The sequence below is a fragment of the Pollachius pollachius genome, assembly GCF_949987615.1.
Source record: "Pollachius pollachius genome assembly, chromosome: 14".
NCBI lineage: Eukaryota > Metazoa > Chordata > Actinopteri > Gadiformes > Gadidae > Pollachius > Pollachius pollachius.
The window spans coordinates 22,005,456-22,149,634 of NC_136947.1; the positions used below are offsets into that span (position 1 = coordinate 22,005,456).

The 144,179-nt window shown below is 41.9% G+C and overlaps 2 protein-coding genes across 2 annotated transcripts; both read left to right on the forward strand.

Annotated features, from left to right (window-relative positions):
- Window positions 1-30,193: 30,193 nt before the first annotated feature.
- dlgap1a (discs, large homolog-associated protein 1a) lies at window positions 30,194-96,605 on the forward strand (the record flags this gene model as incomplete). The annotated part of the gene is made up of 14 exons (XM_079750910.1): window positions 30,194-31,531; window positions 36,055-36,278; window positions 37,217-37,412; window positions 47,393-47,675; window positions 48,756-48,880; window positions 49,044-49,169; window positions 60,078-60,254; window positions 68,136-68,218; window positions 68,449-68,494; window positions 77,326-77,577; window positions 87,170-87,302; window positions 87,649-87,740; window positions 94,049-94,201; window positions 96,378-96,605. The coding sequence occupies 14 exons, from the start codon at window positions 30,194-30,196 to the stop codon at window positions 96,603-96,605; spliced, it is 3,456 nt and encodes a 1,151-aa protein (XP_079607036.1).
- Window positions 96,606-105,904: 9,299 nt separating this feature from the next.
- ptf1a (pancreas associated transcription factor 1a) lies at window positions 105,905-106,960 on the forward strand (the record flags this gene model as incomplete). The annotated part of the gene is made up of 2 exons (XM_079750339.1): window positions 105,905-106,505; window positions 106,749-106,960. The coding sequence occupies 2 exons, from the start codon at window positions 105,905-105,907 to the stop codon at window positions 106,958-106,960; spliced, it is 813 nt and encodes a 270-aa protein (XP_079606465.1).
- Window positions 106,961-144,179: the final 37,219 nt, after the last annotated feature.

The window sequence follows — 144,179 nt, forward strand, 5'->3', positions numbered from 1 at the left end:
TAGGTGGAGTGTGGCCCCCTAGATGGAGGCCACACTCTCCCTAGGTGACTTATATTGGGCTCCTCCAGACAAAAGGACACAGGGCAGTGGTGTTGAAACTGTGTGTGTGTGTGTGTGTGTGTGTGTGTGTGTGTGTGTGTGTGTGTGTGTGTGTGTGTGTGTGTAACCTGTGCACCTCATTACTTAATGTGCAACAGGTGCAGCCTTACCCAGCCCCAGAGTCTAACCAGACAGGGCCAGGTGAGGCTGCTGAAACCAGCCATCGCCACACACACTCCCACACGTACATCTGAATGCTTCAGTTGAAGAAAATAGCATTTTAAACTCCCCAATTAGAACGTTTCATCAGGCATTCACGACCCAGTTCATATAAACAAATAAATACAAATATGTAGCCATAGATATAAAAATATAGATCTGTGGTCTACGTTAGCTTAATTAGAAAAGGTTATAGTTCCATTTCTACAGATACCTGATTTTGATTGGACAACTTGTTCTCCATCTGTGGATACCGACCCCAGACAGACAGATGGGGGCAGACAGGGCTTTGGGATGAACAGGTTAAAGATATATCTTTAGATGAGAGATTGGCAACTGGCTGAGCAACTTTTTTTTAAATTTCATTTTCACAGAAATCTCGATCAAGAAAACCTTACCTTTCAGTCAAGATGAGAAGCAGAGTATCTGTTCATAGAATTCAGAGGCAAACCCATGGTTTTAGTTTGCTTGGGAACAATATCAGTCATGAAAGATTCAAACTTAAGTCGCCACTACAACTACTACAACTGCACTGCTAGATGTTGGATTTAATGTTGGGCCACTGTTTTTCAGTTTTGTGCCATCATTGAATGAGGTATCCAATTTAAACCGAAAAAATACTAATCAATCATGTGGCTCTTTTAAAACAAATTTGTTGTATTTGTCTTTTAACAAGAGTATATACATGTTAAAAATCCATTTCAGCATGGAAAATATGAAATTAATGTATGTTGGTTCAATTAACATACATATGAATCAAAATTCATTTTTAGGTAGTGGCCATACCCAAAAGGCACAAGAATACATGAAATCCTATCTACCAAATTCAAAATGTTCTGGGGGAGGACACCCAGATCCCCCGTCCATGACTACGCCCCACACACAAATGTAATCACTAGCCGCCACTGATACAGACATATATATCCACATATTTTGTTCTTATTTGAATCATTTGGTAGCTTCTCTCATATCCGATTAGTGGAAGTGTGCGGTCAAGTGGCCCTCTGATGGTGATGATGAAAAATTGTGGCCCTTTAAATCATGAAAGTTACCCATCCCTGCTCTTGATTAAGGAGTCCTGCCCATCCCTGCCCTTTCTTCGTATTAGAAGCTGGGCCTACAATCAGACGCTAAACCAAATACTGCTTTAATCTCCGGTTTTAGTGACTGCCCTTTGGTCTCTGTAATGCCCAATGGTACTAGCGCTCTTCCCTAGAGACAACAGCTGGGTATATCTGGACGATATCGTGGCGGAGGACTGACACAGGATCCATCCAGAGATGTACCTTCTGAACGGCGGAACTCCTTTCTGAGGTGAGGGAAGGAGCCGTGGCCACAGAGGATGGTCAGGTGTCTGCGGTTGTACACTAGCCGGAATCCTGCAGCTCACAGCAGCTTTTTGGTTGGCCTACTATAGGAAGTGTGTATTGGGATTTACTGTGGTATTGGCAATTATTGCCTTATAAGCATACACCTCATATTGATGGCCTTGATGCTTTTGAAAATCAACTGACACTTTGACATCCATTTTTCAACATTTTCATTTCAGAAAATGTTGTCATTTATTTATTTATTTTTATCGAATGACAGCCCATTACCTGTATTCAAGTATACATTCACATACATGTGTATCTATACACATATACGTGTATATACACACATACACACATATATATACACACACACACACACACACATATATATATATATATATATATATATATATATATATATACACACACACATATATACTAACACATACATAAATTCTGACTAAGGCTTTTGCCTCACATAGTAACATATTGAGGTAGAAGACTTTTACTTGGTGTTCATTTGTATTGATATAATAATACTAAATGTAAAGCTTTATGATCCAGAGACGGTACCCCGTCCTGGCCCTCCCACGTTGTATACCCGGTAAAGGACCATATATATCATCATGTGTATATATAGCATTCTGCTGCAGAGCAGGTGCCCGCCGCCCACACACACACATCTCCTCATCCTAACCAGCCCCTCACAGCGCACATCGCTTCGCTTCCAGACATGATCTTAGATGTACAGTTCGCGACAGGAATTACAGTCAGCGCTCTAAAATGATTTAGCGAGTTTGTTGAGGTAAGCTCTTTTCATTAATCGGCGCTCTGGGTTTATAAATATTTATATATATATATATATTTGGGCTGTTGATCGGAGGGTTAAACTGTGTCTCCGTCAGAGACCCACTGGTGGTTGAACACCCACTCTCTGTCAGGAAACGACTCACTGAAACGACTCGTTTCTTCACAGCATTATGTGGTTCTTTGTCGCAACTGAAATGATCTTAGACATCGAGATGGATCGAGGGAGAAAAGGAAAATCGTGATTGATAACTGAAATGTTCATATCGTATCCATTGATCAGCAGCCGAGGTTTACTTTCTAGTCGATGTATCGGACGTGGGCTGATCGATCTCTTTCTGAGGCAGCGATGTCATTCGCTTAGAGTCTAAAGTCATTTATTCTGTGAGTGAGAGCATTATAGCGATATAATCAGTTGTCCGCGGAGATTCGGGGAGTGATTAGTGCGAACTGCCATGCCAGGGACTGTGTCCACTGTAGGCGTCACGAACATCTCGGTCTTCCTCGCCGAGGCGCAACATCACACATGAGGCTCAGAGGCGCAACATCACACATGATGAGGCTCGGAGGCTGAGCATCATACAGGATGAGGCTCAGAGGCTGAACATCATACAGGATGAGGCTCAGAGGCTGAACATCATACATGATGAGGCTGAACATCACACATGATGAGGCTCAGAGGCTGAACATCACACAGGATGAGGCTCAGAGGCTGAGCATCATACAGGATGAGTCTCAGAGGCTGAACATCATACAGGATGAGGCTCAGAGGCTGAACATCACACATGATGAGGCTGAACACCACACATGATGAGGCTCAGAGGCTGAACATCACACATGAGGCTCAGAGGCTGAACATCATACAGGATGAGGCTCAGAGGCTGAACATCATACAGGATGAGGCTAAGAGGCTGAACATCACACATGATGAGGCTGAACATCATACAGGATGAGGCTCAGAGGCTGAACATCATACAGGATGAGGCTAAGAGGCTGAACATCACACATGATGAGGCTGAACATCATACAGGATGAAGCTCAGAGGCTGAACATCATACAGGATGAGGCTAAGAGGCTGAACATCACACATGATGAGGCTCAGAGGATGAACATCACACAGGATGAGGCTCAGAGGCTGAACATCACACAGGATGAGGCAGAACATCACACATGATGATGAGGCTCAACATCACTCGTGATGAGGCTCAGAGGCTGAACATTACACAGGATGATGAGGCTCAACAACACACATGATGATGAGGCTCAGAGGCTGAACATCACTCAGGATGAGGCTGAACATCACACATGATGATGAGGCTCAACAGCACACATTATGATGAGGCTCAGCTCTACCAGCAGATTGACCCAGCAATTGTTAGAGCTTGGCTCTTGGTTCTATGAACATCCTTACTGTACCAACAGCGATAAATTGTTGTTTCTCTTTCTTCTGACAAATTAACTTATTGTAAGTCGCTTTGAATAAAAGCGTTTGCTAAATGCCCTAAATGCAAATGTGATATTAACAGTGGTTGTTATGCATGTTCGGTGCCAACAGTTAAGATTGTTCAATCTCTGGTCTCATCTTTCTTGCTATTGTCTTGTATCTCTCTCCCCCTGAATGCATTTCAGTTATCTTCGTTATCCTGAAATTATAAAAGTATAAATGCATTGGTGACAAAAGTGCAGCAGTCTAGAAATAAGTTCATAACAAAGGGAAACTTTCATGCCAATATTTGGTTGAGATTTGGCATTTAGCGATCAATCTTAACACCCCGTAAAAGAAAATCGGACTACATTCTCTGGACTGCTAGTTAAGAATCTTAAAACCACAATTTCTTACATCATGGTTCATTCATGTCAAGTGTCCCCCCCTTTCAAAAATGACCTTTTATGAAGGGTAAAGGGTATTGGTTAGGGGTGTGCATCTCTCCTTTATAGGACGATCCAATATGTACCTAAATACAAGCACTACGATATGATTCAGGGACGATACATTTTAATATGGAACGATTCAATGCAATTTGATTCAATGTTCTAACGATCCTGTGCGATTTGATCAGATATGATTCAATCTGATAGATACAGTTTATATTTGTTTAATGTTAACACATACATTTTATATTAATTAAAATAAGCCTTCTTCATTGCCTAATTTCAAATAGATATATGCTATAGGGACGATGTAAACTTAGGTTTTTATATTTTGTCTGTATGGCATGGGGAAAAAATGGAAGACAAATGTATCAATTTAGAACTATATCTCTATTTATTTGTTTATTTATAGACTTAATCGCTGTCCCACTCAATTTGCAAATAGCAAGGCTTTCTTTCTTCTTATAAAACCCAAATCACTTCCACACGTTTGATTTCGGATTAGCTGGTTCACTGAGAATCGTTTCACCGTTTTCGGACATGTTGTATTGTTCTATTTTTAATAGAACAACTCCGGAATGTTGTTCCCTGCTCGCGAGACGTAGAGACACGCTGGCAAACATACACAAATACACACACTGATCCTCCAGCGTCCTTAAATTTCATTTTTCAGATCCATATGGAAACGGAATGAAATGAGTTGGCAATGCTGTCTTGATATCAGGCTAAAGCTTCGCTCAACCAATTCGCAACGTTTAAATCGGTGCATTGACAGATTTTTAGTAATTTTAAATCGATTCAGGGGCCCATGCATCAATGTAGTCGCTATATATATATATATATATATATATATATATATATATATATATATATATATATATATATATATCTTAAACGCTCCATGAAGAATTTAAGTATCGCACATTTGAGGCCCTTTAAGGGGAATTTAGTATCTGTCTCTGATTTGAACTGTAAGTTTGTGCTTGTTTGCTACGGCTATGTACCCTGGCGACACTTTATGTAAATCTGGCCTGGTCATTGTTCCTCCACTAGTGAGATTCGTTAGATATGATGCTAATTAGCTTCGCTACTAGCTAGGCTGGCTATGAGCCCCTTGATCTGTGTACCATTAGAGTAGTGAACTAAACTCTTTCATACAGAAACAGGGGCGTAGGAATGAGTTTAACATTGGGGGGGACACATATCGGAAACCTGACAAATAGCTAGGTTAATAATGTATTCAGCTCCTATTACAGGAACATTCATATACAAGTGATATGGCGTATGTGTGTGCATGTTGAAAAGTAAATTGTTTGCATGTTATTACTGTTCATCAATATATACATTCAGGTATCATTTTCCCCCTTAGAACCACATCCTTCCTCCAAGAAATGTTCCTAAACCGATGCTAGTCTCTGTGTTCTCTGAGTCACGCCCCAATAGCGTTTGCCAGCTCCATTCCACACATCTGCAGATGTTATCCATTTAAATTCTCTTTTCTACAAATGTGTCTTGGATATTAGTTAGCTTATATACCAACAGAATAGGCCGACACTCTAAACGAACTAAACTAACTACGTAGCCTACACAATACGCTACCCGTTCCACACTCATTGGCAAAACAGTGCTGTTTGTTTGTGTTACAAGCATACAGTTGCATCTCAATGAATTAGAATATTGTGGAAAGATGAATGAATTTCAATAATTCAATTTAAAAAGTCAAACTCATATCATATACATTCATTCCACCAGCAGTGAAATATGCCAAGCCTTTATTTGTATTTGTCTTAATGATTATGGCTTACAGGTCATGAAACCCAAAATTATGTGGCTCAGAAAATTAGAATATTACATAGGACCAGTAAAAGAAAGATTTTCAATCAGTGGTACAAACGTGATGGGCCAAAAAGGTGTCATTCTTCTGCCAGAAAAGGAAAAAACTGAGCACTGCATGGCACCCACGCCCCCTTCCTATGATTCATGCTACATTTCTCTAAACAAACTCTGTTTAAGTGACTCATATATCCTGTCTGTGTTGCTCAGACCTACTATATGAAGCAGTGCTAAAAATAAGAAAAACTCAGTCGTATCTATTAGAATTCTTTATGTGAAATGACTAATCAAAAATAAGTGAAGTACAATAATCACCCCCTGATCACCCCAAACTCCAGTCCACCTCACCAAAGCTCATTACTGGGTACTTTTTGCCTTTCCTTGGACCTGTGCCTGTTTTCCTCTTTTGAGCAGCTATGTACCTCACTTTGGCTTTCCTGTTCTCCTACACAGCAGGCGTCCTGCTTTACTATATAACAAATATATATCTATTAGTATATATTAATATATGCTTGTTCGTATAGACTTGTTGACAAAAGTGAGCGGTTACAATGACCAGCCCTATAGCATATATAGTATATGCTATAGTATATCGCTAGGTTGTGTGGCGAATTTCACGTACAACTTTGCTCATTATAACACTTGGAACAGTAACACAACAATTGTACTAAAAAGTATCAATGTTTTCGTGGGCCGTAACCATGGAGATATCAAGCCCCACCCTTTCCTAAAACTCAATCCAAACCCCTTTTTTTTTAATCTCAGTGTTCGAACTAAACCTAAAACTGTTGATCCACTGGCTCTTTAAGTTGACAAGCTAACCTTATCAGCCGCATAATTACTTCTATAAAACCGTGATGTGTTCTCCACGCTGCCTGGAAGTGGAGTGAGCAGGTTGCGTGCGCCATCGAGTGGCAGCATTCTATCAGCAGCAGCAGTTCAGCAGCCAGGGGGAGAAGTCATGACCCACCCTACTCTGCGTCTCATTGGCTAGTACTCGTCATTGATAACTTGGATGAGGCGTAGACCCCCTCTCAACAAAAAAATTTTAGCACTTATTTAAGTAAAATTTGCCCTTTAAACTTTAGTCCTGCTGACGTGTTATAGAAGCCCATCTACACTACCCCCATACATTTTCCATGGGGTTCAGATCAGGAGAGTTTTCTGGCCAATCAGCACACAGATAAAAGCACCTATGGTCATTAAACCAGGTATTAATACTTCTGGCAGTGTGGGAAGGTGCCAAGCCCGGCAGGAAGCATGAAGTGCTCTAAAACAGGGGTTCTCAAACTATATGGGGCCAGGGACCCCCCATAGGGCAGAATTTTTTTCAAGGACCCCCTCATAACCGCATCACAAATGTAATCATATAGGCTCATGTCTATTTGTTCTGTTAGATGCTTTTGAACTCTTTCATGCTTCAATCATTCAGTGCTAATACCACAATAGTGTTAAATAAGCATTTTATTGCATTTTGGCATAACTTTACAATATGTAAATAGATTTTACTTTTTTTTATAAATGTGTACATAAAAATTTCGCCCACATACACATAGTTGGGTAATTTGGTAATTCATCACAGCAAATAACAATGAAGGACAGTGACAACGATCAGTGCAAAAAGCATGGATGTAACAGACAATATACTGTTGAACGAATAAAATACTCAATGCATTGTAAGACAATTGTTTTAGTTGGTAAATCATGAATCAAAGCTACATCTGTGTGTGTGTGTCGGGGGGGAGGTGTTGAGCAAGTAAAAATGAACTGCAACAATAGTGCAACAGGCTTTTTGATAAGTATAGTGCTAAAAGATAATAAAAATGTACTGATGCAGTAACAGTTACAGAGAGAATCTAACTTTTTAACTTTTTGAGAGAGAGAGAGAGAGAGAGAGAGAGAGAGGGGGGGAGAGAGAGAGATAGAGAGAAATACAATTAACTGTAGAAACACAGTGGAACACGATTTAACAAGTGCAACATCAACTCTTTGATTAATCAAATCAAGTAGTGTTAACAGACAATACAAAAGCACTGATATAAGGTGACAATCATGCATACTCTTAAACAGAAAGAGAGATGAATAGGCACCCCATATTAAGAAGATTAATGTGTCACTAATGAGATGGGTGTGCCTGTCTCTCACTACATAGTTTGTTCAGTCTTGGCGTGATGGACGATAAACAGACTCTAAGATCACTCTCCACATGGAGACGAGCTCTGTACTTTGTCTTCATTGCAGTCAAAGTTGAGAACGATGACTTGCATAAGTAAGTAGTAGGAAATGGTAGCAATACCTGCATGGCCTGTGCTGTGAGCTCAGGATACTCATGTGAGAGGGAGGGCCAAAAGTCTACATGGCTCACCTGCTGGAATCGGGCCTTCAGAGTCCGATCACAAGATAAGTCCACCAACTCATCCTCTGCTTTGCTAGTGAGGCTGCTATATGTTACTCCTGGAGCAAAGGGATCTCGCACCTAGTCCCAAGCATCAGTATTCACGCCCGCAAAGTACGAATTGAAGTGCTTGCTGAGTGCAGTGTAGTGAGAGGTGGCTACCTCTTTCACTGCAGCAACTGAAAGGTTGTTTGCGTGAAGATAATTCGTGAGTTGCGGAAACATGTCGGTCACTCCATCTTGGAGTCTTCTTCTCCATAGCTCAGTTTTCCTCATAAAAGCAGTTATTTTGTCGCTAACGTCAAGGATGAATGCATAGCGTCCCTGGAAGGAGAGGTTGAGGCTATTGAGAATGTTGAATACATCCACAAGATATGCCAATTTGGCAACATACTCGGAAAAAAACTGCGAGGTCGGGCTTTTCAGTCCTCAGAAACTCTGACATCTCGCTGCGTAGCTCGAATACCCGCTGAAGCACCTTCCCACGAGAGAGCCAACTTACTTCAGAATGGTAAAGCAGTGTGTCATGGTCCGCATCCATCTCCCGACGAAGTTGCCCAAACAAACGTGACTGCAATGCCCTCGACTTAACAAAATGAACTGCAGTTACAGCTGTACTCAACACAAAGTGCAGATCTGCTTCCATACGTTTGGAGGCGACCGCTTGCCGGTGCAGCATTAAGTGCACAGATTTCACTTTTGGATTTACTCCACACATTTCCCCCAACTCAGCTTATGGAACTCAAAAAACTTGTTCAGGATCTTGAATACCTCCTCGCCGGTTGTCCTGCCAGGGAGCTCTTTGCAGAACAAGAAGTCCTCCAGAATGGCTCCATCAGGTAGCGGACAAGAGTGATTAGCTGTGCTGCGCTAGCCACATCAGTTGATTCGTCCAACTGTATGGAAAATTGCACCTCACTGCAAAGAAGTCTCCCCAGAAGCTGCGATACAATATCATCCGACAGGTCATCGATCCTCCGCTTCACAGTGTCATCGGAGAGGGGTATGCTTTTTAATTTATTTGCTGCCTCTGTCCCGAGCATTATCTCACACATACCCACTGCTGCTGGGAGGATCAGCTCTTGTGCGATGGTATGAGGCTTCTTGCATTTTGCTATCTGCTGAGCCACGAAAAATGAAGCCTTCTGTGCCCTCTCAGACGTTGTGGCCAAATTAGTGAGTTTTGATCGTTGATGGATATATTCTTAACCTTTCCTCACAAAGAATTCCTTTGATTTATCACTGTACTCCGGGTGCTTGGTTAGGAGATGACGCTTTAGCTTAGCCGGCTTCATTGATTCGTTCACTAACACTTGAAGACACACAACGCACATCGGCTTCCCACCACTGTTCTCAATAAGTCCAAAGACAATGTAGTTTTCATCATACCTCCTAACTTTTCCGCTTTGTTTAGGATTATCAGTATTAGGCCTTTTTAAATATTTATCCATTGTGGATTCTCCTCAGTAGGCTACTTAAAAGTTTTCAGACTCGAGAATGTGTTGACAGATTGACGTAATGTTAACAGAGTTACTATTGGCCCAAAATGAACGGCCATGAAGTAGGTCTGTATATGCAGTGTAAGCTTGTCCAGGCCCTGCAAGTCAGGATGGCTTTTCTTCATTTTTCTGCGGGATGGGGGGACCTAAAAAACCCAGAATCCCTGAACAGAATAAATCTGGAGTTAACAAATCAGTATTAGGGATGCCACAAATATTGTGAGAAAAGAGTTTTATACAGTCTATGATGGTAACACCCGCCCTGGAGCTACACTGGCCATGCGGTTCTTAACCTGCTTGTAACTATTATAGAGCTAGCGGGATAAACTTCTTAGCAGCGGTTTGAGTCTGTAAGACTCAATTTTTTTCGAAACGTGAGACGTCCCTGGTTCCGTGAACATTAACCTAACTAAAATGTATTTAGTTGATTATTGTTAAGGGAGGAGTAATGCTGCCCGACCGTCTCCTGGTCAGGTATACACCACTACACACAGAGGACTGATACCCGGATGGCAGTTATTCATAGAGGAGGATCTTAGTATGCAGCTCCCTCGGCTGCTTTTCCCACCCTGGTACGTTGACTCAAAGCTGCTTGGGGACAATCAATAACACTACATGCCACATAGACAAAGACAAGCAATGGAAACTGACGAAAGCCTTTGTTAAAACTACTCAGCTTCCCGGGTTGGAGACACTAACTCAGGGTCTGTGCGTTAGCGCTGATCCGGCTTCAGGCAGACTGGCGCGGGCCCGTCCAGTGCGTCCCGTCCAGGGAGGCAGAGCAGATGGAAACTTCTTAAAGACAGGCTTGTTGAGGCTTTGGTGATAAAGCAAAAACTGAAGTAGGTGCAAAATTTATGAAAACCGAGCTACGATGTGATCATTGGAATATACCCTCAGGCCTGGCTGGCAACCTGGTAAGTCCTGGTAACCTCTGTCTGGGCAGAATCATATCCAATCATGATATTCACCCATATGTCCGTCAAAATTGAAAACACCCGCCCATTATATTTTAGCTATATCATATATTTGAGGCTTATGTATTCAATATATTCTAGATCATTATCAGCTGTTTTAGCTTAAGTAGCTATAGCCAGCTAACCAATTTTATGTAGTAGCCTGTTCTAATTCAGTCGTTCTAATATTTGAAATTACAAGCTAGTCTAGTAGGCAAATAAACAGTAGTTTACTGTGCCTATGGTAAGCTATATACCATGAATGCATTATAAGAACGTGCATACCAAGGTGATAGAATGTAGCCTGTGGCCAGGTATTTCTATCACACTAATAAATCGGTTAAAAGTTGTAATAATTTAATACAACATAGATTTGTTGTTTATGATCATGGTAATGATTGCACTGAAATGAGGGAGTTCAGTTTGATACCCTAGTCTAAAAGGATACAAAGAAAGCCATTAACTGGCTTAACTTCACTTAACTTAAATAGGTATGAGTAGAATAATATAATTAGTTTCAGAGTACACATTTTTTAGGCTCTCGCAGAATAAAGTTTAATCAAATGAAATCACATGTGATCATCCTCCTATCATGTGCATCAACAAGGCTTTAGCATCTCTGAGCGGTAGGGGTACACCTGCGATGTGTTCTTCCAGTCCTCTGATGTTCCGTTTATCTGCGCCTTCTGTCCTTTAGCCTGTTAGCCAGCCCTCCCATGTCTATATTATGGGAGGGCTTATTAGCAGTGCGTCAGTAACGTTTCGTTCCATTCTTTTTTTTCTTTGCCTCCTTTCTTCGTAACTTCTAACCGTCTGTACATTGCTGCTTCGAAGGGCTACTTTTCACGAAAACGATTTACCTTACTTACTCCTATTGGCGGTCTGATGTGCCATATTTCCTGGTGTAGCTAGCCTCAACAAAACAAACGTAACTAGTTCTGAGTATTTGCAGAGGTTACCCCATACAGTGTTAAAATAGGGGTGTTTCCTACTTGAATTTCAAGTTGTTTGAATGTTTACCTTAAACACTTAAGCTGCCTTTTTTGCATTCCTCGGTCAAAGCATCTGGTAGCTCGACGTGTACTAGTAAAGTATAAGACAATAATGGCCTGAATAGTTTTGTCCAGAAACACACAATTCCTCAGTTTGGTCAGGGGGGATTTACCTGAACTCTTTAAAAGAATCACTAGCAATGGTGGACCCCTGGATTTCTGTTGACGAGCCTTAAGGGAGATATCGTACCGTGGCAGCATGTGCATCAAAGATGCCCTGAAGGTATTAATCTGCTTGTTTGCCTCAAGTCTTTAAGAGTAAGTTCAGTGTTGCGTACATTTCATACAAACGGCAGGAACTTTAAACATCGTATTTCTGCAATCTTGGCAAATTGATCAACAAACTTGTTCCCAAAACAGCGGAGACCACTAACTCTCCTCTATCGGTCGGAAGGACCAACAGACGGCGTCGTGGCCTTAACAAAGGCGGGGAAGCAAGGAGGCCTATGGGCAACTCCTCACCCGCTATCTCTACCGGTGAGGAGTTGTGGCTGCGGATTACCACCTGCAAATGGATTTTGGACTGCAGCATCATTGTTTACACAGAAACGTACAAGCTCAACAGCAATATCAATATCAATGTACCCGATAGCGCTATCGGGTACATCTCCAAAGCAGACCGAACAGCTGTGACCAGAGGGGGGGGGGGGCTTTGGCATTTATGTAACCACGGATGCAGCTTATATCCCCCAGATGCTGATGCTGGCCATGAAAGACCTGCATACTGCCCTTAACAAACAACAGACTCCTAATCCCAAGGCGGGTACCTTCAGTCACTCCAACATTATAGACTGTGCTCCCCAAATTCAACAGACATGAACTCAACTCAAACTCAACTCCCACACGGACATTGGCTAATGTGCCTCTTCCGTTCTGAACTGTATCACTTTCAACATCAACAGGGTCTCCAACCTCAAACAAATGACTACATTCCCTAATCAGAAGTGATGGATGAACAGAGTGGTCAGAGTCCCACTGAAGGCACGACATCGCCTTCAGATCGATGCTCAGGCCTATGGTTCATCCAGTGCTAACCTAAAAAGTGGCATCCAAAAAGGCAAAGCCTAGCTACAAGCTAAGGATTGAGGAGCACTTAAAGAAGAACTCTGACCCCAGGCGCATGTGGCAAGGCATCCAGACCACAAGCCCATGTGCCGTTGACTGAGGCCTGGACTGACATATCAACCCATCACTAGCCCACCAGCTGTCCCTGCATGCTTTAAAACTGCCAAAACACTCCCCAGCAGCAAGCCTTAATGACTTTGCCCGGTTACACTCGCCCCCATCATCGTGAAGTGCGTCGGTAAGCTTGGCCTAGCTCACTTCAACACCTGTTTACAACCCACACTAGATCCCCTCCAATTGGCATACCACCAGGACAGGAGTATGGGAGATGCCATCTCCATGGTACTGCACTCTGCCCACTCTAATTTTCATATCATTACCAAAAAGGTTGATTCCCCACCAGCACGCCCTGGCTTCCTTTTTCACTATTCCTTTGAAATGTACACAACTCTTCTCAGCGAGATAGCAAGAGACTTCAAGGTGGATTTTGTCACTGTTGGTCAAAGCACAAACCGATCCCAACAAATTAAATAAAATGCATACTGCACTGATAGCAACGTTATAATCTAATTATTTATAAAAATCAAAGTTGTTACAGAGAGTAACGAATCACGTTGTACTCTCTGAGTATGTTGTTACAGAGAGTACAGACTCACGACTCACATTGTATTCCCTGATTACGTTGTTATAAAGTACCGACTCACGTTGTACTCTCTGAGTACGTTGTCATAGAGAGTACCGACAGATGTTGTACTCTCTTCTTACTTTGTTAAAGAGAGTACAGACTCGCGTTGTACTCTCTGAGTGTGTTGTGGGAGAGAATACAGGCTCACGACTCATGTTGTACTGTTCAACATTCTCTGTAGTTTGACTTTTCTGAGCTTAGGTTGTTTGAGAATAATGTCTTTCAGTTCACATTCCTCGTCTATTAAATGTGCAGTGACTGTCACATATGCTTCCATGGCTTGTGATGTCCAGCCATCGGTTGTCATGGCTATCTTTCCTCCACTATTCATTTTTCTTATGTTCTCTCTAGTTTTATCATATAGTTTCACAACTCTGTGGGGGATGGTGGCGCAGCTAGGAACTGTGGGCCTTGGCTCAAGCTCGTGGACAAAATCTTTGAATCCAGACCCATGCGAGACATTAATAGGCATCATATCTTTGCAGATAAACTGTAATCGTATTATGGTGTGTGGCTGGTAAGTCCTTTGATTAGGAACCCTCCACACAATTTCCCTGCCAGTTTTTACTACTGCTGTCACATTTGTTTTCACATCAAGGACTGCTGCAAACACTTTCTCTGGTGTATTTCCTGTTTCAAGGGGATAAAGATCGATTTCAGATTCACACCCCCCTCTATTTAGTCATACAAAAACAATTATTGTTCAGCCAGTGGCCTATGCCAGACCTTCAAACACCTGTGAGGCGCTTCTAACTATTCTATGTATTTCCAGTCAGATAATCAACAGAGATTTCCATTGAAACTCTGGCATTTCCGCTCCAGAGGAACATGAACGAGTGGTCCTCTTTGTTGAGGATGGTAATACTGAGGTGGTGGGCGGCATGTGTTCTGCAGAAGAGCCCGCTGTTGGTGAGGTCCAAACTTGTCCATGTGACTGTTAGTTGTCAGCCTTAAGCTGACATAGCTGCCACATCCGAGCCTTCAGTTCCTCCATGCCTTCAGACATGTTTCCTACATTTGGTGCTGGTTTCAAGTGTCAAAGAAATACTCCCAAAACGAAAACAATACGCACATGGTGTAATAACTATGTTATAGCTGTGTCAGAACCATTTTGTAATACCCAGGTGCTAACTATATAATGACACTCCACAACTAGTTATAACAAGTGGTGAAATGTTTCACTGGGGGAACCATACTTGGGTAGGGAGGGTGGGGTCCGGGAGGTACAACATTAAGATAATCACCAAAGATGTTCTTAAGCTCACATATTTTTCATTAACAAATAAATGCTAGGCAAGTACATTTCATGCATTGCACAATATTGTAGGATATTCTCATCTGTTAAAGTCAAAAGCAGAGAGCTTTACTTTTTTTCTTTCTTCTCATTACCATGAGAGCTACAACCAAAGTTTCTTAAATTTAAATAAGATTGCAGAGATCTACCTAATATTTCCTCTTGATTTTCTTGATGACACAGCCTATTCAGATTCCAAGAACATGTTCTCCTACTACTCTTTGCTCTGCCTCGCTCATGCCGCCCTCAGTTGTCCTCTCCACTGCATTGTTTCAACACCTCTCTTCTCGGCTGCATTCTGTCTCCTCAGTTCTCCTCCCACTCTGTGGCAGACAAGGGGAAATAATAGTGAGTAAATAATCATGTAGGCTATTTATTGATTAGCCCATTCGCCTGTATTGGAATTCTGATTTTAACAGAAAATTAATTCATATTTGCATGGAGTTGTTGAAACGGCATCCTGTCGCCTGTCCTCGGAATAGAAGAATGTGGATGAAAAGCACACTGCACTGATTTGTTTGGTGTTGAACTGACCTCAAACTGTAGAAGAGAACACAGATACAGAATATCTATAGTTTGGTTTGCTTTGCAACCGGACTAATTATAAATAAATTAAATCACTTAACTATGACTGGCTTAAAGGTAGGGGAAACAGTTGATAGGATATATGACCTTTGTATCATATGAAACAGTGACAATGTGATTAGCATTGCATAATATTGTTGAAGTATGTTAAGGCCAATGCTCAGCTTTAATTAAATAATCGCACACTGTTTCATTTATCACAATGCTCTGCTCACTGTATGGCTCTCCAAACATCTGTTAAAGTGACTGGAAGCTATTCACAAACCCAATACTAAGGTTGGGAGGGTCATGTCAAGGAACTTGACATGACCCTCCCAACCTTCCCAACCTTAGACATTTGTCACTTGATTCAAGGGAAGCCATGATAGTATGATTATTGTAGAGGACATTGTGATTATTATAGGACCAATATTAGATAAACGATTGTGATTGGCCCGACCAAGGCCAGGTCTGCTCAAAATCGGACATGGTTGGGGAGGTAGCACAGAACATAGACATGGTTGGGTAGCAACACAGAACATCGACATATTTGGGCCAACAAATGGTTCATAACAAATGCATGAAGGGGGAGAAGGGAAACTATGGGACTAATTCATCAAAGTTCCTTCCCCCCAATTCTTCTCAACCATGGCCGAGATATCCCCCACTATGAGTCTTTACTTGTGGAAGTACCAGAGACGTCAGACACAGTCTTTATTATTCATAATTTCATCCGAGGCGCACATAGCTTTTGGCCGTGATATTAGATATATTATTTAAATACCCGTATATAATATTATTATTATGTTATATTATATTATAAAGATATAGAGCTCCAGGAGTCAGCAAACGGCAACAATCCCTTCTCCTCCATGCTGTGGTTCAGTCTGACAGCTCATTGGTCAATGGGCAGCAGCTCATTTGCATCAATGCTACAGACACCAGAAACAGCGCATTCTGAAGGGACTGAAACAGAGGGGAATGGCGGTAGACAATGTTTTTTTTCTAAAAGCTATTTCCAGCAAACAGCTTCAAAAACATGTTTTCTGGAACTCAAATAATATGTTTACTTGTTGGGAAAACACCATAATATGTTTAAGTACTGTCCTTTAAGTACTGTCGTACGGGGGACTGATTTAGAGGTTGCACCGCGCTCGTGGACCAGTTCAGATAACGTTACTAAGGCAGAGAGTTGAAAGATGATGACGGCACTCATGCAATAAAGTTCAAGTAAGCAAGACTGCTTTAATCGTCCATTATGCATAGTCCAGATAGAGACAGAACATAATGAAACGTGGTGGCAGCGGAATGCATGTCAAAAAATGTCAGAATTATCTAGGAAAAGTGAAAGTTTAGCTAGCTAGCAGCAGGCTAACGTTAGCCTTACAGAAGCCAGCAGGACAACTACCTGCAATCGCGTCAGAAAACACAGCTAACTGATGGCGATGGAAGGACTAAAACCCCCTGGAACTTTGGTTTTGGGCTCAACATGGCAAAGTCATTGAAAAGTTGGAAGGAGGAGTTCACACTGTACATGGACCTTACCGTGCCAGACACCGAAGAGACCACAAAAATCAAGCTATTCACCTATCACATCAGAGAAAAAGGCAAAGAACTTTGAACAACTTTGTCGAGTGCCAGCCCTTCAGTGAGGACCACAGTGAGTTCAATGACACAGCAGTTTGACGAACACTGCAACCCAAAGGTAAACAAGACTTTGGAAAGGTACCGATTCTTCACAAGGAACCAAGGATTGGATGAAAACGTGGACAGCGATTTAATAGACTTAAAATGCTTGCTAGTAGTTGCAATTTTGGGGACATTAGAGATTCATTGATTAGAGATCGACTTGTGTGTGGTACAAATAGCTCAGCACTGAGGGAGAGATTACTTAAGGAAGAGAAACTGACTCTTGATACATGCCTGCACATTTCTAGAGATACATAGCTGTCAAGGAAGTATAGCAGAACACTCAAGGACAGTGGAGGAGGTACATGCACTGAAACAGGCAGAAGAGAGACAAAAAGTCAATGAGATACTGTGCAAGTTTTGTGGTAGAACACACAAGAGGAATAAGAAAAAATGCCCAGCTTTTGGAAAAAAAAGCGCAGTTCGAGACAAGAGAGCAGTAGGAAAACTAAGAAAGTGCAAGCAGTTACGGAGCACACTTGTGACTCTTATGAGGATGTCAACTGTATAACTGAAGTAAATAGAGAGGATGAAACTATAAACTAGGTAAAAGACAGCCACAGTCAGGGCCAGCAGCTCTTTGCAGGAATGAAGATAGGGGAAAAGTTAGTTAACTTCCAGATAGAATGTGGGGCCACCTGGTATATCATCCCCATCGATCTACTAAACCCAGACACACAGTTAGAGCACACTGAGAAAGTAATGGTGATATAACAAGACCAAGTTGGCTCCTCTGAGTACATGTAAGGTTAAAGTGTAATTCCGGCGTAAATTTAACCCAGGGTCATTGCTTTGGCATGAAAACCCATCAAATAAGCCCTCCAGATACCTTTTTCATTGAAAATCGAGTAATAGAGTTTGCCCGGCGCAATGTTTGGCGCCCATGTTATTGGCTTGGGGCATTGAGTTTTGCTTCCAAATTGGTATTTTTGAACCACTAATATTGCTAAAAATAGCACCAACCCTCTGCAGTAGCATGGCTAGGGTCCCTACACATAAAACAAAGCACCAACAACTTAGTTTGCAAACCCAGAGTTTATTTAAAAAGACAGTTTTAAAAGCATTACCGGTAGGTCTGTGTTTACAGGAAGTCCACACCAGTCGATTGCCGAATGTGCCGGAGTTCAGTTCAAGGAGGAAGGTTTTGGAATTTATATTTAAAATAATTTATATTAATAAATAATATATAGCAAGTGTTGACACGTAAATTAAACGACTTGCATTTGTTCGCTACAATCAAGCATGGCACGTTGTTGACAGAAGACGCACTGCAGACATGATTAACGCATAGAGTGAAGGACAGCTCAAGCACCGGAGAAGACGACCCATCTACAGCTTAAAGTCAAGAGAGAGAGATGGTTCGTGTTTGTGTTTTCCCTGGCTGCGGAAAACAAATGAAAAGTTACACCCCAGAAACTTTCCATAGACTGCCATCGCTGTACAATGGCCGATCTCTGGTAGACCAGTGGCTTATTTTTTTGAATATGGACATTGAGATGCCAATCGAGATGCTGATGCAGAAGGTGTCTGCAGTGCTCATTTCGATAAGGACGACTTCATCATTCCTAAAAGAGCTGCTGACCCAAATAACTCAAAGAAAGTGTCATTGAAGAAGAATGCTATTCCATGAGTGCAGCAAGTGGCTATGGATAGACTTGAGATAAAGTGGTTTGCTCATTTGTCGTGTTATATATGATTGTTCACAATTGATCGATTTTCAATGAAAAGTGTATCTGGAGGGCTTATTTGATGGGTTTTCATGCCACAACAAAGACCCTGGGTTAAATTTTCGCCGGAATTACGTTTTAAGGTCAGAAACCCCAGAAACAACAAGCTGTACAGACTAGAGTTTCAAGTGGTTGACCAGAGTAGCAGAATCCCTTTACTGGGCAGAAAAGCCAGCGAGGCAATGAAGTTGATAAAAGTACAGTTCGAGAACATTCTGGCTGTAGACAGCATAGTGAAGAAAGAGCCGAGCCAAGTGACAAAGGGAGAAAGTGGCAAACACATGACCATGGACAAAATACATGAAGAGTTTGAGGATGTGTTAACTGGAGATGGCTGCATGGAGGGTGAATATAGAATAGAGATAGATGACAGAGTACCGCCAGTGAAACTGCAGCTATGATGACACCTCTACAAGAAGAACTCAAAGATATAGAGAGAAGAGGGATGATCAGACCAGTGGAACGCAGCACTGACTGGATCAGTAGCATCGTCGCAGTGAGGAAACCTAATGGGGAGCTGAGGATCTGTATAGACCCAAAACCTCTGAATCGGGCACTAAAAATAAGTCACTATCCACTCCAAACTATAGATAAAATCCTGCCGGAGATGTCAAAGGCAAAAGTATTCACAGTCTGCGACATGAAGCAAGGCTTCTGGCACGTCAAACTAGTAGAAGAGTCGAGCTACCTTACCACATTCGCCACCCCATTTGGTCGCTTCCGTTGGCCAAGGATGCCGATGGGAATAAGCCCAGCACTGGACGTGTTCCAAAGAAAGCTCTAAAGGCCCTGGAGGGCCTCCCAGGAGTTTACATAGCAGACAATGTGTTAAACCCGGGGGAAGGAGCAACACAAGAGGAGGCAGAAAAGTACCACGGCGAGAAAGTCAGACACATTCTCACCAGGTGCAGAGAGCGCAACATCAAGCTGATCGTGAACAATTCAAGCTCAGACAAAGAGCGGTACCCTACATAGGTCATCTGCTCCCGGCCGAGGGACTGAGGATTGACCTGGAGAAAGTACGGCCAATCAGAGAGATGCCAAGGCCAACAGACGTGAAACGGGTACAGAGACTAGTTGGGATGGTCAACTATCTTTCTAAGTTCTATGACCACCTTTCAGATGACTGAGATTCTGAGACAACTCACACGCAAGGAGAACATGTGGGAATGGACGAACATCCAAGGATGGGCGTTTCAAAGGCTGAAAGACAAAATCGCTAAAGCACCAGTCCTACAGTACTACAACAAGGATGAGGAATTGACAATTCAGTGTGATGCATCAGACATGGGACTGGGGGCCGCCCTGACACAGAAAGGCAAACCAGTAGCATTTGGTAGTAGTGCCCTCACACCAACTGAAAAGGGCTTTGCCAAAATAGAGAGAGTGTTTGGCCATTGTGTTTGGAATTGAAAGGTTCCATCAGTATACTTATGGTAGAGAGGTCACAGTACAAAGCGATCACAAGCCTCTAGAGAATATACACCGCAAGCCATTACTTAGTGCACCTTAAAGACTGCAGAGAATGCTATTCAGGCTGCAGCAGTATGATATTAGTGTGACCTATGTTCCAGGCAGGGATATGCTACTTGCTGACACGCTGAGTAGAGCGTACTTACCATAGAGCACTAAGGGAGAGCATAAGACAGATATAGAGACTGTGAACTTAGTCACCTACCTATCCATTTCAGCAGAGAGGCTGAGTGCCATCAGGGCTGCAACAAAAGATGACTCAAAGTTACAGAGTGGGGCAAGCAGAATACTGTCAGGGTGGCCCAAGAGAAAAAAGGACTTACCAAGTGACAGGCACTACCACACTTTCCAAGATGAACTGAGTTTCCAGGACGGCATAGTGTTCCGAGGAGACCGAGGCGTGATTCCTGACGCACTCAGAGTGGACATCACTCACCGGATCCACTCCTCTCACCTGGGAGTAGAAGGATGTCGGAGGCGAGCGAGGGAGTTTGTATACTGGCTTGTAATGAATGAGATCAAGACCTTCATCTCCAAATGTGACAAATGCAAGACACTACACCCACATGACACAAGAGACACTACACCCACATGACAGGGCCAGCAGACCCTGGGGCAAGGTAGGAACAGACCCTTTCTCCTTTCACAATAAAGACTATCTGATAACAGTAGATTATTATTATCTACTGTTAACACTAAGAGCAACACAGTGATCAAAGAACTCAAGGCCCACTTTGCCCGACAAGGGATTCCTGACATTGTTATCTCGGATAATGGACCCCAGTATGCATCACAAGAGTTTCAGCACTTCAGGCAGAAGTTGGGCTTTGAACACAGGACATCGTCGCTGGGATACCCACAGAGCAATGGGAAGTCAGCGGTGAGGATGAGGACTTCTTATGACAAATGTACCTATTGTAACAAATGCACTTATTGTATGTCGCTTTGGATAAAAGCGTCTGCTAAATGCCCTAAATGTAAATGTAAATGTGAGGAGAGCCAAGTGCCTGATGCTGAAGGCTGCAGCAGCGAGACAGGATCCGTACTTGGCCATGCTGGATCATCGCAACACACCCAGCCAGGGCTTCAACACAAGCCCGGCAAAAAGACTCCTAAGCAGGAGGACCAGGACCCTGCTTCCCAAAAAGGACACTCTGCTGAAGCCAGAGGTAACACACAACAAACAGGAACTGGAATACAACAGACAGAGACAGGAAAAGTAGTACAGCCGCACAGCAAATGACATGGACATTCTGAAAAGAGGGGACAGTGTGAGAGTACAGAACTGTGACACATGGAGACCAGCGAAAGTGGTCCAACAGGTGAGCCATAGATCATATGAGGTGGAGTTGGAGTCAGGAGGTGTTCTGAGATGAAATCGTTGCCACCTCAGACCCAATCTCACCACACCCACACCAACAGTGACTGAGGCGGCCGTACCGCCAGATTGTCCAGCAGAGAACCAAGATGCGGTCACCAGGTCAGATCCACAAATGGTCAGACCCCACTACCTGACACACTATATTCATTGATTAGAGTATGGACTATGAAAAAAAGGAAAAAAAGAAATGAAAATGTGTTCATGCACTTGTTGCAATTGTTTGAAAAAACTGATGATTTGAATGATTGAGTTATTGTTGCTTATGTTGTTAGACCTGTTGTAAATGAGCAGTGCATATGGTAAGAGACTAACTTCGAAAAAGAAAGATGTAACAATAGGATTGTTTTATTTAAGTACTGTTGTACGGGGGACCGATTTAGAGGTTACACTGCACTCGCGGACCAGTTAAGATGATGTTACTAAGGCAGAGAGAGATGATGACGGCACTCATGCAATAAATTTCAAGTAAGCAACACTGCTTTAAGCATCCATTATGTATAGTCCAGATAGAGACATAACATAATGAAACATGAGGTACCGTCTCTAGCATTAAAAATTCCTACAGTCACGAAAAACTGTGAATCCAATCCTCATCCCCTTTGTCTTAATCGGCCCAATTGCCACTAGCACTGTGGGCATACAGTTTGTCTCTGCTAAATGTTAGATCTCTCTGTTACAAGTCTTTCTTAATTAATGTTTTTATTTCTACATATAAGCTGGATTTCTTATTTTTAACTGAGACTTGGCTGGATTTAGGTAATAATATTGCCATCATGATTGAGCCAGCTCCCCCTAGTTTTGCTTTTTTAACACTCCACGTACTACAAAAATAAGGGGCGGAATAGCCACCCTTTTTAAAGCACCCCTACAATGCAAACAGACATGTTGGATACTTTGTGTCCTTTGAATATTTAAGCGCAACTATGTGTTACCCTCAGACTCTCCTACTCATCATCTACAGACCCCCAAAAAACTCTGCTAGACTATTCAGGGATGTATTCAGTGAACTGTTTTCTATTATCGGTCTTAAATATGACTGTCTTATTATAATTGGGGATTTTAACTTCCATGTGGACAATCCTGATAACAGCTTTGCCAAAGATCTAATGTCATTACTGGACACTTTTGGCCTCACACAACATGTACAAGCACCCACTCTTGTGGTCATACTCTAGATCTTGTCGTTTCAAGAGGCCTAAACATCTCTGTGAATGGACCTGGTCCTGTCGGATCACCATTGTGTCTTTTTCACTCTTTCCATGTGCCTACCAACTAGCAATAGACCCACGACAGTGCAAAAAATAATTATTGACAGCAATACAGGTGCTTTATTTGAACTGGCTTTGTCACTATCCACTAGTCAAATACAAGGCTCTGTAAATTACTTAATGGACGATTGTACCTCTAGAATGGCTACTATTATGGATCATATAGCTCCTGTTAAAACCAAAATACGTAAACATAAAGAGGTGTCCCCATGGATGAAAAGTCCAACTGTTAAAAACCTAAAGAGAGACTGCAGGAAAATAGAAAGGAAATAGCGAAAAACCAAACTCTTTGTAGATACAACTCTGAAATATATAAGGCAAAGTGGTCCTTCTTCTCAAATACTATCAATGCCCGGATGCTTTTCTCAGTAGTTGAGAAAATATAGGTCCCATGGCATGAAGATCTCACTTTATGAGGTTTTCTAACATAAATATAAGTTCCCTTAGCCTGCCTATGGTCCCCCAGTGGCTAAAACCTGCGTTCGGTGTAAAACGAGCACTAGGAGTTCTGCTCGCCTTTGAAAAAATGGAGGCTCAAGCGTGCTGATTTGGAATGTGGTCCCATATGTCGTCCTAAAGGATCTAAGCTCCTCCCCTTTCTCTGCCTTGCCCGCCCAGAGAATTTGGCCCGTCAATGAGACACGACCGTGCGAGCTCCACGTGTGTGTGTGTGTGTGTGATTACACACACTGTATCGCAAGTGTTTGCTGTTTGTGTTATGGCGCATAACACGTCGGTTCTTTGATGTCTCTTGTATTTCCACAACGAGACTGCAGTTGGGGTTATCCCAGCCATGGTTGAGAAGGAATTGGGGGAAAGGAACTTTGGCTTTGACTCCCTGAAGTACATGAACTGCGACATGCTGCCTGCCGCCGGTTTCCGCGAGGCACCACCGCAGCGAAGCAGCACCACCGCCCGGCAGCGGGCAGCCGGCAGCAGGCAGGGCGCGGTTCAGTCTGCTTCAGATTGATGTGGAAGTGGAAGAACCAGAGACGTCGGAGAACCCGACAAAGTTGTTTGTGATTCATAATATCGTCTGGAGGCGCACACAGCTTTTGGCCGTGATAATATGTATTATATGATATAGATATCTATGTATTATATGATATTATTTAGATAAAGAGCTCCAGGACTGTAACGCAAGTGTTGTACACTTCCTTGTTATTTGGATAACCGTTCTGCTGTTGGTGTTATGGCGCATAACACGTCGGACTCTCGTCTCTGGTATTTACACAACGAGATTCATACTGGGGGTTACCTCAGCCATGGTTGAAAATGAATTGGGGGAAAGGAACTTTGGCTTTGACTCCCTGAAATACATGAACCACGACATGGAGGAGAAAGGGATTGTTGCCCGCAGTTTCTCCCGCCGGAGCCTGGCTGCCGAGGGACCACCACCTCGGCGCTGCAGGAGGCAGTGGTGCCTTAGTGCTGACCGCTGCCGAGGCGGCGGTCCCTAGGCAGACAGGCTCCGGCGGGAGAAACTGCGGGCAACAATCGTGGGCAACAATCCCTTTCTCCTCCAGGTCGTGGTTCAGTCTACTTCAGATTGATGTGGACGTGGAAGAACCAGAGACGTCGGAGAACCCAACGTGGTCGTTTGAGATTCGTAATATCGTCTGGAGGCTCACACAGTTTTTGACCATTATAATATATATAATGTGACAGCTATCTTTGTATAATATGATATTATTTAGATATAGAGCTCCAGGACTCCCGTGTGTTCTAGAATATTTACAGAACACGGCCAAAAGCTGTGTGCGCCTCGCCATTGCGATACATCCACTGTAAACAGAGCGCATGGTACCGTGGCTGCAAGCTGCTCAGGGCCACACCCCCACCCTCCTCCTTGACCCGCCTCTCTCCTCCTCATTTGCATTAAAGCTACAGACACAGAAACGGCGCATTTGGGTAAAGCTCAATGTGCGACTGGCTCGTAGTGGCTGTAATTCTGCACCACAGCTGAATTTCGGGAACGTCTTCAACTACTGTTGAAGACGTTCGTGTTTGGTGCCTACTAATATCTATATGAAATCATCCATAAAGTAGCATGCCATGGGACCTTTAAGAAACCCCCCTTTACAACTAGCTGCTGAGCTTGCCAAAACCACCAAATGCAATGAGTTGCATCCTCTTTTAAGGGCAAGATTGACCAAATCAGACAGAATATTGCACTCTAGCCCCAAATAAGCTACCTCAAACCTTCTAAAATGAGTGGAGCAACAAATGCCATGTCGGAATGTACCATCGTTGACAGAGCTACACTTGAAAAAACGGTCTGAGGCCTCAGCTCTTCCACCTGTGCGAATCATAGCACTAAAACAGCATTTACAACTTATTAAAGTTGTAAATGACATACGCCTAAACACTGACTCAGGGAAAATATCGGTCCTTGTACTACTGGATTTGAGTGCTGCTTTCGAACACTGTGTTGGATTCTCAGGTGCTGTCATCCATTGGTTCAAATCATATCTCGAGGACAGGAGCTTTTTTGTTGCCATTGGTGACTGTACCTCAACGCTGACGTGTCTGACTCGTGGTGTTCCCCAGGGCTCCATCTTTGGGCCACTGTTATTCATCCTGTACATGCTTCCACTTGGTCAAATTATGAATAATAATAAAATGTTCTACTTATGCTGAAGACGGCAGATTTACCTTGCTCTTTCATCAAATGACTACAGCCCCCTTGATTCCCTTTGTTATTTTATAAAACTAATTAATAACTGGATGTCCCAGAATTTCCTTCAAATAAACAAAGAAAAATGAAGTGATCGTATTTGGAGAAACAAGACACAAAGTCACTGCTATTCTTGATTCAAAGGGACTCAAAAAATAAATTGTGAAGAACCTGGGTGTCCATCTTGACAGCGATCTAAATTTTAACTGCCAAATGATTTGGCAGTAAAACCACCAAATCAGCATTTTATCACCTTATAAATATAGCTAAATGTAGGAATTTTATGTTAGAAGATCTGGAAAAACTCACACATTCCTTTATCTCGAGCAGGCTTGACTATTGTAATGGCCTATTCAAAGGCCTCCCCAAAAAAGCCATTAAGTAGCTTCAATTCCCTGATTCAACTCCCTGAACATATGAAGAATGCCTGAAATGTTAAAAGTTTTAAAACCAAACTTAAGACCGAACTATTCTCAACAGCCTTTGGCTAATTTCTGTTTTATGCCCTTTTAACTATTGATCTATTTACATATGTATATTTGTGTATACATTTAGTTTTGCACTTCTTTTTATGCTTTTATATCTAATGTTTTTTATATAACTACAGTTTGCACTTCCTTTTATCTTTGTTAAGCACATCGAGTTGCCCTTCTGTGTATGAAATGGGCTATACAAAATAAACTTGACTTGACTTAATGATAGGCACACAAAGAGGGCCGGGAAAGAGACAGCTAGGGCCGTCAGAAACATTATGGTTATTTTGACAGCCCACTGGCCCAAGATGCATCGCCCAAGGGGATTTGTCCCTGTTGGCCTGATGGCCAGCACACCATGGTCTTGGGTCCAGGAGCTTTTGTCTGCCCTTCTGGACACCCATTTTCATACAAAGCCTGAATTATTCATGCAATTCCATCCACATTCTTGTCTGCATGTCTGCATCCTTCCACTCCTGCGGGATGGTTTCCGAGGACCAAATGGTATTTATCAGATGGTGTGGTCGACGGGTGAGAAGGTACCCAACAGCAGCGATTCCATTGCGGCCTGGGCTTTTGTGGTTTTAAGGTTTTTAATGACTTTGTGAACCTCAGTGAAGCTGGGTGGGGAATCCAGAAGGTGGACAAGGGAGATGTTTGGGAAATCTGCGAGTATGTCTTGGTTGGAAGGGTTTTTCGGGGTTGAGGAGAGTTTTACAATTCCATTCGTTGATCTTACTGGCGTGCTTTTCCTCTGCGAGCCATAGATGGATTTGATGGCATCATAGAATCAATCAGAGTTGTTTGTATCAGTGTAAAGTTGGAAGTCGCTGGCTTTCCTGGTCCACAGGTCATTTTCCATGACTCTGAGGGTGCGCTGGACTCCAGCTCGGATGGAGATGTAGTGACTATTTGCTGTAGAGGATTGTGGGTTATTTATGAGAGCTGCATGCACTTTGAGTTTTGACTGAAGGTTGTGGAAATCTGGTGCAGTATGGTCAAACCAGTCTTAGTGTTTACGTTTAGTGAACCCCATTGATGTCTCTGCTGCCTGATATATGGCAGTACGTAGGGAACTCCAGTATCAGGGATTGCAAATAGGTTTGTTGTGACTGATCTTCACAATGCAGTTTTCTTATGCTGGGGACAGATATCCATCTTAAGTTTGGCTCTGACCAGTCAGTGGTCAGTCCAGCAGTCTGCTCTACATATGTCCCTGGAGATTAACACCGCCATCCTGTCCACACTACTGACAATGATGTAATCAAGTAGGTGCCAGTGCATAGAGTGAGGGTGCTGCCAAGAGGTCATGAGTTGTCCTTAAGTTGGAACAGAGTGTTGGTGATGACCAACTGGTGATCAGAGCAGAGAGTAAGAAGGCAGAGACCTTTATTATTGATCTTGCCACCATGCTGACCAAGGACTCCCCTCCTTAGCCCGCTGTCAGAGCCTACAGAGCCTACTCTTGCGTTGAAATCCCCAAGGAGAATAAGTTTGTCAGTGGGAGGTGTTTTGCCTATGGCGGAATTGAGTGAAGGATATAATGTTTCTTTGCTCTCAAGGTCTGCATCAAATTTTGGGGCATAAACGTGTAATGGTGGCATGGCGGATTTTGGTAAGGGATACACGTCATCAGCCTTTCACTGATGCCGACTGGGGATTCTGGGATTTTATGCAGCAGGCTGATCCTGATAGCAAAACCCACTCCATGGAGGCGGCGGAAGCCTTCTGGTAGACCCTTCCAGAAGAAGATGTAGCCTTCTCCCACCTCCGTTAGTGAGTCTTCCCAATGAAACCAGGTTTCAGTCAGAGCCGCGATGGCAATGCTGTATCTTTTTAATTCATGTGCAACCAGTAGTTGCACATGGATTAACTGCAACTGCACACAGCAGTTGCGGTGATTTGCCCGGGCGAGAGGAACAGTCCTAGACCCCGCCAAAAGTCTGCTGGCTGTAGGGAGAAGGCGGAGCTGCCCGTTACGCTCGTGACACGGCCCTGCCCTGCAGTGGTATTCTCCGCTGGCAGACGAGAAATTCCATCAAACACGATGTGAAATTGCCCTCCCTTCAGCCAAGGGGTTGTGGGGCGGCGTAGTATAGCCCGGGTTCTTCCGCCTCCGTGCAGCGTTCCCGTGTGCATCATGAGCGGGCTGGCTACTCGTTGCATGATGATTGATGTAAAGTTAACAAGGGGTATACTCGCCATGTTGATATTGTGTTCCAGGTGGCTGCAAGGAGTTATGGGACGGTTCGGGCCATAGGACTGTTTGGACCTATAGCACCCTCCTGCTTCTTCTTCACCTCAGCCAATGTGTAGGTGCGATGGGGGGTCGGCTGGAGCGACACCTGCACCTTATGGCACTTATGTCCGCGGGGTACATAGTATGGTGTTAATGAGGTGTATTGGGCTGCAAGGTTTGATACACTGGTCATCTTGGGTTCCCGTCTGGTTATTCCCTTGCCACAATATTTTGTTGCTCAACAGTAGCCAAGAAGTTTGTTTCTCTCCACATGAAATTAAGTCGATGGAGTTTTTGATTGATCGACTGCGCCTCTGTATCGGCAGGTTCCAACTCTTGGCATAATGTGAGTGTAGGCACCCATTCTCTACCGCTGAAATAGCCACTTACGAATAACATAAGCTTCTCTTCTACCCAGTGCCATTTCTTCAGATTGAACGGACAAGTGAAACAGAGGCCATAGAGATCCCCTTTTAGACAGCAAGATTCAAAGTGACAAAGGAGAACTGTTTGCAAAAAGTTTTAGACATCTGCACACAATGCATTCACATAAAAAGCCACTCCACTTTCAGTTTGGCACAAATTGTAAAGACAACCAGATCCAGAACATATTTCTGGAGCTTGGTTTCAGAAAACACGATTACATCAGTTGAATCCCAGCAACTTTTTAAAAAAGTTCTGAGATTCAGTGTTGTGTCAGTTGCTTGAGTACCGGGCTTGGCCTGAATTCTTTACCGAGCCAAACAGGTACTTTTGAAATCAGTGAGACCATATTGCGCATCCTAAAACCAGTTTAAATTCTGCCTTATGGATATTTTCTACAAGTCTATGGATTGTTTTGAAGATGATTTGAAAATCTGAACATTGGAAATCGCCTCAAAAATCGAATACAGTGTAAAATTCAGGTTGGAGAAATGTTTTCAACCAGGATTGGTTGAATTGCATGTTGAAAAAACACTCTGATATCTCTGAAAAAGGCTTAGACAGAAGAAAGAAAAATTATGGAGTGAATGAAATGAATGAAAGGGTGAAGTTTTAGAAGAAATGCCGTAGCCAGCCTTTTGGCAGGCCAATACGTTTTTTGGTTTTGCATGGTTAAGCGTTTGGAGTGATACAATATGTTTATTTCATGGGTGTTAAGGATATTGGAGTGATATAAATGTTTTATGATTCTTGGTCGACAATTTGTGACCTGCTCTATTTTTTCAATTAGACCTCTCTACTTCATCATGTTCTTAAACAGAATCAGATTTCTGGTGCCTAACTGTCATAAAGCCATCCGATCTGAGAAGTGTTTACAGCTAATAATGCTAGATATAATATACTATTGGACAGATAACATAACATTAAAAATGACCATGAAGGTCAGTAAAAGAAGGTTGGCTTTTTTGTTTGTTTAAACCCAGTCAAAGGCCTTGATGCAGTATTATGTCCTTGGATTGAAGGTTGCAAGTTATAAAAGCTAGAGCTGTTTTCTCTTGAGTAGCTTCATGTACAGCATCATTTGTCTAATCACTAAATGACTGTTTATATGATATTGTCTTTTGTTTCTACCCTTCTTTAGAGCCCACTGCTCTACTCTCAGGGATTCTCTTCTTGGAAGCTTCTCTGTCTACAGGCCAGCTTGCATTCCTGAACCCTCCCTGTTCAATTCATACACCATCTTTTCTGCCATGAAAGGCCTCTCCAGTAGCCAGAGCCATCATCACCTGGTCTCCTATGACCAGTCAGAAGCGCCGCTGGGTCATCACCACCATGACCGCAAGTTGTATTTGTTCAGCCAGATGGACATGTCAACACCCCTTCCCGTTCAGTTTCCCCACCCAGCCGAGATTCCGTACCATAATTCCCACCATACTTTGCAACATTGTGACAGTGGCAGCCTAATTCCATATGGAACCTACCCAAGGAGGTGCCTCTCCACTTCATCTTCTCACAATCCTGAGGTAAAAGATGAAGTGATGGCTGTGGTGCCATATGTAGGCCGAGGTGGAGGAGGTAAATGGAGTAAAAACCCAGCCAGGGCATCAGCCAATTTGGAGCGGTCTGAGTGCCAGTCAGCATTTCCGAGGGATGGCTATCATACACTGCAGTACAAACATATGTCAGGACCCACTGTGGGAATCGGGTCTAACAGCAACAACAACGACAGCCCCGGAAGAATCCGTCATTTGGTCCATTCAGTCCAGAAACTTTTTACCAAGTCCCACTCATTGGAGGGCTCACACCAGTCAACATCCCCAAAAGGGGGAAATCATGGGAACATGAATGGGGGAGGGGGCGCTGGTTGCAGAGTTGTAAGGACAAGCCGAGAGAGGGAAAGTCCAACAGTGGGAGGACACCAACGGAAGCACAGTAAAAGTCATGAACGCTGCAGATCAGCAGAGCCCAAACATCGTAGCCACCATCAACACCACCACCAGCTCCATGGCTCAGCATCGGCACCTGGATCAGGGTACTGGAGCTCTGATGACAACCTAGAGCGGGACCTGTGCCTCTACAAACCCCTTCACCACCACCATCAACACCCTTCTCCACCGTCACCCTCCCCCTCGCCAATGGTCATGACAATGGCATGCCATCCTAACAGCAACTCTGTCCTAAATTCCTCCCTTTCTAACTCCCAAACTCAGCAGTACTTCATGATAGACCATTATGGAAAGCTCAATGAGCATATACACCATGGCCATTCACACCATCTCAATGGTATGTTTAAATCCTCCATGAGAAACCATGATGGCAACCCAGTCGCTAACAGCAGCAGCAACAGTGGCATCGCAGAAGGAACACGCAGTGCCTTGCTCTCTTTGGGTCCTGCAGAAGCACCAGGGGTGAAGAAAGGTGCATGGTCATCAAGCCTAATGGTGAGCAGGACCCAAGGGTTTGACAACCGCAACATTTCCAGTCAGCAATGTACAGCCAGCGCAGGATCTGTTAACCTTGACCTAGATAGAACGCTAGTCGATTCAAATGGCGGTCAGCAACAGGACCCGACTTGCCATTTCCTACAGGTAACTATTGCATACTCCCTACACGCCCCTTACTTGAAAACTACTTGGCTCACTCACTCACTTTTTTCTCACATTTCCATTGTTCCTGTTCCCTCTCTAACAACCAACATTTGGTTCTGGTCGTCTCCCCCCAACATGCATCACTGCAGACGTCTTTGGTCTGCCTTCAACTCTGTTACCAGGCTCTCCTGCACAATTTCATCCACTTGGGTCACAGAGGCTTCCCATTCCCCCTTCCGCATTTTAAGTTTAGAGTGGAAGGCCATTAGGCCAAGATTGAAATATTAAATTATATAAATTATGCATACTATTAAATTAATTGTAACTTTTTGGACACCTACTTACTTCCAGTCTACAAGGGGAATAATAATAATATTAATAATAATAATAATAATAATAATAATAACAGGACACATGATAATAGTGTGCCTTGCTTTGCAACCACACTAATAAACTTGAATTCTTCAATGTAATCATCTTTTATGCTGTTCTGTCATTGTGAAGTGGTTAGAATTTAGGTTGTGGTTCAATGTCGTATTTTGTTGTTATGCATTATTATGATTATTGTTCATTGTTGTAACAATTAGGGCTCGTCCCGTTGGTCTGGGGACAATAAAAAAAGCACCTTGGACACAATCGATGGTGTCTGGGACCATTCATCCCTCATTAAGTCCAACCCCTTGGTTAATGTTGCAGGCATGTCAAGCTCTTTACCTGACATGTCAATATGGGGTTTAACGGTATCAGTGAAAGATATTCCTAAGAAATAATAGCCCACTCCTGGAATGAATGTTCTGAGATATCAGTGATAAGGAGACAGAAAGTACTACAACATGCCTCTGAAAGCTACATTCACTATATAATTGGTCCGGCAGAGTATTGATAAGGAAGCATACATAACAGTCGAGCAATGGCGGCTGGTGATAAAATTTGTGGATTCAGGGGCCCTCCCCCTGAACATTTTGAGTTTGGTAGATGTGATTTCCTTTATTCTGGTGCATTTTGGGGATGGCCACTACCATTCAGGATTCAGATTCATGGCCTACATCCTGACTTGCAGGGCCTGAAAAAGCTTACACTGCATATACAGACCTACTTTATGGCCATTCCACCAGCCATTGCTATTTGACCCATGGTTATTCTGATGTTGAGGCAAATCATGATCACTGTCCTATAGCGTCCATTATTTGTGAGTTTCAAGGTGTATTTCAAATGCAGTTAGAGATCTGGGACAGTTGCTTCATTTTGTTTATATGCAATAGGCGTAAATGACAATTGTATATGTAACTTACTTGCTCCTTTTAAGTATAACATTGCTTCGGGGGTCAAATTCCTCCACTGAAAAGGGTGGAAAGTGCTTTTACCACTCTCTGATAGTTAGCTATCTATCTCTTCTCTGCAAGTTGTGTTGCGGGAATGCTGCTGATGGAGGTAGCCTATTTAATTGATTCACTGAATTGTCCAATCATGTGGTGATAAGAAAATATGAAAAACAATGCCATTGGTCTGGGCGCACACTGCTGCGACCTGAAGTCGAATATTCATGCACCAATGAAAAGCTGTCTTTGCTTGATAGACAGCAAAAAGTTTGGTTACCGGCGCCCCTGACTTGAAGGAGGGCTTTCTCTCGAATGAACAATAAAAAGCCTAGCCCAAAGAATTGACGTTCAGACACATTTAAATGGTTGCTGGCAGTGGCAAGTACGGTCTATCATACAATTAAACGGGGATAAACACTATGTATTTTTGTTGATTTATTTTCTAATGGTTGATTCAAAGTTGGCAGATATAGTCGCGTGAACATTTCACGGAGGGTCGGCGCCCTAGCGCCGACCCTCCGACCCTCGGCGCCTCTATTGACCCACCGCCACTGCAGTCGAGGGAAAATCCCACACTGCTCCCAATGCAAGCGTCACGCTAAATGATCCTGCTTTTTCCATTTGTTTCAAGCGCGTCAGGGAAGAGCTTGCACATCGTGGGCTTTATCCTTAAACCTTATCTATAACTTTAGTCAGCGTCTTACCTAAGAGCAAATGAGGAGGCTTTTTATGTTGATCTTTGATGGAATCAGTTGTAAGTAAAGTTTTCCACACTGTTTAACCTATATACAACTTTTTTGACTTTGGAAAAGCAAAGAAATACGACAAACCCCTCTAAACGTCGAGGATATCTGCTTTCAGACATGCAGGTTTCATGCGCAAACCGTTTCAGCATGAACCTGTGTTTCAAATGCTTGAAAGATTGCTATTGTAGGGTGTGAGGCCATTCTAAAGAGGGCCTTAGTTAAGGGTCAGTTCTGGGAAAGTAGTGACTACACATGTGCAAACTTCCTTTTACAGCATTCATGCAAGGAAAATGTGAGAAATAATTTGAATATAATCAAAGACAGACAATATTTGTGGAACCACATAACATTGACTTGAGACGGGGTGGAACACAGTGCGCGACCCACTCCACTGTTTCCCTACGGAGAAATGGATGGGAGGGGTCATGTGCCCAACCTCGCCGCATGTGGCCACGGAGCGGAGGAGTCAGCTGAGGACCCTCCCTCAGCCATTTACCCCCAAATAAAGAACACTAACCCAAGAGAAAATGACTGAACCCCATCCACTCTTTAATTAAACTGCCCGTTTATGAATGTCATTTGATTTTTTTTTTTTCCTGCATTACGGCTATAAGCAGACAACCTCATATGCCAACTAGGGCTGAACGATTAACCAAATCTACATTGCAATGTAATAAAACACATTTTTGGGCAAATAAGGCTGCGATAAAAAAGTTAGGTTTGTTTTAATGTTAAATAATCTAACCAATCAGCAGGTCTGACTCTGAATATATGGGATATTATATCAAAGGTCTACTCATGAAATTCTAGGTATGTACTCAAAACAACAACTATAATGTATTCTCGATTGATTTTTATTGGATTTATTAGTTGACCTTATACCTCAAGCCTTGCAAGATCGAAAACACCACAAATAACATGTTCCTCCTACAATAACAGGCATAGTATGCAACATCATACAGCTTTGGGTTGGATGCCATAATAATAATTCCACTGTATTCCCTCAAATATTTAACAATTTAAATTATTATAAATGAGAGCTGACTGTTGGCCTTCTCGAGGCCTACAGTGAGGTGCTCTAAGGGTTGTGATAATCACCTGCATGCCCGTACAATATAACCCTGTGCAAAGTCCGGTCCACCGGAAAAGTTGGACCGGACTTTTCCGGTGGACCGGAAGGTAAGAGATGTGCTCCGGCAACGTCTGACTGTAAACAATAATTTAATCTTAAATGACAACACAGTTAGTTAGTTAGACCATCTAACTAACTAGGGGAGAGGGATTTGCCAATAACCTTTCATGAGATCTGTATTTTCCCAGTGCTGCCCCAGAGGTATCCACATTGTGCTGTAGACAGTTGTGCTCTGGTTTATCAAAAAACAGTCTATGCTGTGAATGTGACAAATGCACAACATCTTTCTGTTGATTATACATACACATTATCAAGATTGGCCATGAAATTTTGCAATTATTTTTTATATCAGTGCATTAAATTAGGCTGAGATGTTCAATTAAATACAAACACTGTTATTGATAACTATACTCTGCAATTGGCTGATAAAGCTCAATATGCCACTTCAGTGGGGCAGTTTATCCTGACTAATTTAAATATACAGAAAAGGCTCCCAGCTTGTTTCCCACTTTGCCTGCCACTCCCAGGTGCGTGAAATGCAACATTTCTCAGTGTCTGAGAAACATGGGAGGGAGTGGACATTTTCTTGTTTTGTTTAAGAATTTGCTCTTTTTGCAAATTTAAATCGTATCTACAGCAGCTTTTACATAATCAGTGGGTTATCCGGTTTAGATTTAGATTAGAATACAATTTAATATGAATCTGAAGAGTTTATTTTTAAGATTGTTTTACGAACATTCAACCGTATCTTTAGCATTTGCCTGTTGAGTAAAAATAATATGCTGTATCCATTGCATAAATAAGGAAATCCAAAAATATCCTCTGGTGATTTGGCAACATAAAATTGCTATTTTGGGAGGGAACTCCTTGTATGAAATCATAATGTTTGTGCTTGTGCAACTCAGGAGAGAAGGCTTCATGGATCTGTAATTGTTGGCAGTCATGAGTATGTCCTGAAAGAGAATGAACAAAGTCAAAATAATCATTGAAATACCTATGTATTCTGACCTGGAAAGTCAGATTTAAAGTCTCCATGCATCTTACATTACAGTATCTTTTCACTAGACTGAGACTATAAAAGACATGCCTCACTTAATGAAGGTTAAACAAGTAACTAGGGTCACTGGAGAAAGCCCTATTCTTAGTGACAGCAAGGGAAGGCTTGCCGTTGTAAGCTTTGTCTGAGAATATCAAGTACTTCAAAGCTCTGCATTTGTTCTGTGTCGTGACAGAGACGGTCCCAGGTGGGGTTAGGGACATATCTATGGAGACCCGGGATAGTTCATCAGTTCATCTTACTTTCTGTTCTATTCCTTTGCCCCAAAGGTGCCACAGGATGAATGGAGCCCGTTCTCCCCGATGGGTGAAGAGGATGATATACCCTGCAGGAGGATGCGGAGTGGCAGCTATGTAAAGGCCATGGCTGACGACAGTTGTGATGACAGTGGAGACTCGGATGGAAGCCCGAAGTTGTCCCCCAAGATGCAGGCACGTCGGGCAAGCTATCTGAAAGCCACGCAACCCTCACTTACGGAGATGACCACACTACAGTAAGACGCCCCAACCCCCCTTATTCTGTTGAATCTGTTTTCTATTCTTTTTTCGCTCTTTTCTCTTTTCATCTAAATATTCTTCCTTTAGTGTTTTTTTTGTTGCTATCAACATTAACCATTCCTAAAGGTCAGTCAGAATATTCAATGAAAATTGGAGATAAACAACCCGCAAAAAACAAGCCTACCTCTCCCTCCCTCCCTTTGTCTCTCAGACATTGAGAAGATGACAATGTGTGTTTAAATGTCATCGACAGGCAAGACGGATTCCCTGAACTAATCAGGGAAGAGATGCCCTGATTGAGTGAAATGCCCGACTCCTTTCTGACTCCTCTCCAATGGACTGCTCTCAAATTAGAGCGCTCAAATCTTACCTACAGCCCCTTGAATGTGTCAATTTGAAGATTAACTTTAGTTGACCCTACCTCATTGTACTTTCATCATTTTACTTACTTAGTGACAATTGGATGAACCCTAACCCTAGACCTAACCCTTTGATATGTATTAGTGAAAAATACAAATAAAAAGGAGAAAATCGCACACCCTACCCCATGGCACCAGTTGTGCCCTTACCCTTACAACCAGGTGTGATGTTGATTAGCCATTTCAAATCTACCCATTAGTGACATTACAAGGGGGAATGTCAACCTTAGCAGTGGGGAGCACAGAAAATACACTCCTCTGTGTATACACTCCTCTGTGTATAGCCTCTGAACTATAGTTTACTGATTATCAATACTGACTATCAGACACATCACATTTCTACATAATTGACTCCCTTAAATCTCAGTCGTTTCACTCACTCTTGCTGCTCCTGTCTGATGGACCAGAGGTACTGAAATCACACTCTCGAAATGTGATTTTAAACTTTAAGTATAGTGAGTATGAAAATAAAAGGTTAACCACCTTCTTAAATTAGACATCTACATTTCTTTCAGAATTTCAACTGAGCACTCACCAAAGCTGCAGATTCGGAGCCACAGCTACTTGCGGGCAGTGAGTGAGGTTTCAATCAACAGAAGTGTAGACACTCTGGATCCCAAAACCCTCCTCAACCCCAAAATGCTGCTGTCGTCGCCACAATATCGCTCACGCAATGAAAGCTACATGAGAGCCATGAGCACCATCAGTCAGGTTGGTGTCAAATATTTCCACTGCCATGCCTTACAGTAATGGAATGTAATCTTTGAAATGTGGTATTATGTGAGGCATAAGATGTGAGGGCTGTTCTGTTCATTGTACGTTATTATTATTTTATGACAGTGAAGAGAAAGACCGGGAAATGGGTTGAAGAAGAGAGGAAATGACATGTAGCATAAGACCAAAGTTTGGGGATACAAGGTGTATTGCCCACATTGCTAGCCGTCCAATTTCAAGAGTTCCAAAGTGAGAGCAGAAGAGAGAGGGAGAGAGCTAGATGATAACAACCCAATTCCCCTCCCTGCGTTTGTCCACCAAAGTGTTGCATTCACAAACCTAAGATTGACAGGCCATGTGGAGTCCCCTGTAATCATAGTAGATATGCCCTGAACTGGTCAGGACTAAAAATACATCTTGCGGCGTGCAGATAAAAAAACCACCAGTTTCGATGTTATCTACTCAGTGATTTAACATCAGAGCCTATCATTACCTCAGCAATGGGGCAGGAGGGGCCTACTGTACCTACTGTTTGTATTCACTGGTTTACACCACTTTGAACTAGCCCAACTTAAGGAAGACTGCTAGAACATTTTGTTCTCTTCAAACTAATGACAAGATATCACAAGAGCCTGCAGTGTGGCAGGCAGCATTGTTTTTTTTTAAAGGATGACAAACAGTATGCCGGCATAAACTCTAAAAACGTTAGGCATAAGTAGTATTTTTTCATGTGTGCGATGCCCCATCAAGTTTTGTGTTAAATGCTCAATGGATTTGAATGTGATTTTATCAGACTTGCCCCCTTGGCACAAATCTCAGCGGCGTCCTTTGGTCCTTATATTAAACACGGAATGTGAAGAGCAGCATGGGCATGACAGGAGCCCAGGTTAAAGCAGTTTGCAACTCTCTGCGCCCCAAACACTCCACGACTCCGAGAGTCAACATTTTTTAAACACACAAAACAAACAGATACCACACCACCTAACCCACCACCATGAGCACCTCAGTGACGTGTCGATTTCACTTGTCACCGAGGTGTAGTTTATCAAATCAATCATAATGTCAAACAAAAGATCTCTGATGCTCTGAACCCTCCCAGGATCCTTTGCAGCACTCGGAACACGGCGACCAAACCCACGGCTGCCACAATACATAAAAAGATCAGGTGCAGTTTAGAAAACCTGAAAATCCCCCCAAAACGTATTTTATATATTTATTCTATAAGCAATTGGGTCATTAGATTCAAGGTCTTGGAGGTTGTAAATGTGATTTAAGGCCCTGACACAGACAATTGTCTGTGGTATTTAAGCCAATTCAGCATGTTGAATGTGTTTTTTTTATAAAGCCTAGATTTAATATTTTTTGTAGTCATTTTATTTCTGCTTTAGAAATTGGTTACATATATTTACGGAAGAGGATTAGGGCCAAACATAAAAAAAAGAATTAAGTTATGACTTTATTCTCAGAATTCTGAGAAAAAAGTCAGAATTCTGACTTTAAAGTCAGAGCTACGGGTACCTGTAAGGACCAACCTCCGTGGGAGAGACACTCGTGAAACTGGCACCAAAACAACACATGTTCCAGTTTCACTCACCGTTTGGTCTTCCATTAACGAAATAGCTTCTAATCTCAGAATTCTGAGATTAATGTCAGAATTCTGTGTTTAAAGTCAGAATTCTGACTGCAATCTCAGAATTCTGAGAATAAAGTCAGAACTTAATTTATTTTTTATGAGTGGCCCTAATCCTCTTCCGTATATATATTGCTCCATTTTTTTCTCACATACATTGTTTTTCAAAAATGTAAACTTGTCTGTGAGACCTTGTTATTAAAGCGTCTGACAACGCAAATTAGTATTTTAATTGTAAGTATGTAATTTAGGGCGTTTTTTATCAGTTACCAATTAGGATATTAATTTAGTAACTTATTCCAAATGCAAATAGTCTTTGGCAATGTAATTTACTAGTAGCATTCTTATTTTATATATATGCAGCACGTTTAACAAGTAGTTTAATAAAAAACAAACCAAAAACAAAAAATATATATAAATATCAGCGATCTTATAGTATAAAATTGTTGTAGTGAAGATGACTGGACATACCGAAACCAAAGAAATATTAATGCAAGATATTATTATTCATTAAATGCAGTCGCCCAAGTGATGATGACAATATGGCGTATGATGCAATTCTGTTAAATATATTATAGTTATCGATCGCCGGTATCAACCGACATGGTATCAACCGACAAATGTCGGTTGATACTTTTGTTCAAAAGACATCAGTGTCAAAGGTAGTTAAATAGTGCAGAAATTTCCATTTTTAAATGAGGGGTTAATCCGTTTCCCTCAGATTTCCACCGGTCTTCAGCCAGTTAGCATGATTATGAAAATAAACAGAGACCAAAGCGCATTGATTTTAGGTGCTTAGGCCAATTGAATTAGCCTTAATCAGCCCTTCAATATAGCAGCTCCACCATTCAAGTCAAGAATCCCTACCAAGTCAGTATCCTCGATGGATCATCCTTTGAATAGAGTACTAAAGTGTGACGTCACGTTTCCATAGCAACCTGCGCCCATCTCTCACCCCCAACAATGCTGAAATTATGGTTCACACCCTGGTCGCATCGCGTCTGGACTACTGCAACTCTCTCCTCTTTGGTTTACCTGCTAAGTCCATACATAAATTACAACTGGTACAAAACTCTGCAGCCCGTATCATTACTAAAACCCCCTCCATCAGTCACATAGCACCTGTCCTGCAGCAACTTCATTGGCTCCCCATCAAATATCGCATCATTTACAAGATCCTGCTTCTCACTTTCAAGGCCATCAACAATCTTGCCCCTCAGTATCTTACCAAGCTCCTCCATATCAAGACACCCACCCGTTCTCTCAGATCGTCTTCCTCCATCCAGCTCACCCTCCCATCAGATCGCCTGGTTACCATGGGGTCAAGAGCATTCAGTCGCTCAGCCCCCCACCTCTGGAACTCTCTGCCTCATGACATCCAACACTCCAGTTCCATTATCACTTTCAAATCTCACCTGAAAACTTATCTATTCAGACAAGCCTGCTCCCTTTAATCAGTTGCATTCTTGGGACTAGAATGAACACACTGTTTTTCTCTTGTTCACTGTTTTATTATGTTGTTTTTTTTGTTTGCTATTATGGATGTTTGATTTTGTAAGGTGACCTTGAGTGTCAAGAAAAGGCGCCCATGAATAAAATGTATTATTATTATTATTATTATTATTATTATCCGATTTTCGGTTCTACACAAACCAAATTAACAAGGGGAAATCCTATGCTACACAAACGTTTTATAGAAAAGGAAAGATGTTTATGCGAGTTGATTTGCGAGTTTGCTTTACCAATGGTGTAAGTAATATTGAGAAACATTTCCCGTACTCGAAAATGTCTTTAAAAATGTTTTTTTAGGGTCACAAGCCGACCGACTCAGTTGTGGCAAAGAGGGGAGACGCACACAATTGACTGAGTTTGTTAACAAAAAGGTTTATTATAACCAAGTGAATATAACATAACATATGGCGTGTGTATTCAATCTAGTCAGTGATGTAAGTGTGTGTACGTAAAAGTGTATGGGTGTAGTGTTGTAAGGTGTAAACATACCTAGGATACGACTAAACCAAAAGACCAAAGGAACCAACAATAAGCGGTGCCTCCCAAACAAGAACCACGCCCCCACTGGGCTCACAGGTCTACTTAAATAAGCCCAGCTCAGGTGTTGTCAATGAGCTCGTTAGGCTCCCCTCGTTAGGGTCGTGACAACACAAACTTTTCATTTTAATACCCCATGGGAATACATGAACGCCTCGACATGTTTTGATTGGTAGTGATTTTCACCTCTCGAAATGCATTTATTTTCATTTTGAAAGAAACAACACATGGAAGAAATGGAAAAACGCCATCTCTCGTTCGGTTGTTTAGAATCCGGTTGCCATGACAACGGGACGTTTTCACTTTAGTACTCTATTGGTTCACAGTGCCTGTTGAACTCTGCATCTTTGGAAACCAGAGTTATTTCTGTGCTTTTTTTTTGTGGGATCAGAGAAGGGGTTGAGTAGAAGACAGCGTTGAACACTGCTGCTGCCACTATAAATACCTTGTCATGCCATTTCGTCTCACCCAATGCCCCATGGTTCTCTATGCCCTCTTCAACAACATCCTCCCTAGATGCTGAACCAGTTTTATTTTTTAGGATGATGACATCCTTATTTAATCCAGTTCCTCCCATGCCAATCACGTCCCTACATTTCTCCAGCGCCTCCTGGAGACTCCACTCTGTTAAGGCAGAGAAATGTGTTTCACCAGTCCACGGCGTCGTCCAGTTGGCCACATTCTCTCCGTACACAACATTTAGTTGGATCCTGCTTGGAACATCTGGTGGAACCACAGGGAAAATGACTCAAATGTATGAGTCAGAGGCAAAAGGTCTGGATAATAAGAATAGCCAAGAAATCGAGCGAGAATCTCAAAGGAAATGCTGGGATGCTTGATACAAGGAACAAAGATGAACTGGCACAGAGGGAGGAAAACGGGCTGAATAATACACTAGGGAACAATAAAGAGGGAGAGCTGAAATACTTGAGGTGAGGGAGGACAATCACAGAGGCGGCAAGCACTGGGGCAGGGAGTGACGTATTCTGGAACAAATGGAGATGTGAGTAAGACAGGGTAAAAAAGGAAACGATCGTGAACATGAGTGAAACAATGAACCCATAATTCGATGAACAGGGCGAGACGTGACATTGCTAAGGTGAAGGCGTGGTGGAGTTGCCCTCAACCAACAATAAGGAGTTGTAGCATTTACTCAGCTTTGCCAATTTGTACCGCCCTGTCCTCCGTAATTACTGTGCTGGTGACCTGTGGCTGAGAGGGTGCTCCGGAGATCAGGCAGAAGTTCACTACACATCAAATTAGTAACAAAATCTGCCGCTGCCCGAGTTTTAACAAAGACCAAAAAACATATTACACCAATTCTTAAATCGCTACATTGGCTCCCTGTATGTCAGAGAATTGATTTTGAACTCATGCTGCCCACCTATACAATAACTACATGGTTTAGGGCCAAAGTAAATAACTGATATGCTTCCACTACATAAACCTTCTAGACCACTAAGATCCTCTGAGACAAATCCGTTAATTATCCCCAGAGTAAACACGAAACATGGGAAAGCAGGATTTAGTTACTATGCAACAAATAGCTGGAATAAACTCCCTGAAGATTTAAGACTAGCCCCAACTCTGAGCACTTTTAAAGGAAGACTACAGACTTTTGTCTTTGCTTTAGCTTTCTGCTAAATCTTAAATACATTGCTGTCACAGCCAGAGCAAATGATGAACAAAAACCACAAATGCCCAAAACGCCTGCGCCAAATCAAAACAGACAGAATACGAGCACAACCAAACAAAATGCGCTACGGTAGCCATCCGCCTTCCAACAAAGGCACAGGACAAACTAGCCGTCAGGTGGGTGTGGCCCTCCTGCCCCCCCCTTTGCGTCTTACTCGTGTATGAAAAGTGCTATTTAAATAAAGTTGCCTTGCTTTCCGCTCCAGTCCTGACTACACTGACCCAGCCACTCAGTTTGTGATGGAGGTCAAGGCTTCATGCGTCACATTTTTACCGTTACTATCTCAACACTGCTCAAAGGACCAGAAGCCTTCATATTAATCAGGGGGTGTACACTTATAATGTTGTGACTGCAACAATAACACAGAACCTATGATTTTATTCCACTCGCCTTGGAGGGAAGAGAACATAGCAGCCTTTTCAGTTACCTGGCAAGTTAAGTTTTGCTGTAATTCGGCAAAATAAACCTGTCTGCTTGGACACATCAATTGTTTTGCATTTTGGCTTTTGTTAGGGTTCGATAGCTGCTGGACCCAAGATCACAACACAGAGACAGGACTGGAGTCTGGGTAATGAACAGGTTTTACCAGGAGTGAGGCCCCGTCCACACGGGCGAATACTTTTCCCCTCCGTTTTCCTGTGATGCGTTTCAGGAATATCTCCGTAAAGACGGGCTCATTGCGAAAACGCATCGAACTGTAGAAACGCTGTAGTACATACTCAAGGAGCTGGTTCTACACCAAAGAAAGTGCAGGGCATCCAGCCTGCGCGCTGTATAAAAACATTCAGTCGAGGAGGAGATTCAACCATTTAAATTGAGCAGAAATAATTTTTTATTTCAGTTACTAATACAATTTACCAAGGGGCTGTATTTAAAGCTACAAAAATAACACAAATTAAAGCTGCAAGCAGCATTTTACGGGTGCCAAGCCTAAAGCCGACCTATAAGACCCTAACAGACCATTAAGACCCTGACGCAGTCAATTAAGACCGTTTTAGTTTGCATACGGTTGACAATATGTTGGAATAGCCTCAGCTTGGATCTGTTGATGAGTGAACAAAATGTCATGACCGTACGTCAAAAGGCTGAGGAGTTATGATTCATTAAAGTTTTCAATTGATTGCTTTAGCGCCCCATATTTTCCTATTTTGATTAACTTTAGCCTGCTTAACCTTGACCTATGCTTCTTTAAATACACCAAGTTTGGCGATGATTGACTCAAGTTAACCCCGCCTTTAGTCACCTATCATTGATTGGGCTAATTTGGACGTCCAGCCGCTATTTTGTTACTGGTTCTGGATTTCATTGGAACATTTGCTGAACATGAGGAAATACAAATTTTTACAGGATTTCATGACTGTAGAAGAAAAAGTTTAGAAAATATGTTCCAAAGTCTGCATTTTCAGTTTATTGATATAGCTCCCTATAGCCTGATATGGATACAATTTGGAGGGGTTCATCTTGACCCATGTGACTACACCAAGTTTGATGAGGATTGGTTTCAGTTAACCTTGTCTTTTGGTTCATTTTGGACGATTTTGAGCCTCTGGCGGCCATGTTGTTTTGTCAATCAACTTCATTTTACTGGACCAGTTGGAACTTTGGTCCCAAACAGCCAGTAAGTTGGTCCCGCTCAAATCAAACATTCCGTCTATGAACTGTGGTGATTTTAGTCACAGGCAACGCCCATTTCGATGCCACGCCCTAATTGAAAATATGTTGATTCTATCTTTTGTACTGGACTCAAGATCATAGAAGTCCATTTTAATGTTGATGTAAGCATTTAAGTCTTTACATTAAGGGTGTGGTTTTAAACCACACCCTTTTTAGAAGTCAATGGATCCTGGGTGCTTTAATCTTCATTGTACAGACTTCCCTTTATGTCAGATTGAAGACATTGGTCCTAAGATGTTATTTGCTAAAGGATTTTGGTGAAAACAAATATACGTAGGATCCTTAGGGAATTGAGTGTTTTTAAAGATAGTCGTAAATCTATCCAAATAAAGTCAAAGGTTCTCGAGGCAAATTTGTTGAACATAAGGATATGCATGTGTGAACAAAGTTTCATGAGTACGTCAAAGCAGTTATGAGATATGTTTGTTCAAAGTTTGCATTTTTGGACTGTTGCTAAAGCGCCACCTTTGGGCCAAACAGTGCAATATTTGCTCTCTGTTAATCTTGAGTCAGCCTCTACAGCTGTAGTAAGTTTCATATAAAGCATGCGAGCAGTTTAGGCTGTGTAAGTCAAACGTGGCAAAATAATAATAAAACTAACAATTATAATAGGTTGCCTTCGCACTTTGTGCTTGGCACCCTAATAAAAAATGTAATACAAGATTCCACGCAACTCTAACGTCACCCAGCTGGTGGGGGGGCAATGACATCATCGTTTGCGTTCCAGGCGTCCGCACTAATCCTTTTTATTTGAATCCACCCTGGGACCTGGTTTCAGAAAAGTGTGTTTTTCGGTCACCAGATCCGCCGGATCTGTCTGGACGGTGGGCCCAAATGCACAACACTTATGCGGTTTCAACCAAAAATCGGCTCCATGTGTAGGGGCCTGAGGCAGGCGAGAGCTTGGTGGAAGGAGTCTATGTCCGCTCGGTCCATTTTGGCCAGATCGTTCTGTTAGGGTTTGATAGCTACTCGACCCAAGAGCGGAACACAGAGACAGGACTGGAGTTTGAACAACGAACAGGTTTATTAGGAGCAGACCAGGAGTGAGGCAGGGGGCAGGTTGGAGAGAGTGAAGCAGGCAAGCTTGAGGTGTTGATCCACTAAACACTGAGGCAAGGAGGAGTTTATGAGCTGATGCAGGCCAGGTGTGAACAGTTGAGTTGCAGGCACAGCACAGAGACACACCGGGGCTTTGCCAGACACACAGAGAACACACAGCACAACAGCTGTGCTATGACAGCTTTACTTTATTAAAAACGCAACAGAGACGTTCCTGGAAACTTCTGTACCAGGGGACAGGCACCAATAACTATGAATGTACATGGAAAACGGGGTACACCCTAAACTAATGATTAACCACTTGTTTTCATTTTTGAAGCATTTTATGCTAGACGAGCTTGCAGGTTGTTCAGCCTATATTACTGCCGAAGTTAGGCTGGCTGTATTGAGTGTATTTATCGTGGTATAATTTCCCAACAGTGGCAATAAAGGCTGATCCACTTCTCTGTTCATATTGCGCAGTGGTCTAATATTTACTCCATTACCATTAATCATGCGGCCAACATTTAGGCTATAAAGTGTTATTCAGTGGTAGAGCCCCTTACAATTTCAACAGGCTACTAGACTAGTTGGCTTACAACTGATTGTTTCATCTCCTATTTTTGGGTCAAGATTTTCCTTTTGCAGTCTGAAGTAATTCTGGCAAATTCCAATTATTTTTCATGAAGCAACAACTGTATTCCCTAATGGTCAGACTCTGAGTGTGCTGTATTTTGTATGGGAACCTGGCGTTGGCACTGGAGTCAGCACATTAACCCCTTAATCCAAAGATGCCCATATGTGGGCAGAAAAACAGCCACTACGAGCCAGTCGCACATTGAGCTTTCCCCAAACACGCCGTTTCTGTGTCTGTAGCTTTAATGCAAATGAGGAGGAGAGAGGCGGGTCAAGGAGGAGGGTGGGGGTGTGGCCCTGAGCAGCTTGCGGCCACGGTACCATGCGCTCTGTTTACAGTGGATGTATCGCAATGGCGCACACAGCCTTTGGCCGTGTTCTGTAAATATTCGAGAATACTCCGGGTGCTCCGGTGGGAGTCCTGGAGCTCTGTATCTAAATAAAATCATATTATACATAGATATCTATATCATATAATACATATTATCACAGCCAATAGCTGTGTGCCCCTCCAGACGATATTATGAATCTCAAACGACTGCGTCAGGTTCTACGACGTCTCTGGCTCTTCCACTTCCACGTCAATCTAGAGTAGACTGAAACGCGACATGGAGGAGAAAGGGATGGTTGACCGCGATTGACTCCCGCCGGAGCCTTGCTGCCAGCTACCGAGGGACCACCGCCTCGGCAGGGGGCAGCGGGCAGCGCCGAGGCACCTCCGCCTGTGTATTCACACACACACACAAGTGGCATTCGCACGTTTGTAGCTGATTGGGCAAGGGGAGGTGACATTTCCCCGTATGACGACATAAGGGGAAGAATTCCAAATCGGCGCGTCTGAGCTTTGTTTTTTCAAAGGCAGAGCAGGATAGCCAGTGCTCATTTTACACCTAACACAATTTCTAGCTACTGGGGGACCATAGGCAGGCTAGTGGAACTCATATTAAGGTCAGAAAAACTCAAAGTGAAATTTTCATTCCATGGGACCTTTAAGCATGTGACACCAAGAGTCTACTTGCACATGCACCTCAATAGGGCTTTGATATTGTGACATCACATTTCAATGACCGCAATCATCTAGGAGGTACATGAGCATAGCAATGTTATTGGTAGTAATGGTGGTTCGGTCAATGTGTTGCCATTTCACATTTGAGTTTAAATGTATCATGTATGAATGCATAATTTTTTTTCATATTTTTATTTTATTATTTGTATTATTTCCCAACCCTTTGCAACCCTCATGACGCCCAGGTCAGCGAGCTGGAGGTGAACGGGCAGATCGAGCAGGTATGTGAACAGGTCTTCAGGGAGATGCAGTCCCAGGCTGTCGAGGCCATGCCCGTGGAGTCGCTGGAGTCCTTGCCCATTCCGGGCAGTTTCCGGATGCGTAGCCACAGCTACGTGCGGGCAATGGATCAGGGCTGCTCCCGGGATGAGGAAGAGGAGGACGAGGGCGGCCGTTCTCTTCTACTACTTCCCGCCTCACCACCGCGTACCACTGCCACAACGGTCAGGACCATCCAGAGCAGCACAGGTTGGTTGTTGGAAAACGTGTCGTTACGTCTAACGCAGCGTTCACACGGCATCCGTCCGTTGACAGATCTCATTGACTTTGTGTGGGCCGCTCTCGAAATGTATTCTGGGTCCGTCCGTTCTGTCGGCTCTGTTGCCTGCGTCAAAAAGTTGAGAATTGTTCAACTTTTCAGGCAGCAACGGATCCGTTGGCCAATCAGATCGCATCCCCCATGCGTCAGACACGCCCTCTGTCATCCGTCGACGGACGTGTGCAGTGTGAATGTGGCGCTACCAGCCAGCATCAACCCTTTCTCAAATGAAACGGAGTAACGTGATAATACAGTTATAACAAGTGCAGATTTGATTCCAATGAATATGAGTTTGCAGTAATTTACACATTTTGTATGTGATCAATTTCCCTTGATGATTTCATATTAGTATGTGCTAGCTATCTTTCTTGTGTACGGGGATTGGGTTAACCTAGCAATTGTAAGTGCTTGGCACTTGTTTCTGTGAATATCTTTCTGCTTCTCCGACCAATGTACTTATTGTAAGTCGCTTTTGATAAAAGCGCCTGTTAAATGTAAACAAATATGTTTTTTATGGTTTAAAGCTCTGTCATCTTGTTGGAGAAACGATTATCAATCAACTATATTTAAATATTTGGAATTATAGCTCAACTCATCAGAATGATAGCTCTGGCTAAAACTCGCCACTACGGGCACACTGACATGTTGGTATGGAAACAAGACGTTCAGTAGGTTGAAGTTGTTAATGGAAAATAACAGCTAAAACAAGTGATTAAAAAATACTGCAAAATCAAACAAAAACTACAAACAGGATATTGGAGCTTCCTGTCTATTTGCCAGGTCGGACAGAACAAGGCTTTCATTGTGACTAATAGTATAACATTCACAGTAAATAAGGATAACATATGAATCACATTGTCCCTACAGATTAAATGTATTCATAAATCCGTGATTCATAAGCCATATGCCAGCTTTGAGCATGCTATTTCGGTTTTCGTAGCAACCAGAGGAAGTCCTTTTGGTCTTCTCTGATTATTAAATATCTGCTCTCTTCCTCAAATTCTTTTAAGTTTCATCATGTATTACCACCTACAAGAAAACGCCTCCTCCAGTGCCACCCAGAACTTCAACATGTTCAGTGACCTCCAAACCCTACATCTCCATTACAGCTCAGAGCAGCACTGAGTCAGCACAGGTAAAGCATCCAATTTATGTATGTAAAAAGTTTCTGACACAATCATTAATGTAGCGATTGACACCACACATCAAACATAAAAAACATTGTACAGGTGTTACCATCATTTATGAATCCTAGTATGTCCTAGAAATGATTGACTGTTATTTTTTAAACCAAAAAGGACGCCTATATGGAGGAGGAAGGGCAACCAGGCGACATGATGATACAATCCAGACTAAGTAATTCCACAGAGAGCATTGACAGCATGAAGGCCTTGACAGCAGCAATTGATGCTGCAAATGCTCAGGTAAGTGCATGAGGCTTGGTTTAATGCAATTACATAGCATTCGCTAAAGCATGCTCACAAAATGTAGGTATGACACTATGACGCTAAGTATGCATGTATGTTAGTTGGCCATTTGTTGAGCTAGAAGCTCAATGTTTTGAATCAGAAGGGCGTTCTTATTGACCTTATTAAGCCCACCAAGCCTTTAATCACCTATTTTCTCATGTTCTACCAGCATGCACACACACCAAGCCACCGCCTTTAAGATTCGAGTTCAGGACAACTGACGGCTGGGGTCCGCCAAAAGGTGGCAGAAGTATTCGAATAATTAGTAGATAAACCTACGTAAACGACTGCTGTCATGTTTTTGGCTAATGTTTTATTTCTTTGAATGCTTAATTAGGGCCGCCGTTATATACAGTGTCAACAGGGAAATGTTTTGACGTGCAAAAAAAGTGACGAGTAGCCATGACTAGGATCACAAGATAGTTATATTTGTTTTATAGATGTATAGTTTGGTACAGATAAAAATTGGCCATTAATCCTATTTTAAACAGATCCAATGTGTGTTAACAGAGTAAAACATTTTTAATCAAAATTATGTCTGGGAATAAATTCAGAATTTCCAGGAAAAACTTGAACTTTATACATCAGTAGTAGCCTACACATATCTGATCGCACTTGATTTCATAATCATCTTAATGATATTGATATATTTCGGAGGGATACCATAGTGAGCCATGAGCTTTCACAGCAACACGTGGTGTATGCTGTCAAATTCCTTTTCAAAGTCAACGAAATTGACGGAGACAGGGGTGTTCCATTCTATGCACTGCTCGACGATGATCCTGAGGGTGGCAATTTGGTCACTGCATGATCTTCCATTCCGGAAACCAGCCCGGTTCTCTCTGTCTTTCTTCAGCCCCCTTCCGCAACCTCTCCAAGATGATAGCACTTTTTTTCCCCCTCCTTTTTTGTTTCATAAACTCTATGGGCTGCCACCGTTTGTGATTGTATTTTGCAGCTTTCTTTGTGTGTTTTTTTACCCTCCTTCTTCTATTATTTTCAGTGTTTCTGTTGACAACCATGGCTTGTGGTTTGTTTTCAACCTCCCCAACACTTCTGAACAGGTCTCCTTCCATATGTTTTTCAGGCAGTTCCAACGCTCATCTATTGGTGTTTTGTCCTCTTCTTGCAGGACTTGGAACCTGTTCTGTAGGGTGGTTTGTTAAAGTTCAGTTGTTCCTTTGTCCTGGAAGAGCTGGATTTTGAATTTGACTCTGTTGTCACAGGGGTTGTTGCAGCGTTTCAGCTTCAGTTGTGTTTTAGCTGTCAGTAGGTTGTGGTCTTACCCGAAGTCTGCTCCCCTCTTCACTCAAACATCCAGGAGAGAGCGTCTGAATTTCCTGTTTATGCATATGTAGTCAATCTGGTTTTCAGTGGTGTGGTGAGGAGATACCCAAGTGACTAGGGTGACTGAGGGTGGGTTTATGGGTGTCGTGACTTATTTTGCGGTTAATCAAAATATTCACAGGATTGTAGCTTTTTAGACACGCTTGCTCCTTTTGATTCCAAAAATAAAAGTCTGGGATCGTCCGTTAGCTTTACGGTATTTATTTCACAGAAAAAAGAAAACATGAACGATCAACATAAACCTTTTCTAACATATATATCAAAGGGGCTGTCACTGAGCAGTTAAAAAACTGTACTGCTTCCCGTCTACCTATTCATCTGTGGCTCCTCTCCTAAATACACAAAGGTGTGCTTCATTAGCCCAAATACGGCATCCCCAGCATGTCAAATGCAAAATATGTTTTTACTAAATGAAACCAGATAAAACAAACAATTAACTCAAATAACCAAGCCCCCCTAATTGCTTATTACATAGCAATTACTCCAATTATTATACATCATGGGGCCATTATAACTAAACACATCTATCCCAGGCAAATTGTATACTTTAGTCCATTATTTGTAAATCCAGCAAGATCAGTAGTTGGTGTGTGCATGTGTTTCATGTCCTTGTTCTTCTAGAGATCTTAATCCGGGGGTTCGGAACATAAAGTCTTATAGCCCCTCATCCAGCAGTCAGAGGCAGAGATGTGGACTTGAGTCACATGACTTGGACTCGAGTCAGACTCTATTCATGATTTTGATGACTTCAGACTCGACTTGACAAAATTACGCATGACTTGCGACTCGACTTAGACTTGACTTCTATTGACTTGAGACTTGACTCGGACTTTGCCTCTTTGACTTGTAATGACTCGACATGTCTTGAGTCAAAAACATTTATTGTTTTAGATAGCTAACATATTTCCCGCCTGGAGGGCTAGACACCCAAGACGCATTCACTTCCGTGAATATAAAAGAAAAACAGCGAGCAAAGACAAATCTACACTTCAATAATATCAAAACAAAATTTCGATATCAATCATACTTTATTCAGAATAACAGTTTTGGTTTCATATCGGCTGCGTTTTGAGTTGGTCCCATTGAAACCATCTGGCCAACCTCTGACACTTAAGACATCATAACGAAATCATTTTTCAACCGTTTACCTTCGTTCAAAAAATTTCACAAATCTACACACTCGTATCTTTAATAATATCGAGAGGATCTTCGATATCGGAATTTCGATATCATTTATGCTTTCTTCAGAATCACAGTTTAAGTTGCATATCAGCTTCTTTTCAGTTGGTCTCATTGATTTACGTTGACGGCCGCTGGAGCGTGAGGACGTTCAGCAGTGTTGCCAGATTGGGCTGTTTTTATCGCCCTATTGGGCTACTTTTAATCACTCACTGGCTACGCTTTACCAACTTTAGGATCACAGTGGTGCCTTCCGTAGCCTACTTAAACAATTCAAACCCATCATTCACTCTCACTTCTCCTCTGAGACAACATAAGATTTCACCGCATGTGCATATCATAACACATTTGAAGACAGAAACAATTAACATATTATAACTGTATTGATAAGGAATGACACTGTACATTAGACTGTTGAAATAATGATCAATAGCCTAATAATGACATTAAGTAGAAATACATGGTGACTTGTTCAGGACTTGAAAAAGTTTGTGACTTGGACTTGGACTCGGCTTTGGTGTGACTTTGACTTGGACTCGAATTGGCTTTGGTGTGACTTTGACTTGGACTCGACTTGGCTTTGGTGTGACTTTGACTTGGACTCGACTTGGCTTTGGTGTGACTTTGACTTGGACTCGACTTGGCTTTGGTGTGACTTTGACTTGGACTCGACTTGGCTTTGGTGTGACTTTGACTTGGACTCGACTTGGCTTTGGTGTGACTTTGACTTGGACTCGACTTGGCTTTGGTGTGACTGACTTGGACTCGACTTGGCTTTGGTGTGACTTTGACCTGGACTCGACTTGGCTTTGGTGTGACTTTGACTTGGACTCGACTTGGCTTTGGTGTGACTTTGACTTGGACTCGACTTGGCTTTGGTGTGACTTTGACTTGGACTCGACTTGGCTTTGGTGTAACTTTGACTTGGACTCGACTTGACTTTGGTGTGACTTTGACTTGGACTCGACTTGGCTTTGGTGTGACTTTGACTTGGACTCGACTTGGCTTTGGTGTGACTTTGACTTGGACTCGACTTGGCTTTGGTGTGACTTTGACTTGGACTCGACTTGGCTTTGGTGTGACTTTGACTTGGACTCGACTTGGCTTTGGAGTGACTTTGACTTGGACTCGACTTGCCTTTCCCTGTCTTGACTTGGGACTCGACTCGGACTTGACTGCTAAGACTTGGGACTTACTTGGGACTTGCCAAATTGGGCGGTTGGGACTTTGTCCCATCTCTGGTCAGAGGTGCACTTGACTGAAAGAAAGGGGCTTAAAAGACTCAGTCAGCTGCCTCCAGTAGCAAACAAAGCTTTGTTATTGGTCTTTGGATGATGTTGGTCTTGGTTTTAACCAAGACACTGCATACAAGTCCCTTTGCCCCTGGAAGGGCCTTGACTACACGTTCGAGTAGCCAAGAGTTCCTCTGTGCATTGTCGTCAATTATCATGACAATATCTCCAGCAGTGAAATTCCTTTTGATTTTATTCCATTTGTGCCTTTCCTGCATAAGTGGAACGTATTCCCTGGTCCATCGTTTCCAGAACAGGTCTGCCAGGTATTGAACCTGTCTCCACCTCCTGCGTGAATACAGGTCCTCTCTCTGGAACAGTCCGGGGGGCATTTTTGGAAATGTTTTCAATTTAAGTAAATGATTCAAAGTCAGGAATGGTTCAATGCTCAGTCCTCGTGATGCATCATCAGCAGGGTTTTGTTTAGAGTTTATAAACCTCCACTGGTTTAATTTTGACTTTTTTTTGAACAACTGCTGTTCTGTTTGCACAAAAGTGTGAAACCTTCTGGTCCTGTTTCGGATATATTTCAGAACGTTCTGGCTGTCAGTCCAAAAGGTAGACTCTTGGAGGTCAATTTGCAGCTCTGATTGAATCATTCTGTTCATTCGTGCAGCCAGTGTAGCAGCCAATCCAATCTGGGGATAGTCATTAATTTAAGTGGTGTGACTCTAGATTTTCCCATTACAAAAGCAACATGAACTTCATCAGTGTCATTTGTGATCCTCAGGTAAGTTGCAGTACGGTAGCCTTGTTCACTAGCATCATACAAGTTATGCAATTGTGCAGTTGGCCAAAGTTCTTGGGCTTTAGGCATCTGTTAATGTGAAATCTGGACAGCTGTTCTAGCTCTTTAAGCCAGGCCTGCCATTGCTTTGCGATTTCCACCGGAATAACTTCATCCCATCCATTCTTAGCTTTGCACAGTTGTTGAAGGATTTGCTTAGCTTTGAGTATGAATGGGGAGAGAAGACCGAGAGGATCATACACAGAGCTGAAGATAGTATATTCCTTCTGGTAAGGGATGTGCTTCTGTCCTGTTTCACAGTCACACGAAAGCTGAAGATATCACTCTCAATGTCCCAATACATCCCTATTGCTCGCTCGTTAGGCAGCTTCTCCCTGTCAAGATCCAAGTTCTTTACTTGTTCAGCCTCGTCTTCCTCAGGAATGGATGCCAGGACAGCTTGACTGTTACTAATCCATTTTGTCAGCTTGAATCCACCAAGAGAACAGATTTATCTTAGGCTTTTAACAAGTTCTATTGCATGTTTCTGTGTTGTGCCTTTATAGGATGATGCACAGTCGAAAACCACACGGATCGATTTTTTTACGTTTATGGTAGACACCATGATGTGGTATATACCATGTCTTTCCATTTTCCAGCTATAGATCCTCTGGAGGAACTTTTTCAGCATATCCTTTTGATGATGTCATGAAGCCTTTATACTCAATAGCATAGACTTGATCTCTTTGAAATTTCCTTTTTAGGTGAAATGTTCGCTGCTCAGCCATTTGGCGGTTGTTTGGCATTATGATTTTTCGATCATGAAGAGGTAAAGGTAAGTAGTAGTGACCGTCTTTGAGTGTAAGAGAACTTGATAAAACCTGCATGTACATTTGGTCATCTGCTGACACTTCCCTTTTTTCCTTATATCCTTTCTCTGGGAAGTCGTGTGCATACTGTTTCTCTAGAAGTTGCTCAAGGTAAACAATTGAGATCCGGTTCACTAATGCCACAGGATGTTCATCGTCCGTGATAGGGGACCTAAGTGGACCATTAACCACCCATCCCAGCAGTGTTTTTACTGCATATGGACCATCCTTTTGTGAATTGATGATTTTCCATGGTTCCATAGCTTTTGGGGCATTTACTCCTATAAGAAGTTCCACATCAGCATCAATCTCTTTGACCTTGATCTCCTTTAGATGAGGCCACTTGTCAAGGTCCAGCTGGGTGAGTATGTTTCTCTTTGTAACAGGAATCTTGTTCTGTGTATATACCTTTGGAAGTTTCAGGTATACGTCCTCTTCAATAGTGCTTACTTCTAGGCCCGTTATTTCATAGCTCTTGACCGTTTTTTCTGTACCCATGTTCTGCAGAAGGACTTCAGTTCTACGGCCGCTAGCATTGAGCTTCCTAATTAGGTTCTCTGTACAAAATGTGTCTGTACTGCCCGGGTCCAGGAGGGCATAGGTAAGTATGCTTTTACTTCCATTGCACAGTTTTACTTGCACCGGCACAATAACCAGGATACAGTCTTTGCCAGCCCCAGTTCCTTCACCTTCTCCCAGTGAGACGTGAGCACTGCTGATCGATGTCTCTTCAGGCTTTGGTCTCTGCGGTGAAGTAACATCTGTAGTTGGCTGAAATCTTTTAATGTGCAGAATGGTAGGGTGTTTAAAATTGCAAGTTTGACAGGTCATTCTTTTCACACAGTTTTTGTGAGAAAACGCCAGCGCTTGGTTTACTCACGGCTCCGCTGTATTCGAAAGCAGTTGTGGTTCTCGCCGTCGAACTTGTCCCGCAGTCTTGATGCTCCACAATGCGTAGTTTGTTAACTAAAGCTTCACAATGCGCAGTTTTTTGACTAAATGTCGTGACTTATTTTGCAGTGAATCAAAATATTCACGGTCTTTCGGGATTGTGGCATTTTAGACATGCTCGATCCTTTTGATTCCAAAAATAAAAGTCTGGGATCGTCTGTTAGCTTTACGGTATTTATTTCACCGAAAAAAGAAAACATGAATGATCAACATAAACCTTTTCTAACATATATATCAAAGGGGCTGTCACTGAGCGGTTAAAAAACTGTACTGCTTCCCGTCTACCTATTCACCTGTGGCTCCTCTCCTAAATACACAAAGGTGTGCTTCATTAGCCCAAATACGGCATCCCCAGCATGTCAAATGCAAAATATGTTTTTACTAAATGAAAACAGATAAAGCAAACAATTAACTCAAATAACCAAGCCAAAACCATCTTGCATATTAATAAATAAATCAATCATTATGTCAAACCAAAAAATGGCTCTAACAATGGGGAAAGAGTGTTCCTTCAATGACCAGGTTGTTGTCTTCACAGGCGTCAGCAAAGACGTCTCTCAGTTTTCATTCATGGTGCCAATTACTTGCTTTCCCATGACCAGATGGTATCCACTGTTGTCTCTTCCCACCTTCGCATTCATGTCTCCCATGAGCACAATGATGTCTCTTGCAGGTCTGGTCTGCAGAATCTGTTGCAGTTGGTTGTACAAGTTATCCTTCGATTCCTCATCTGCATTGTTGGTGGGTGCATAGCATTGTATGACTTGAAGCTTGATTGTTTTATGTGTGGTTTGGAATCGTGCAGTGATGACTCTGGAGTTGATTGGTTCCCAACTGGTGAGGGACCTCTGTGCTTCTTTGGTGAACATAAATGCTACTCCCTCTGTGTGTGGTGCGGCACCGCTTGCCAGTCTGACTTCTCCTGTCTGTATCCATCTGGTTTCACACAGACCGAGGAGAGAGATCTTATACCTCCTCATCTCTTCAGCAATGGCAGACGTTTTCCCCTGCTTGGTACATGGTCCTAATGTTCTTTGGTGCGATGTGAGTATGTTGCCTAGGAGATTTCGTCTCACCCTCTCCCTAAGGTTTTCATCATGTGCCTTCATAGTCTCTTCGGCAACTCTGCCTGAAGAGTCTTCTTCTCCTAGGCTTCTGGTTCTTTTTGTTCTTATCTTTCTGTAATCATTTTTATCCACGACACAGGGGATTGGCCCATGCATTCACCAGCGCACTGTTGGTCAGCATTACCTGCTTTCACCTCTCACTACGAGGACGTAGGGGTGGGGTTTGAGCCACATGCAATGCATCGGTACAATATGTCTAATAAGAAACCGTGTGCCTGAGGGTTTGGCGTCTTTAGCGCTGATATGTGGACGTTGAATCTGCCTTAGCATTCTGCTTGGCTTTTATCATATTAACCTAGTATCACAATGCACACAAAAATAGGTTTCTGTATATGTTTTGAACAAGATTAATTACTATGACTTAATGTGTATTAGATGCATAAAGGATTGGATTTATTTGCATTATTCTCAACATTCCTTCCAATTATTGTTCTAATGTCTAAAATACAAAATGGCTACGTGCATAGAAGCAGGACTAAACATCACCGTTGAACGCGTTTGTCCCACCTTCTTGCTGCATGTTTTTAAACGGCAAACAATATATGAATGAATGAAACCTATTGCATTAGTTAACTGAATGTTATGGTTCAGTAACAGTAATATTGAATACATAAACATTATCCTAAGGCTATTCATCAAACGTGCTGCGTTTCTTTAAGCAGTGAATGTTCTGATCTTCTCCAGTTCCTTCTTGAGCACATCTTTGTCAACAGGAAGATAATGTCATGTTAATCACCTTTCAACTATGTATGCCTACAATTCTTAAAACATTGAGTGTATTCTTTATTTAGGAAACTAAAAATAACCAAAAACATCTATTTGGCCCAATCAAATCAAATCCTGAATAATATTGTGTTCTCCATCACAAATATTTTGGTTGAGGCGGGTACATTTGTCACTGGTGGGTTAATGGATCAAACCCAGCTACAATTGTGGTGGATAGAATTGGTGGCCTGGCAACTGTTAAAAGGATATGAATACTGAATCTGGTGAGATAGAAAAGGAAGTGCTTTTTGGAATATCCGAGGTTAGCCCGAGGTTAGCATGGAAAATGATTAATGAGCTCCAGCGTAAAAGTGTGTTCAATTCATAGCTTTTGCTGATATGAAATCTAGGAATACTACAACTCTGCTAGCCATCTACCATCTATTCTAAAGCTAAAGCTAAATTAGATACAAACATTTCACAATATTACTTCGAATCAATAATGAATGAAGAGCATGTGCTACCGTTGGAATGTTGCCTGGGCTGGAGTTGTCAAACTGAAAGACATTTGTGAAATAAAAGAATGGAGCGCCACGTGTGTGTGTGTGTGTGTGTGTGTGTGTGTGTGTGTGTGTGTGTGTGTGCGTGTGTGCGTGTGCGTGTGTGTGTGTGTGTGTGTGTTTGTGTGCGAGTGCGTATGTGTGATTACACACACTATAACGCAAGTGTTTGCTGTTGGTGTTATGGTGCATAACACGTCGGTTCTTTGACGTCTCTTGTATTTCCACAATGAGACTGTAGTTGGGGGACCAGTTATCTCAGCCATGGTTGAGAAGGAATTGGGGGGAAGGAACTTTGGCTTTGACTCCCTGAAGTACATGAACTGCGACATGCTGCCTGCTGCCGGTTGCCGCGAGGCACCACCGCCCGGCAGCGGGCAGCCGGCAGCGGGCAGCTCGCGGTTCAGTCTACTTCAGATTGATGTGGAAGTGGAAGAACCAGAGACGTCGGAGAACCCGACGAAGTCGTTTGTGATTCATAATATCATCTGGAGGCGCACACAGCTTTTGGCCTTGATAATATGTATTATATGATATAGATATCTATGTATTATATGATATTATTTAGATATAGAGCTCCAGGACTGTAACACAAGTGTTGTACACTTCTTTGTTATTTGGATAACCGTTCTGCTCTTGGTGTTATGGCGCATAACACGTCAGACTCTCGTGTCTGGTATTTCCACAATGAGACTCGTAGTGGGGGTCACCTCAGCCATGGTTGAGAATGAATTGGGGGAAAGGAACTTTGGCTTTGACTCCCTGAAGTACATGAACCGCAACATGGAGGAGAAAGGGATTGTTGCCCGCGAATGTCTCCCGCTTGAGGCCCGCTTCCCTCTGCTGAGGGACCACCGCCTCGGCGCTGCAGGAGGCGGTGGTGCCTAAGTGCTGACCGCTGCCGAGGCGGTGGTCCCTCGGCAGCGAGGCCCCGGCAGGAGACATACGCGGTCAACAATTCCTTTCTCCTCCATGTCGTGGTTCAGTCTACTTCAGATTGATGTGGACGTGGAAGAACCAGAGACGTCGGAGAACCCGACGCGGTCGTTTGAGATTCATAATATCGTCTGGAGGCTCACACAGCTTTTGGCCGTGATAATATATATTTTATGATATAGATATATATGTATAATACGATATTATTTAGATATAGAGCTCCAGGACTCCTGTGTGTTCTAGAATATTTACAGAACACTGCCAAAGGCTGTGTGCGCCTCGCCATTGGGATATATCCACTGTAAACAGAGCGCATGGTACCGTGGCTGCAAGCTGCTCAGGGCCACACCCCCACCCTCCTCCTTGACCCGCCTCTCTCCTCCTCATTTGCATTAAAGCTACAGACACCGAAACAGCACATTTGGGGAAAGCTCAATGTGCGACTGGCTCGTAGTGCCTGTAATTCTGCACCACGGCTGAATTTCGGAAACGTCTTCAAATACTGTGTTTGGGGCCTACTAATATCTATATTAAAGCATCCATAAAGTAGCATGCCATGGGACCTTTAATGCTGAAAAAGGTTGGACACACTACATTGTGTTTTTGTTTATCTACAATCATTGGCATAAAGCAAGCATATTATGTCCAATCCCATGTTGGTAAGAGTATTACAATTTTGAAAAATGCCTTTATATGGGGTATATATGCGTAGATGCATAGAATAGTTGTTTTTAATTTGCGATTAACCCATGGACAGTAATCCGATTAATCTTGGTTACATATTTAAATCAATTGACAACCTTAATATAAATACATTTATCTAGCTTATCTTTATTGCATAGCCTTTGCGAGGAAAAAAAACTTCAGAAAAAAGGATCAAGGAGAAACATTACCGATTTGTAAACGATTGACAATTGACAATGTTTCCAAAGCTTAATGTTTTGAATGATCATCAAACGATCAATAATAATAATAATGAATTGCATTTATTTAGCACTTTTCAAAGTACCAAAGTAAGTGCTTTACATAGTGACTGTGTGTTTGTGGTGTGTGTCAGGGGTTATGACACCTCATCCACTACAAATATTTCATTTATATTCTTACTTTGTTCTGCCCCCTCCACGCAATTAAAGATCCACCCTAACCTACATATCTGGCCCTTTGTAACAGGTCCATGGTCCTTCCAGCCAGCATGTTATCCAAAGCACTATCACTGCAAGCCATCCTTCCACCACAGCATTGAACAGGGCCTGGATTGCTAATAACTACCAAGATGAATACAGTGAGAATGTACACACCAAGAAGGCAGCCATCGTGGGTGGGAAGTGTCTCTCCATTGGGATTCAGGTAATTATTAACACTTTGCTGGGATTTGTTGTATCAAAAAATCTATATAGGGAATGAGTATGGAGAATAATCATCAGCATCATATATCATAATAATATTCAAAATCTTTTTTAAAACACAATTAAGATAAGTCATTCTTTCTTGAAATTTGTTGAGTATAATTCTAATTGATTGAGGACTCAATAAAGGCGCTGGTGTATCAAATTGTTAGGCCCCAAGCTAATATATATATAAACATTAGGGGCAATATAACAAGAAAAGCTAATATATATAAATCTTAACATTAGGGGTAATATAACAAGAAAAGCTCATATATATACACCTAAACATCAGGGGCAATATACCAAGAAAAAAGATTCAGAAGATAATGTATTGTAATTTAGAAGTATTTTGGAGGAAAATCAAATATAAGTGTGGGTCACCTCATGCCTACTACACTACTAAACTAGTCTGGAACATACACAGTGACCATCCAACCCCCACTCTTTTAGTACACTTGAATTGATAGATTGAAATTGAAATATCCACGGACAATAAAATAAAGCTGAACAATTGACAGCCAAGTTATGAAAAACCAAGTAGCGGTCTCTAAGAGTTATAGTCGACTTCGTTCAGTTTGCCTCTCCGACCAGAGACCGGCTGAAGAGCAACAGGTATTACCGGACTCCAATGGACACAGCTTACTTTACTGTTGATGGAAGCACTTCCAGTGTCCAAAGAGATATACGTATAATACAGGCTCCCCAAGAGCCTATATTATATCCCGAGTTAAAAAATACCTATATTTCTCAGGTCATTGTTATTACAGGGATTAAAAAGATTAAATCCCGGGAAAATGGTTTTGTTACTCACCAAAGCTTAGGTTTGTCCAGTTTGTGTGGAATGCAATTTGTGTCAATAATAAATAAATTGATTAATATGGCTTTGAAATGATAAATGTGGCAAAAAAATATATGAATAAATAAATATATTTTTTAATATACAGAAAAATGTACTAGAAATTTCTATTTCATAACAGAACATGTATTTAGTTAATGCCACATTTATTTCATAATACCACATTTCCATCTGGTATATTAAAATGAGTTGGGCAAGGTCCTCTCAAACCAAAGCAACCTTGGTTTCTCTTGTCGATAGACTGGACAACTTAAAGGTAGCGAGCATATCGTCTGGACGATAGAATCGGATAGATTGCCTAGAATCGGGCGTCCCGCCCCTTGGATTAACCCCCAACTCATTTGAATATGCCCGATGGATATGGAATGCGGCATTATGAAATAAATACTGCATGAAATAAATGTGTCATTAAATAAATAAATATGGCATGATGAATTGAAAGTCATCCTGAAATATATCATAGTACTCCTTTTTGAAAAACGTTGTTTTTGCCATCATTACCAATCCAGTATATTCTAAATAAGATTTACCCATAACTTTAATACCTGTGCCTGTTTTATCCAACAAAGGTCAGCACATAAAACTGCCCTGGTTAGGTATCTTTCTCAAAATGGTGCCAAACAAATAAATCCAACATTTTGGATTTTCCTTTTAAGACCGATTCATACCTCCGGATCCGGACGAAACGGTCCGTATCCGTATTTACCGTAGGGTGTGAATAGGCCTTTACACGCCACTCCGCATTCTCACCAACCCGGTATCAGACCATTTCTTGCTTATAGTCCAGAAAGTTGATCTATTGATCGTGTCATAGAGCACCATTGTCAGATTATTTTGTGCTAAAAATGTGACATGCCTACGTCTTCTATCATTGCTATGGTGGTCGCTATGGACGCTGCTATCGCTGAAAAGCAAACATGGTGGGCATTCATTGGATTTTCAGTGGAAAATGCAATTTTAACAGTTTCGGCATTAAATGTGTTTCTAGTTAGAAATGTGCCTTTTAATGTCATGATCTACATTCAGCGATTGTATATGATAAGTTAGTCAACTGGTTGCGTGGCGGTTTGGAGGAACTATAATCGGGGTAGCCTAGGGCTGTCAAACTATGAATTTTATTCACGATTAATCGCATAGTATTGGTGAGTTAAATTGGGATTAATAACACTTTTGAAATTCTATTTTAAATCCACTCCAATTTAAGTTAAATGAGATTATCAAATGGAATGACACATTATCATTCATACAAAATGCACTTAATAGGCAATCACTAGACCAAGTGATCTTGAGGGAGTTTCATTAACTCACTCAGTGTGGGTTGAATATGAAATTTACGGAACACCACAGATTTGGGAATTGTAAACAGGCAGTTAATTAGTACAATTGTAAACCAACAGTTGTTGTCGAATTCAAGTGTAGTTAAATTCAAATAAGCACCACAGATTTGGGAATTGTAAACAGGCTGTCACTTCCTCCTCCCCCCTCCTCTCCTCTAATCTCCTCCTGCTACAAATTGTTCTTCTGGGGCTCTTGCTCAACATACCTTAGTTCATCTTTGCTTGCAAAGAAAATCAGAGGACCCCCACAGAGAGAGAGAGAGAGAGAGAGAGAGAGAGAGAGAGAGAGAGATTGAATTTAAAGTGAGTGGAACTAAAACGAAAATGATTTGATTTGATATATTTGATATAAATGTTTCTATGGGCAAAACCTTTCAAAATCACAGTAAAAAAGAATAAAATAGAAAACGTGCGTGAATGCGTTCATTTGCATTAAAGCATTATTAACATGCAAATTTTGGTAGCCCTACTATATTCTGTTCAAAAAATTACCTTAATGACATAATTTATTACAAACATGTGGAACAATGACCTACATTTTTGCTCTGAATCTACGGAAGTAAATCTTTGCCATCGGATTTTGAAAATAAAAAGCCATTTCTATTTATTTTTTTGCCTCTGAATTTAACTCTTAAAATTCAATCAATCATATTCAGCTTTATTTTTCAATGTTAAAAATTCAAAATCAAATATTCAACGTTAAAAAATTCAACGTAAATATTTTCAATGTCCCCAAATTCAACATGCCAAATTCAGCTGCAAAATTCAATGTCGGAAAATTCAGTGGTAACATCCGGGGACCCAAGGAAGAGCAATCGATCCTAGATGCTAGATCGTGGTCAAGCAAGGAGAGCGGGAATAAGAGCGTCACTCGATTCTTCTTTCTTGATACAAACGTTAATTCTAAACAGCATTTTACACAGTAGCCTATAATAGGAAATGCTCAAAGGTAAATCAACGTCATTAAACACTGACTGTAGCTTTTTATGGGGAGAGAAGCAACGGTGGTGGACCTTACTAAACGCCCTATCCATTGTATGGGTCTGTAAAATGCTAATCAAATCAAATCAAATGTATTTATTAAGCACATTTAATAACAAGGTGAGGGGGGGATCTTATGTTTTATTTATGTTTTTGTTATAATGTACACCGTTTTTTTTTTTTTTTACTGCAGTATGAAGTAATCGCTGAAATAATGCGGAATAGTATTGGCTCTGCGCGCTCGTTGATCTCTTGTTATGCCACCACAGAAGCAGATCAACCGTTTTGCTCCAGCCACTTAACAGGCATCTGGTGTCACAAAAAGAATACCCCCAATCCGAGTGATCAATGATGATGCAAACGTTAAGTTTTAAGCTTGGGCATGTTTATGCACGTGAGTGACTTCATGCCTGTCTACACTTCAAACTCGTGCATGTTGCGGAAAATGTGCAACAGCGCCCCCTATGTTCACAATTTTTGGTGGCTTTTCTCCCCATAAAAAGCTAGTCAGTGTTTAATGACGTTGATTTACCTTTGAGCATTTCCTATTATAGGCTACTGTGTAAAATGCAGTTTAGAATTAACGTTTGTGTCAAGGAAGAAGAATCGAGTGACGCTCTTATTCCCGCTCTCCTTGCTTGACCACGATCTAGCATCTAGGATCGATTGCTCTTCCTTGGGTCCCCAGATGTTAGCACTAAATTTTCAGACATTCAATTTTGCAGCTGAATTTGGCATGTTGAATTTGGGGACATTGAAAATATTTCCGTGGTTTAACGTTGAATATTTGATTTTGAATTTTATAACATAGATTTATTGAGTTAAATTCAGAGGCAAAAAATCCAGATACGTTATTTCAATGCATAAATATTCAATGCTTAGAATTCAATGGCTTTCTATTTTCAAAAACCGACGGCACAGATTTACTTCCATACGAATCCCCCCCGCCCCCAAGTTATTGTATATATGCATATGCACTTGTTTACGACCTATGTCCATGATTTAATTTTTGATACATTCACGTATCCTGTGAATGTATGAATGAACATAAACATGCTTTATGAACACAATGTTCCGAGCAACACCCGAACATATTGATTCTGGGTTCCTGTGATATATACAAGATACAAACCTCTATGAAGAGGTATCACTTTAATAGTGCACTTCACTTCACTATTTACTAATTTAAAGATAAATGACTTAGCAGGCCTTTACTCCAGGCAATAACTCTGCTCCAAACCACAGCGTACTGGTTGCCATAACGACGATTAGTGCAGCAGCTGTCGTAAACGAGATTCCGCTGGCTAGGAAATATATACATATACTAAGGTGTCTTTTGAAGGCTACCTTCAGTTAACACAGTTTAGTTGTAATTAATAAGTCACTTTTGTAATCAACGTGACTTTTTTTTAATTGTCTGGGGGCTAGTAACATCACTCTGAGAGATGCGCACGGACAGATTTGGTAGTGACACAGCCTATAATCTATTTGTGAACGAAAAACACCAAGCTCATTGATTTAACGAGGCAGGGTTATTTTAAAACAATTCATTAATTGATCACGTGTGAGAGGTCATTCCTCCTCCTGAGTGTGTATGGACCACTTCTGCATTCAAATATACTAGAATGATCAATTAGGAGGCCAAAGCCCTAAAGGAAGTGATGCAATGAGTTGGTGACTTAGGGGTCAAGGAAGGTCCTACCGCCCTCAGACCTTACTGGAACCCCCACACCGAACCTGGGTGACCGAGGGGTTCAGGGTTAGGGTCCGCCTTTCTTCAGAGTGGTCAAAATATGCATCCTGGTTGACGGTCTAATGGCCAAGTTTCTATTTCTTATCAACAAATTTAGATTTTCTTCTAGCAACGGCTTGTGTTTCCAATGCGTTTCGATGGAGCGTTTGATGATTTTGTGTGAGCCTTTCCTGTAGGGCTAGAGCCACTCCAATTTATAGCAATTTTATCAGAGCCTAATGCCCTGATTAATGTAAAAGAGACAAGACGTCTATCTTATTCCAAAGTTTTCTAGGCTCCCATTAATGGTGTTTGTTTCATCTTCGTATAACCCCCCAGGGAGCGATTACATCACTTCCGGCTCAGCTAGAACCACCAAACATATAATTTAGTAGAGTTGAATGCCCTCATTCATATCAAAGTGGTCAATATGAGTACAACTGGCTGTCACCCGTGGGTTGTGGTAGCTTGGCCTGGGACACACACACACACACACACACACACACACACACACACACACACACACACACACACACACACACACACACAATTAAGGACCCTACTAGACTCTTCGGTCTTGTCACAAACTCAATTATATGGTTGATGATTGAGATGACTTAAATAGATTCCGCTTTCCATCTTTAGAAATGAAACAACTATTAATCCCTATTCCTTATTTCTATAAAATTGTTGCTTGTCGTGATCATTGCGCTCAACAACAGAAATAGTCAAATCAATCCGAGAATGAAGAATATCCTCTCACACATGAGGGGGTCTGTTCTGTGTGGCGCACCTTAGTATGTGTGTCCATTTCCTAGCTAGCGGAGCCTAGTTTACGACAAAAACAAAACAGCTCATCTGCTGCACTTATCGTTGTTATGGCAACGAGTGTGCTGTGGATTGGAGCAGAGCTAGTGGTTGGAGGAAAAGCCTGCTAAATCATTTATTTAAATTTGTAAATGAGCAAAGTGCACTATTAAGGGGATATCTCTTCATCTAGGTTTGTGTAAATCCAATCATTATGAAGTGCTTTGAGAGAGTGGTGCTGACCCACATTCAGAGCAGCATACCGGACCCCCTGCGATAGGCCTACTGGCCCAACAGGTCCGCCTCTGATGCTGTCGCTGCTGTTCTCCACTATTCCCTCTCCCATCTGGAAAATGAAGACTGCTACATCAGGACGCTCTTTGTGGATTACAGCTCCGCCTTCAACACAGTTATCCCCCACAAACTCACCGGCACACTGTCTACACTAGGGATGCACCCCACCATCTGCGACGGGCTCCAGGACCTTCTGACTGGCAGGCCCCAGTCGGTCAGGACTGGCAATAGGGTTTCAGCCAGCATCTTCACAAACATTGGCACGCCACAGGGCTGCGTGCTCAGCCCCATCCTCTACACCCTGTTCACCCATGACTGTGTCGCCTCCCACGTAGACAACACCATCCTGAAGCGGCCTACAGGAGGGAGGTGGCCAGTCTGGGGTCATGGTGTGAGGACAATAACCTCACCCTCAACAAGGACAAGACCAAGGAGATGATAGTGGGAGAGGAAGAGGAAGAAAAGGAGTCTTCATCGGCCACTGTCCATCGGGGAGCTTGAAGTAGAGAGGGTGAGCAGCTTCCAGTTCCTCAGCGTCCACATCAGCGACGACCTCACTTGGACACTCAACACCACACAGCCGGTTAAGAAATCAGAACAGCGGCTGTACTTCCCGAGGAGGCTGAGGAAGTTTGGCATGTCGCCTGAGATCCTCAGAAACTTCTACAGCTGCATTGTTGAGAGCATCTTGACCGGCTGTATCACCGTCCGGCACGGCAGCACTTCTGCATTGGACCGCAGACGACTGCAGAGAGTGGTAAAGACTGCAGAGAAGGTCATCAGAACCCCACTGCCCTCTCTGCAGAGCATCTACCACCGCAGAGTCCACAGGAGAGCTGCCTCCATACTCAAGGACCCACCCCCAGCCTGGACTGTTTACACTTCTACCCTCTGGACGGAGGCACGGAAGTATGAAGTCCAAAACAACCAGACTAAAGAACTCTTTCTTACCACTGCCCTAAGACTCCTTAACAGATAGGAGTCTGTTGTTAGTGTTATTATTCTACCTCAGGACTTCCGCCACTGTTTCCATTTTGCTCATGCACTACGGCACACTTTCTTGGATTTGCACCATTCCGTTTTATTTTATTTATTTTAACTTAATTTTATTATTTCATCTAGTTGCTGGTCTTCTATTTATCTTGTCATTTGTATATTCTATATTGTTGCAGCTTTTTTCTATTTTATTTGTAAATTGTATATTGCATATTTTTTATATTTATTTCTTGGCATTCAGTCTGTGGAAAACAAAGGAATTTCATTGTATGACTGAGAACATGTTTCTTATTGTGCATATGACAATAAACACTTTGAATTGAATTGAATTGAATTAACCTTTACACCAAACTCATCAACTTGCAACGTGAACGGTGCTTACATTGTGTACATACATGTACACAAGCACCGTGTACATACATGTTCCTCTTCACAGCGTCCCGCTCCTAGCACAGGAACCTAGAATCAATATGTTCGGTTTTTTTCAGAATATTGTGTTCATACAACATGTTCATGTTCATGTGTGCATGTATGTATACAGGATATATGCATGCATGTTACAGAAAATGAAATAATGGCCATAGGTTGTAAACAAGCACATATGGATATGGGAATCTTCAGGGAATAATGTTGGAGACTCCATCTCATCAAAATATATGTTTTTTTCCCAACAGTGAAGGTGTTTTGGAAAGCCAACCAGATTTAAATAAACAAATTGTAGTCTATTTCTCTGCTTGGTTAAACGACGAGAACGACATAAAGGGGTTCGAGCTAGATAACAATAAAAACTTGAAGTTATTTAATTCTCTTCTATTTCAAAATGTTCTTAATATGCAGGTGGATGGCCCTGAAGAGAGTCAGGATTCAGAGAACCCGTCCACATTTACCTCCATAGGGGTCCAGGTGGAGAACGACAGGGGGTCAGTCAGCCTTTTGGTTGTTTTTCTGTTCAACTTATCACAATGCTCTTCAATGACTCAGTGGGACAAACATTGCAGAATATATTGCTTATGGGAGAGTAAACAAATATTTTGTCATTCATTATTCATCAACGCCAACTTCCTAGAATTTTTTCATTTGATTCCAATATTGTTTTGAATGTGAAAAAACAGTTGAAACCGTTCATTTTGTGGTTCTGTCTTGTGGTCAGGCATCGCCGTATTCATCGCTCTAACAGTGTAACAGCAGCAGTGCAGGTAAGCTATCTTAAATATATCACGCAATTATTGTGGTTAATAATAAAAAAAAATTGGGGTACTACTAGAATAGGTTTACATGCTTAATGTTAAAACTGTACCTTATTATTCTCACACTGTTCATTGCTGCTGTACCGCTTTCACCCTTTGTCAGAAACGCTCGCTTTTAGATCCTTTCTTTAAGCCCCCCCACCCCCAGCTGATTGGGCAGCTGGCCCACTCTGTTGTGATTGGTCAAACAGTTAGCGCATGTCGGCAAATGACACGCCCCAGAGACCAAAGCCACTTTCGACATTGGCAGTAGCAGTGGCTTCGGTTCAGCCTTTTCGAGCCCGAAACCAAATCATAAATTGAATCGTTTTTTACCCGAAACGCCGTCGCAACCAAGAGTGGAGCAGGAGGTTTCACAGTGGTAAGTAGTTATGTTGTAGCTATCTTATATTTCAGATGTCATTTTCCAACTGTAATTTCTGTAAAACATGGTAACATGGTGTGTATATTTTATATTTATTATATAGGTGCACTTCTTTAAGTTGCACCAGAATGCCCAGCGAAGTTTCAAACGTATGCTGCAAAGTTAGCTGACAGTTAGTTGAATCAGTTACTACACTACTAAAGGCTCTGCTTCGCTGCCCTGCATCACCCATTCTGCCCCACATTATCCTTTACATTATCCATCTGTTGGAACACAATTTATTTGGGAAAATAGTGATAAACCCGAAATATTATTAGCTTTTTTATTTAACACAGTTTGTTGTATATCATTCTTATTTTCCTTATCAGGTTGTCGGACAAATGAGCCAGTTTCCAGTCCCCCTATGCATGGAACACCATCCACATTCAGGCCTAGAGCCTAACTGTTTGAATCTCTACTCCCTGCAGAACATCAACAACGTTTATAGAGCTGAATACGGACCTTTGGGGTGTAGATAAGAAGCGTAATTGACTATTAAATGTAATGACACCACAACTTAAAATCAGAAAAGTGAGGTTTCATTATGCAACAAATAATAAGTGAAGAAATGAGAAGTAAACCTTTTTCTGCACCTACCTGGCATGAAAGGATTGTGTCGTTTCACATTTATTTTGACCTGCTCCACCAAACACGTCCCAGTGTAGCGTCGGGAGCAACTATAAATGCTAAACAACATATGGTATTAAATGGTTGTGTCGAACTAACACAATAGTACATATTACCGATAGGTCACTTAATGGGCCAATGCTTTCATTGCCGAACTTCAAACCAAACTCACCTGAAGCTCCAATGACGGCCCAACGGTACTCCAAATGGTGTTTGTCTTAAAAGTGTCCTAGTTTAACGATGTCTGGGGTCGTACAACTCGCTGTATTATTTTTCTCGACTATCAACCGCATCCCGTCATGATCGCAGATTGAAACTTGCGAGAAGACGCAAAGTAATCAAGAGTTGCATAGACTACGGAGGGTCACAGGATTGGTGTTGTCGACTGAGGATCATTGGATGGATCATTCTGCAAGGGGCCCTATGTAACTAGTTACTTCATTGTATATGATGGATGGTGCATCATGACCCCTACAGTGGAATCATGATGCACCCCTGCCTTAAGGCAGACTAGCCTACATCAAATACAATTGTATGCGGGAATGCAAAATATGACCAGAGGGATATTTTTTCCCCTGCAATATGCTTCAACCACTAATCTATAAATTATTTAATGTATAAACATACACACATCATCGACAATCCCCGTCATGGCGTCCACATAATCCGTAAATTACTGAATTAAAATATGTGCTGTTTTAAAGAAAGTACTTTTCTGAATTCTCCTTCTTTGAACATCCTTCAAATATTCCTTATTTAATTGTGTTTAATAAAAAAAAGAATGTCAAACTAAAAGTGGGACTGTTTTTATTCACACCACTTTTTTAGGTATATCGATTATGCAGAGTTTTTTTACAGGTAGCAGAAATTGAAAGCAATGGCATGAAAGGGGAAAAGTGTCTCAGAGCATGGTAAATAATTGTAAGGAACTATGTCAATAAATTAATGAAGTAAATTATATTGCAAATGGCAGTACGTGTATGAGGGGCATTGTGATAAGTGTGCATTATTGAATGCATCAATTCTTTGGAGACATTTGTTTTTGTCGTTAGTTTCCCTGCTCGATAACTAAGCAAAATGGTATCCAAAACGTTACTGTTGAGATACAACCTCACACTTTGATGTTATCAAGAACAACCGACAATCAGGTACCGCAGTGCAAGTAATCATCGAGATGATGATTGATCGATAACTATGACAGGTAGCGTTAATTATAGGTCTATGAATGTAGTTTACCACTATGGATGCAATTAGAGGACTGTGTGAGAAATGTAAAAGGCGGTTACCTCCACCCATGTTCTACAATGTTACACATTGGACCTTTAACATTTTAACACAATGTAAGATATTTGAACAATATACAACAACTCTGCACTTGAACAGTCGGTATATGCTACCTTGTTTTTTTTCAAACAGAACTTATCCACAAATAATAAAGGATACAGATTGTGAACCTAAATCTTCAGGTTGCAAAGAACCAGCAGTGAACTGTGGCTGGCTGAGGAAGCAGCCCTCGGTAAAATTAATTTTAACCACTAATTCATTTCATCTTCCTTTAGAAGTCCATACAAAAGAGGATTTGCAAAAAAACAAAGCTTTAATATGAAAGTTGACAAAGATACACTGCTTCCACAATATGAAAAGAGTACTTCAAATGATCAAAAAAGTATTCACAATGAGCAACTTTCGGTGAAATGCACAGCAGCACTATTGACGCAAGACGGCACACACAGGCACTTTTATGGATGGTACCAGAAAAGGAGAAAAACAATTATTTGTATGTCTATTAAATTACTAATCTGTATTAGTAAGTAGAGCTTTTTTAATATATATTGCCCTTATATCTATAAAACATATGCTAAATACGTTTATTATTAAAATCATTAACCCCAGCTTACCATAACCCCTTATTTCTATATAAGGGTTCAACTCTAATGGCGACATGAAAGGAATAAAACCACCATGGGCTGTTATGGTTTATTGGGAAACAATGTAATGCTGGGTAAACACTAGATGATCTTTAAAATTTAAAAAACGTTACGCACCTTACGGTAGATTGAGATACATTAAACTGTTCTGGAAAATTATTTTTGCCAACACAGCACACCACACACCAACCATTTCCATTCCACAACAACCCAGTCCCGATTTTTTAAATCTCAGCAATATCTCGCGATCATATCCAACTTCCAATTCGGACAACCCCCTCTTTTGCTTTTGCCGCGGTGGCTTCTGTTATGATTACTTGATGAATTGTTGGTATTTCGTCAGCATGGCTTCCAATTGGCTTCTTTCCAACTTGAAAATGATTACCTGCTTCATCAGCTGTCATTGACATTCTCCCCACAATACTCGATATCAGATCGTAAATATTGAACCTGTTTTAATATTTGCGATTTCTAATCCGTGAGGACCCGATCAATAAAAACGTTAACTCTTTACTTACCCGAACCCACAGGTTTCGCTTCCTGCTGTTTCCCCCCTCCCTGCCCAAGCCCTGTCTCTGACCCCCACTGTCAGTTGATGACACCTTTTCCCCACCCTCACGCCCGTCCCTGCCAGATCCCTTTCTCTGACCCCCAGTTTTAGTTGGTAAATATGTTTCACAGTCAACCTCTTATTATTGCCCTCCCTGCCAACCATCTGTGTCTATACCCCCACTGCTCTTGAGGAGTTGATCAAACAATGTGCTGTATGTGGATTCACCTCCATCCTGTTGTCATCCTCCTCTCTGCCAGACATCGACCTCTAATTCCATTCTATTCTTAAAGCAATTGATCAACAGAGCAACTGAGGGGTTGGTTTTTATCATTAAATGACCCTTTTTTTCTCTTACAGCCCAAACACACTTCCCTGTCTCTGACAACCACTTTTATTTGATGTATGTGTATTCACCGTCATCCTGTTCTCATCCTCCTCCCTCCCAGACGTCTGTCTCCAACCCCAAACGGCCCTCCCCTTGTCTCACAGCCCAAGACAGATCCCCCACAGACATCTTGCCCAGGTATCACACCCCACCAAAATCGTTAGCCTAGAGAGGGTGTAGGCGATTTTCTATTGGCTGGATTGAATAACGTAACCCAATAGGAATCAGTGGCATATACCTTTTTGTAAAATAACAGGTTTTCTATTTGAGCTTTGTTGATGTTTGATTTGTAATGAATTGATTTGCAACTGTAAGATTGTAAAAATGCTGTCCTCTGGAGTTGGACAGTATTCCGTGTTCTGAAACAAACCTGTTAACTAACAAAATACTAGCGGTTAACAAGACAGCTAAAATAAAGAACTCTCTGGGAAATATTAACCTTAAAAATCGGTTTTCCTCAAAAGTTCTGTTACACTCAAGCTTTGGCTTCCTCACATTGACCGATGTACTGACACTCAGATAGCCTAAAGCACCAAGCATATATAGAACTCCTTACATCGTCTATAAAGCCGTCTAACGGCACTCAGATGGGATTATGTTGAGAAAGTTATGTTGCTTGTTCGTTACTAAGATCTTTTCTATTTACTGAAGTAATATTGTAATGTAGAAAAAATCATAACCGATTGTGTTCTATGCATTAGTCAAATTCAAATATTTCTCCCGTCAGATCAGTTGTGGTTCCAGGAACACCGTAAATAGTCTGAGCGAAAAGATAACCTTATCAGAATTAAAGAAAAAATATATATGAATCAACCCCGTTGTATTTTAATGATTTGCAAGTGGCCATGGTATGAACAGGATTATCCTTTATGAAGTGTACCATCAAATATGTTTATGAACAAATTCATGCGTAGAGTTTGCGTATGATACAATCAACCAACCTTTAAAGCAAATGATATACCTTGATGATATACCTAAATAGATTGAATTAAAAAATCTATTTCCATGAACTTTTGCCAGCACTCCATCATTACTGTTGAAAGAAAACCTTGAGATTTTTGGGAATATTGCAGACACTCAAAATACCTTTTGAGATTGCGAAACAAGCAGCAATGTAATCCTTTGATTCAATCGTGCCCTTTAAAGGTATGTCCTCTAAAAGGGCTTGTTTTGTAACTGACAGGCTCTGATTGGTACTACGTTTCTGAAACATTATGCAAAGGAACCCTGCAGAAATGCAACATTTGGCTTTACCTTTCGTTTAATCCGGTGTGTTTGCATGTTTATAACCAAGTCTGTGTGACGCGGAATGCATGCACCTTTCATAGGCTACCTTCATGGGACAGGGACACCATTACGTTGTGGTTAGTTGTGCTAGAAATGGATACTATGAATACCGTGCACTGGGCCTTGCAGATCATCGGTCTGTAAAGACCATTTTTGGCACGATGACTACCATCAGGCAAAGAAGACATCATATACAAAAGCTTTTCTTCCTATAGTGAAAACCCGGTGCCCGTTGCCCCTCTCACTTCATCGGTAGACTCAGCCTCAAATAAACACGGCTTAAATAAATAGGACTGTTAAGCGACTATTGAATTCGAAGGCATCCTCCACATAGTCGTGAACATTCAGTCATGACTTTGAAAACTCCCTGGGATAACACCAAGCTTACGACAACAAACACTTGCCAGACTGGATAAAGCGAAAGGTAAAAGAAAAAGTTGTCTTTATCTTTAGGAAACTATAATCACAATCGTATGGAATACCAATTCCATACTGTCAGTATGGAAGCATTTTTAGCACAATAATATAATGAAAATGCAATGTTGAAAATGAAAATGCAGAGCACTAATGCTCCTTATTTTTCATAATTTGAACGCATTAATTTGAGTCATAAATAAAATAAATGCATTTCCATTTTCGAAACATGTCCGCTTAAACGTGGAAAATATTCAATTGAAAATGAAAATCCATTTGTGTTTGCATTTCAAACTGTGCCCCGCTTTGAAGTGGACAACATTTGAATGCGAAGAGTAGGCCGGACAAACTCCCCCCATTGGATGACAAGCTGAACATGAACATCAGTCTTACCCTGTCAATTTGTACGTTGGTTGTCACTTAATTGTAGGGAGCATTGGTGTCACATGCTGTTGCTCCAAGGCATCAGCTGGCTCGTGGCAGCCCGGTTGCCAGAGGGAAGTTAAGCAATTTTAACATTTCTGCACAGCATGGTTGTGTTTAATCTCAACGTTTCGGAACCAAAAATATGTTGAAAATGTTCTAATTGTGGTACTATATTACACGTAGTTGGTACTTTATAATACGTATAAAGGTATTTCAAACGTGTGGAAAAATAAGCCACATTTCTGTTCAGAATCCCAGCGCCCCCAAGTTCTCGCATATGCGCAATCTGCCATCTTGGTTAAAGTAGTGGGAAAGTGGAATTCCATACCCACAAATATTAGAGACTCAGGAAGCTTTGCAGTGTTACCACCCTTAAGCTTTTTATAAAGTCTGCACAGAAATATCAACAATAGATTCACCTTAGATTTATTGTAATTAGCACAGTACTTGCACATTATCAAGGTATCAACTTGACATTGTTTTGTAATTGTAAATCACTGTCTGAGGCCAGTCACCCTTCATGTGTAGTGAAGTCCTTCCTGCAGCACAGAACTACTGTTTCCACTCACTGTAACGAGAGGAGAGGGCAGCTTCTCCAAAGCTACCGGTCTGCTCGCACGGCGAAATGACGCACTCTGCTGCATGTCACTGAAAAAGTTTTAAAATAAATAAATAAATAAAAACTTGAGCAGGGGGCAAATGTTTTCAAATTAATCCCAGAAATCCTATGTATGGGAAACACTTATTTGTGGTTGCGGGTAAGGCCGCGGGTTCGACCATTCAGGTTGTGAACTATCTGGCTATGTGGTACTCTGGCACACACCGACTGCGTCATCATGACAACACCACTGGCAGCGACGTATGGAAACTGAAAGCAGTGGAGGTTCAGGCTTGTCCAAGCGGAAGACCTTACTCCCTTCCGAAAATGTTTTATGTTAAATAGCGTTTTTAGAACGGCCAATCAAACCAACTATCGATCCTCAGGGGGCGCATCGGACAATGGATGCTTGTAGACGATCGCCCAACCTATACCCCTACTATCCACGAGCAACAGCTCTCCCTCCCACCCTCCCCTATGGACATGGATAAGTGTTGCCACAGCCCAATGGCGTGGTTGATCAAAATGTGGTGTAAAATACATTTTTGGAGATAGGAATGTCGTTTCGGCCTTGGAAGGACATTCAAGGCCGACTTGATTGATCATTTGAGTATACCTTAATGCCTTGAATCATATAAAGGAGACCAGACATCTGTTTCAGAACAGACAGAGATCAATAGGACAACGGACCAGGCTGTTTCCGCTGGGCCACGGTTACTTGGCCTTGGGGAACCTTCACACACGAGGGGGACACACACACACACACACACACACACACACACACACACACACACACACACACACACACACACACACACACACACACACACTAACTAGACTAGCGTACTAGACTATTCAGCATATTCACACACTGAATAATGTGGTTGATAATTGAGATAATTTAAATTCTACTTTCCATCTCTTTAGATATTCAACCACTATTAATCTGGTTCTCTATTCGTTGTTCATATAAATATGCAGCGTATCATGATCATTGCACTCAAAATTACACACGAGCATGAATAATAACCTCTCCCCCATGAGGGGGTCATTGCCTGGGCGGTTCTGTCTGTCACACCTTAGAATCACTGTCTATTTGCCGAAATATAAATCATTTATCTTCAATAGAACATAGGACTCAAAGTCGAAAGCAACGTGAACTGTGCTTACATTGTTACTGTTATTACATTTACCTCATCACAGCGTCCCGCTTCTATCACAGGAACCAAGAATCAATCATTTCGGGGGTTGTTCAGAATATCGTGTTCACATATGTTCATGTTTAAAATACAGGATATATGCGAGCATGTTACAGAAAATAAAATGATTATAGTTAAGGTTATAAACAAGCGCATATTGACGATAAAATTGTCATTGTTTGACATGTTTGAACGTGTTTGTGTACAAAATGTTGGTTATTTCTAAAACAGTATAGTCTAGTATAGTCCAGTATATTCTATTCTATTCCCTCAAAACACAGAAGCATCAAAAGCCCAACGAGCAGTTCATTCAAACCCACACACTGATATACACGTTTCTAGAAATGTTAATGTGAAATGTAGATTTGGTTCAGAAACGGTGAGATTCAACGAATTTGTGGTTTGCACAAACAGTAAAGTTGCTTCATTTCCTTCTGGGTCCTGATTTGCCGTGAGACAGCTGATGTCTTGGAGCAGCAGCCTGTCACACCAATGCTCCCTACACGTTAGTACGACGCTTGCTAAGTGACAACGTTCAAATCCACAGGGGACGAGGACGTGAAGAGGGACACTGATCTCCGTGTTCCAGTGGGTGGAGTTTGTTCCGCCCACTCATTTGCATTTTAATATTTTCCACTTTAAAGAGGACACGCAATGTTTTCAACATTGCATTTTCCTTTGATTATTTTCCTAAAAATGCTTCCATATCTCAGTGGCAAAACAAGACCTTAGAAAGGGTGTACATTTATATGGCGCCTTTGCCCAACAGGATCCGGTTGAAGCCTGTTCTGCAGATCAGTGCCGCAACGTTCTCAATACTGGACCAATGTGAAAATGTGTCAGCAGTATTCACAAAGTCCAAAGTTTTCTATCAAGATAATAGCTCATTGACCTAAAAACTAAAAACAATGTTTTTTCCATTCATGAATCACAAAGATTAATCCATATTTATCAATACAGACAGATCTGGACTCACCAGACTTGGTGGAAACCCCTCATCCTCAGTCCTCCATCAACATGGTCTTCACATCCTCCGGCTCTCTCTCCGACCAGTACTCCCGGGATGCTGCTTCCTCAACGGTCAGCATTCAGGGTTCAGGGAACCACTACCATGCTTGTGCTTCTGATGACTATGACGATGTGGGCTTTGACCCATCTATCCTGCCCCCTCCTGACCCCTGGATAGACAGCGTGGCCGATGATCCAATGCAGGTGAATTTTGTCAGGTCTTCTTTCATGGTGGTCACATCTGTTGTTGGTTTATTTGTAACTTCTTATTTAACAACAGGGTGTTTAGTTTCACCTCAAGTAAAATAACCGTTAGGTTGAGGGTATGGGATTGCCGTTTCATCAAATGCCATTTGTTTCTTCTTATTTGCCATAGTTTACCTTAACCTGCACTAAATGGGAGAAATATTATATTCTTGATCTGGAACCGTATTCCTGAAACATTAGCTGCTAACCACAGAGGTAAAAAAGAGTCCATCTTTGATCTCATGCAACATAAAACATTAGTATTTTTAATAACACAACTTTTAATAATCATGACATAACATCTGAGGTAGCGGTTAGCATTTTGTTTTCTTAACATTAAATATGAACCTGAGAGGGAATGTGTCTTTAATGTACAAGGATATTTTTGCAGATGTAGTAGTTGAGAATTAAGAGAGAATAAGTGTACAACTTTTAACTCCTAGAACAAAATAGCATGTACCACATGGCCTCCTCCAAACCATGCCTGCACTTTATTGGGTTGGCTGTTAAATCTGCCTCATAAAGAGCCTCTAACACCCGGTAATATTCTCCCATTCACTATGGATCACAACATCAGCTAAACATTTGGCTGATGTCGTGATCCATAGTGAATTTATACCCTAGTGTGGTTTCAGCCCACTGTCTACCATCCTTTGAAATGGTGCTGATGTGCCATGCAGTCCAAAATGTATTATTACAGTCCCGTCTTTACACTTTCGAAAGACTGCTTATGAAAGTCCCTCGACTTCACTTCGAGGGGTACCTTCAAACAGCGTGTGTGATTTGACGGGTGATGCGCTGGGCCTCTCCCGGACATTCAATCCATCATCCACCCTAGACCTGGGAAAGGCGTAATAAATACGGATAGCTTGTTTAATTTGCCATCTCATTTCCAAACCATGCCCATTCACAGTGAGACTCCTCAATGAACCCAAGCTCCAGTCTCTTCTGGACCTCTGGACCACCTCTTGATTCTGTAATGACAAATTCTCTAACATCTTTCTTCTTGGTTCTGTCCGATTATAGTGTTCAATGGGGTCGGTATGACCTGGCAGATTGGAAAACAGATCCATAGTCTGCTGTACTCGCTGTCTGGTTTTAGCTGGCCAGTAGTCATGCTACATGGGTCAATTGGGAAACTATGATATCAAATGGAAGAATATGAGAGAAAAAAGGCAGCACAACATACCAAGTCTTCATGTCCCCCATATCCTCAAATGTCCTCCCTGAATTACAGTTTAATGGTCAAATTGTATTGGCTTCTGCAGGCAGTGTTGGCACCCTTTATAGTTTACAGGGCTAACCTTTTAGCTTCCTTCATCTGGTCCTTGAAAAGGACACAAACCTGGTTGGAATCAGGACCAGCCATTTATCCCCTGACTGAAACCTATGATGTTAACTATGTTCGTACCCTGCATACTCTTCTTTGAAGCAATCGCTGAGATGCTTGCAAACTCTTGATACCGCCCAAGAGTGAGGTATATCGTTTGTGATCTCTTTTTTCCTATTATTTTAAAACACAGTTAAAGGAAAATCGATTAGATATTCATGCAAAGAGTAATAAATACATTATTTGTTAGTCTCGAAGTGACATATAATAGTATTATAACAAATATATATTTGGCGTACAGATCAACGAGACATGAGTATATCATAAAAGAGTTGTTCTTAGGAGCATTCTTAAAATGCCCCCTTTTTTGCTTATCAATTGGAATGGTGTCCCTCAAATCTAGAACCCCTCAATTTGAGCTCTGTTCCATCCCCTGTACTTTTCCTCGACTTAGTGGAGTATTTTTCAGAATCAGGGACTTGGCAACTAACCCTGCTCCTTCTGGGGTTGGTTCTATCTGCTCTGTGCGTGTTCTCATTAGTGGTAACACAAGCTGCACTCAAGCTCCACTCTCTTGGACATACATACAATATAACTTTATTCAATTTGTACTAAAACTAATCGGCCACATCTTTAACACAGAGAAACTGATTCATAACATGTTTCACCATCATTTTGCCACAATAATATATAAGGAAAGAGTTTATCAGCCCACACCAGACCACGCACCAAACATAACAAATGTAAAAGAGCACCTTTATAAAGCCAATGAGAGCTTTTGTTGCATCTTACAGGCTCCTTCACATACTCTCAGCGATGGGTAGCTCTGCTTTTTTGGGGGAATGATTGATTTCACTATTTTACGATGTTATCAGTGATAAAAAAGATGGAAGACATTTAAACGTGATAAATTTAATTTTGACGCACATTCAAATATTATCAATGATAAGATAATTGTACAAGGCAGACGAGAGGATTTTGTATTGTAAAGTCTATTGTCAGATAAACGTCAGAAATTTCCCATTTAATCCAAAATCATTGCCATTCTTGGATTTGATTGTGTTGAAGACCCTTGGATCTTGAGCAATTTACTCACAGTGATTGTGAGTAAAAAACTATGACAACTTGTTAGATGATGGTAAAACAAGATTTACAAAAAGGAAGATATTTGACATCACCTGTCATCATGAAATGGATTTTGTGGAAAACTACAGTGACCACCATTAATGGCACTTTTAACTTTAAGTGCATACCCGCAGTAGAGTAGTCGTAGAGTACTTTATAATGTCTTAAGGGGCAAAAGCAGAGACTCCGGAAAACCCTAACTGATAGGAGTCCTTTTCACTACTCAAAACTTTACTCTGAGTTATGAGAGACCTTAGGATATAGGATTGTTCATAGCTTGTTTTTACTCCTAAAAGTTGAAATAGCACCAACATGACCACATCCTAAGAATTCTTTGCTACTTCGGACAGATGTAGTACTTTGAAAGACTTCCAAACAATAGGCTCGGATGTCAGAACAACAGAAATACTTTATCCATGCTTATAAAAAAAAGCTAAATATTTTAAGCTTTTAAATTGAGAAAAACACAAAAACAAGAGGCATGGTCGCTTAAGTGTTAGAAGTCTTCATGTCACTAGAAAATGTATTTCTGCATAAATAGGAATTCTATAGTGCAAAGTGAGTTTGAAAACCGGTTTGACTAAAGTGATAAGATATAAAGAAATGTTGAATAGCTTAAATCAAGTGAAAAGATTTGAACATAGTTCAAAAGTTAAAAAGTCTAATTAGAGTTAACGATCTAAACATGCACAACATTTAAAATGGTTGGAAACAAATAAAGTGTAACAAATACTAACTAAACTAAAATGGTAAAGTCTGAATACATTTTAGATTAAATATAGAAGAGCTGTTGTGATAAATTTTGTGTGAGAGGTTATTATTCAGGCTTGTGTGTATTGTTGAGTGCAATGATCATGATAAGCTGCATATTTATATGAATAACGAATAGAGAACCAGATTAATAGTGGTTGAATATCTTCAGAGATGGAAAGTAGAATTTAAATTATCTCAATTATCAACCACATTATTTAGTGTGTGAATATGTAGAATAGTCTAGTACGCTAGTCTAGTTATTGTGTGTGTGTGTGTGTGTGTGTGTGTGCGTGTGTGTGTGTGTGTGTGTGTGTGTGTGCGCGTGGTATTCATCACGGTATTCTTTCAAATCTAGTTCACCAAGATAGGCTCATACTGTTGGAGTCTGTGGAGTCTCAGCTTTCATTTAACATATCGTTAGTGTAGATTGCATGTTTTTCTTATTTTTTTTACTACATTAGCATTCATCTTCTACCGAAAGCCCACGCGCCGTTATATAAGAACAACCTAGCCACTAGCCATAGAATCATTCTCAAAAATATGTTTTGCCACCCACAAACACCTGATTCTCAATATTCATATTTTCAATAGATTAATCATTTTAGCCCCAGCAACCAAGAGGTACAGTTTAAGCTTTACATTGTGTTTCTTGGTTAAATATTTACGTTGTAAGCAAGGGCGTAGGAACCGGGGGGGATGGAGGGGACGTGTCCCCTCCAATATCGGAGACATGCGCATTTGTCCCACCTAAAAATTATACCGGATCTGTCAGGTTTCCGATATGTGTCCCCCCCAATGTTAAACTCATTCCTACACCCCTGGTTGTAAGGCTCTGCAACGTCTGAAAGTGTTAGCTTTTGTGTTAGCCATCTTTGGCAAAAGGCGCAGTGACGACATCAAGCTCTAGCCTCAACTGAAGTCAATGAGACCAACTGAAAATATACGAAGCGGGTTTAAAACTGAAACTGTGGAACAAGTTTAAATTACATAAAAAATCGGTTTGCATACATTTAAAATGTGATGATTTGTTAAATGTTTGAAGGAAGTTTAAGGGTTACAATTTACGAATTGCAAAGTCTGAAGAAGTTAGGTCTCCATTGTCTTCCAATGTAAAAAATAATATTTAAAAAGTTGCATAATTTAAGCACGCGATTCCAAGTAAATATTAACACAATGGAGTCCCTAGGTGAAATAATTTGGAAGTAGTGTGGCGCAAAAATGTGTCAAGGATGAGTTAGAGCGTTGGGGGCTAGGCTTTGGCTGTTTGAACTTCACGCCATGGAGTGGCGGCAGTCTAGGGCGCCTCTGTGTCACGCCCTGTACGCTATTTCATGACTAATGTCTTTGCAGCCATGAACTTTTCTCATGGGAAACTACACACATTATCACTAGTGTAGCAATGAATTGCATATTGTGGTCTACTGCAGCAGAGTATGGCATAGCGGTAGTGTAGCCAATCTGGTTACTGTTGCCCTTCCATTACTCCCTTACTTTTGAGATTTACATCAGAGAATATACCCTGAAAGAGTCCACTGCTGATGAGGAATATATTACTGCCAATGTCCTGATAGACATCTTAGAACAGCCTATGGTTTCCTTTAAGACATGATTGAGCTATAGGAAAAAAATACCAAATGTTTCAACAACTATTCATTGAGACAACAAACAAGCAAATGGACAACATAATGGAAGAGGGAATGTAAACCGAGCTGAGGAGTGTCAACGTGAGAGCTTGGATGGAACTGAGAGCATGGTCATGGACCCTCTCCAAAGTAGAGCTACCCCCTGGAAAGGTGGTCCGACAACAGCAGGATACCGGCACAGACCCATTGTCTTCAAGGCTTTAGGATGGAAGGACAAGGTGGCCTTTATGGCAAGAAGAAACAAACTAAGAGGTATGAACATCTACCTCAACAAGATTACACTGAAGCCGTAAGGCTGAAAGAACTTGTCCCCATCATGAAGCTGAACGATCCAAGGAAAACACTGCCTACGTTCGCTATAATAGAGTTATTGTCCACCCCACTGGACTGAAAATTGATTTATTTTTACACCATGTTGATGTCAACACTTCCCACAAAAGGAATTCAATATCTCATGTGAATGTATGTAACCTAATAAATTAATTTCAGGACATAGATACCCATAGATAGATGGGACAATGACGATCTGTGGGGAGGAGATTCAATGTACATTCATGGCCACCTCCCTGTTAAGCTCAGAGGGGACCTAATATCATGAGTTGAAATGCTATTGTTAAAGGTTAACCTGCCCCATCTAGAACCAATAATGCTTGGATGATGTTATTTGACCCTAACAATTTGACCCTAACAAACAGTTTCTTGATAATCTGTGCGAAAATTACAGAACTGTGAGTCCTTGGAGATCTAAACATAAATTGATTGATAATGTTAGACATTTCTATTGGTCTGATGTCAGTACACAGAGAAACCCAGATACAGTTTTCCCTGTGCTATTGGTTCCAGTTTTGGATAAGCATGCACCTGTCAATAAGATGGCTCCCTAGATTGATGATGTATTAAAATAACGCATTGTTCGAAGAGCAAAAGGAGTGGCCTGGATACACATCTGTAGACCCTAACTATGTCACTTTAAAAAAAAATCTAATGATTATTGACATAAAACATTATGGGAATATGCTCTAGAGTACCTTAATTGCAATATGGGCAGCAAGAGATACTTCTCCATCTTTCCTTTAAGCTGAATGCTTTTATCACTGAACCTGTGAACCTATTGCCAATCAACTTAACTATCATTTTTATTGGCAAACTCACGCAGGAAACTCAGGCAGGAAATGCCAACACTATACTATGAGCAATTGTATTCATGTATACTAGACAAAATATGCAAGATAAGAACTGCTCTTTTTAATTCTGTAAAGTGACTATAGAAGAACAAAAATTATTATCTATCAATAACGAGAAACAACTTGGAAATGAATGGAAAGCTACTGAGGATGGCAGAGGACCAAATTGCCAAAACTTTGCTAAAGAAAACTTAACACACATATGATATGCGGTAACTGTAGTTCTATTAAATTATGTACGCAATACATTATAAACATCGTTTCTTATCAGTATTGAATGCATTATCGTTATCGACTTGTGTTTCTAATATACATGTGTCCCCCCGTTAATATACATTGCCATGGACTGTATTATGCGTTAGGTGTTTAGTTTGCGTGTGTTTAAACAGATGGATGCACATACGCGCGCCCGCATACATTCATTCTTTTAAACACTCACTCGTGGTAAAACAATGTTTTCTCACGATCAAATACTCATCAATCCTAAAAGTTATGGGCATGTACACGATGTCTGTGTCAAGAAAATATGTGTCTGCTGTACGGTGTTTGCAGATGCATTGATTTAAAAGTACAACTTATTACCGCTGTATCAGCTGTTCTTTCCCAAATAATTAACCAAGAATGTGTGGCTAGGTAGATGAGAGAAGCAAAGTGTATGCGCGAGGTGCACAAGCAACATTATGCATGCGCCCTTAAAATAGCATCTGAACAGCGCGCCACTGACTTTAAACCAGGTATTTCCTTGTTCTTGGCACAAGTGGTTTCTGAAACTGCAAAATAGCACCAGGGAACGTTTGCGCCAGAACACGCCTCCTTCTTTCGCCGAACCGCCCCTTGGGGCACAAGATCATTCCCTAATTTTACCGACGCGTGGCGCAGAAGGAAAAATAACGCTCTGTGCCAGTTGCAAACTAGCAACGACACATGCGCCAGCGAGAAAGTCAATTGTGCCGGATGCAAGATAGGGCCCAGGAGGTTTTCTGAAACGAAAGCCTTTCAAATTCAAGAAATTAACCGTTTGGGATCCTGCAGGGCTCCTTACTTGGACCACTGCTCTTCTCAATTACAGATGATCCCCCACTTGCCTGTATAAAAGCCTGCATGTCTTTGAATGCAGATGATTCAACACTACACGTCTGCACCAACAGTCAAGGAAACAACCTCAGCCCTCAACAAAGACTCGCAAATAGTATATTGGATCACTTTTCCTGAACATATCGAAGACTAAGACCCGTCCGCTAAGTGTCGTCAAGAGATGCTCTACTTTTTAACCACACAATCTGACCAAACAGGTCCTGAAGATGGCAGTAATCTTAGTCTGACCAGGTACTCCAAAGACAAATCTAGGGAAGATACAACATGCAACGACTCTTCTGCCTGGCGGGTGATGAGAAGTTAAAAGCATTACTTCTTTCTGTTGACAACAAATAACAAATATGATTGTATTGAAAGATTGAAGATTGAAGTTTGTACAGGCACTTGGCTTTAATGAACACACATAACCCCCAAGACATGTCAGCATTGGTAATTACATAATTCCAATCCAAAAACATATTTGAAAAAACGTGCAGTGCTGTATAGAGCTATGGCTGAAAGGAACGCTGTTCCAGGTCATGTCTCTAAAACACTAAATATAGCTAGCTTAAAAAAAATACAAGGGAAACAACCCCTCATGTCCGTTTGCATTCAATCTAAGTATGCATTGCTGACTTATTATTTTATTGTATTAACTTTGTGTTATCATTTTTCTATTTGTGTTTTGTGATGGTTTGTTCTGTGTCATGTGTTGTGTGTTGACCCAAGGAAGAGTAACGGATTTTGTTTGCATCAGCTAACGGGCCTCCTAATAAACCCCTAAATCCTATAGCCCATTCCTGTTTGTACCAATTGACTAGTTGCGGACAGGTCTGACTGCTGCCCTTCTGCTGTTTGCATCAGGCTGGACACCTCAAGGCCGGCCAGATTGCTGCATGCCACACCAGAGCCTTATTCCAAATGGCTCTATTCAGCGCTTGCTAACCTAAAGATTCTGTAAAATGATTCTGTAGGAGATGGATAGCTTTACTTAAAGAATCATCAAAGAAGTCCCGTGATCCAGACACGATCAATATGCTCTCCAGTTTTTTCAAAACTCTAACCCGTATGTACAAAACCAAGGTCACATTTTGCTAAGCTACCCCCATGCTCAGGTCTCCCAAAATGTCTTTCCTGTCCACTTCCTTAACTGTTTTTAAGCTGTTCAACCGCAGAGCAGATGCTGGCTTTTATCCAGACCAGAGATGGCAGAAGTGAATCATAAGGAGATCCACAAACCCAAGATGAGGGATTCTTTAGCCTATACCGCACATGTCCAACCAGATGGTGATTATTGGTACACCCCCCTTTACATTATCTCACAACATAGTCAAGTAATAGTAAAGAATAGCAAGAGGTACCAGATGTTCTGCTCTTTTCAGTTACAATATCTGCTTGCTTTCTGGTCCCACTCTTGGCTCATCATTACTTGGTGTCTTGTTACAGTTTTGAGAGCACACTTTGACCATCAGTGGTCTTACACAGGCACTCTTCAGCCATCAATATTTACTTACAGGCATTGTACAATCAGTTACGCCTGTTATTCTCAGAACCGCCCTCACATGTTTCATTCTGGCTAGACCTGATTTGTGAAACTGAACCCCAAGTCTATGAGTGGCAGGTGTCCCCTATTGGCCTATCTTGAAGTCGTTGTTGTCCCATCTAGGCCCTGAAAGAGGCATGCTCTGGAGCATCCTGAAAGTGACTGAAGAGTTTATTGATTAAGAAGACAATACTTCCTGAGTAGACAATTGTATCAAAAGTCTTCCAACCAGCCCACAGGCCAAAGCACCTCTGGACAAGACATGCACACTCTTTGCCAAAGGGAGCTTATAAGTGGGCAGTAGACTGGCAATGACCAAACCATGGTCCAGCATCTTCAGCCAAAGAAAAAAGCCAACAGCAGAGTTGTAATTTCCCAAGATGGCTTAGACCCGGCACTTTCACTCTAGTGGAACTGAGTTGTACTTGTCATTCATTATGACATTGTATGCCTGAAAACCTTGGCTACAGTACCTATTAGTTCAGAGATCCCCACATTACACACCATCTGTAGGTTCAAACCTGACCCAATCTATCCCATTGTGCTGCAGTCTCCAAAATGTACAAGTTACCACTACTTCAACTCAGACTGTAGAAACCAGCACTCTGGTTTTCCGGAGTTCATTTACTCAGTGATATCTGTTCATTTCGGTTCTTATTTTGGTGCTGTCATTCTATCTTAAAGACCATGGGGAGAATTCCAGAAGTGACAATGCTTCTTCTAGTATCTCTGTTGTTCTGACTTATCTGACCAGCGTCGCCCCACTTTTAGAATCATGGGATCTCATGAATATATCTCCCTCTATATATAGCTGATTTGTGCAAGGCTAGAAACTCAAAATCAATGTATGAACTGGAAAGTGAAGACCTTTGGCTGGTTTCATGGTGTACGATACTAGGTTGTCCAGCGATCAGTTTGTCAGAGGGATGGGCACTGGTTCCTGAAGCTTCTCCAGGCAGAAACCGACCGTATGGAGGGCTGGTGTCGACAGATGGAACTGGACCAACAGGCAAATTACCTGACAAATGACAGTATGTCTTTTTTAGTGGCGTATGTCATAATCCACCTGTCAACATGTCTACGTGTGTTTAGACTTCCATGGCAGAGTTCTTGTATTTCATTATTTTGACAAAAATACCCAAACCCCATTATGTTCCTTCATTCTAACGTTGCATGCAAATAATGGGCGTAATCAGGTTTGTCAAGATATGGCATTCGAATATATTAGTTATTCGTATTTAGAAAATGACTAAACATAATACAGTCTTACTTCGGATGCCGAATAGTATAATTTGCTGAAAAATATGTTTAAAATAAGAATGCTATGTTTAATGTCAGATATTGTGTTTTTGTGGTTCCACCCCACTTTTTTTGCAGTGCTGGGTAAAGTAAGAAGCGCAGTAGGAAGTGCCAAGCTGCTAATGTCACAGAAGTTTCAGCAGTTCAGGAAGCTATGCGAGGAGAATCTGGTGAGTTTCTCTTTATTTGATCTCTTCAGCTCTCTTACTTTTTTCAGACCTGTAGCAGCAATTTATTTATAAGTTATATTTATTTATAACACTAGTCACAGAACGTGGATGTGCTCTAAAAGAAGATCTTAAGAGGAGTACAAGGAGACCTGCCTAACCCTCTGTAGCCTCTGAGACATCCTCAACTTCACCCATGTGTGGGTTACCATGACAGCCAAGACAAGCATGAATGACAGTTTAGATCAAACACCATTCAGTAAACGGCACCAAAAAGTAAGAAAAACAGAGGAACAATGCTTAAAAGTTTTCAAGCAATTTAAGCAACATTTTCCATGAAAAGATGTTTGCAGATGAAAACAACCTCAACCTCAGTTAGTAAAGAAATGCATATCTTAATTTGACTCAAAATCTTCTAGGTATTTAGAAGGTTGAATGTGAGTTCCCTAATAACTCCAAGTGTAAAATAGTGTAACACTTAGTAATGCAGAAACAAATGTAGAGATGATAATAGGTCTGTGGATTTTTTTTACCAGTGTGGATGCAATAAAAGGACTGTGTGGATAAATGCAAATAATAAGTACCCTCGATATCGCCATTGTATTGTGACATGGACGAGGTGAGGCCATGAAGGACCCAATTGTGATTGCTTGAACAAATGTATTTGCAGGCCAGACCCATCAACAATCTACCTTGATATGATTTAAGTCAATGTAGCTTTGTAAACAGCCTTAAGATATTTAATGTCTATGGGAGGTATTAAATGGATAGCCTATCGGGAGTGATAGAGAAGTATCACGTTTAGATGGCATATTAGTTAGAAACTGACACAGCTGGATAGTGTGGTGCATATGCGTAATTTCTGTGTTATTTGGACCTATATTGCATTTGATAGCTATTTGATCTTAGCTCTGAAAAGTTTATTTTGGTTGTTGACATTTTAGGAGCCAAAGCATATTAGGCGCGTGCATTATTAATACATTAGTGTTGTTGTTTACATTTACATTATATGCAGAGTTTATACAGAACATACAGCCAATGGATTGTATTAGTTATTGCAATATGAATAATATTTTCATGGATGATACAGGTTTAAGCTTTTTTCTGTAACGTGGTTCACTATACGAGCATAGCATTTTTTCTTTTTATATGAATTTTTGTTCATAATTTTCTGGCTACGTTCACTTAAAAATAGATTGGTTTCGCACTTTGACATGCATTGCTACTTTAGTCTTTTGTTAAGCGCCAGTTTATCTGCATTGTTTAATGGTGGAGGAAAACACATTTTTCTTACCAGAATTTACTGTTGTGGAAGAAGCTGTGGACATATTTTGTTATCTAAAAAAAAGCGCTCGGCAACAGAAAGAAATACCATCAATTGAAATTGCAATTTTTGTGCATGATGTTTGTCATGATAGATAATTAAGAAAAAGGTAAAAAAATATATACATCCTTAGCTACGTTTCCACCGCAGAAACTTTACCCCAGAACTAGGGGCCTTTGCAGGAACAAATTACGTTTCCACTGCTGGAACCAGGGTATAAATTACGTTCCGGGGACATTATTTTTACCAAAGAAATGTCCCTTTGGCTTGCATAACTTAAGAATCAGTACGAGACCTGACAATATGAGGTTGAGGGTTGAATCCTTTTCACTGCCGCTGTTCTTATTGGAAAATGCTGCACAGTTGAACTATATTCATATAATTATCGCTTTCTTTTAAATGTGTTGATCATTCAATATCAGTCTGTGCTACAGGCCAATGTTTACTCGCAATGTGGGACGTGATTATAAGTTGCTTTTGATAACATGTTTCCAGTTGTATCACGAAAGTTTTCATTTTGTATACCAACTTCCTCCAAGATAGCCTATTTTGAGTTATCGAATGAACAGGGAAACAACTAACGTCTCCAAAACAAGTATTATAGAACTCACACCATTTTATCTTATTCCCCCCACCCACACACTGTCATTTTCTACACAATTTTACACTTTGATAAAAAATCTAATCCATAATAATTAAACTCTTTAAATACATAGGATATTTGGATGAGGTTTTGGAGCGTCCACTCGTCTATCTGCCACAGCCTCTCTAGGAGGCCATGTTGTGCAGGAGTGCGAGCAGTGATGGACAGAAGGTGCTGGGCACTGCTGCTGACCTCCTGTGCTGGGCCCCGTATGGCGGCGGGTCAGCCAGTAGGACCGGGACACACTACTGTAGTGACATCGGTGTGATTAGGTGTGGATCGTCAGATCTGGTGAGCAGGAGGTAGGCCCTCTGCAGAGCACTGGCAGGCTGGGTGTGTTCGGCTAGTCCCAACCTCCTCACAGTGAAGGCTCGCTGGGCCTGGTAGATGATGGGTGGCTGGTCTGGAGGAGACACTGTGAAGGATACTGCCACTCCGTGCAAGGCCTGTAGCTGCTGCGCTGTGGCGTGGCAGAGTCCCCAGAGGAATCTTCAAGGCCTCTCTCCTGCCCATGCTTCCTCTGCCTGGTAGCACGCTGTTCCCGTCTATGGGCAAACCCCACTGTTCACACATGTATTTTCACAGTTCCCTGAAAGCGCCGTGAAGGTCTTCCACCGTCTTAACAGGTTCGAGGGGTGGACCACCACTCAAGCGAGGGGTATACCTCGCCTGCAGTCAGAACTTAGAGCCGCTGCCTTCAAACACCCCCCAAAATCAACTTGCCGCTTTGTGGGACAGATGGTATGTCTGTGGCTAACAGAGCGCTGCTGATGTTAACAACATAATGTACTCTGGTCTGCCTGTCGGTGAGGGGAAAGCAGAGGAAGCTAGCACCCAACTGGGAGTGACATGCTTTGTTTTTCTTTCCTTCCCTAATATGAATATGTATATTTATATTGTAGCAGGCCTGTGGGTGTGGAAACCGTGGTTTCCACGCCACCAAATTGAATGATAAACCCACACAACACAGAGATGGTTGGTTTAGGATGGTTTATTCACCTAGTAAATCAAAACCATCAGGGTGGCGGAAACAGGTTAATCCTCAATCCGTAGTCCTCTCTGTAGCTTGCTAGCCCTAGCTCCGGCTTGTGGTAGCCTGCTCTTTCTTTTAACAGCCAGCACTCCAGCTTACTGGCCTTCAGGTCCATATATATATATATATATATATATATATATATATATATATATATATATATATATATATACAAACCTTTGCTGTTGTGCAGCACGGGTCGGTAGGCCATGTGTAGAATTCAGTCTTTTTCAGTCCCGTCCATCGCCCTCCCTTCAGCCTAGGGGCTGTGGTAGCCCGGGCTTTGTCCGCCTCCGTGCAGCATTCCCGTGTCCCTGTTGGCTTGGGACCCTCCTAGACCCCCACTCCCTCTGCTTCCTCCCTACAGTCTATTGTCTGTAAGGAGCAGGCAGAGCAGCTCGTTACGCTCGTGGCACGGTACTCCTAGACAGCGTTCCTCAGCTACCTGCCTGCCCTCTCTCAGAGCGCTGTGCGTGTTGGCGAGTGCCGCACGTTTCCCACCATAGTTGGATAAGAGGCTGAAGAAGTGGGGACCTCCCATTCCATTCAAGCACCGTCCCCCACCCTTTTTAGGGTTGGGAGAACCTAGGTTGCAGGACCCCGTTGCGAGCACAGCATCTCTTGGGGGCGTCTCTTGGAGACGAGCCATTTCTGGATCTTTGCGTGTTCAGCAAATCCATTTTTGAGCATTTTTAATGCTCCCTACCAGAAGCGGTGCGCCGAGAGAGTGAGAACTGTGTGAGAGGGGGGGCTTTGTCACAAGCGGTGGGGGGAAGTTCCTCTCCCACTCGGTCGGAAGTGGCTGACTCCCCATACTTCACACATTAATGTGTTGGAACGTTCCATGGTGATGAATCGTTTTTACATTTCTTCCACTTGGCGCCGCCGCGTTGTGATCAGAACACAGACAGCGTGTCAGCGGAGGCTTCCATAAACCAACAGGGCTGGGTGCTCCTCTGTCCCCCACCGAGCGGCGCTTCAGCTCTGGCTATGGGCCCATCGGAGCCCTGCGTTTCGCAGGCGCCCAGCGGACCTCACCTCTTGTATGTGTTCTCGCTTTGAGGGTAACAGCCAAGGGCGTAGGAACCGGGGGGGACGGAGGGGATGTGTCCCCTCCAATATTGGAGACAGGCGCATTTGTCCCACCTAAAAATTATACCGGATCTGTCAGGTTTCCGATATGTGTCCCCCCCAATGTTAAACTCATTCCTAGGCCCTGGTAACAGCAGTCACCCGCTGGTCAAGAGATGGTTCTCGCGTGGGGCTAGCTGTGTTAGCCTTTTTTCCTGTGTGTTCTAGGATCTTCCCACCCTGTTGGATGCTCTATCCGTTCGGACGGTACTTTATTGGGTTTGGTTTCTGACAAATGGAGGAGTGAGATGGCCGCTCTGTCAGCCCATGCTGTTTGTCACAGATCAAGGACAGCTTTTCACGCTGCTTGGACCCAATCCTGTGCTGAGACCCAAAAGACCCTGAAGGCTTTCCATCCCCCACCTTATTCTTGTGAGGCAGAGGCGGACGTGCATCTCCTGTGCTCGATGCGAGCACTGGCGATGTACGAGCAACGCTTGGCGACATTCTTCACAGAACAGTTGTTTGTGTATTGTAGCGACGCTGCCAAGGGCCTTGCTCTCTCCAAACAGTCCCACTGGATTTGTGAGGGTGTTTTAGCCCACACTCGGCAGGGCTCAGCTCCACCACTGGGTGTTAGAGCACACTACAAGGGGAGTGGCCGCTTCTACAGCTTCACTCAGTAGAAGACATCTGCACTGCCCCTTTGTCCACTTGTACCAGGGGCTGTTGTTTGTTATAGGCTTTGTGTTTATTGAGAGAGTTATGTGCGAATTTGTGTACTTTTAGTCTATCGTCGCATTAATTTGGTGTGTTCACCGGCAAGCTAGAGCTTTTCGTCGCTTTGTGAAGTCGATTTAGCTGGTCTTGTTATTGTTACGCCCGCTAGCCGGTCCCTCTTATGTCCGCGCGGGAGCGGACGTAGGAGGGGCCTTGTTGCTTGTTACAACCTTGTTGCTTGTTTCCAACCTACTGTTCCCTCAAATTGCTGAAAGAATAGTGTGTAGGCCGAACGCCGCTGTGCGGCGCGTTACATACACGGTGCCGTGGGGAATGTGGGCGGGGCCCATGGTGATTGGTACATAACTGCGGTAAACATTTCCTCCCTAATTTGGAGGGGTGGTGGCTCGAGGCAGCCCGCCAGCTAATCTCCACTCTGCTTGCCATCCTCTTCCAGTGCTGCAGGTTGCCAAAGTGCCCTGGTAATACCAATGGTTGATCTAACTTACACAACAGTGAATAACTAAACTATATTTACCTGTTTACTTTGCAGTGTTCCTATTACTGGTAATAAAAAATTCAAATTCTTATCTATTTCTATCGTCTTAACTATACCGGAGGAATACAGCTGTACATCTATTATATTGTGCAAATGTATACTGTATGTATTATATAACGCATGGACGGTCACACACGTTCACATGCAAATATATATATATATATATATATATGTGTATATATACATCCCCCTGTATAAGTGCGAACTTGGTATTTTCCCGTTAGTGGTAGGCAATACCGTCTTAGACGAGCCTGACGTTATCTACCTACCTACCAACCACTACTGCAGTAGTACATACATTATAACTGTCTGCGACAACACAGTGGGTTAATTACTCTTGTTACATGCATCGCATAACAAAACAACTACCACATCTCTGACTCACGATCTGCCAATATGCCGTCCCACGAGCCTCTTCTGTTTTTTCAGTGCGTACCACCAGGCCTGGAAAAAGCTCTAGGGGAAACCCGGTATTCCTTTATTGATCATGGTTTCCATCATTTTATAGAAAGGTGGCATATCGTTGAAAGCTTGTTCATCATGTAAAGGTGGTAAAAGTCATTCCCCCCCCCCCACCTGTTGGATAGCTCCAGGGTACGTGAGTCCTGGACTCAGAATAGTTCTCAGAGGCCCATGCTTGGATTCTCACTGTGTGGAGCAAACATGACAATGACCCTTGACCTAAATTTCATGTAGGTTTGAATAATCTGGGATTGTGTGTGACCCTGCAATGTCTTTTATCATTGAACAGTCTTTTGGCTGCCTTCCATTTAAATCTTTTTGATTGTCCTACCTGAATCCATCGCATCTTCACCTATCATGTCTCTTTCTTTTTGCATCTTTTCAATTTTGTTTTGTCTTCCTTTGTTAACAAACTGCATCCTCATAACTTGTATCATTCCAGCCAACCTTTTAACAGCCCCATTCGTCTCCTTTGTTTCCTCTCTCTTTTCCCCGTCAGAACCCCAATGCTCATCCAAAGCCAATGTCCTCGGACCTGGCTGGCTTCTGGGACATGCTTCAGCTCTCCATTGAGAACATCAGCCTTAAGTTTGATGAATTGCTCCAGATCAGGGCCAACAACTGGAGGCCTTTGGACCCGCCTGAGAGGAAGGTATGAACAATGTCTGGACGGATGGCCAGCTAACCCTATTTGATGCATTTATAAACTTCAACAGTATTTCGCCAATGGCAATAATGGCAATCTAACAATGGATGGGTCTGGAATAGGGGTATGCGTTGAATCGTTTTGAACCAATGGCATTTAGGGCACCCAATATCATTTTTGAATAATAAATAACAATAATTATTATTTTCAAGGCCAAATGAAATCTATATGTTTCTATTATAAAATCCGATCCATCGTTCACTCAAGCAGTGGTGGCTCGTTCATAGAGGGCACTGGGGCGCCGCCCTCCCGTTTATTATAATAATAATCTTTTTCATTTTGAAAAAATAATCAGTGTTTTTACATGCTAATTATGATTTTACTTTTAGAACTCTCCAGAATGATATTTGCATTCCGTTTCACGTTCAACGTTTATCGTTAGGTGTAGTAGCCAATAGGCTGTCTTCCCAGTGCTCCAGTTCGTTCAGCCCAACTAGAATTTAAGCCAATGGTTAATGGTTAAGCCCCGGTTGCTATGCAAAAAAGTACATATTTCGTACACATATTATGTCAGCTTCGCTGAATTTTATGGTTTGGGGCTCTGAAAATATCGCCCCTACTACGGCTTCTCTATGGGTTCCGGGAGGGCTGGCCCCAACGAGCCTGCGTCATACGTAACTGAGCAAAGAGAGGAAAGGAGCGTCTTCGATCAAGACACGTTCTACTTTCTAGGCCGCGACTGTACCTTGCAATTCCGTTGTGAAAGAAGTTCCTTTAAGTCGGCGATCAAATTCAGACAAATTGGCATTAAAACAATCAGGACCTCCAAGACCAAATGTAATAATTAAACAGGTTTCTACAAAGGGGAGGATTTCATACACCCGAGGAAACCCTAAGCCTAACAAATTGGTACGAGAGAAAAAGGCTGTCTAGCAGGCTGTGAAGAAGCTAACGCAGTGTTCTGCTCCCCCTGCCTCCTCTTCCACCCTGGCGGCCGCACGGCCGACAGCACCTCGTCAGTATTTCTATGTACCGCTGTGATAACTTATTTTACTTTTGTAAGCCAATGCTTTCAAGGTCAGTCAATAAATACTTGACTTAATACGCTGCCCCTGTCTTTATGTTGTTGCCGGACATATTTTCTGCTGCTAAGCTATTTCACATCATACATTAGATTCATGTAAATAGTTAATGCTGGATTGCACTATTTTCGGGTGCCCTTGTTAGTTTTCCCCCAAGGGCCAAATAAGGTCAAGGACCAAAATGTCCAGGGGGTTTCCCATTGCGCCAATAAAAGTTGTTTTATGTGCAGATGATGTTCTTACTAGTCTTAGTAGTATTATTATAAGCAGAAGCAGTAGCAGCAGTAGTAGTAGTAGTAGTCGTCGTGGTAGTATTAAAGTAATAATGGTCACACAAGAAAAAAAATACCCTCTTGAAATAAAATAGATCGAAACCAAATATTTACTTATTTACTTTTTCATAGTTCCTCAGTGTTGAACATAAATTAGTACACAATATCCCCGAAGGGGCTTATTTTCGATGATTTATATGTTTTATACATTATTACGCTTATTACACGGCTTCTTGCCAAAACGAAAAAATAACTTCACACAGTGTCTTTTTAAATTTTTTTTGTTACCATTCGTAGTGTTGATCAGCAGAGAAACAGTTTGCCAAAGACGTTGACGTCGCTTTGCAACCAAGTATGCAGGGGTTGATAACTTACCGGACTACTTGCGGACTGATAAGAAAGACGTGAATCAGAGGCATAAAAATGCAATTTCTTTGACAGTGGTCAATTATGATTAGCAACGGTCAATTATCCAAAAGTAATTGACCTCCGAACGTTGGGAAATAGCCGTGTAATAATGAAAAATATTACAGACTGAAATGTTGCAACAGAAATTTAGTTTATAGGAACAGTGGGTTGGGTAGGTAGAGTACTAGTCTCTGGCCATGCACACGTTCTCTATCTCACTCACCAAGTCTACTTCTGCGTTCGGCAATCTGTAACCCAATACACATGACATGAGCCCATGTAGGGGTCGATGCATTCCACCACAATAGCTGTTGCTACCAAAAGAAAACCTGCAAAAGACCAACTCACACAAAGGAACCCATGTACTTCATTATGTCCATGTTTTTACTCTACCTTTCTTCAATCCCCCCCCCCCCCCAGGAGATATGGCGCCCGCCACCAGTCCAGAAGAAGCCTCCGAAGGGACCCCAACACCACCACCCCCCCCTGGCCAGAGACCGATCCCTGGAGAGCTCGGAGAAGCAGAAGCAGGAAGCACGGAAGCGCCTTATGGCCGTCAAGCGAGCGGCCTCTGTGCGGCAGAACTCAGCAACTGAGAGCGCCGACAGCATCGAGATCTACATCCCAGAGGCCCAGACTAGACTATGAGGAGAGAATGGATTGGCACTCGATGCTGTCACACACTCACACACAGGCCTCAGTTACACCTACACTTACAATGGCATGTGATCGGCTAAGCTAGTTCAGAACACAGACCTCACATCCAGACGTTTGCACTAAAATCCTAATTGAATGTTTTTGAAACCTGGTTAGTATTTCTAACAGTTAATGCTAATTAACAATTATTCGCCAAAGCTGAGGTGAATAATTGTTTTAGTATATACTACACGTGAACACTTAACTCAACTACAAATAAACAAGATAACACTTTTTGCCGGGATTTATTTGTTTTTATTAGCGGTTTATTTGTTTCTTTTAGCATGACGAGACGACCGTTACGCGTGCAATTTTGCGATGAAAACAATATCCTGAGTTTGAGATCTCAATCATGAGATATTGCAACCTCTCTTGCCAGATGAATGTCGTTTAACCTAGCTCCACTCATCCATCGGGGATCAATCCATTGGAGAGGTGTTTAAGAAGGCTTGGCCTTATCAAAAATCTTTGCATGTGATTGGATAAACCACTTGTCCGTCTTCTTTATTGACGTGCTACTTCAACCACTCACATCGAAACCAACCCGTGATGCTGATGAGAGCGACGCAGTCGTTCTCTGATGTTCTTTTAAATAAAGAATATTCGCTAGATCGGACAACACGGATGAAATAGCAGCATCAATGTTGACGCCTGCTTCCTCGATGCGTGCCGCAATTGTTGTCTGAATCAAAACAATCGCTTTTCCGCTACGTCACATCGATAAAAATCCCACCCAGCGGTCCTGATTGGCTCTACCATTCGATCTGGTCCCCAAATCCCGCTCAACGGGAGCGATCCCAGATGGATGAGTGGAGCTAGTTGGAACGAAGTTTATCTGGCAAGAGTCAGGTTAGGGATATTGCCCAATACCCTGAGATAGCAAACCAATCAAATTGCGCCATCTTAGGAGGTTCACGTGTAGCATATACTAATATGTATTATCAGATCACAAAGGTCAAATATAAACAAGTGGAATTGAGGCCGCAATTTTCGGGAACATGCCTCTGCATATGCAAACTTTGCATACTGCATACACATGTTTCAGCCTTTACGCAAACAAATAAATGGATTACATTGCATAAATAACATACACACTATGACTAAATACTACACAGACCGAAAGGAAAACACATCTTCAAATATTGGACCAGCATCTTACCCTGGTCCACACACTTAAACACACCTGTACACTAAATAACTATTGGTTTAGAGCCATATGAACACTATTACTATAGTGAAGAAAAAATAGAGGTAGATGTTTTTACAATTGATTCTTCTCTATATTTAAGTCTTAATCTCTTCCCACATTCTTCTCCTCCCCATAATGTCCTTAAAAAAAGTTCCTAATATTTTCCTTACATTACGCTTTCTTAACATTACCCATTGTTACCCTCACCATATATTATTGAAAGTCATAGATCATTTTGAATGTTCAGTTACAATAAACAAAAGTTCAGTTTTGTAAATGTAATTTATTGGCGTTTCTTTATCTCAGTAATTTGGCTAAATACTAGGTTGCACACTAGCAATAGTAATTGACCATGAGATGGTACTGATTGTATGGGACTGATAGGATCTTATAACTATTAGCAAAAGGGATTGAATGATATGGATGTGGTTTTCCTACAGTTTGTTAATGGTTGGCTGGTCTGTCAGCGTTGTACCACTACACTGATATACTCATTAACTAGTATGCCATCAATTGTTTTTATATTAATTATGGTTTACTTTATATGGCCTGGTCTGCTTCCTCGAAATGACACTTGTTACATATAGTTTTGGTTTTAATCTTTTTTGTTTGTGTTTTGTTTTTGTATCTATAATGGTGTCTTTTTTACAGGATATTGTGAAAAAGTGGATGCCATTGGTTTAAATATGAAACAAATCAAAAGACATCAGCAATAGGGATTGGTGAGCTAAACAGATTAAATTATGTGTATACAAAAATATTGTTCAGTTGCTTTTAAAGACGAGTCATTTGTGCATGAATATGTTAATACGTGTAGATAGGGTGATAATGTTACTTAGAATTGTGTTACCCATGGTAAAAACAATGAAAATAAAGGGGACAATGAGCCATAAGTCTTAGTCTGAAATATCACTATCAATAAAACAGTAAAAACTGAAGTTGATTCAGCAGAGGCAGCCGCTGAATACACTACATGTGCCCACCGCATTCACATCTCTTGAGGCATGGGAGGTTGAACTAGAGAAATGTATACACACATACATGCAGATAGGCCTACTCAACAAAAATGGATAGAAATCATTCATTTAGACTCTTAGACCCAATGGAATACCATTCATCCATCAGACAATTTATTCAATTTTAAATTAATACGATTCAAATTTGACTCCATGCAGAGGAAATTAGTTAAATTCCTGTTCAATTCTTTCTGAACAATGCTTGCTTAAGTGCCAAATTGCTCTGGTAGATTATTAAACTTCAGAGCCCTCTTCTCATTACATTTATTTGAATTGAAGCTTCAGCCAGAATTTCCAAATCCACATTGAATTATGTGCTAAGAAGATGGGAAATGTGGAAAGGCTATGGGTCCCCTTTGTCCCTTGAACCCAACAACCTGTCTCCACCAACGGGAGGAAATACAGCATTGTAAAGATTCAAGATGGCTTTCAGTGGACTGTTAAAAACAACCAGACATCTATGTATGTAGTAGGGGAACCCAAACCATCAGACCCTGATGTTCAGCATCTCCTCATGATCATTCTTCTGACCACTTGGGATACTCCAGCAATGGGATACTCATAATGTGATGACAAGGGGAGGAATCCGGAGGATAGGGCTCAAGTCATCAAACCTGACTTGGCATCCTGGGCTCAACTTGTGAATTAGTCAAATTAAATATTGATTATATAAATTGATACCAAATATCCCACATTTGGCCACAAACAGGGCAATCAGACAAACAGGCTATAATCAAAAGAAGATGCAGTTAGTTTGGCATCCATGGGGGGGCAGCAGCGAACTCGTAGCAAGCCGCAACGAGGCTGTTCTCAAAAAGCTCTTGAGAGGCCAGAGTTGCATTTCTCTATTTATCTTTACTCAGTAATCACGTATGAAGTTACAAATAATTGTGATATTATAATTAATCTGTTCATATAATATAAGTGTAGAATCTGTTGATATAATTCTGTTTTTGTCCTTTGACAATATCTATTACGCGTAATGGTCCTATTACATTAAACGCAACTGTTCGCTGGTCCGTGCATGAAGGGTTAGGGTTAGGGCTTTGGAGAACATAACGGTTTGAATAAGGGTTAGGGTAACCTAACCCTTATTCACACCGTTATTCACACCAGAACATCCTGGCAAACGTAACGCTGTTTTAACGTATTTTACGTATTCAAAGTAAAATAATAATCCCCCTCAAAATAATCCCCCTCATCCGCCAAAAGCCATCGCTACACTATTTTACACGTGGATTAAAATTCCAAACTCCATAATAATTCAATCCACAAGAGGACATATGATGTGTCCTCATCCTCGATATCTAGTCTTCTTCCCGGGTGCAACCTATTCGCGTTTTAAGCGATTTTGTTTGTCACCAAATTGTTTCCTTTTCTTGATTGGTTATGTGGCTGATGTTAAAGACCTCGACCCTCCTGTATCCGCACTGGTCTCTGTAAACCAACATGCACTTTGGACCCTACAACATGGAGCCTCTACACGCACTGGGTCGTGCAGGCATCGACCCAGCAGAGAGGAGATCCGCAGCGACCTGCTGGGATGCTGAGGCCTTTACTACCACCGGGCTCAGCCCCTTTACCCCGGGGCTGAGCCCTTTACTACCCCGAGGCTGAGCCCTTTACTACCCCTGGGCTGAGCCCCTTTACCCCTGGCTTGAGCCCCTTTACCCCTGGGCTGAGCCCCTATACCCCTGGGCTGAGCCCCTTTACCCCTGGCTTGAGCCCCTTTACCCCTGGCTGAGCCCCTTTACCCCTGACTTGAGCCCCTTTACCCCTGGGCTGAGCCCCTATACCCCTGGGCTGAGCCCCTTTACCCCTGGCTTGAGCCCCTTTACCCCTGGGCTGAGCCCATATACCCCTGGCTGAGCCCCTTTACCCCTGGGCTGAGCCCCTTTACCCCTGGGCTGAGCCCCTTTACCCCTGGGCTGAGCCCCTTGCCCACGTAAACAGAGAAACATGATATTAACATCTTATTCACAAAGGATGCTATTCATATGCATGAGTATAATAATCCATTCATCAACCAGTTGTGCCAGCGGAGCTTGCATGAGATAAGAACTCAACCAGAATTCCCAGTTCAGCTGTTCCCCTCCCCTGGTCCTCTGGTCGTCATCAACCGTTTAAACATTAGGAAGGGTAAGCCTCCTCCAGAACTCACTGACATCAGACACTGAGAGGAAGGCTCCATTCAACCTGGTGTCCCATCACATCAGGCCACAGGAAGCATGTCAAATGCTACAGATCCTGCATCCCGTAGGCTTGTTGTCTGTTTCTACTGTGTACTGTCTGTTTATAAAGTGCAGGCCTGTTGTCTTTATATACTGTGTACTGTCTGTTTTATAAAGTGTAGGCCTGTTGTCTATTTGGACTGTACTGTCTGTTTTATAAAGTGTAGGCCTGTTGTCTGTTTGGACTGTACTGTCTGTTTTATAAAGTGTAGGCCTGTTGTCTATTTGGACTGTACTGTCTGTTTTATTAAGTGCAGGCCTGTTGTCTATTTGGACTGTACTGTCTGTTTTATAAAGTGTAGGCCTGTTGTCTGTTTGGACTGTACTGTCTGTTTATAAAGTGTAGGCCTGTTGTCTGTTTGCAATGGACAGTTTTCTTATCTCATCTTAATGTATTTATAGCTCCTTCACAACATTGTATGCCTCACACATTTATTGTTATTTTTTGTTACAATACTTCGGTCGAAGATATATATGTAATCAATATAATTGACTGTAATCTTATTTTTGTCCATGAGATGGCGTTGAATTTTTGAGGGCAAATGTGCCTATAATTCATCACGGTCTGTGGTTTTATTTCTGACCATTATATTTTATATATATTTAGCAAGTGAAGGTTGTTTGTCTGCTAAGCTTAAACATGGGCCTATTAGGCTAATAGTGGCCCATTGTAAACATGTTACATCACATGGCACAAACTTTGGATTTCTAAGTAGCCTCGGGCTAATCTCATATCACAATTCGGATTACTAAACGCAGAAGTTACAAATGTGTGTGTCTGCGTTTGAGTTGAACGTGCGGATTATAGGGTAGACTGCGTGGTTTCCCCGCAGGACGCACCATCCTAATCTCTCCAATCCCCTCTAAAGCCACACAGCCCCAGGCACATCAGCTCTTCATTTAACCTGAGAGTTTACATACAAGGACCTCCTCCTCCCCTCCTCCCCTCCTCCCGATGTCTTTTGAGGATTAGGGCGCTAATTTGGGTAATAAAAAAAAAAAAAAAAGGACATTATGTTTAAGGGGCACCGACCCTGTTATGCTTATGGTGGATTAAAACCCTCACCTTTTTACATATCTAATTAAAAGTTTGATCAAGTCTAACCCAGCGCGTGGGTTGAGTTGATGAACCGGACGTGTAGAGTGGTCCCTGCGTGGTGCTGTCCCACTCATATCTACTGCCCCAACAGAACACACTGGAGTCCATAACGCACTCCTTGCTCAACATCAGCTCGGTAACAATCCTTTTGGACAAACGCAATATCCAAAGACTCCCTCGCTGTGTCATGCTGTATGTTTCTATGTGGTGATGTCCATAACTTGCCGCAGAGCGCGTTGGTAGTTGTGTGGGAGCGGGCCCTGCAGTCCAGCGGACATGTGCTCTGATTCCCAGGCTCCCTGCTGGGTGCAGTGACGTCAAACTCACCCATACTGGGAGCTCAGCTCTCAGGAGAGAAAAGCAAACCCGTTTTATTTGTTCATTCATTGCATTGCATCCTGGCTTATAGCATCATTTAAACATGAATCAATCGATTATCAGACAGGCTGATTGTCATTTTAAGGTTGAAGGTTTTTGAAAGGTATTTGGTATTTGTATTCAGATCATTTTCCTACAACGTAAACTTGTTCACTTCAATGAAGGCGTAGGAAATCAAACGGTTGTTGGTCTCCATAATAACATAAACATAGCCTATATACATAGTACAGTATATCTCCTCCATGGAGAGGGTGGAGACTAATGTTGCCAAATGTTAAATCACCGCAGAATATCGTCGGATGTTGGGCGTTTTAAGTAGTTAACAAGGATATAAAGTAAATCCGTTTAATTTGTCATTCAGTTATCCTGTCCGATAATCCCCAGTAATCACAGATCATGGGGATTACTGTGTTGGAGGGGGGGATTATCTCCAATGCAATACACTCAGACTGCATTCACTTTCTTTCTGCATCAGTTTCCTAAGTGTAGAATATGATTGGATTTCCTCCGCGATCCTTCGACAACATCAGCCAATTTATTCATCAACAAGTTCGACTATATTGCCCGAGTCTATTGCAATTTTATTTCCTCCAACGCGCCGTGACCGATCCGTCCATTCAGAGGCCGCTGCGCTCCGCGCGTCACGGGGACCGAGTGTCTCCATTCCCAAGCACCCCCTCGCTCTGCAGCTTGTTGGCCTGGAGGGCAACAGGCAACAATGTCTCACGTCTGCATTTTGAATTTAACATAAAGTGGTCACGGGCCGCTCTTTATCGTGGAGTGAGTGAATGAGCAGCCATTCAGCCGCTCAGAGCGCCCAGGTAGCAGCAGCAGTTGGAAGCACACGACAAGGACGCGATTTTTTTTTCCCCCCCACAAAATATAGATAGAAAAAAATATACAGATGAATGGTGTAAAATAAATTGTTTATATCTAACATTTCCACTGATATTAAATGGATGCATTCTCTATTTTAAAAAAATTCTCCTGTTAACATATTTATATTCCCCCTAACGATGCAATGACATTGTTCAGGGCTCCTACAGTGGAACAACATTAACTCCACATATTACTGTTACTGAAGAGTGTTTCGCTACATCCCAGATCCTGTGGGAGGGCTGGCCCGCTGGGCTGGGTCAGCGGAACAGCGGTGGCAGTAGCAGAAGCCCTCATTTATAACACGACGTGTTGCACATAAAGGCGTGAGGGGCGCAAGTGGTGTCCTTCCCACGGCCTGCCCCGTGCTGCAGCTATCTATACAAAGTGAGCCCCTTCATTCACTCAATGAATAGTCATTCAGAGTCAATAGATGTTTACTTACAGACCCTCGACCAGTTGGTCGCCTCGTTTGCATTTCAGGTACCGGGAGCGTTAATTTGTCGCGTAATGGTGTCAGAGAGACGTAGGGCCCTGGGCCACCACTGTGCTTTTATCCGTCGACCAGTTCTCCCTGTAAGAGTACTGGCTGTCACAAGTGCGCTCGGACCTGGTGGTAGGGCGGGCACCACTTACGAACTGAATAAATGACCAGGGAAAAGCACCTCACATTTTGTATAGGCTAAAGCAGGGTAGGCCTAGCCCGAATGACACGTTTAAAGGAACTGCTTTCCCATGCTTTAACAAAACAATGCATGACAATTATTAGGTGAGTGCTGCCTGCATTGGTCAACTGTTGTTCTTCTTAAGTTTAATTCTTTCTTGCTCTACAAACTTCGGGACCCAACTCCTTCCACAATGTTTCACCTAGAGACTCCAATTTAAAAATGTTCAAATTAGCTTGGAATCCATTCAAATATATAACTTTTTACGATATTCTACTTTAAAAAAAAAAAAAAAAAAATTCATAACTAACAGTTTTTAACCGTTAACCGTGAACCATTATATGTAAATAATTTTGATACTCAGAATCACAGTTTAACAGTTACATTTCCTACCCACTTGTATGTTTCCAGTTGGTCTCTTTGACGTTGAGGCGCGAGGTGAGGACGTTCTAGAAGATGAGCTCTCGCCCAGGGTGGCTATCACTAAAGCTAACTATTAAGGAGTCACGGAGCACAGCAACTTCAATATTTAACCTAGAAACACAATGTCAAGGCATTACGTTATTTATTGTTACACTGGTGCTACAATTATTAATCGATTAGACGATATGTTTGATATTTATCGGGTGTTTGTCTGTGGGGACCCCGTTTATCTGGTTAGAGGCTAGGTGCTTGCTACATATGCGGTTTACTTCCCGTAGAAGCTAAATGCTAATAACAATCTTTTTAACGTCACTCTATCTTAACAAACAATATGCAATATGAAAGCTGAGACTCCAAGGAGGCCAACGGTATAAGCCTCATATTTTTTTGTGCTTATTTCGATGAACTAGATGTGAAGGAATAAGGTCAAAAACATACTTTTCCTAGTTTCTACCACACACACACGCACACGCACACACGCACACACACAGACACACACACACACACACACACACACACACTCACTCTCTCTCTCTCTCTCTCTCTCTATCAAAACAGCTCAGCTATTCTATTTTTGATCTCGAATGTATTCATTCTTCATCACATTAGCTTTTTGTTTAACCCTTCACTTGATTTAAGCCATTTAACATTTATTAACGCCTTAAACTAGGCCAGGCCTAATGTGGCTTTACTGAAACATATTTTCGACCTCACTTTGCACTCCAGCACTCGCCGCATTTCTGCAGGAAATGCATTTTCTAGTTATTAATAGTGTTGTTATTGTGGTTTTTCATCCTCTTCTCACTCATCTTCTTCCAATTCTTCTATTTTTAATTGATATGCTTATTCATAAACATAATTTCCCATTGAGGGTAACATTGCATCCTATTTTCTTCTAAACACCTGTTATGTGCTGCCGTGATGGCTGTTAGAGGCTGGGTTTGGTCCTCATCAAGCTGAATGTGTAACACTTGTTTGTGTCTTGTAATCGTCAGCCCCCGTGGTAATGAAGTCTGTCTGCGCCCCCCCCCCCCCTGACTAGGAGCGGGAGCGGGGGGATTACCTCGAGGTGAGCGCACTGACATGTGATTGGTCGGCGCTCCTGGTGAAAGGCACGCGACTTGAGTTGTTCCTATAAAGACGCCTCGCGTGCCGGTTGGTGAACACACAGGGGAACAAGGACATAGCGGGGACAGCAGACACAGGGAACAAGGACATAGCGGGGACAGCAGACACAGGGAGCAAGGACATAGCGGGGACAGCAGACACCGGGAAACGAGGACCGAGCGGGGACAGCAGACACCGGGAAACGAGGACCGAGCGGGGACAGCAGACACAGTGTGGACAGCAAACCGCAGGAGGAGCAGCTCTGAGATGGAAAGCGTCCTAGACCCCTTCTCCACGCTGGACACCTTCGCTTCCTCCCCTTATTTTGACGATGAAGATTTCTTCACCGATCATTCTTCTAAAGACGGACACCTGGAGGCGGACGATCTATTGGAGGACGATGTCGAATTCCTCAACAGTCATTTCCAAGACTATTACGAAGACAGCCGAGGAGCGCCTTACGACGGGGACTACGACATGGGAGACCTCTCCTTCTCCTCCTCGTCCTCCACGCTGTCTTACGGCTGCACCGACAGCATAGCAGACCTGTCCCCGTACCACGGGGGGCCGATGTCGAAGAGGAGGAGGCGGATGCGGTCCGACGTGGAGATGCAGCACCTGAGACAAGCGGCCAACGTCAGGGAGCGGCGGCGCATGCAGTCCATCAACGACGCGTTCGAGGGGCTCCGCTCACACATCCCCACGCTGCCCTACGAGAAGCGCCTGTCCAAGGTGGACACCCTGCGGCTGGCCATCGGCTACATCAACTTCCTGGCCGAGCTGGTCCAGTCGGACATGCCCATCAGAAACCCCAACAGCGATGCGCACGTCCAGCCAAAGAAAGTCATCATCTGTCACAGAGGCACAAGTAAGATCAACCGCCCCTCCCCCTCCGGAACAACCGCACTTACACTTACACGCACACACAAACATACACACACACGCACACACACACACACACACGCACACACACGCACACACACACACACACACAGACGCATACGGCCGCACGCACGCACACACAAACACACACACACACACACACACACACACACACAAATACACACACACGCAGCATCCAAACGGATGTTAACTGTTTCCTTCTCTTCAGGGTCTCCATCCCCGAGCGACCCGGACTACGGGCTGCCCCCCCTGGCCGGACACTCTCTCTCCTGGACGGACGAGAAGCACCTGCGGGACCAGAACATCATCAGGACGGCCAAGGTCTGGACCCCAGAGGACCCCCGCAAACTGCACATCAAATCCTCCTTCACCGACGTCGAGAACGAGCCTCCCTTTAGCATGGTAGCATTAAAATGTTAGTTACATTATTTTCACGTAAAAAGCATTTGTGTTCCGCAGTATGCCTGGTTTAAATGTGAAGATACATATTGTGTTGTATTTGCGTTAAACGCAAAGAAAAAGTGCGCCTGGTTTCATCGCCTGTGGGACTTCCTGGTGCCGTCTTATTGTACAGGCCTTCATTGATTCAATGAGTCTGTAAATACGCATCGGACTCGTATTGTATCCGTATTGCATGGTCTACATTTGAAATGAAGCATTTTCAAATGCAAAATTGTTAATAATAATGTATTTAATTTAATACAATTTTTGGGATAATTTATGTTTAATTTATTAGTTTATCAAGTTAATTTATACAGTAGGCCTATATATAGTAGGCCTATATATATTTTTTATCATTCAACCGTGAATTATATATTTATACATCTTCTGCAAATAAATATTTTATACTGTCGTTGATGACTCAGTGTCTCAGTTCTCATTCTTTCTTGAAAATGTAAAGCGGCCTCCTTCCTTACATTAATAATTATTGGGCGAAAAAAATGAATTTTCACCCGTGTAAATTCAATTATGATCCATTTATGTATAGCTTAGCTATTTCTTTTTGGAATTATTATGGATATGGCCTATATAAATAAAAAAATATAATACTATAATAAATCAATAATAATTGAATGGCTGGCTCGCACAATTGAATCTGTAGGCCTATCCGACTGTTTAAGCGGAATCAAAGTATTGATGGGCCACTTAATCAATGGTTAAATGTAGGCTTGTCATTGGCCTATGTAGGTTCAGCATTAGCTATAAACGTTTGGAAAACGATTGTATTCCATAACGAATCGGCCTTTAAAAGAAAAAGTAGAAGAATATATAAAGGATTAGGGCTCATATGCAGTGGAAAGCTCCAGAAAGGTTGGACATCGCTGCTCCTGCCAGGTGCCGTATTTCCCTTGCTTGGAGCCACACGTCCTCCCATTCCGTTCCTGTCCGCCCCTCATAGAGTACTGAAGGCTCCGACGTGCGCAGCGTCCTATCAGCGACGCATTCACACTGCGCGCTGCACTGCTCATGGGGACCGTATGGACTCGGCACTTAAGACTCAATCTGGACTTTTGAAAAGGTGAAGTATAAATGCCCTGGACGACGAGCATACATTTGAAGAGGACACTTTGCGGTTTTATCGGTGATATATATAATACCAGCGTCCCATTATTGATTGGGAATAGCAAAACGTGATACTGGCCAACTTATCGAGTGGAATATATTTCCATGTGGCAGCCTTGATGCAAGAAGAAAAATTTCCGCTGAGATAAATAAAGTAATCTTGAATCTTGGAAATGAAATCATGAAGATAGTGGTAAAGATAAAGATGCGAATGTCAAATAAAGACAACATAATGGGATATTTGCTATTTCATTCAGCAAAGATGGGAATAGCATCTGTGCAAAACAGTAGAAGGCCATTCAATTATGGCGTGCCTTTTTGTGAAGTCGTTTTTTGTGTAGGCGCATATACTACAAAGACTAAAATGCCTTCTTTAACGCCCTTTGGTACCGACGAAGCGGAATGGACAGGCGCATTGGAGCCTTGAAATACTCCGGGTATCTTGTCACTCCCGGCCGCGTTCTTGGCACGGCTCTTAAAGAGAAAGCACTTTACTGTCTGACAGGTTTTATTTCTAGGTTCTCTGCAGTCTGCAAACGAGAGCAACTGTGCCAAACGGTGGTTTGTTTGATAATGGTGTACTGAAAGACGACGTCAATAGAAGACCTTATACCATCTATCTATCTATCTATCTATCTATCTATCTATCTATCTATCTATCTATCTATCTATCTATCTATCTATCTGTCTATCTATCTATCTATCTATCTATCTATCTATCTATCTATCTATCTATCTATTTATCTATCTATCTATCTATCTATCTATTTATCTCTCTCTCTCTCTCTCTCTCTCTCTCTCTATATATATATATATATATATATATATATATATATATATATATATATATATATATATATATATATATATATCCAGCTACACCTATAATACATATAATATTTATTCTGCATGAACTGTTAAACATTACATAATTTCCGGTGGATCCGGCTGACTCGGATCCGTTTTTTTTTTATCATGAATCAACAATACCAGTTGCAGCAAAGGGAAAAACAACTAAGGAATAGAAAATACAACATAAGGCGAAAGATATCAAAAAGGCTGGGACCAGCCCACTCCCCCGTGGCCCACTTCATTTTCCATGGCCTTTGGAAGCGCCTTGCAAAGTAAATTACATCTTTATAACGGCGTCGTGGCCCGTTGTAAATGATCAGTCTTCCTGGCTGTTCACAGGGGATGCACCTGGTATTTCCAACTTTGCCTCTTTTCATTTCTCTGGGTCTGAGTCCCTGGGCAGCAGCTGCTTAAAGCAAGCAAAGAGAGGCCCTTGCTATGTCTTCGAGACGAGTTGGCACCGTTTTCCACATCTTTAATGTACCATCGGCTATTGTCCGGCAGACAATATGGGAAGTGTAAAGCATGAGGTTTTGCAATAATAAAACACATTCTCATTGATGTGCCACCCGGGCTTCAGCCCGGAGTGTGAGCCTGCCAGCTTTAACATTGTATTTGTTTTGTCCCTCTCCTTGCATCCCAAGCCAATTAACTAAAAGGTCGTATTGCTAAGCCTTGATATACCAATTAAATTTGTGTCGGCTTTTAAGAGAGAAAGGATAAGGACTCGGTGAGTTCTTCTTCTTCCGACACCGTTTCCCCCGGCATCACCTGGCCTCTAGACAGCAGAACAAACCTCTCACCGTCCCACCGCGCAACACTCTGCGCCATTGTCTCCAAAGTTAATTACTCATTACTAGGATTTTACAAAAAACGATTTTACTTATGTTTTGTGTCGTATGTTTTGGATCTTACGCAGATGTTGCGATTGAAATTTTGAATTCAATTTGAAAAAGAAGGACGGGTACTTGTTGCAAATGACAGCGTAAAAACGCTTTGGGCACATCTTCAGAGAATAAAAAAATCGACCGATAAACAGACTTCAACCTGCTCTGTTTCAGCCTTTGTTTTGTTTGTGAATAATTAATGTTAATAGGGACAGGTTTGTATACTTTGAATGCACGGACCACAGGTGCGGAGTGACAAGATGAATTACCGGCTCTGATTTTTGCCAAAGCTCGAGGGCTCTTGTCCAGGGTCTCCAAGCTGATAGAAAATATTGTCATCTCTTTGATTCGCAGCATTACTTTCACCGAGCACAATGCCGCGTGATGAAAAGCTTATGTTGTAATGAAACGGGAATGACGGTGGCCGCTGCAGACTCCTGAAAGAAAGAGAAAGGAGCGAGTCAATGGCGAGACGCGCGTCTGGTTTTGTGCGCAAGTGCTCCATCTAACTCAAATAAAGGAGCCTTTCCAACTTTAAAGGGCCACGTTTTACCTTTAATAATGGATGGACGGCGGCAGCCATTAAACATATGGTGCTAAGACGCTGGTCTTTTGTGGTAGAAAACCCCTGAGATGGTAACTTCTGTTTCTTTCCGGGATATTGAACTTTTCAATAGCTTCAACTTTATGCGCGACAACACATTTTATGGGACGCTTATTACTAAGGAGAACACCTGATTGGTTAAATTAATATACAATGCCAAACCCGGTAGTGAAAATCAACGATTAGTGCCACAAATCCGAATAGATTAAGGAAAGTTACAACCAGAGACTAAACAATAGGGTATCCAATGGTTTCGAGTGATCTTTTTGCGCACGGCTATCTATTGTGACGCGCAGATGAAGTTGCAGCCTTTAGGAGTGCATGCGTCGTTCTGCTGAGGACGGTGGCTCAACATAAACGAATTAACCAATAAAAAATGTAAGTGCTTCGCTAGTATACTTGCTTCACATTTCATAGCACATTAAGTGGGTTTACTCTTGCGGTGACATATAGTATAGAGTAGACCAGTAGGCCTATAGAACTAGTATACTGGTTTATTAAGATTTAAGTCTTATTTACGGATATATATTGCGGAAACTTCATTGAGAGAAAATATATAATCCAACATTACTCCCAAAATAAAAAAAAAAAGCAGCATCTTCGTGCGTAAAAGTTCGAAATTGATCTGTTGCGCAACTGCGCGACTTGGCGAAAAACATTTAATCACCAATAACAATATCGATATAAGTTGTATATTAGTATGCCTTTTCTTCATGTAGACCAATATCTGATCATAAACATTTCGAAGAACTCGATCATGCAATGCCCACAGCTGATTAGATACACTTTCTTTGTGCTGTGCTAAACATTCGGCATTCAACAATTTTTCGACCCCTATGTAATCATAGTAATAATAGTAGTAATAGTCAAAATACTACTAACAATATGTATATATTTGTTTTCATTATCTTGTATTTCCTTCGTAGGCCCTGAATGTGTGTTATATTTTTGTATACGATTAGGCCTACTCAGCAAATGAGGTAGGTTTATTTTAAACTGAAAACATAACTTAGAATCCAAGCACTGCTATTGGAGGGCCACAGATAAGCATGAGTTTATACATGAACAGAAAATCAACCCAACATTAGAGCCATGTGCCCTCCTCCTATATCTCCAGAGCAGCTGTCGACAGTGACGTGAGACCCTCGACGGACAATACGGCCTGACCCCCAGACAACTGGAGACATGCCTTGCAGGAAATTAGCCGTAAGCGTCAAGACAGTTTGTTGCTGTATCTGTTGCCACTGAAGTAATGCTGGAATATAGATACCTATATCTCGGTAACATTAATACTAATGTATAAGAAATTGTGATAAAAGCAACATATATGTAACAATTTTACAACGAAAATTAGGAAAAAAAAAAATAAATAATAGCGAATTATTTTATTAATTTATAATTATGTATAGCCTACTTTTTTTGTAGTATTTTTTGTAATCAATACATATTTTAATTGATACATTTTATAATAACACAAATAACGTACATTCACTCTACATATCCCTATGTTGCAATAGAAGCAAACATAAGATCGTACAGACCTACGGGTTTAACTTGGATGCTGAAATGTACTGAATGTTGTTTATTACTAAAGGCCTTTATGTAAATGAATTCAGAGTTTGTAAGTGTGTCTGGAAGGTTAAAAATGAAATGAGCCCTGGCAGTCAGTGTGTCACTCCGGGGGGTCTCTGGACCCCGGCGCGTCCGTCAAAGCCAGCCTTTCTCTCCCAGCCCTGCGCTTTCTCCTCTCGACTATCTCCATACAATATGGTTTCCCGATTCCCGTCATGCGGCAGAGGGTACAAAACTCGTTGTAACCGAGCTAAATGAGTCCATGGCTCCTTTGTTCCTCTCCATGACAGACTTCTGTTTCTGTAGAACTGTTTCATGACTCCGTCTCCATCCTTTCTCAGTTGCCAGGACTCAGAGGTGTAAAAGCATGCATCATTTTTCACCAGCGCCCCGTTTTGATATTCACAAAGGGCTGCTATGAAACAGTCTCTTCACTTGTTCCCTCGCTTGAACTTCACTGATGTCCGACTGCTCTCTTTTCCTGGCACAGCAGGGATGGATTTGCAAGACAAATGCGGCTGTATGTGTGAGCGAGTCAAATGGTACAAAACCCTATTGCAGCAGGCCTGACTATAGGCTGGAGAGACGTCAAATCAATCAAAACACTTGGATTATACCGATTTTTTTTTATATTATATAAATGATTGTACAAATTCGTTCAAACTACATAAACAGTACTAAACTCGACAAACCACTTTTATCAAAAGACACGTTATAGGCCTACACAATACATAAAAAATAAAACCCAACTCTTCCAGAGGGCCTAACATGTCAGGAAATGGTCAATAGACTACACAGAACATAAGGAGCTGATTGCGCATGAGCTTTGGCACTTAATAATTTAATATTTCAACTTACAAAACGAGTCAATAACCTACAGAGCCTAATAGGACGAGCCTACAGGCAGAAAAGCGCAAGCAGTGGTTAAGGTGGCCTGGCGCCAGTCTTCACTCCTGGGAAGTCTTCCAGCAACTTAGCGTCTGTGATTAACCCAAGTGCGCTCACACTCCACAGGAACCTTACAACCAGCGCACGCTTTTTATCCACTTACCAATTAACCAATTACTTGGCGTTGACATTATGTCTTGTCTCTCAGGCCAATGGCCCATGTCAGTTAGATACAAGACGGCCTACATGTAATTATCCACGACGACTGTTAACTTTTAAACCCCAGAACTAGAAGAATATCTTAGATTCTATTTTATTGATCCTTTAAGGAGCTGACCCTGGTAAGGAATTCAGATATTAATATTATGTATAATCATATGTCATTTGAATATATACTTTTTTTTTTCATCAATAATGGAAAAGGATATATATATATATATATATATATATATATATATATATATATATATATATATATATATATATATATATATTTATATATATATATATTTATATATATATAGCCAATATTTTAAATCTAAATTGTGTAGTGTAAACTCAAACTTAACATGATTTTATATAAAGTGTAAGAAGTGAACATCAAAAAGCCATTTCATCAATGATGAATAGGCCCTGATTTCCTTCATAGATATCACATCCTGCTGGCATTATCCAATAACACCAGATTATCACCCATACGTGTCAGTTAGACATATGCAATGGTTTAGATCAATGCAGAATGAACTGAAAAAGTGACACAGCATTTAATGCAATTATCTGAAGAATGGGAAAGTGGCCTCAGTTAATAAAGCAGATTTAGATCTAATTATTGAATGAGTTAATTGACAGCTTCATAAAGACTGCAGAGTAATTGATGATGGCTATCTATTTGAACGAGAGATTAATTTAGTTAAGTGGGACAGGAAAGTCATTTTTATCATATTTAACAAGTTAAGGGAGAAGCTTGTATCCAAAGCAAAATGCCAGTGAAGACAATACCTGGCAATGAAGGAAAAGGGAAAGGTCAAGCATTGCCTAGTACTGAAGACATTACTGATCAGAGCCAGAAGCTCTCAGCTGACAGTTCAGACTTAACCAATTAGTCTTTTAGCATTGGCTGGTAAAGTTATACAAGCAATCAGAGGTTCAATAAAAAATACAAAGGGTGTTAGTTTTACGTAACCTCCTGCATTCTGTCAGTTTTTCAGTTATTGTAGCAGCTAAGTACCTTTGTAGGAGGCAAAACTAATGGTTCTTATGATGAGATAAGATGAATAACTAAAGTTTGAACACGCATCGATATTGCAATACAAGACCATCTGCTAAATAAATACATGTAAATGTCTCAAATACCTTCTTTTCTTGATTCAAGTCGATTTGCAGCTCAGTTCAAACCATTAAGAATTGAAATTCCACCATGTCCGATACAGTACAATAGGCATAACAAATGAGAAACATTAGGCACATGGCAAAAGTCCAACGTTTGTCCCAGATACTGTTTGAGGGGTTGTGGGAGTTAATATAGAAAGAGTACAAAGCATAAAGAAAGAGCCACACTATCATCTGTCCACCACTTTTTTCCAGGGTTGTGTTGCTATGAGAGAGTTACTAAAAAAAAAGAAATAGTTTCCTTTACGTTTCTTTATGTGTTGTGTGCATCTAGGCATGCATAAATATACTGTTGGACTCAGAAGAGAAGAGCAGCAGGATTGCATCATCATTTTAGGTTGGATTCTGGGAGGAAGTTTATAAAAATAAAAGTTGACTTTAATAAAAGTAAAGACAATTTATGCACACATTGTATAGGAAAGGTATACCTTCTGTACACAATTAAAATTGCTGCCAGATTGAGTGAAGCTGGTAATAAGGTTCAACTTCAGTTTCAGACCTCTGACTTCCTAAGGAGTCAGAGGATTAAACATTCACACCAACACATTGGCACTTGGAATTTTAGAATACGTCAAATGAAACAGATGGAAGTTGTTTCATTATTGCATAGAAAAACTGAGTGTATCTTCCACTTAACAGTCTACCTCCACAATGTTACTCTCTAACACAAACAGGCGTTTCGGAAAAGAGGGCGGTGGTTCTAAGCTATTCTCTTTTTGTTGTTGTTATGTATCAAAGAAAATGTCCAGCCTGTCCCATGGGAGGGGCAACATGACATTTCCACGGTGGCTTCTAAACAGGTCAGCCAAGGGAACCAAAGGAACCCAAAGTGGTGGGAGGGGAAGACTTTCAACCGAAACCGTGTAACTGAATCTAAACCAGTGGTTAAACCCATTCAGACAGCATTGGAATGGGGAGGAGAGATGACAATACAATAGCCTTCGCAAGCCCAACACTGAGCTGTCGGCGTGACCAGAGTGGCGTTGAACAGACGAAAAGACCCTCAGCCAGCCAGCAAGTCAGTTAGTCAGTCAGTCAGTCAGTCAGTCAGTCAGTCAGTGCTCCATCTCACTCATTGGCTTCTATTAGACTGGCCTTGGCTCTACAACATAGGGTCTCTCTACATCTATCTTTCTCTATTTGTTTTTTAGTTGTTTGATACGCGATCGTTTTGTTTCATTTACCTTACAGAATAAGTAAAAAAAACACTGTCAAGGGGCTTTTTCTGCAAAGGAGTTGAGGAGAAATGATGAAGTGAAAGGGGCAGAGAGGACTGAGAATGGGGAACTAAAGACTCAGTCTGCCCTTGCCCTGACCTGCAGCTTTCAGGGGGCTTGAACGCATCAGAAATCCCATTGTGGGGGGTGATTAATTGAGAGAGATAACTCACCATGAACAGAGATTGTTATAGGCTTTAATGTGGTAGGCCTGGCTTTTTAAATGCTGCTTTCACATACTTTTGTAGTCAACCATATGGGCCCAGACGTATTCACTGACAAAAGGCAAACTGAAATTTATCACGCTTGTAGGTCCTGCTAACAACATGTTCTTTTTACAAATCTCCCTTTATAAATTGTTTTCTGTAGGCTGAGTATTACTTCTTTGGACTTGAATATTTGGCCAAAAATAAAGTTTATGAATAATGCAGCATGGAGTTTTGATGGAGAATCTTGATTCAGTTTTATTAAGTTTCAAAGTTGATGACGTGATGCAACCTGCCACCCGGAATGAGGCGTTGCATCGCTGTTAATGACTGCATTGTGCTGAGCGGATTACTACCCCTTCTAATACACAAAATGAGATGAAAAGTGTCAGCAATAAATAAAATAAAGCAAGGTCTGCATGTTGAAATTAATGACAAATAACGTCGTAGATTCCCACTCTAGGATCTCTCTTTTCTTAATCTTCAATGTCAATTGTATGGTTTCTATTTCAGTCTTGACTGCAGCTTATTTGGAGAATCTTTACACAAACAAATTGTCCTGCTCCTTGTTTGAATCCACTAAAGGCATTGAAATAACTTTCACAATGTTTTCTAATGTAATCTGTATAATCTGTAACAGTGATCAACTGTACTAAATTTACTTCAAGAAAGAAAGCAAAAATATAGAGGAAAGAGGTTTCTATTTTCCCATCCCCACCTTAACTCCTGGGTGTAGGGTAAATGTGGCAAAGCTGCCAAACAAATATCTAATAAAATACTGTGACCATCTTTGAAAGCTCTGAGTGTTAGGAGGACTGTGGTAAGAAGTCCCTAGTACTGGTGCTGGTGCTGGCCACTTCTTATCTGTTCGGGGTAAATTATCAATGTGTCAGAGGTGATCTATGGGGCAAAATGCAATGGGTTGTGCTGAGAAACTGGGGGAGGGTTGTCCTTCAGGGTCTAAGGCCAAGAAAGAAAGAAATAGTTGGCCTTGTTGAGGTTGGCCTACACTGCTTGATTGGGCCATACTTGCTGCAAATGTGTGTTTGTGTCTATGCGTGTGTGGGCGTGTGTGTTGATCTCTAAGTATTGGGGGTTGCATTATGGCCCCAGTGTGTGGTCGTGAGTTGTGGGTGACCAGCCCAAGGGGTCAGTGTGTGTTCTTCAGTGTCCTTTAGCATCCGAACCCAGTGGCCTTTCCACCGCCGCACGCTCCCTGTCAGCTCTGGGCACTCTGTTTGATCAGCCTATAGAGGGCTGGAGGGACCAGTGAACCACACCACACTACAAAGACCAAGGGCGACTTCTGATACAGGTCAAGGGAATCATGGATGGAGGGATGAATGATGGATGGATGATGGATGGATAAGACTGTTTCTGTGGTCTTGGATGAACAATCGAAGCAAAGAAGTTATTGACAAATCAATCAGTCACATACTGATGGGAATGTGTATAGAACCCAACATATCAACATCACAATCACACCTCAATCATAAATGATGTTGTGAATTGTAATAAAACAATGAGACACTAGACAATTAGCAATCAAATACAAAAAAATAGGATTGTATATCTGCTTCATGATCATCCCATCCAAACTCAAGTAATTAATTGTTCTATATTATACAGACTTCTTCTGTAAAATTGAAAAGCAGGCTAAATGACCAGAGGTTCAACCAAGATGTCAAATCATGTTGCATAGCTTATATGCTGCTAGTATCGAAACCTTTAGGCTTCTGTATTGACAAAGCTGTAAGCCTAAGTATACAACATTCCCCCTTTCCCCCGTCCAGACTTATCAGTGGCTGTCATGTCAGCTAAGCTTGTTAAGCATGCAGACCAATTATTACAAAGTCAATATCAGGGCCTCTCGCCAGGGCCACGGAGAGATTAGAGGGGCTTTAACAATGTTATAGATTGCAACCAAAATATAAGGCTGAAGCTAAAATAGATATAACACACACACACACACACACACACACACACACACACACACACACACACACACGTGCACACACAGACACACACACACACACACACACGTGCACACACATATGCACACACATGCAAACACACACAAACGTGCATGCACCAGTGCGCATTTATTAGCTAGGAAAAATGCAAATCACAGCTAATAAAAGTGTAATCATCAAAGTTAACTTTGTCAGCAACAATAGGTTTTGAGGTACTTGCTCACAACCGCCCTACCTTACTGACACCTGCGAAAGAAAATTCTTTACACCACTGGCCCTTGCTCTTTGATGCATATGTATAGTGATATATAGTTATAGAATAGGTGGTGATATACCACGAGTGATGCCATGAGTACCATTTGGACACTGTATATGACAATTTGCAAATTTGGTCAAGTATATGTAAATGTGTGTGTGTGTGTGTGTGTGTGTGTGTGTGTGTGTGTGTGTGTGTGTGTGTGTGTGTGTGTGTGTGTGTGTGTGTGTGTGTGTGGGGGGGGGGGGGGTGGTGTCTGTGGGGACATGCATTTGTGAATTTGTGAATGCTTGCATGGCTGTGGGGTACAAGGTTTTCTTCATAATCAGGTTGACGAATTAAGAGCACAACAAAAACTGTCTGTCCCAATAATATGAATATTCATTAGAATGGAGTGAGAGGTCCAAATTGAAAGGCTCAACAAGTATGACCAATGTAATCTGCACCTGTTGACCTTGATGTGTCTGTGTCAAATTGTCCCTGGATCAAAGAGAAGGAAACGCGTTCTTTCACAGGCAAAAGCAGAATAGAATGGGACCAAATGTGTTTTGCACACTCAAGTATTTGAATAAATAGGTCATTTTAGCATATAGATCATTTTAGGGTCTAGATCTTATGTTTGGGATTTCTATGTCTGTATATCTCTATACAAAACATATATAATGCCTTGCCGTGTATCCAAATTACACTACCTGTACGTAAAACCTGCATTATCTGTCTCAGGTGTATCTTATTTATGATGACATACAAACTGACTTATATAAATAACTACCGAACAATCATAATCACAGTGAAAAGGAAAGCTACGATTGGAAAGGAAGAAATAAAAGATATGTCTGTGGATTGTCATTCCGTCCGTCATTCATAATCAGTCCTGCTCTTACTTTGAAGAGCGGATAAAGAAAGGGTGGAATGATTCAAAGAGCTGGGCGAGCCAGTTGTGTCATGAGTCTGCTCCATCGCTAGACCGACCCATCCTCTGAATCACTTCCACTTTCTTGCATTGTAAAGGAATATTTATTTCCTGTTGTTAATAGTCTGTGATTGTAAACCTTCATATTGAAGATGCTTTGTACGGGCCAGAACCCCAGATTCCACTAAATAGTGGATATTATTGTTTACTCGTTCAGTGTTGTCCTTACGTTAGAAGAGGGAGACTTAAAATTAATACATTTACGAAGACGTCAACAGCAAATAATTACGTCAACTCATAGCCAAGTAAATAAGTCATTGATGAGCTTGGTGCTTGCTTGCTATACGACTATGTTATAATAGTTTGTTCTGTGACCTTTCTCCAACAAAGATCACAGTGGTACTCGTTTTATAAATTATAATATGTTAAATGATCAGAATTGTGCATTTAGCTAAAAAGAAAAGGAAGCACAACCAAATACAACAGCGTGGATTCCGTGGGTTTTTCTCAGGACCCATGTTGAATATGGTGAATGGGCATGCTGTTTGGCCTTCCTTGGAAACAATTGAGAAGTATTGTGAATGGGATGTGGTGGCTGATGTCAAGCTTATGGTATGAGTAGGGGCTTCAGGTAAGGGGGACAAAGGTCTTCCCTAGAGCACCCAATTTACTCCACTTCAATTTGATCCATTTTCTGGCGTCGAGCTGCGTCTAGATGTTGGTCAACATCACAGAGACTGGTTGGCCCTCTAGCTGCTGATTGTAGAAGGTTACAATGTCGCCCTTGGAAGTCCTTTAAAATCTGGATTTTAAATTCAACAAGCCACAAAACTGAAATCTTGTATAGGCCCACCCACGCCACAGACACAAACACCACCTCATTATCTTTCTATTTACATTTATCATTCCTGCTCTAAATGTGCTGTGTTCCTAACAAATAATAATTTCTTTAGTCAAAAGACCTTATTCTGAAAGCACTGTGTTGCTGTGCAGTTGGGCATCTGCGTTTCTGCTGCTGGTTTGAGGTGTTGACACCTGGATGTATGCGTTGCACTATTGATATAGCATTAAGACTAGTTGTTCATTAACTTGGGTAATCGGTAGTGGCTTGAGTTGTGTACGTGTGCATACTCTTGTCTCTTCCCGTAGTGCTAACTGCTTCTGTTGAATGATGTCGGCTTTGAGAGACAGCTAGACTAACTGATGACACTGGGACTGATCCATTCCCATTTATTTACTGATGCATAAGGGATGACCTCTGGGCTTCCATGTCTTAGATAAGGTTTGCAATCTACAGAACCACCTCTGAATCTCAGTAAATTACGCTGACCAATCTCCATATTCACTTAACTTATTGTATACTTTAACAATACCATTTAGCATATTTCAGGCTGCGTATGATACAAATCATTTTGTTGTGTAACTATTATGATAGTTGCTTATGAGTGACGACTTGTGTTTGTGTTTGTGTGTGTGTGTGTGTGTGTGTGTGTGTGTGTGTGTGTGTGTGTGTGTGTGTGTGTGTGTGTGTGTGTGTGTGTGTGTGTGTGTGTGTGTGTGTGTGTGTTTGTGCTAAATCAAATGCAATTGATTTAATAGAATGTAGGGCAGGTGCAGAAAATGTAACAAAATGAGCTGTTGTCATTGTCACTAAGATAATGCACACATTTAGAATTTCTTTCATTTATACATTTTATATTTAAACAGCCAAATAATAAAAGTAATGCAAATTGCAATAAGCCCAATTGAGTATGTGTCTGTGTGTGTGTGTGTATTTGTCTATGTGTGTCTTTTTGGGCCAAAATATGGATTTGGGATTTCATTAATTCCTGAAATGACCCTGTGGGTCAAGGTCTTTATTTGAAGCAATCTTCAGCGAGACAGAGACGTTCTTCTATTCAACACGCTAACACACATCTGCTACTATGGGCATTAACAGAGCTGCCTCCGTGTGACCTGCCCTCCATCCAGCCACCTCTCAATTGTATAACGCTATTAGGAAGGTGCTACACAAGAATGAGATTTGCCCTTTTGATCCAAAACCAATATGTGTCATTCTAAATGCTGGTAATTGCTATTGGTGGTGACTGCATCTTTTGATGGATTAATTGCTCGTTATTCTTAACAATATTGGTAGCAATCACACATATAGCGCCTGAATTCAGTTATATTCACTTAAGTATGAGGACAAGTGCTCTAATTCTCCCTTTCTCCCTTACAATCCCGTCCGTGTCCGACCAATTTGCCACCACTCTTGCTGTAGGTGGAGCGGTAGGAGGACTGTGGTCGACTAATAAGGTCCTCAGACTCGAGGAGGGGTCCCCAAGACGCTTTGCGCACTGAGTCTGTCGACAAAGAGACTGCCAACGCTGTCAGCCATAAATGTACTTGTATGTTTTGATACAAATCAATTGCTCTGGAGTATTAACGTTGTATGAACATTGACATCTCAATAATTGCACCTTTTAATTAGAGATAATATTTGTATTTTCTTTATCAGATGCTGCAGTGGCCCTGTTACGATGTGGTACTGATTATTTAAGATGTAAGCCTTGCCAGTAACCACCTATAATGGCAGATTGGGAATGTTTCTCACACACAATATTCTAGGTGTGTTATCAATATTTGCCGTGCGCTCCCAGTCAACCCATAGCTGCAACATCATAAACGCCTGTAGCAAAAAGCCAACAAACAGCACTTCAGGCTATCTCCTTTTCCGCCGACTTACCTTGTGCTTCAATACCGGCTGGTCTGTCATTCATTAAACTAAACTTTACCCTTTAAAGGATGGATAACCCTATAAAACCATTGAGAGTGTCACACGTCTGTTGGTTTAAACAGTTATATAATCACCTTGAACGCACAGTGTTGGCATCCTTGTACGAATGTGTGTGTGTGAGTGTGTGTGTGTGTGTGTGTGTGTGTGTGTGTGTGTGTGTGTGTGTGTGTGTGTGTGTGTGTGTGTGTGTGTGTGTGTGTGTGTGTGTGTGTGTGTGTGTGTGTGTGTTTGTGTGTATGGGCTGATGCTGTATTTGATGCTGATGCTGTATCTATTCCAAGGATCTGTTCTACGTTAGGACAATATAACTGCATTATTCTACTAGGGTCAGCTGTGACCAACTTTGAAATTTCAATTTGATTTCAAAATCGAATAAGACTCACATTAAATGAAATTAGAGAGAGTTGTCACCAAAGCCTCCAACATCACTGGTTGTGACCTCCCATCAGTCCACTCTCTGAACGCTGAACGCAGCTTGAACCGAGCATCCAAGATCATCAGGGTCACCTCACATCCGAGCCATGATCTCATCCAACTTCTGCCCTCTGGAAGACTCTATAGATCTCTGAAGACTGGAATGACGCGCTTCAACAACAGTTTCTACCCTTCAGCAATTAGACTCCTGAAGATTTGTAACTCTACTTTTTTATTTATTTTAAGTTTTTATATTTATATTAATCCCCCCCCCCCCCACCGGACTGAGCTACAAAAAATACCACCAACTTTACACTATTCTATTCTATTCTATTCTATAAGTTTTAGCAACTGGAAATAAACGTAACCTTTCCAATTGTAATTTATTAACCGTCTGTCCACACTTCATAGTTTGGAGCATAATAAATATCCAATGTTCTAACTACCATCATACCAAATCAAACTGCCTGCTTTCGTTCTGACTGACCTGATATTCCATACCTCCCAGACTGACCTCCAAACCCCTGGGTTTAAAGTTGGAGTACTCGGGTCAGAATTCTGTGAAAGGTTGCTTTAAGCCAGTGACTCCCCTCCGTTTGGTTCTGTGAGCTAATGCACCTCCTGAAACACGTCTTTCCACCAAATGCACTGCTAGACATTCAGTTACATTAGCATTCAAAGCAAATTATGTCCAACCTTAGGCAAACCTTGGTTACAAACCTTTTTTTTGACCCATGACCCAATTTTGAGGTTTTATTTTTTGCAACTAAGAAGCACTAGGGGGAAAATATCTTTTGGCAATATTATTGTCAGATATTCTTAGTGTTTGGAGCTATAGTCCTAAGTTACTGCCATTTAATATAACTCTGTTACAATATGTAAAGTCTGTAAATATTGAATGTATTTATTTGTTTGTCAATTGTGAATCTAATGTTACCCGAAAGATACAATAGCTATATTTTAATGGATTATTAAACCGTTATGTTTAATTTGTTTTGGATTGTTCTATTTTTCAGAATCAATCCTGTAAATGTTTGCAACATGACTTTTTTTTTCTGGTTTACTAAAGAAATAAAAATATATGTTCTTAATTTATTAACACATTATTTGAAAAAGCTCTCAGTTTTAGCTGTTCACAAAGTATGAGCAAAATGTCTTAGACTTTTTCCCTGCAAGGGTAGACTATTACCATTTTGCTTATGTTTATAAATGCTTCGGTTTCACATTTGTCAAAATCATTACGTTACTGTTAATATCTGTGTGGACCTTTATCTGATAACCAAGTTTAGTAACAAGGTATGAATTGCATTATATTCCAATGTTCTACCTTAACCTCACCATAATTGCCATTTTCATTATGTTGTGCAAAATTTGCTATTGTCTGTCTAGGGAATGGTATAGTCTGTAAGAAAAACAAACAATGATGCAGACACTGTTTATCACTCTAATCTTTGAAAATTAATAAAGTGCTAATGACTTTGAAATTGTAGCCCTTTGCATGTATTTCCCCCATTTCAAATCATGTGGTCATCAGATGCATAATTCTTGGATTTAAATGAATCTACAGCATGTCGAACAACCAAATAGAATACATATTACGATTACATTTTACAATACATTTTACATATGCCATATTGTACTATTAGTAGTATAGTATAGTCTGCATAATTGTAATATGTATTATATTTGGTGAATAAACGATACATGTTTATTGTAAGAGAAGGTGGTGGTAGAGGATGAAAACAGTCAAATCTGTAAGTTTTCTACAGTTAACCATTTTGAATAACAGCATAAAAAGAAACAATAAACAAATAAACAAAAGAAGACTATGTATATTTTAGCAAGTATTTATAAGAGATGCTCACAAGTCATTTTTGCTAGTCCAAGTGAAGTGTCAAGTCTCCATAAGTCAAAGTCAAGTCTCAACAACATGACTGAATTTTATGCAATAAAACAAATGTATTATTATATTACAAAGGAATATAATAATATATCAAATATCAATACAAATGAATGAAGCAAAATTTAAGTTTTAATAAAAATAGTGTATGTTTTTAGTATTCGTTTTGCAAAGTTTCTCATGTTGATTATATCAGAGTTCATAGTGTGAGCTGCTCGGTTTGAGCTATTGTACATTTGTTAAGAAGACAGTCACTGTGTTTGCGATTTAAGTCTGACTCGAGTCCTAGTCGCAAACGCTAGTCCCGATCTCTGATATGTAAACATAAGTGTGCTCTTTGGGAATGCAACTTTGACAAAATTATTTTCTGATTGGTTACTGCCTCTAACACACATGCAATGCAGGTAACAACAAGTAATGATCAGATAGCTGAGAGCAAGGATTAAATGAATAGATATATCACTATATGATGGTATATTATATAGAATGTATACACATAAAAGTATGGCTGCTGTTTTTCGTATTGCTATACCAATACATGGTAAACTCAACACATTTGCACACGTGCTGAGGGCCTGGACAAACACAGGCACTATAGTGTGAATAAGCCATCTATCACAGAGATACGGCATATATTTGTCTTGCTATTGCTCACCCTGAGTGCTAGGGATCTCCCTGGGGGGCGGGTCCAGTGACAGAAGCAAACGCCTGTTAAACATGTGCGGTAGATAAAGAAGCCCTTGAGCGGTGTGAATACACCTGCATGTTGTTTGCGTCCTCTCCAAGGCACTACAGGCTGGCCAAATACCATCTGAACACAAAGCTATTGTCAAACACTATTAGTACACACACTCATAAATAGGCAATCAGACATACAGTCCACAAGGGCGTATGGTAGGTGTCACCATAGAGCCCGAAGAAGAACGTGTTGAGGTGTCCTTAAAAGAGGGGATTTGGAAAAGTGGAACCGAATCTGTGGGTGGGGTTTCATGTGACTGAGCCCTCTTAATTTGCAAGATTTGCAAAAAGTTCAAAGTTCATATCATGCCCTTTTTGCGGTCAATAAACAAATTGTGAGTACTTGTAGAATACGTTTACATGCTTTCATGTTGGAAATACGGGTCTCTCACCCTATTCATTTCTGCAAAACCGCTTTGAGCTTGTCTTTAGCTCCTGTCTCTGCACCTTCCCATAAAGCCCAGTGTGCTCTGGTTGGCCCACTATGTTTTACTGGTCGGACGGTCAGCGCGTGAGTCCTGGGCAGCTGGAAAAATGGTCAGTGTCTTTGGTCCTGCTGTCCCTGTTTGAGCCCGAGTCGGATATAGAATCACAAATTAAGGCCAAACAATCAATTTGACCCGACACATCGTCGGGTCAAATGTAGTCGAGCCTGTAGTCGAGCCAGACGTTTCACCGTGGTAAGTAGTTATGTTGTAGCCATCCTATGTTTCAACATTCTATCTTAAATATAAGATAGCTATGTGGTAAGTAGTTATGTGGCAAGAAGTAATGTTGGAGCTATCCTATATTTCAGATATAACCTAACTGTAATGCTCTAAATCAAAGTAACAACTGTGTGTTTGTTGACTGACTGAAGTGTATATTTAGTCATTTCTTACCTTGGTGCAAACTGCGCATGAATGCCTAACTGGAAACACTATGCTGCCCAGAAATACAAAAGGTAGCCAACGGATTGTATAGTGAAGTAGTACATTACTACAGACCCCTTTTTGCTGTACGATCTGTACATCATCCTTTACCTGCAAGATATTGTTTAATATTTTCTATTCTAAAATTGTACTTGGAAAACATGCTGCTTCCTGGATGAACAATATGCCTTATCCATTGATGTTGCTTCAGGAGTTATCATTTGCTTCATTATAAAACAGTATTTGCTATTAATCACTTATATTCCTCATTAGGTTGTAAGACGAGTGGAGCAGCTTCCAGTCCCCCGATAGGGAGGGTACACCATCCATCCTGGAGGATACCCCACCCTGAATCCGCACACCTTGTAGAGCATCTACAACATCCTTGGAGCTGACTATGAACCTTTGAGGCGTAAAGGAAGATTACTTTTTTGTTACATATGTGAAACGTGAAATGCACACGATAAATGTAACAAAAATGCTTTGAGGGCTCCCGCTTTCTGTTTTTTTGTTTTCTTCCCTTACCTCGTCTGCCTTCTGAGGCTTCCCTCGAAAACACACCTACCTAAAACTCTCAGCCCAAAACTCTCTTTTATGCTCTAAATCAAAGTAACAACTGTGTGTTTGTTGACTGACTGAAGTGTATATTTAGTCATTTCTTACCTTGGTGCAAACTGCGCATGAATGCCTAACTGGAAACACTATGCTGCCCAGAAATACAAAAGGTAGCCAACGGATTGTATAGTGAAGTAGTACATTACTACAGACCCCTTTTTGCTGTACGATCTGTACATCATCCTTTACCTGCAAGATATTGTTTAATATTTTCTATTCTAAAATTGTACTTGGAAAACATGCTGCTTCCTGGATGAACAATATGCCTTATCCATTGATGTTGCTTCAGGAGTTATCATTTGCTTCATTATAAAACAGTATTTGCTATTAATCACTCATATTCCTCATTAGGTTGTAAGACGAGTGGAGCAGCTTCCAGTCCCCCGATAGGGAGGGTACACCATCCATCCTGGAGGATACCCCACCCTGAATCCGCACACCTTGTAGAGCATCTACAACATCCTTGGAGCTGACTATGAACCTTTGAGGCGTAAAGGAAGATTACTTTTTTGTTACATATGTGAAACGTGAAATGCACACGATAAATGTAACAAAACATTGTGCTTGAATTCCAGCTGGAACAGAGGCTTCACTTGCTCCTTAAAGTGTATCACACTTGATCTAAAGAAAAAAGCAGGTAAAGAACTGCGTGGCCAATGTGTGTATAAAATACAAACTGACCGTGAATTAGATTTGTTTTTTGGGTATTTCTGGCGTCAGAGTGGGCATGGAGAGGAGGGGCGTGTCACCAACGGTCAATGTGTTTTTGGAGAGCGAGCGAGAGTGTTGCGTGCAGCTCTACAATGAAATATTATTTTATGATTATTGAAATATAATTTTTCTTGGATGCCACTGTTCTCTCGGACAGATAAAATACTGAAAATAAAGAAGTACCTGCCAAACTAAATATTTCATATTCCAACAATTATTTTCTGTTTGGTGGCCTGCATGAGCCTCTTGTGAAAGTAAAACCTCATATTAAGCTCGATGCTTATTCACAAGGTTGAAATACCCTACCAATAGATAAAGTCTAAACTGGATTACTGTTTTTGCATGTTCTCACAGAAGTTAGGGGGTAAATGGTTGTCGTGGAAATATTAATCATAACTATAATACACAATTATAGACACAATTATAGACACAATTATAAATAAGAATACATTACATTATTCTTATTTATACAATTACTAGTTAATCTTAAAAAAACTGTTTACATTCTCCTTGGACCTTAAGATACCAACCTTCCTCTCTCTAACTGAGAGGTTAAGATAGTTCACATTTGCATTCCAACTGGAGCCACTGAGTCTGATACTGAGGCCAGGCCAATATACTGACTTCTTTGTTGTGTAGATCCGTTTAACTGTATTGCATCCTTACTTGAAGACTTGCAGACATGTCCACTTCCCATAGTGTATTGCATTTTAACTTGGCCTCTCCCGCCAATCCTAAAGTCTCCACAATGGTCCTTCCCACTTACCTTTGTTACCTGTATATTCCCAACCCACAATGCAAACGCAAATGCAAAAGAATCTTCGTCACCCATTGTCTCCCTGAAAGTCTCCTTGGTAAATGTGCTGCCTGTGCTTCCCAAGCATCATGCTCTAACATTAAATCAAATATTTCGCTGGCCGTCGTTTCCTAAAAATAAGTTTCCCTTCAGCAATGGTAGATGACTCTTTTTTTTCCTCTTTTCTTAGGGTACCCCTGGCTCATAACTTATCAACCCTCCTTTGACTGGGCTACTAGCACTCTTACACAATGGAGACCTGCCTGTACAGCTCATCAACCACCAGACCAGCCCACCGTCTCCAGTGTTGCCACTGTAGCTGCCCCACTGGCTGATACCCCAAAGGTGCCTGTCATGTATCGTGACCTCAGTACAGTGCTTAGTAAGGAAAGTGCAGCCTTGCTCCCTCCACATCGTAGTTATGATATGGCTATTGACCTCCTTCCTGGCACAACACTCCCACGAGGAAGACTTTACTCCCTGTCCATCCCTGAAACAAAAGCAATGGATACTTACATCCAGGAAGCTCTCCAAAATGGACTTATCCGGCTGTCCACTTCGCCTGCTGCTGCTGGATTCTTTTTCGTGGGAAAAAAGATGGTGGGCTCCACCCATGCAATGATTACAGGGGGCTGAATAAAATAACTGTGAAGAACAAGTATCCCCTGCCACTGTTGAACACGGCCTTTGAGCGCCTCCAAGGAGCCACAGTCTTCACAAAGTTGGACCTCGGGAATGCCTATCACCTCGTCAGAATTCGAGAGGGCGATGAGTGGAAGACGGCTTTCATAACCCCTCGGGCCATTATGAGTACCTGGTAATGCCTTTTGGCCTGTCTAAATGCCCTGCCGTGTTCCAAGCCTTTGTTATTGATGTGCTGAGGGATTTTTTAGATCACTTGGTGTTTGTTTATTTGGACGACATCTTAATTTTTTCCTCTGACCTAGACTCCCACATCCAACACGTCCGGCAAGTTCTCCAGAGACTACTCCAAAACAAACTCTTCGTCAAACTGGAGAAAAGTGAGTTCCACACTTCTAGTACCGCCTTTCTTGGCTTTGTTGTCTCCCCCCAGGGGTTAATAATGGATCAGTCTAAAGTAACAGCAGTCCTGGAGTAGTCTACACCCACTACTATAAAGCAGCTGCAAAGATTCCTGGGATTTTCAAACTTTTATCGTCGCTTTATCAGGAATTATAGTGCAGTGGCGGCTCCTCTCACCGGTCTCCTCCGTGGAAAACCCACTGCCCTGCGATGGACACCAGCTGCACGGCAAGCTTTTTCAGAGCTAAAACAAAGATTCACCACAGCTCCTGTGCTAGCTCACCCAGACCCTGAGCTGCCCCTCATAGTAGAGGTGGATGCCTCAGAGGTGGGGGTAGGAGCGGTCCTGTCCTAGAGATCCTCCCATGAACAGAAGATGCATCCTTGTGCTTTCCTTTCCAGACTGCTCACCCCAGCTGAGAGTTGCTATGATGTAGGGAATCGGGAATTGCTGGCGGTCAAGCTGGCTCTAGAAGAGTGGCGCCACTGGCTAGAAGGGGCCCAGCATCCGTTCATGGTTTGGACAGATCATAAAAACCTTGAGTATATCCGTGAAGCCCGCCGACTCAATCCTCGTCAAGCCCGGTGGGCCCTCTTCTTCACACGCTTCAATTTCACACTTTCCTTTCGACCAGGTTCCAAGAATATCAAGCCTGATGCCCTCTCTCGCCAGTTTGCCTTCTCGAGAGGCCAGAACCAATCATTCCTGACAACTGTGTTGTTGCCCCAGTCCGTTGGGTATTAAATGGAGCAAGTGCAAGATGGACACCGCCTAGAACAACCACCACCTGACACGCCACCCTCCAAGACTTTCGTGCCAACCGCACAACGGCCACTGGTGCGTGAGTGGGGTCATAATTCTCGTTTAGTGGGTCATCCAGGGCGGCACCGAACCATGGAACTAATTAGCCGTATATTCTGGTGGCCGTCTATGAGGGAAGATGTTGACGGCTATGTCGCGGCCTGTTCCACATGTGCCACCCACAAAGTCGACAACCTGCGCCCCCAAGGTCTCTTGCGGTTCCTGCCTGTACCCCGTCGCCCTTGGTCACATGTTTCTCTCAACTTGGTTACTGAGTTGCCCCTCTCCAATGGTTTTACATGTGTACTCCCAACGGGCCGACAGACAGCAGAAACTCTAGTGAAAGAGGTGGTTCGCTATCATGGGACACCTGAGGAAATCCAATCTGACAGGGGTCCACAGTTTATCTCAAGATTCTGGAGGGCCTTTTGGCAGCTAATGGGGATAACTGTCCGTCTCACCTCAAGGTATCACCCCCAAAACTAATGGCCAGACTGAACGAGTCAACCAAGAGATGGAGAAATATCTCCGGTCATATTGTTCATCTAATCCTACCACCTGGGCAAGTTACCTGATGTGGGCAGAGTTGGCCCACAACCAGTTAGAATCTTCATCCTTAGGAAAGTCTCCTTTTGGGTATCCTTACAGGATACCCTCCAGTGTTGTTTCCTGCCTCGCCAACAGAGGGCCCAGTGCCTTCAGCGAATGCCTCAGTCCAGCGCCTTCGACGTCTCTGGAAAAGGGTCCGTCAGAATCTCATCAGGGCCACAAACCAACACAAACGCCAAGCAGACCGAAGAAGAAGGGTGGCAGTGCTCTATAACCCTGGTGGCCGGGTCTGGGTGTCCACAAAGGGATTGCCAATGCCTACAGAATCCAAAAAACTCTCACCCAGGTATGTGGGACCATTCAGAGTGTCACGTAGAATCAATCCAGTGTCTTACATGTTGTCCATCCCTCGATCAATGAGGGTCAGCCCTGTTTTTCATGTCTCTCTGCTGCGCAAAGCCTTCTCTTCTCCGCTGTCTCCAGCATCCCAGATTCCTCCTCCACCTCGAATGATTGATGGCACTCTGACCTACACAGTCAAAAGGCTCCTCGATGTTCGGCGAGGAGGTCAGGGAATGGAGTTCCTCGTAGACTGGGAGGGCTACGGACCGGAGGAGCGGTCCTGGGTCTCTCGGAGGGACATCTATGACAACTCCTTGGTCCAAGAGTTCTTCGACACACACCCGAACCTCCCTGGACCGTCGGGTGCCGGTCCTCGAGGGGGGGGGGGGGGGGTCCTGTCACGACTCAACACACAACGTGCCCTCCAGGACTGCAGAGGGCACTGAGGAGTCGGCACAAGGCCAGCTCAGCTGAGCTGGTGAGGAAGTGAGCGGCCATGTTTAAATTCTACCCCGCATGGCTTGTCAGTGCTCATTCATGGTTTGCATGCTACAGGTGCTACTTCTCTTGTGAACTTCTCTTGGGAATTACTTTGAACTTTGGATACGCTAACTCTTCACTTGAACCTGCTCGCCTCATATTCGGATTTTGGATTGCGTTTTGGACTGTTCGTGTGGACTCTCTTTGGATTACCGTATTGAACCCTGCTTGTCCCTGACCTCCCCTTTGTCTTGCCCTGTCTGGCTGCGTTGCTACACTGATGGAACTCTGTGCTTTGAACCTGGACTGTGCCCTTGGCTATGCTTTGGATCTACCTTGGAATGTACTGTAACCAAACTAACTTTACCTTTGTCCTTAACCTTGAATGAACTCTAAGTTTAACTTTAATCACTTGTTGAAGTGTTTGTGGTCCTACCTTCTGAGTTGACTTTCATTATTTGTTGACCACTGTCGAAGTTATTTGTACTGAACAATTAAACTCTGAACTGCATCTGCGACTGTGCCCGTCCTTCTAACCTGACAGTCTTAGCTCGGCGAGTATGTTGCTGCCTTTGTCTTTACGTACGGTGTGTGCGCGTTAGAGATGAGAAATAATAATAATTAATAATTAGAGAAATAATAGCCCATCCGCAACCACTGACAAACGCATCATCCATCCGCACCAACGTTTTTTGACTAATTTTTTAAACCGCATCCGCCCGCCATCCGCCGGTTGCTTTTATACGGCGATGCAAGGCGCTGCTGACGCGAGGCTAGAAAGCTCTTGCGTGTTCTTGAAAGGAGACTGATCCAATGAAGCAAAGATATTGCAAGGCTAAAGTCCCTAGTAGGATAGCCTATTGCCTGCGCTGCCATCTCCGAAGCGCTGATCAATAGTCCGCCCCTAAAGACGTTGACGTCGCTTAGCAACCGAAGACGCTGGGGTTGACAAGTTACCACGAAAAAAAAATCCACATTCCTTGACAGCGATCTGCTTAGCAACAGTCAATTATGAAATATAATTCACCGTCGGAAGATGTTATAAGAATAAAAAGAAGAATAAATAATTTTATTTTGATTGGTTTAACCGCCACCCGCCCGAATTTAATAAAAATATTATTTTTTGTCGCGTCTCCGCCCGATCCGCGGCTTAGCCGCAGAGTCCGCGGCTGCAACCGCCAACTGCGCATCTCTAGTGCACGTGCTTGCGTGTGTGTGCTTCCGTGTATATGTCACTGCCTTTACGTGCAGTGTGTGTGCGTGTGTGGTGTGTGTGTGTGTGTGTGTGTGTGTGTGTGTGTGTGTGTGTGTGTGTGTGTGTGTGTGTGTGTGTGTGCGTTTCCATGTATGTTCGTGCGCATGTGTGTGTGTTTGCGGTGTGTATGTGAGTGTTTACGGTGTATGTATGCATTCGCGCGTGCTGTGTGTGTGTGTGAGCTGCAGGCTGCTTGGCACATGTGCACATGAGTAACTTGAGTAACTGGTGTGACAGGCCTGCTGTTATAGTAGTAAGATAAGTATGGTATTTGTCAACGCAAAAGATTATTTTGCAATTCAAGGAATTGCAAATTGTCGTAAACATTAAAGTAACAATTCGGTTTCTCAGTGGACTACATCTGCTGCTCACACAATAAACGTCCCCAACACCAACATGTATAATATATATATATATATATATATATATATATATATATATATATATATATATATATATATATATATATATATATATATATATATATATATATATATATATTACCTAGTGTGGTTTATCCAGCGACCCTGGCTCTTCTGTCATCCAGGAAGCGCAAGAACGAGCAAGACCTGTTGCTCCTGGGACTACTTCCAAAAAATGAAACAAAAATATATATTTAATTAACTTAAGTTAATGCTTAAGTTGCTTAATTAGCTTAAGCAGCTCTAGGTAGCTTGTTGAGAGAGAAAGGTATGACGTCTCTAACGTACCTTTTGTAGTCTTTGTAGTCTTTCTAGTTACGTATTTTCACAGTCCTTTCTTCAAAATTTGTAAGACAAACTGCATCTTTCTTAGGTTTCAAAATGTTCTTTTAAATTCACAAACATCAAATGTGTTATTCATTGCAGAATTTCTCTACAATTGTCCTAAATAAGGACCCATGTCGGACAGCTGAAGGTGTAGACATGGGCTCTCTATAGACCAGTAACCAACACGTTTCTCCAAGCTGGCCACGTTGGAGAAATGGGTTGGTTTCTTGATTTCTTATCGGAACGGGCATTCCGTCAATATAGCTTCTTAAATGTGTACTAAAACAGATCATCCAAGCTTAGTCTTTAATATAGTCACTGCAAAATGGAAGTGATTCATAAAATGTGAACAATTCTCTTGATCAAATTGTAACTTTAATTGTATATTTAAACAAAACATATCTGGAAATGCACAACAGCTCCAGATTGTTTCGTAACTGGGTGCAAAGCCACTTAATAAAAACCCATGGATATTATTATGGGCTGTTTGCCCCAAATTGTTACACGTGCCCTTTTGCTTCTTTATCAGGTAGCTTTTGGTGTTTCTGATGTTCGTCTTTAACCAATCTCTATTTACTGTTTTATGATAGATTCATGTTGGTATTCTTTGTAAGTTAGGGCACGCACCGTAGAACCCTATATATATATATATATATATATATATATATATATATATATATATATATATATATATATATATATATATATATATATATATAGTTTTAACTAAATATATATATAAACAGTGCTTTGAATATGATAATAATCAAACAATCAAATGTGTTTTTAATGCAAGTGTGCACGCTAACACATTTGAATAACTTGACCATTGGTTAAAATCCTACAATGGCTTAACACAAACATAAGGTCATACAAACACAGACAGAGAGACACACAAACCCACATACACACACGCACACACACATACAAACACACACAAGCGCACACACACACACACATACACACACACACAAACACACACATACACAAACACACATACCCACGCACACGCATACACACACACACACACAAACAAGCACACACACACACACGCACACACGCACACACACACACACACACACACACACACACACACACGCTTTTATATCTTTTCCTTTAAAGTGACCCACAAAAGGCAGTTAACTCAAGCTGTGTAGCAAATATGACTTCTACTCTGGAACAAAGCATTGTACAACTTTGTGCCTCCCGCCAGGTCCAATGAATATCCTCTTTTGAAATGAAGCATTACATTAGATACAAAGAATATGATTCAAGTTCTGTTTGGGTTCAGGTTGTTAATGTGTCTCATACTGTTAGTGCCTTTAGCTGTCAATAACATCAGTGCTTTGTGGCTGGCCAATATAGGCAGCTGGGTCCCTCCACCCACAGACAGCCAAGCAAGCGCACTGTTTGGGTCAACTGTGCATGTGAAGTGTGAGTGTGTGGCTTAATGTACCTTAGCTTGATTGTATGATTTGATTAACATTCAGACAACAACTGTGCCTTTGAATATGTTTTGAATGTTTTTCAAAATAAAAAAACATCCCTGAAACATCCCTGAAACTGATAGTTTTGAATACTACTACTTGAAAGTAATGACACATGTATATGTGTGTGTGCATGTGGGTGTTACTATTGTATTGTATACATATAAAGTCTACAGAAACCGTTTTGTTTTGTTTTGTTTTTTGGGAAACAATGAAGGCTTCATTAACCCAAACATTAATTTAGTTTTATACAACAACTTGTTGAAGGAAGAATGAAAGGGAATTTAAACTGCATTTATGCAATTATAATAAATTATTATCTGATACCCAAATTTAATAAAAGGAGTTGTGTTTTGTGTGAGCTCTAGTACCTCTGTTTGAGTGTGTGTGTGTGTGTGTGTGTGTGTGTGTGTGTGTGTGTGTGTGTGTGTGTGTGTGTGTGTGTGTGTATGTGTGTGTGTGTGTGTGTGTGTGTGTGTGTGTGTGTGTGTAAGTGTAAGTGTGAGTGTGTAGATGTGTGTGTGTCAGTGTGAGTGCTTGAATGCACACTGACTACAAAGAATAGATGTGTGTCACTGCACTTTTTAGTTTGTCCAGTATGTCATAACGTATGCGTGACATATTGGACCAAGAAAATTTCAACCGCAAGGCGTTTTTGTTTTGATGGCTTGACTGGCTCTGGCTAATTGTTGCCCTGCTAATCTGTGTAGCCATTGGTCCGTTCACCTTGGCATAGCTCACTACACACCCAGTCCGTCTGTCTCTTGTCTTAGTTGCCCCATTACATTTATCATCAAATGAGTATGTTTTTTTTTGCCTCGTGATTAGACTAGTTACCAAACAAAACAGACCCTCAAATAGGGGTTGTCTTTTTAATATTCTTTAAAAAGACATCGACTTTCTAATTTTACTTCCACATTGTCTTTATATCGTCACACATTTGTGATTCTTCTGAAGTATCCCTCAGACACCTGTTGCTTGGGATATTGCCAACAACAACGTTTTTCGCACACATTTACACTTGAAGCTCCGGAAAAAGGTTTTACACAGGAAAAACGTCCACATGATGTGCAGAGGTTTATAGTTTTTTAGACAAGGCTATCAGGAGTTGTGTGTTACCATATGACATGTATCACCATGCAGAACAGATTTGAGGAAACATTACGATCCATATTCACAACAAATCCATGCATGTCAATCAAGCTCTCAGTCTTAATGAAATGATGATTAGGTTTGCCAAGACGGATTGAATATATGTGTTGTTAAGATAGGGACACATCCAGCTTTGAAACATTTGACAAAAGTTGACCACGTCCATTGCCGCTTCAATAGTTGTATATCATTCCTCAAGATGTGTGTGGATGAATGGGCTGGCCCTCTCGCCGTTACCAGCCCAGCGCTAAGCCTGCCAATCAATTTGTTTAGCTCCCCAGGCCAGCTCAGTGATTGGTGGACCCTGCACACACACTCAGTTCCTTCCAACAAAGCAGTCCATATGCCCTCCCGGCAGGACCCTAGCCCTGAAATGGGGCCCATCCATTTAGACACACAGTTGAAGGAATTTTGAGCTAATGTGATGAAAAGGGTGGTTAACCATCCTCCAACTCAACCCCTGCACCATGCCACACTATCTGGAACCCACATATCTTTCATTTTCTATAAAATAGCATGTCTAGTATAGTGTGTAATATTATTATTGTATTCATTACAATAACTTTTGATTACAATCCTAACATTTATGATTATAATTGACCTTAAAGTTGATTTTATGCTTTCTTGTGGAAAACAAAACACTGTATTGTATCTACTTCATATAAATGATCAGCAGACTGGTCCACAACACAAAATGCACTCTGGTTACATTTGGACTTTTATAACAGTAACTGATAAATAAACAGATTGTTTATTGGCAGGCTAATTCATTGATCGTTGTTATTTGAAGTAAAGCAGCCCTTGGTTTTGAGTTTTAGGAGGTTTCGTCCGTCTGCCTCCGTGGACCATGTGTTGCCCTTAGCTTTCTTCTTGATGACTTGAAGTGTTTTGGGGTCACCCAACAAAACACTTTAAAAATAGTTTTTAATCTCCTACCCCAAATAGACTCTGTTATGGGTAGCCTAATCTGCCAGTCTGATTGATCTGCATAATCCAAATATGGAATTAAATCCCCCTCCCCAATTGGTCCCCTGCCAACCAGTTATAGCGCTGAGACTTCAGGCCCCGTGCCCCTGACCCCTCCCACCTCTCAGGCCCCGTAGCGCTCACTGGAGTCTGCCCTCGGGGCCACACAATATGGCCCTGTTTTTAATTAGACCAGTCTCTCTCTCGGTCTGCGCACGCAGACACAAACACACGCGCACACACACACACGCACACACACGCACACGCACGCAAACACGCACACACACACACACACACACACACACAAACACACACACACACACACACACACACACTGTGATGTTTGGGCAGAGGTTTTCTTTACCCTGTTTTTGAGGCAGCTTAATCCCTTCTCATAGACCTATTTAACTCCCAAGCCCCATTTAACACACTCACATTTACCACCCACCAAAGAAATGGAAAGAGGGCGGAGAGAGAGAAAGCCCTTCAATCTTGGCAAATAGATAGTTCAATCGATGGATAGTTGAGAAATGACTAGGGCCGAAGGAGATGAAATGTCAATTTATTATTGTATAAGTTTAAATAATTATAACAACCATCAATATAGTAAAAATTATAAAAAATATAAAATAAATATAATTATTATAATTTGTTATTATTGAAACGATTATCATTATTATGTTTCTGGTGGGAGAGGAATAATGTTCAGTGTCCAGATATGTTCCAGACCACAAGGCACAGGGCTAAGAGCACTAGGAACAATGGGCCATCTGTAGCAACAACGGTTATGATACTTATGGGGGTGGGGTTACAGAAAGAGGGAGAGAATATCATTCGTGTCATCCGTTTCCTAAAAAAAAACATAGGAGTATAAATCTAATAAGATAAAATATTACACTGGAGCTCTGTCGTTTCTGAAGTGAGTTTTACTCCAGTGGTTGTGCACGGTCTGGAAAAGCATTAGCGGTAAGTGTATGTGGTATTATTGCCAGCTCTCTGTCTCCCTCTACCGGCTATAATTCATCCCCGCAACACTGACGCACACGCACCGAAACAAATTCACACCGATTTCTACGTCCAATTTGGATTATAGAAATAAACCAAATGTAAATTAAGTACTCTCTAGAGACCATATCGTTTTTTATACATACATGTGTGGGATGAATCTCTTGGGAAGACCTTGCAGTGTGTCAGCTCTAGACTATTAATGACTGCAGGTATATCAGAATCAGAATTAGATTTGCTTTTATGACATTCTTATTGCACAAGTACACAAGAGTAAAATACTTATGCTTGCTTTCTCAACACACACATAGCAGCAACAATACAATATAAAGTAAATAGATATTTACTTTATATTGTCAATAGCCTCATGCAGAAAGTCGAAGGATATTTGTTGTTTCTATATCTCACCTATGATAAACTAAACATAAGGAAGAACATGTTTGAATGCATGCAGGTTGTCATGAAGCAATGCATAGGCGAGTAGACTGTCTGGTTTGTGAGTGTTGGTTCCAATAACTGGAATCCTGGAGACAAATGAACAGGAGTAAGAGGGATGGCACAAATCAAAGAGCTTAAAAAGACCTGAGCACAACCATATTGCCTGAGGATCCTGCCCCTCTCTGCCCATTGGTCCTACCAATAGGCAGCGCTTTAATATATGAGCTTGTACAGTCAATGTCCATGACAACTCCCCTTTAGAGTATGCAGAGAAGGAAGTTGTCTTTGTCTGGGTAAGTGATGCCAGCCAGTTGGATGGTTTTATACGTCCATGGTTGGTACATATGCTTTGCTGTGCTGTTGCTCAATAGTTGTTTCCGCTCTTTGCACATGGTTGAACTAGAACAATCTATTGCACCACAGCTCCATAGAATAATTGATCTTCTTGTCGCTCACAGGAACTCATGGCGTGCCTCATGTACCACTATTCAATATTGAGCAATGTGAGTTTAAGCAACTTTTAAGAACATTTTATACTATAGATTATTTGTTTGGTTAATTCATCCCCTCCAAAACCACCAAATGTAATTGAAATGTCCATGACCCTTTCGTCCAATTGTTACAACCAAGAACATAAGTGGGACAATGTTCTTGTTTTACTAATCCAACTCAAATGAAGCCAACTCAAATGAAGTCAAGGAGAGGGCCCTTTATCACACAGCTTCTAGGTTTGGGGCCCTATAGGAGAGGCCCCTGTGGACCACAGGGCCTATAGGTTTGGGGCCCTATAGGAGTGGCCCCTGTGGACCACAGGGCCTATAGGTTTGGGGCCCTATAGGAGTGGCCCCTGTGGACCACAGGGCTTCTAGGTTTGGGGCCCTATAGGAGAGGCCCCTGTGGACCACAGGGCCTCTAGGTTTGGGGCCCTATAGGAGTGGCCCCTGTGGACCACAGGGCCTCTAGGTTTGGGGCCCTATAGGAGTGGCCCCTGTGGACCACAGGGCCTCTAGGTTAGGGGCCCTATAGGAGTGGCCCCTGTGGACCACAGGGCTTCTAGGTTTGGGGCCCTATAGGAGAGGCCCCTGTGGACCACAGGGCCTCTAGGTTTGGGGAGAGATTAGAAAAGTGCGGAAGAGGGTGGTTGCATTTCACACACCTGTGATTGACAGACAAGATGAATTCTTTAAATCAATCAGGGAAGAGACACCCTGATTGGTTAGAAATTAGTTGGAAGAGGTCTAAAATCGATATTATCTCAAAAAGAGGCAGGCGCAGTTGACTCAGAAACAGATATTCTCACAGCACTATGCCAGAGCAATTATATCCAAAGAATAGCTCTTAACTCTTGCCTGTCCTACACCACCTTTAAAGAAGGTTGATGGAATGAGGATTTTCATTTGACTGTAGTGATCGATAGTGTAGAGTCCGGACGGCAGAGGGCCTTCGGGACCTCCACAGAGAAACACCCTGGGTGTTGGGAAGAGAACAACCCCTGATCTCCTCTGCTGTCCTCACCACCCCGTGGGCTGCCTTCTTGCCTTGACCAGTGGTGTTCCCATACCACACTTTAAGGCCGTTTGCGAGGACACTCTCTACGGGGCTTCTGTAGGAAAACAGAAGCCACCCCAAGCTGATGCCACACTTCCTCAGAGAGGGTAGGGGGTAGAGGCGCTGGTGGGCAATGTCCTCTGTGTAGAGGCTGAAGTTCAGGTCAATCTGCAGACCAACAGCAGCCTCCACTGAGTAGCTCAGTGTTTTCTGGAGTCCATAACCACCTTGGTCTGGTCCCCACACTGCCTCACCAGACGGGCTACCTTATCTCTTTAGTCCTCGCCATCCACACCGCCGATCAACACAATCACAGTTGGGGCTCTTTAACCACAGGGCAGGCGACCGTCCAACCAGTTCACTCGGTCAAACTTTCTAGGGTAATGGGACGATGATGAGGCCCTCTGGGATGTTTCTGTTATAGATGATATCATTTTTAATATAGAATATATGTCAAAGTAGGCTGCAGCCAGCCGGCCATCTGGTCCTGAAGCCAGCAGGCGGGAAGCCATCTAGGCCACAGCCCTCCGCGGTCTAACCCCGCTTAACATTTTCTGGACTATATGGATTATTAGGCCTGTCCTTTGAACGCCCCGCTACCAATCTGTATCAACATCATCAATGAACATTGAAAATAATCATTTTTTTGTTGTGTTTTTTTAATGGCACAACTTGAAATTCCATATTTGAAGTCAATTCAAAAACAAATACATTCGGATGCCCTTGTTTTCAAATTTTTATATTTCAAAATAATGAATTCAAAGGTTTCAACTTTTCTCACAATACAATGGCTTTTAAAATCCCATACGTAATGAAGTTATTGCTTATACTAAATGATCATACATTATGGGAGTTTTGGCAAAATTATGTGTTTGAAAGAAAATGTGAATTGCATGGACACTGAAATATTCTATTGCAAGGTATATGGGATGAACGTTGTGACACAATGACAACAAACAAGTCTTTCTTTTACAGTACAGTTTCAGCTTACTTACTAATTCAATGGTTGAAACATTTGCAAGAACGTACCCAGTGTTTAAAAATATGTAACATGACACCAGAAGAAAACCTTGGAGGTTCTTTTCAGTGAAGTATTGATGTGATTATTCAACTTATATAAAAACAATTCCATCGTTTCTATGGTAAATCTAATAAACCCTTTATAAATGGGTAGAGCCATGAACAATAACTATTTCAGAAAAAGTAAACTGGAATTTCTAGCTTACCAGTAAACTAGGAGGTGTTTTTAAGAATTAGTTGCCTCCTTTCCTAGGAACTACGCAATTATATGTGAGTTATTACCTTACCTAAAACAGTCCCAACTAAACAGTATTAAGTTGAGTTGATGTGTAATAATGGAGGTTTTTTTAACAGTTTCAGCTATATCTGTACTTACGTGTTGATTACCCAATAATATATTATAATTTACCGTATATTTAACAGTTAAATACTTACCTGTAATACTAATCAAGGGACTATAAAGGGAAGGGTTACCTAATTATCGTGCACCTGGCAACACTTTTCCCAATGGGTCATACACAGTTTTCTTGCCCAGAGTGACAGGTTTAATTTCATATTATATATATATATATAGATCCAAGGAGTACCATCGATTCTTAAGGATTACCCCCTAAACCAGTTGCTTTTATACTGTGAAGACATGGATTTCAATTATGGACAATAATGGCACGGTCGATCGTAAATATTGGTACAAATTGACCTCTATGGTTTAAACCCATGCTATTGCATGTATTGATTGTTACTGGCAGTTCTGGGTTACCAGGTAAAGTAAAACAAACATTTTCCCCACTGCTGTATAGTTACTTTACAATAAACATCCCACCAGAAAATCTGGGATAAATATCAGACGATAATCATGCAACAGAAGAGGTTCTGACAAGCAGTAATCAGTAATTGGCTTTGTTTTTTTTGCCATTAGAATTGTTGCTGGAGACAAGATCACGACAAAATGTAAAAAGCTTGCATGTGTGTCGCTCCAAATTCTTACTTCCAGCCTTGACGGCGACCCGCAAGGCAGCCTCGCACTGTATAACACGGGCTGTCACTCAAATCATAGCAACACAATCCCATCTGCATACCGGCGGACCGTGTGTCTGGAGCCTCCCCCTCATTCATTAGATCTGCTTTTGTTCAACCAAATGAGAGGAGGCTCCTGCCTCAGTGAATGGGTGAGGGACGAGTGGTTAGTGTGTGTGTGCGTGCGTGTGTGTGTACGTGTGTGTGTGTGTGTGTGTGTGTGTGTGTGTGTGTTTGTGTGGACATGCACATGTGTATGAGTCATTTTATGAGGTTCAGCGCTCCTTTTATATTTTTGTATTTAGTTAAAAAATGAGAAATTGTTGTACAAGTTTTAATTATTGATTATCTTGTAAATGCAGTTGTGGATCACAAAGGTGGTCATGTGGGTGTCTTTGTGTGTGTGTGTGTGTGTGTGTGTGTGTGTGTGTGTGTGTGTGTGTGTGTGTGTGTGTGTGTGTGTGTGTGTCCGAGCAGAGACACTGAAGCGCCCCATAAACAGCAACGAAGTAACAAGGCGATAACGATCTTTCCCCCTCCGTTTTCCTTTGATGCGTTTCAGGAATATCTCCGTAAAGACAGACTCATTGCGGAAACGCAACGAGCTGTACAAACGCTGTAGTACCTACATTTTCAAGGCGCTGGTTCTCCTCAAAAAAAAGTGGAGCGCATCCAGCCTGCGCACTGTATAAAAACATTCAAGTCGAGGAGGAGATAGTAGTTGTTTAAGATAAGATAAGATAGTCCTTTATTAATCCCCCTTGGGAGAAATTCACAGGTGACCAGCAGCAGTACTGTGCAAAAAACAGTATATATATACAATAAATGTACTATTTTAAAACAAAATTATAGTACAAAACTATTTGAAGAAGATAAAATAAACATACTATATACATGTAACTGTCCGTTTGTAGGTGACCTGTGTGTTAAGTAAATAAATAAATATGATGAAATGTAGTAAGTATAAATACAAATTTGCCAAATGTGCCAAATGTGCAGGGTTCCTGAGGTAATGGAAAAAGAATTAAATAAATAACAAATAACAAGGTTAACAACAGTCAGTCCTGAGGTGTGGGGTTTAGTCCTTAATCAGGTCGGGAAAAAAGGAGCTGTTTTTGTTCTGGGCTTTGGAGACGTTGGGAGCGGGGGTGGAGGTGTTATAAAGTCTGATAGCTGATCGGATGAAGAGCCCCCCCGAGCGCTTTGAGGCACGTGGCTGAGTGAGTCTGTGGCTGAATGTGCTCCTGAGTCGCCTCAGCTCGGCGTGGAGAGGGTGAGAGGGATTGTCCATGATCGCCTGCAGCCTTCCCCTCATCCTCCTCTCTGTCACAGCCTCCACACAGTCCAGCTTCATCCCCACCACAGAGCTCGCCTTCCTCACCAGCTCATTCAGCCCGCTGGCACCTCCGCTCCCGATGCCTCCTCCCCGGCACACTACAGCAGAGACGGTGGCACTGGCTACCACAGACTGGTGGAACATCCGTGGTAGCCTAGTGCACACATTGAAAGACCTGAGCCTCCTCAGGAAGAACAGCCTACTCTGTCCCTTCCTGTAGAGGGCCTCAGTGTTGGCTGACCAGTCCAGTTTATTGTTCAGATGCACCCCAAGAAACTTGTAGATGTCTTCCATCTCCACCTCCTCCCCGTTTATGGAAACAGGTATTGGGGTGCTCTTTCTGCGCCGGAAGTCCACCACCAGCTCCTAGGTTTTCCCGGTGTTGAGCTGAAGGTGGTTCCCATCCCGTCACAGCATCCCACAAAGTTCTCAACTAGTTCCCTGTGCTCCCTATTGTCTGTGATGCATCCAACAATGGAGGAGGAGAACTTCTGCAGGTGGCATGTTTGGGAGTTGTAGCAGAAATCCGAGGTGTAGAGGGAGAACAAAAACGGTGAAAGTACAGTTCCCTGGGGTAACCTTTAACCTTTTAGATTGAGTAGAAATACTTTTTAATGTACAGTTAGTAACGCAACTCTAACGTCGCTTCAGGCGTCCACACGAATCCTAACACAAAACCGCATGGGTCCAGGTTTTATTTGAAACCACCCTGGGAACATGGACCTATTAAAGAACATGGTTTATTATCTGCCTAATAACATGGTTATCAAAGACATGGTTTCACAAGAAAATCGTCTCCGGGTGGACGGGACCTGAAAGACATGTTAGATGCACTTTGGGAGATACACCCGCGGATGAGCATAGATGCGAGGCGGATTCACGAGTGTCACGTTGACTTTAGGTGGATGTTGGAGGTTTACTTTCTGGTGGATGTTGATGGGTATTGCAAAGAGGGATATTGCACAGATACATCTTACTAAGAAACTACTTCTTCGAGTTTAACTCCCTCCCATGGCTGCTAGAGCCACAGAGTAGGAGCAGGTTACCATGCCAGTGACGTAGCTGATTGTTGAAATCCAACATGGTGGCGCCCTGTAACACTTTCACCGTACAATTTAATCCCTTTTAGCAAGTTCAGCCATTTTTAGTTATTGTACCAATGAGAAGGCAGACAATACATCTGGTATATCAACTAAACTTCAAATTTCAGTTCAGTTCATCTTTAAAGCTTATCTTCAACCTGGAGTCCCTAGAACATGGAACAT